This window comes from Dipteris shenzhenensis, chromosome 11 (genome assembly GCF_047967505.1).
Source record: "Dipteris shenzhenensis isolate YYH24624 ecotype China chromosome 11, Dip_SZ_1.0, whole genome shotgun sequence".
Lineage (NCBI taxonomy): Eukaryota > Viridiplantae > Streptophyta > Polypodiopsida > Gleicheniales > Dipteridaceae > Dipteris > Dipteris shenzhenensis.
The window spans coordinates 1,229,096-1,373,274 of record NC_141606.1 but is presented as its reverse complement, the minus strand read 5'-3'; the positions used below and the strand labels follow the sequence as shown (position 1 = coordinate 1,373,274).

The 144,179-nt window shown below is 44.2% G+C and overlaps 3 protein-coding genes across 6 annotated transcripts in view; 2 read left to right on the top strand and 1 right to left on the bottom strand.

The window, feature by feature from the left end:
* The window catches only part of LOC147896462 (long chain acyl-CoA synthetase 4-like), a 130,151-nt gene extending 97,070 nt beyond the window's left edge, over positions 1 to 33,081 (top strand). The window contains exons 13-19 of the mRNA XM_087382022.1: positions 15,977 to 16,052; positions 30,748 to 30,865; positions 30,975 to 31,220; positions 31,336 to 31,475; positions 31,556 to 31,738; positions 31,822 to 31,941; positions 32,679 to 33,081. Coding sequence (XP_087238148.1) covers positions 15,977 to 16,052; positions 30,748 to 30,865; positions 30,975 to 31,220; positions 31,336 to 31,475; positions 31,556 to 31,738; positions 31,822 to 31,941; positions 32,679 to 32,726 — 931 coding nt within the window. The 3' untranslated portion in view covers positions 32,727 to 33,081. The remainder of the gene's footprint in view (positions 1 to 15,976; positions 16,053 to 30,747; positions 30,866 to 30,974; positions 31,221 to 31,335; positions 31,476 to 31,555; positions 31,739 to 31,821; positions 31,942 to 32,678) is intronic.
* Positions 33,082 to 45,844: 12,763 nt separating this feature from the next.
* Positions 45,845 to 114,586, top strand: EMB2777 (Sas10/U3 ribonucleoprotein (Utp) family protein). 4 transcript variants are annotated; one of them, XM_087382025.1, is made up of 16 exons: positions 45,845 to 45,960; positions 46,040 to 46,256; positions 46,351 to 46,398; positions 62,094 to 62,137; positions 62,306 to 62,335; positions 62,428 to 62,482; positions 62,690 to 62,838; positions 85,145 to 85,300; positions 85,453 to 85,619; positions 85,807 to 85,894; positions 86,002 to 86,181; positions 86,274 to 86,441; positions 112,016 to 112,224; positions 112,734 to 112,794; positions 113,689 to 113,757; positions 113,961 to 114,586. In XM_087382025.1, the coding sequence occupies exons 2-16, from the start codon at positions 46,133 to 46,135 to the stop codon at positions 114,090 to 114,092; spliced, it is 1,680 nt and encodes a 559-aa protein (XP_087238151.1). In that variant the 5' UTR covers positions 45,845 to 45,960; positions 46,040 to 46,132; the 3' UTR covers positions 114,093 to 114,586. The 4 variants fall into 4 exon arrangements, with proteins under 4 accessions (XP_087238151.1, XP_087238152.1, XP_087238154.1 ...); XM_087382026.1 differs by having other exon boundaries at positions 45,846 to 45,960; positions 46,074 to 46,256; XM_087382028.1 differs by having other exon boundaries at positions 45,853 to 45,960; positions 46,119 to 46,256.
* A 23,621-nt stretch (positions 114,587 to 138,207) lies between these two features.
* The window catches only part of LOC147896460 (dicarboxylate transporter 1, chloroplastic-like), a 16,409-nt gene continuing 10,437 nt past the window's right edge, over positions 138,208 to 144,179 (bottom strand). Inside the window, exon 3 of the mRNA XM_087381946.1 lies at positions 138,208 to 138,775. Coding sequence (XP_087238072.1) covers positions 138,413 to 138,775 — 363 coding nt within the window. The 3' untranslated portion in view covers positions 138,208 to 138,412. The remainder of the gene's footprint in view (positions 138,776 to 144,179) is intronic.

Sequence of the window (144,179 nt, the reverse complement as noted above, 5' to 3'; positions counted from 1 at the left end):
TTACAAAGTTACTACCAAAATGATTGTCGATCGGCTAAAGGGGTTTTTACATGATGGGTTGCATCCTGCGCAATATGGTTTTGTTCCGCGTAGGCATATCACAGATAACATTGCTAATGCCTATGTTGGAATTGAATATGCCAAATACACGTAGCAGGATGTTTTGCTATTGTAAGTTGATATTGCCAAAGCCTTTGATACTGTTAAGTGGGATTTTATTTCATCGACTATGCAGGCATTGGGATTTGGCACAAAAATGCAGCAAGTTATCACTTGGCTATATCAAGATAGTAAAGCTTCCTGCATACTTTCAGGGGATATTTCTACAACCTGGACTCTTGGTTGTTCTGTTAGGCAAGGATGTCCCCTAAGTGCTTTGCTTTTTGCCATAGCCACTCATCCAATGCTTCAATATCTGGACCACCTTTTGGACACTGACCAGTTGCACAGTTTGGAGATTCCTGGCAGTCATAGCATGATCGCTCAAGCATATGCTGATGATTCTTTCTTAACCCAAAAAATACTCGGAGTGATCTGTCCATGATTATGCAGGCTCTTTCTACATATGGATTGGCTGCTGGTCTTAAGGTCAGTTTTTAGAAATCAAAATTGTTGCCGTTGCATGCTCATGAATGGCACAGTCTTTTGTGGCCTGGGGAAATTGTTCCCGCTTCTCAATTGATTCGACATCTTGGCTATCCTCTAGGTTGGGGACTCACCCATTCTCAACAAACTGATTGGGTGCTCACAAAGTTGAGGGCAAAACTTGAATATTGGAAGCTTGCAACTTGGATGTTCGTTTGCGAATAACACAATCCATTTTGATAGCATACATACAATTTTATCTGCCTCTCATTATGTTCACTAAGGCAGATCTGATTTCCTTTATGTCAGCTATCATGGAAATTTTCTGGTGTTCATAAAATGGCAAGAAAAGTCTCAGATTATTCTCTATGCATCGTCTCTGTTCTCCAAAGATGCACGGGGTTCTGAACATTCTCAATATTCAAATGCATTTACTTGCTCACATAGGGAAAATGATGTTGCAGTTTATGCAAGGAGATCAGCCTTGGGCTTTCATGATCCGCTCTCTTTTATTACATATTCATACTTCTACCTTTGGGCATTGGTAGCCTACTCAGTGGGATTTCCGATTTGGCTCTATCCAAGGCAAGATCAGAGGCTGCCCTTTTGTCTCTTGCCTGCTTCTTGATTGGAAACATATTTTATCTTACTTGGAATGGAATTGCCGGGATTCTTTGTCGGGAAATTCTTTGAGGGTTTAGAATATTTATTGGTCTAAAGTATTCCACCCTTCTTTGGCCATACAAGAACCCAGACGTTCTTATTTTCTCTCTTTCAAAGGCATTTCTTCTGTGGCGGATGTACTTCAGGATGATGGCACTCTTTTATCCTTTTCTATGGCTGCTAGCAAATACGGTTTGGGAGCTCATTATCGTCCTTTATGGCATAGGATTTCAGCAATGCTTCAACCGTTCTTGCCGGTACCTCATTTGGAACTTCAGAATAGGCTTGAGGATTGGATTTTACATTCTTCTTCCTCTTCATCCCGTCCTTTGAAGCTCTCACATATCACAGTGTCATCTCTGTATAAAGTGTTATTATTTCCGCCTTGGATTTCTGATAGAGCAAATACTGTTTGGCATATGGATTGCCCACTAAAGTGTGGAGAAAACGACTGCGTCTCCTTTGGCATTATAAAGTCCCTCTTCGGCAACAGCTTTTCCTTTGGCGAGTCCTGCTTGGCATTTTTCCATCTGGCCAGTTACTCGCACATAGACGTATTGCTCCGGCGGTTTGCCACAAATGCCTACACTCTACTGAATCTGTGCTTCGCATCTTTTGGCTCTGTCCACACACTAGTGACTTCATCGCTCTCATCCGACAGAGGCTTCGAGCGAGATTTCCCACTGTTACTTTTGGCAGGTTTTTCTGGTTGTTTGGTTTTCATCAAGCTAGACAGGGTTTTGACTTATTTTTTGTATGGGTACGTTACTGGGCACTGTGGACTTTATGGATGGACAGAAATCATAGAGTCTTTGGTGATCCCCTATTTTTCATCTTTTGTTTTTTTCAAACGATCTCTGCAGCAATCATTCTATGATTGCGTTTAGACTCGTTTGATTGATCAGGATGTATATACAGCTTATACTGAGATCTTCAGTTGAGTAGTAGTTACTCCACTTTCGAAGTAACTATGAATGTAATTATTTTACAGCAATAAAAGATTTCTTCCCATGAAAAAAAGTGTGTGTGAGGTGTGTGTGTGGAGGAGTATGCGTGAGAGAGAGCTGCGCATAGGAGTGTGCGTGAGCGAGACGACATGCTCCACTTTTGCTTTGAACTGTCTGAAGCCTATTCAGAGCCCTTACCTCTGCTCGCGGGAGATTTCAGCCATCTTGTGTGCTCTCAAAGCCACCCTCAGCGCCTCGTCTTTAGTTTCCTCTCTAAAGCCCGCTCTGTAAGTGCATAGGATACGTGTAAGTTGTGTGTGAGACAGTCTTCCTGCAAGGAATTTAGTCGCAACAGGTTCCCGTGCCCTCTTGTCCAGGTTTCGTGCCTTTCTGTCCAGGTCCCATGCCCAACTGCTACAGCGTCGCTGTCCTTATTTTGGTTTCAACACACCTTCGGCTAATGATGTGGGCCAATGGGTGAATTCCCTCTTAGGTGGATGCTATGTGGAAGGAGTTTATTTTGCCTCCCGAGGATTTTATGAAGTTTATCTCTTGGATGCCTTGACAAAACAAAAGATGCTGGAAATGTCCCCTTTATTTTTTGGCCGTCAGATGGTGCATATCATGCCTTGGTCTCCTAATAAGGACTATCAGAATCTCATCAAGCACCATTTCCCTGTATGGGTTGAAGTGGTTGATTTCCTAGATTACATGAGAACGGAGCTCCTAGCTTAGCAATGACATTGGGACAAGTGATATGTCCCCCTCGTCCCACAGGTAATAAAAATCGCTTTTGCATATTATGGGATACTGATAGACCAACCCCTCCATCTATTGCTGTTGAGATTGAGGGTGTTAATTTGGGAAATAAATATTTCACTTTGAAATGGCCAAATTTTTGCGCTTCTGAGTGTCCCTCTATACTTCATCCTCCTCCTCTAGCTGCCATTCCCCCGCCTTCTAATAAAGGAGGTCAGAAGACTTATGTGGAAAAGACAAAAGGCAAAGGAGCAAAGCCTTCAGTTCATATAGGGAGTCAAGTCATTTCAGCTCAAAACAAGGATAAAGGAAAGAGCAAGCAAGTGGAAAATAATCCATCTTCTCATGAGGGTTGGCAGACTGCAAAGAAGACAGTGCCTCTCAAACAAAGACCTCTCCAATCTCGTAATTGGGATGCTTCTGCTCCTTCTCCAGGTCAACCATCTACCTCTTCTGACAGCCCCATCTCAAAGGCATGGGTTAATGCAATCAAGAAGGGTATTCCGCTTTGTGAAGAAGATGATCTGGTCAAGGAATTGGATTTTGAGGGTCAGCAAGACCCTGAGGCAATTACAGAGGCCTGATGCCTCCTTTTCTTTCTGAAGACTACTCATTTCTTGTACATATTTTAATGCGTGCTTCTCTTACATGTGTTTCTTACAATATACAGGGCCTCTGCAACCAGAATAAATGGAGGCTTCTTTGGCACTATATAAATAAAACTTATCCAGATGTAGTGTGTCTGCAAGAGCATAATCAGCATTCTTTTGGTGGCCAGCATGGGTTCTTTTCAGGATATGATATATTTTATGCAGGCTCTGATAAATTCTCTGGGGTGTGCATTCTAGCCAGACATGATATGCAGCCCTGTGTAGCATATAATGATCTTTGTGGCCGATGGATGATTATCCAATGCATGATCAATGGAGAGATTTTTGAAATTGGTTCCTCGTATGCCTCTCAAAGTTCAGCTTGTAGAGCTCGAATGTGGGATTCCATAAAGCAATATCCTTGGTCCACAAATGCTATACTTTGTGGTGATTTCAATAATTCTCCTCGCTGGAAGGACAATACCACACATAAATCCCATATGCTGCCCTTTGAAATTCAGCAATGGGAACATATGATTTCATCACTTTGTATTGCAGATTTATGGACAGCAACCCACCCTTCAGTTTTGGGATTTACATATCATCATAATGCCTTTACAGAATATTGGGCTAGGCTTGATAGATTGTATCTTATTCCTGCTCAGCAATATGATGATTATACATGTCAAATGTGGACTGACTATTCTCAACAACTATCTGATCACACTCCACTTTGGCTGAACTTTTCATTTGGCATGCCTCTGGATGATATGCAGCTCTCTTCAGTCATACACTTACAAGTCAATCAATTATATCTTTCTCATGAAAAATTCCAGCAAATGATTCGATTGGCTTGCAGGCCATTGTTATCTCACGCTCAGGAGGATATTGACTTTGCTTGGAACTCTTTTGTACATCGCATTCAAAATGTCATCAAGGAGTATGGAAGATGGTACATGGCAGAAACCAGGCATCATATCCAGTGGGCAAAATCACACAAGCAGTCCTTGGTACAGATTAGCCATCAAAGGTCCCTTTCGGCTTCTGAATAGAGTTCATTGTCTTGTGCTTCTTCCATAATTGATGCTAATGATAAACGTAAGCTTTCCAAATGGCAGACAAGGGCTAGAGTTAAGTCTATGCTAGATAAGGGCTGCTCCTCAAAATCTTTTTTTCAGAATTTACATGCATATCGACAAAGTCAATCTATCATGAGAGTCAAAAAATCAGATGGTATTTGGACCTAGACTTTATCTTAGCTAGAAAAACAATGTTTGAATCATTTTCAATTGCTTTTTTCTCAGCCATCTTCTCCTACTCCTCAGATTGAATTGGCGCGGAGAAAATTTATTGATCTTGTTTCTCCTATAGTTTCTTTGCCAAAAGCTCTTTTTCAGATATTGAGTTGGATGATGCTCTCAAACATTTGGGTAAACATAAATCCCCTGGCTGGGATGGTTTGACGGGGGGATGAGCATTTTCCGAGCAAAATCTTGCGAGCGTCCGAGCGAAGGAAAAAAAAAGCTTCCAACTATGCAAAAATATGACAAAAATGGATCATAAGAAAACATAGTTTCACTTAGAAATATGAAAAGTATTATAGAAATGCCTATTTTATACACGAATATTTATGTGAATCTTTTGGAATGGTGAGAACATAATGGGATGGCTTTTGAAGAAACCCACATGTAGAGTAGACTTCTCTATGAAAATTCCCTTATGATCCTTCTTACAACTTTTTACTTAATAGGGGGTGACATTGAAAAACCTCTCTCAACCTATCTTCATGAAAGGGTTTCTCCAAAGAAAACTCATTGAAGCAAGCCAGCAAAGTAGTTTCGCCAGCGAAACCCCTTTGAACAAGGTCTTTCAAGGTAGTTTCGCTGGCGAAACTACCTTGGACAGCACTTTTAAAAGTGACATAACTTTCACATCCAATGTCCAAATATAGTCATTCAGCCACTCAAATTGATCGGAAAACCCCATTTGAGCACATCTATGGGGTTATATTTTGGAAAACCTTGCATATATAGTATTAAATATTACATGTATTTTATGAGAGTGATATATAAGCCCAAGTTAATACTTATTTATAGTAATTTAAACTTCGGTAGAAACATGTCCATAAATATCTTGTTATTAATACTATCAAAACACTTGAAAGATATTGACATATGATATAAATGTGTTTAATAAGTAATTATTTATGTATAATATTATTATATTGAGAGTGATTATGAGGGACGTTTCTTAAATGAATTATTTTTCAATACTTTTTTAAGGTAATAACAAGGGTACAAAGGGATGTCTATGAATAAGAAGATTTATGTTATGTAGAAATGAATGAGTGACTAGTCTATATAATTTTATGATAAAGGGATCTAGTTCTAATAAAGATAAAAGTGTAAAAACCATGTTTCCTAAAGAAATACTATTTTTAAAATCTCTTGAAAAACACGCTCGTATAAACCTGCTCATAGGTATTTGCTCGTAAAATTGACGCATCCGTTTGACGGTTGAATTTTTTGTAGCCTTCTGGGCTGAATTGAAGGGTCCAATCTTGAAGATCATTAATGTAGCCTGGCAACATCAACATCTTCTTTTAGTTTGGAAGCATGGTCTGGTCAAGCTTGTGCCCAAAAAACTCCTATGTGAGACTATGGCTAACTAGCGGCCCATCACTTTGATGCTTGTTATATATAAACTTATTGCTAAAATGTTGGTTCTTTGGATAAAGGATATTCTTCATGACAGTCTACATCCCAGGCAATATGGTTTTGTTCCAAGAAGGAATATACATGATAATATCTCCAATACTCTCATCGCAATGGAATATGCTAAATATTCAGCTCAAGATGTATTGGTCATGCAGGTGGATGTGGCAAAGGCATTTGATACCGTACAGTGGGATTATGTCTCTCAAATCATGTCTCGACTTGGTTTTGGGCCAAAGCTAGTTAATATCATTTATTGGCTTTACTCAGATTCCACTGCACAATGTTTTATAGGGAATCATTTGTCTGAGTCATGGACTTTGGCACGGTCAGTTCGATAGAGATGCTCTCTTAGTGCTTTGCTCTATGCTATTGCTTCACATCCTTTGCTTCTTTATATGGATCATCTAGTTGATACTGGACAGCTAGTGGGGCTTCAGATTCTTGGCTCGCGGCCTTTCATTGCACAGGCCTATGCAGATGATTCTTTCTTCATGCCAAAGAATTGTCCTCTGGAGCTTCGTTTATTGATGGATTCCCTTTTTAATTTTGGGTTGGCAGCTGGTCTAAATATTAATTTTCGGAAATCAAAACTCTTGCCTCTCAAGCATTGTGACTGGCATGCTCTCCTTTGGCCAGGTCAGATAATTCCTCCAAAGAACATAGTAAGACATTTGGGTTATCCAATTGGCTGGAAAATCAGAAATAAGTAACAAATGTCTTGGGTATTCAACAAAATTCACGACAAATTAGAATATTGGAAGATCTCCACTTGGCCTTTGCATGTTCGGCTTCGAATTGTCTGGTCCATTGTTTTAGCTTATATCGAGTTTTACCTGCCTTTATTACATTGGTCATCTCGAGATCTCTCTTCTTTTATGTCTCAAGCCATGGAGATTTTTTGGAAAACTAAGCTTCATAAAAAGCTTTGAGGTTGCTCAAAATGGACCTGCTTTGCTCTCCAAGAATGCATGGAGGTTTGAATATTCTCAACATCAAATTTCATGTGTTAGCAAGAAAGATCACTATGCTAAGGGTATTTTCTCAGCAAGAGCAGCCATGGTCTATTATGTTGGTGTTTTTGTGTGGCCAGATGCGCGCAAATCTTATGGGCGTTGGCTAGTTGATCCATGGGAAGTAGTACTTGGCAAGTTTCAAGGTAGAATACCTGGTTGTCCATTTTCTACTGCGTTGATTCAGGATTGGAAGCAGGTGCTTTCTCGCATTAAATGGTCTCCCCAACGTGCTTCTATAGCTTCATCTCCTCGACTGGAAAGCCTTCACTGGAGTGCTGTTTTTTACTCTCCTCTTGCTGTACAACAACCACAATCAAAGCTTACAATCTCATGAAGTTTGGCATCCGGTTCATTGATGATGTGGTAGATACTTAGGGGAATATTCTCTCTTTTCCGGCAGCATGTCAACAATACAATCTTGGGATGCATCATAGACCCATATGGAAAGTTATTGCAGATCTCTTACTCCCTTTTGTTCCGATTCCATCTTTGGAAGTAAGAGACAGGCTTCACGATTGGCAACTTCAGTCTCTAAGTCCAGGATTATCCTCTCAGCCTTTGCATCTATTGACTTCCATACAGGCTTATCGATCGATTTTACCTCCTCCATGGATTGCTCATCATGCAAATGCTTTTTGGCATCTGAATAAGTCTTTAACTTGGTGGAAAGGAAATTAAAATTGATATGAAAGTTGAAAATGCCATTAAAACAGAGACTCTTTTTCTGGAGATGTATTGCTGGTATTTTTCCAATGGGAGTGAAATTGGCTCAAAGACGGATTGCCTCTCCTCTTTGTCCAAAATGTCATCATACTCCTGAGAGTATTCAGCACTTACTGTGGTTTTGTTCAAATTCCAGAGAACTTCTGGACAAGATCTCCTATTTTTTATCTCTCAGATTTCCAGCACACAGGTTCTTGAAGTTTTTCTGGATGTTTGGCAGATTATCAGCTTCTTTGTCACAGTATTCTCTTTTCTTTCATTGGATCAAATACTGGGCTTTATGGACCCTCTGGCTTCAGCGAAATCATGCATTTCTGAATTCATCTCTTCAGCACCCTTATGAGTTCTTCCGGGCCTCATTGCGGCAGTCCTTATTCGATGCCTTGCATGAGGAAGATTTGGATGTTTCTTGCATTCAGCTTTTCTTTTACTGTTTCTGATAGATAGGGCATTGGCTCTTTTCTCGAGCACTGTCCTGTTGTGAAATGGATGTTTCATAATATAATGTTTTTAGTTTCACCAAAAAAAAAAAAAGGTGTGTGTGTGTGTGTGTGTGTGTTTGGGAAGTTCTTCTGGCTATTTGGGTTTCATCCATCCAGACCGGAGTTTCATGTTTTCTTCGTTTGGGTTCGCTACTGGGCACTATGGACTTTATGGACATATAGGAATCGTAAAGTCTTTGGTGATCCTACTTTCTCTTTGTTTGGCTTTTTTAGGCGTTCTTTGCAGCAATATTTCTTTGATTGCTTGCAGACCCGCTGCATAGATCATGAGGTCTTTTTGGCATATACTGAAATTTTCAGTTGATGTAATTGTAGCACCTTATTTTGAGGTTGCTACTCGTATAATATAATCAATCAAAGATTTCACCAAAAAAGTGTGTCTTTGCTGATCCTATATTTTCCTTGTTCGGCTTTTTTAAGCGTTCTCTGCAGCAATCCTTCTTTGATTGCTTGCAGACGCGCTGCATAGATCATGATGTATATCTAGCATACACTGAGATTTTCAACTGATGTAATTTTGGTTGCCTCGTTTTGAGGTCGCTACTCTTGTAATATAATCAATCAAAAGTTTTCACTATTTAAAAAAAAGTGTGTGTGTGTGCAGCCATTCTAAATATAGTGCAGAGCTTGACATGCACCACTCCACACCTTTACTAGGTAGCAATATAGGAATACATGCCTTTACTGGACAACAATACAGTATACAACACGTGGTGGTTTTTGTGTGTGTGTGTGTGAGTTCATTGATCTTCTTCGGCAACGCCTACGAGCGAGATTCCTGACTGTTCCTTTTGGAAAGTCTTTCTAGCTATTTGGTTTTCATCCACCCAGACCGAAGTTTCATCTTTTCTTTGTTTGGGTTCGCTATTGGGCTCTCTGGACTGTAGGCTCACGGAAGCAAAAGAATGCACAAGAGTGGAGCAAGAAGTGAAAGCCGTCACATCAACTAGTGAAAAGTACTATAAAAGAGAACCCTAGGACCTAGTGTCCTAGTGGTACCACTAGTACTAGATGTCATAAGACACTAAAAGTACTAGGTGACCTAAGTGCCAATAACTAAAGCTACATGGCACATATCAGGGCCCAGAGGGCATCAATACGACCAGGAGAAGATGGCCTACAAACCCCCCTCCATGTTATGGGCTGAAGTATTTTGGAAATGTCTCAGAATACCTGGTACTTTTTTGTCATGGTGGCACATGTTCATCCAAAAGGATATAGCCACCTAGGAATGTATAAGGTATGCCAGATCATGTAACAAAGGGAACCAAGTGTAAAGCCTGTCGAAAGACTTCAAACTTGGAACGAGAAAGTGCCTTTGTAAACATATCTGCTATGTTGTTCTCTGTGGGAAGGTAGGACAACTCTATGTCTCCTGCTGACAACCGCTCTCGAACATAATGATAGTGAACTTCAATGTGCTTGGTACGCGCATGAAGCACTGGATTACGTGCAATGGACAAAGCACTCTGGTTGTCAGTGTAGACCATAGTGGAGGATGTCTGGCAAATACCAAGATTTGTAACTATCGAAACCAGACACACTCTACTGTAGCCCTGTACTCAGCCTCACAGTTGGATGTGGCAACTGTTGGTTGCTTCTTGCTGAGCCAAGAGATACATGAATTGCCAAGCAAAAAACAGTTGCCGGTATGTGACACTTTGGTGTCAGAACAACGTGCCCAGTCACTATCCGTGTAAGCATGCATGGTAAGTGAACCCTGATTACCATAGAAGAGAGCTAAATCCTGAGTGCCTTTGAGATATCTGAAGACTCTCTTCACTGCCTGCCAATGCTGTGAACTGGGCATGTGCATGAACCTGTTGAGTTGGGAATCGGGATACTGCATACTGTAAGTTAGGTATAAGTAAATGAGACATCGAACAGCCTGTTGGTAAAGAATGGTGGGCTCCCATCATGAGCTGAAAATTTGAAGCCAAGGTCCACTGGAGTAGAGATTGGCTTGCAATCCTCAAACTGAAAACGATCAAGGAGCTGTCCAATATACTTGGACTGTGACATCATGATAGCCCCCTCAACATGAGCAAACTGAATGCCCAAATAATAGTGCAGCTGTCCCATGTCTGACATTTCAAAAGCTTGCTGCAAATCAGCCTTGAAAGCTGCAATATGCTGAGTATCAGGACCCGGGATCAGCATGTCATCCACTAAACAATTCAGATCCACTCCCACGGACATAAAGAGTGGGCTCTGTGGGGCTATTCTAAAAACCAAGGGACAGTAAGTGTGCATGAATTTTGGCATACCATGCCCTGGGTGCCTGCTTCAAACCATAGAGGGCTTTTCTCAGCCAACATACCTTGTTTTCAGAGCCAACAGCCTCAAAGCGAGGAGGTTGTGTCACATGAACTCCTTCGTGCAGATCCCCATGAAGAAAGGCAGTCTTGATGTCAAGCTGGTGCACTTGCCAATGGTGATGGGCTGCAATGGCAATGACACATCTAATAGTAGTAATCCTGGAAGTGGGAGCAAAGGTCTCCTTAAATTCAATGCCTTGTTGTTGGGCATACCCTTTCGCAACAAGACGGGCTTTGTGTCGATCTATGCTGCCATCATATTTCCTTTTTAATTTGTAGACCCACCGGGTACCACTGGCATGCTTGCCGGGAGGGAGATCTACTAATTCCCATGTGTCATTTTTCAAAATAGATTGTAGCTCAGCTCTCATTGCATCCATCCACTCTTTGCTGTCAAAAGCATCTTTATGGCACAAAGGCTCTTCATTGCAAGCTGTATAGCAAGGAGTGCAAACTCAAGAAAATGACCATGCATCTGTCTATTCCCTGATCTTGTCCGGGCAGCAAGAGGTTGATCTTGTTTGCTGTCCCTCAATGTGTCAAGAAGCCATCTGGGATTGCCTTTGCTATCTATTGACAGCTCTTTCTTCAATCAATGCATCATGAATAGTGGGATCATTTTGTGCTGGAAGAGGAACTCGCAAATCAGCATGGGGTGTTGGCTGATTATTGCTTGTTGGAGGGCCTGCAGGACTGGCTTAGCTTTGGAGTTTACAAGACGAGAAGCTGAATGTTCAGCAAAGATTACATTTCTACTGACAATAATGTTCCCAGTATTTGGTTGGTATAACCGATACCCTCTGCTCTCCTGGCTCTAACCAATAAATATGCATTTGATTGCCTTATCATCAAGCTTATGTCTCAGCTGCTGAGATGGTACATGAACATATGCAAGAGACCCAAAAAACTCTCATGTGGTGAAGGCTTCCTTCCTTTCCATGCTTCATAAAGTGTGACAGTCCTCAATGCCCTTGTAGGTGATCTATTCAGCACATAGTTGGCACACATCACTGCATCAAGCCAAAATTTATTGGGCAAGGACTTGGCCTTAAGCATGCATTTGGTCATCTCCATAGTGGACATGTTCTTCCTTTCGGGAACAAGATTATGCTGAGGAGTGTAAGGAGTAGTGCATGAGTGAACAATGCCCCGTGATACTTGACAAAGGTCAAGGACCTCATGGAACAACTTGCCAATATTGATGAGGTGGTCCAAATTCTCAGCTTGTCAGTACCACATTGAATGGGCTGCCAGATACATATCAAGGGTTTGCTACAACCCTTCTACTAGTAGCCATGGGTAATCCAGACCACTATTCCTTTGATCAGTTAGTTACTTTGCTTTTGCAGGAAGAGCAAAGTCGTGCTAATAGGAAAGCTACCATTCCTGATCATGCATTTGCTTCACAGCAGACAGGAAAAGGCAAGGCTTCCAAGCCTATGGGCAAGCCTAAATATGCGCCTAACGGTGGCAATTCCTCCAATGCATCTCAAAATACAGCAAATAAGTCAAAGAAGAAAAGATGCAACTATTGTCGCAAGCCAGCGCATGAAATTCAGAATGTAGGAAGCACATTGCTTCAGAGAAAAAGAAAGCAGGATTGACAGTCAATGCCTCACATGCAATTGAATCCCAAAAGCGAGCAGATGCCTCACATGCACATGCTCTCCAGGATGATTGGGCATGGGCTGTCCATTGCTCCTTTGATCCCTCCAAAGTTGATGCATTCTTTACTGCTAATGATGCTCAGTCTTGGTATTTTGATAATGGTGCTTCCAAGCACGTCACATCTTGCAGACAGTTGTTTCATTCCTTAGCTAATGCACCTCGAGGGGGGGCTGTCACATGTGCTAATAATGCTTCCTATGCTGTAAAAGGAATTGGAGATGTGCAGATCACGTCCATTTTAAGCCATCCTGTCACTTTGACAAGATATGCCACTTCAGGTTTCAAAGTGATTTTTGATGGCTACAGATGCCTAGTATATGATCTTCGTGATGACAATGCCATAGTTCTCACTGGCACTTTGCAAAAGGGGCTTTATCACCTTGATCACCACTCAGCTGCACTTTCTTTTGAAGCATTTGCAATTTCAGATTCACAGCTTGCTGAAACTCATCTTTGGCATGAGAGAATGGGTCATCTCAATTATAGAGCTCTTGCAAAGCTACATTCACAGCAGATGGCAAATGATGTACCTCAAACTCACACAGTTTCCAAACATGTGTGTGAGGGTTGTCTTTTGGGTAAGATGCATCGGTTTCCTTTTCAAAAGAATTGTCCAAAATTCTCACAAAGGAAATTGCAGCTAGTGCACAGTGATGTTTGTGGTCCAATGAGGACAAATGCCATTGGAGGGCACAAATATTTAATGACTCTAATTGATGGCTTCACAAGATATTGCTGGGTATATGCTTTAAAAGCGAAATCTGAAGTGTTCTCATGCTTTCAAAGGTGGCTGAATATGGTTGAGAAGGAATCAGGATGCAAGCTTGTCACCCTCAACACAGATAGGGGGGGAGTGTATATGTCAAAGGAGTTTGATGCATTTTTGTCTTGCATCCATAGAGTCACCTTCATTCATGCTAACTTCTTGCAATTGCCTTTTTAAATATGCAACATGTGCCTCATTGTGAATCTGATAAAGAGAAGCCAATTTGTCCCAAGCATCCTTTGGTGTCCTGCATGACCGGATGTGGGGAATAATTATTTTCTTGCATGATAAAGCAATACAGGTATGTGCATTTGCATCTCTTGCATCCCATCTTGTTTGTTCCTAAGTTGGAGGAGCAGCAATAGGGGTGCTAGAGGATAAAGCATCAAGAGGAGTACCCTCTACAGAAGGACCAGCAGTAGGGGCAGCCACTGTAGCATTGGCTGGCCTCAGATCAACCCGAGAAACAATGTTCCAAAAATGCCTTGCAACAAGAATATGTTTCATGAGATAAGACCGCATCGGGTAGTTGGTGCCATCCAACTTATCATCTTCACGAAGAATGCCAAATAAATCATGATTGTTGCCAGCCATTGCAAATGGGATACCTTGAAAAGAAAAGACCTGAAAACACAAAAGCCTCAAGGCTATCACTGCAAAGAGCTGGCTGTCCAAAAGTGACAGCAAATGTTTTAAGTGAATGTCCTGCAAATTTCCAGCCCAAATCAAAGGGCAAATCTAAATTTGACCCAAATGTGATTGTGTCAGGCAATGACCACTGCAAAAATCAGCAAATTTGGCAAAAGCCCCAAATGTAATGAGGGCAAAAAAGCCAAAAAGAGGGAAAATACAGAAAAGCCCCAAATTTTGCTGAGATTTTGCAAATGTGACCCAATGTCTTGCAATCTGACCCAATGTCCTGTAAATGTGACCCAATGTCCTACACCAATCTGAAGAAGATATTGCAATCCAAATCCGAAAGCTCCAATGTCTTGCAAGAAATTGCAACCAAAAGAAGGAAATGAACTGAAAAACTCCAAATTTGCCAATGTCCTGCAAAAGCCTCAAAAATTGCAAAATCGAAGCCCGAATGCATAAGCCCCAAATGTCAGCAAAAAATTGCAGATCTGCTACAATGTCTACTCTGGACAGTATGAAATAGTATGGAGCTGTACGGACGCTGAAGTACGAAAATGTGCGGGAATCGAAAACTGTACGAAAATCCATACAACTGTACGGACAGTACATCTATACGGGACAGGTTCTGACGCGTTGTATGGACGACCGTACAGAATCGTATGGACAGAGAAAAATTTTCCTCCCTCGACAATTGACGCGCCATACACAAATCCGTACAATTGTATGAAATTGTACGGACAGCAGGTTGTGTCGGAGCTGTGCGGGACGTCCAGTGGCTGAGCTTGACGATGGAGCTAAAGTGCGGGACCTGGAGCTGGAAGCAAAAAGCTAGGAGTAGGGAGCAGGTCCAGGAAGGAAGTGCTCTAATACCACTATAGGCTCACGGAAGCAAAAGAATGCACAAGAGTGGAGCAAGAAGTGAAAGCCGTCACATCAACTAGTGAAATGAAAATGAAAGTACAAAGTTACTATAAAGAGAACCCTAGGACCTAGTGTCCTAGTGGTACCACTTGTACTAGGTGTCATAAGACACTAAAAGTACTAGGTAACCTAAGTGCCAATAACTAAAGCTACATGGCACATACCAGGCCCAGAGGACATCAATACGACTGGGAGAAGATGGCCTACATGGACTTTATGGACACACAGGAACTGTAAAGTCTTTGGTGATCCTATATTTTCCTTGTTTGGTTTTTTTAAGCGTTCTTTGCAGCAATCCTTCTTTGATTGCTTGCAGATGCGCTGCATAGATCATGATGTATATCTAGCATACACTGAGATTTTCAGTTGATGTAATTTCGGCTGCCTCATTTTGAGGTCGCTACTCTTGTAATATAATCAATCCAAAGTTTTCACTAAAAAAAAAGAGTGTGTGAGATTTTTTTCACAAAAAAAAGTGTGATTTTCCTTTTTTAAAGTGTGTGCGAACGCTGTAAAAATAGACATCAAGAACCTATGGACCTTCTGTAAGGACCTCAACCATCAAGTGTTTGGTCATCCAACTCTTGCTTTAAATATCAGTTCTTCCGGGCATTGCTACTGCAATCATTCTATGATTGTCTACATGCGCAGGATGTAGACTATCTTGCTTTCTTGTCATATAATATATCTTCTATGATTGTCTACATGCGCGGGATGTATACTATCTTGCTTTCTTGTCATATAATGATATCTTTTGATGCTTGTAACTAGAGGTCCCTGCTTTTGGGACTTTTTATTGTAATATAATCGTCAATGGATTTCACCCAAATAAAGTGTGTGTGTGTGTGTGTGTGTGTATTTGTCCTATATGGACATTTTCGCTTGATGTAATATTTCAGCTTGCCAGTTTTTTTTTCCTGGTTAGCTATCTTGTAATATAAAGCATTGAGAGTTTTCACCAAAAAAAAGTGTGTGTGTGTGTGTGTATGGGTGGGTGGGCATGCCCAAATATATAGATGAAATGCAAATTTTAATATAGATATGTATATTGAAAGATGCCAATCTTGTTCCAGATCAATATTTCAAATGTTGTTTTCATGTAAAACATTACAACCTCTGTAATACAACTAACTTAATTGTTGCTGTACTGTGTATTAACACCAGCAAACTTTTCTGGATGAGAATGGGTTACAACCAAGACAAAGCCTCACCTCTGGCAGATTATCTGATTTTTCAAAAGGTGAGATATTGTTTTCGTTTTTTGTAATTTTGAGAGGAAAGGCTTGCTATTGTCACATTTCCATCAACAAGATTTCTGTCTTTGCGTTCTAAAGCAAGCATGAATAGAGGGGATAGTACTGTTTTAAACTCAATTGCAGAACATGTCTTCAATAGGTTACCAATAATGCACCCAGCAAAGGTGCTTCAGTTTTGTAGAATATAAAAATTCCACAAAAAATATAGAGCATTTGACACTTTTTTGCTACTTTTTTATAGTCACTGTTCTCTCATCCCCTCCCTTCTCTCCTAAGCTCTCTCTCTTGTTTTGGTTGACGTTTGCTAACATTCGTTTGGATTTCCTTATAGGTAGCAATGAGGTTTACTACTTTTTTATAGTCAGTGTTCTCCTCTCATCCCCTCCCTTCTCTCCTAAGCTCTCTCTCTTGTTTTGGTTGACGTTTGCTAACATGCGTTTGGGTTTCCTTATAGGTAGCAATGAGGTTTGCATTCTTCCCCTTATCTTGCTGGAATAGGGTTTCCATGTATCACACTATCTCTCAGATCTCACTTCTCTCAACATGTGCAAACAAGTAGATTAAGAGACAGTGAGACGCTTATATAGGAAACGAATCGTACATTACCATGCTCACGGCTTGTGGGCTGTTCTAGTACAATAGTGACTTGCAAAACGATCCATGTGTAGGCAGCGTGCTTGGCATACCTACAGCTGAATGGCTTCAACTACCTAGCAAAACTAAGCAGCTGTTTCCCCCCTCCCCCCGAGAAAGGAACCTTCTATTAGATACTTTGAGAACACAAATTCAGCAATCCAAAAAGGTGTTGAAATGAAGGTGCTGGCCATCCCAGCCTGCCTCGCAGGTCTCAGTTCAACGGCTCAGCTATTCTTGAAGCGGGGGCCAACAGCCAGGGGGAGGAGTGTACAACCAATGGATACCTTGATCCATGAAAGTGTAGAAGGTGCTTGCAGGGCAAGCCTTGCAGAACCGCTCATGCCTCTTGGCTTTCTTCATGGAATTCTCGGCCAAATGGTTCACAAGGTATAGATGATTTCATGCCAAATACGGACAAGGGTGGCCATTGGTCGAGTCTCCTACCTGCCCATGACAAGATTTCAACGACCCACCTAGATGTGCTAGGCCAGGCAACAATGCGGGCAATCGTCTCCCAGGTGTTGTCCTCCAGCAAGGCCTTTGGTCGTCATTTTGTTGGGGGAGAGGCATCACGGATGTCCAAGCTACCATCAATGAGGTAGGCCGGTGATGTCACCTCTATGAAGAAGGCATACCTCCCCTTTGTCAGCCACACCACCATCCCCTGAGTGAAAACTCAACGACTACTCCATACCACCTCCCAAGTGAAAACTCGATGGATCGTCCATACCATGGCTAGGATCCTAAGGAGCCCAACCAAATCCTTTGAGCCACATTGAAGACGTTGTCCAATGCTCCTCTCCTAGACAAAACGTGTAAGCGTGTCATGAATCATCAGGGAGGTTTGGTGCAACCACAAGCTCAAGTCCTTGGCTAGGATCTTGTATATGGCGTCAAGGAGAACGATTAAATGATATTGTTGCATATCCGTCTGATCGCGTTCCTTGGGATCAAAGAAGTCCACCCTAGACGACAAGAGACTAAGGCACTTGCTTCGGAACATAAATCTCTTGAAATACTAGCTGTAGTGTTGGGGTGGCCACATGCCCCAAAAGGTGCAAAGAAGCATTGGGGGAGACCATCTCCTCCTTGGCACTTCTATATTGGGTTGGCCTTGAGGGCCTCCAAAAGCTCCTCATTCATGAAGGGAGTCTACCTCATCATAATCGAAGAGACTAATAAAGGGATGTGGCCCACATCTCCTCCCTTGCACCTGCATTTGCAAGATCTCTCCCTTTGCTTGGAAAAGATGGCTTAGAAAGTGGTGGACAACTCTAGAATCTTCTAGCTATATGAGTCAAGCTTGCCCCTACTCATCATGTTGCCTTTGAAGCTATGCCCTGGTTGAAGCGGATCCATTGTGTAGAAAACCCAGCCCAATTCATCCTATCCAACCTCACCATACCCATCAAGCCCGCAAGAATGGTATGAATACTCCGACCGTCTTACCTAAATCTCTTCGAGGGACAACTAAGCACTCTCTCATATATCGGCTAGCCAAGGGAGTATGCCTCTTGCTATCTCAACCTCACTATGGATGCCAGGTCACTCCTAAGAGCCTTCTCACATGCTTGTAGAGCTTATATGTGCCTCAAAGCCTGGGTCTGCATCCCTAAGCTACTCCTCTATATAGCCTTAGTTGTCTAAAGGGCCTAGCCATGCTGTGGACCGGCTTCATCTAGGATCCAATTCTAAGCTATGGTGTGTTGAACCTCTTTCTGAAACAACAAGTTTGGAATCCAATCCTCATTCCGAAAACTTGATCGAGGCTTCTCCAAATGCATGAAAATTGGAGAATGGTTGGACATGGTTGTACGTCCCAAGATGCCTATGCATCCCCACTACGCAAAGCCCAATCTCCAGTGTAGAATCTATCCAAATGTTCTAGTAGACCATGTTGACATCTTTGATTGAAGGATAAGAGATGTTGCCAAGGAGTTGAATAAACTCAAGCTTGTGCCAACCATTTCGACCATGGATGAAAGAAATATTAGACCCCTTTGTAAAAATATTAGGTGCGTTCAACGGGTATTAGAAAAACCTTGATCTGTAAATTTTGTATGGATGCCCACCTCTATCCAGAGCCCAATCATCCACATAAAACTGTCAATCCGTGCATGGATAGGCATCTACACCCTCCTATTGACCAAGAAAACAGAAGTGACTGTGGCTAAGTTTGAAAAGCATCATCATACCAAGCATCTCTGCCACTGAACTGAAATAGGAAGGCCTTCCACGCTGCTCTCTCCAAAGAGTGAACCCCACCTTCTCTGCCCCCTTTTTTATCTGAAGGCATCTTAACCATGTTGAAATCACCTCCAATAATCCAAGAATGTGCAATAGAGGACCAAGAGAGCAGTTCCTTCCATAGAAGGACACGGTCCCCTCTAATGTTTGGGGCGTACAGGTTTAACAAGCCAACCATGCATCCCCCTATCAATAAAATAATCCACTGAGCTCTAGGGGAAACAATAACCCTGTGTGTCCAACCACTAAGGGGAGTATAGCGGAAGAAATAGAAAATGCAAGTACCTCCCCTAGTACCAAGAGCAGGCGACCAAAAAGTGTCTCGTGAAAGTAACTTGCCTGACTTAACACAATCTCTGGCATCCAGTTTGTGTTCCTGAAGAAAGAGTATGTCTATAAGACCACCGGCTACACCTGCATGAAGGTGGTTACGAATTAGTTGCCTATGGTGGCAATGTGGCACACCACCTAGGCCCTGAATGTTCCAGCTGACAATCCTCATCTACGAGAGGAGGTTGGGTGAAAGACCTTTTACCCGACCTGGTGGCAGAGACAATCCTCTCCTGCGGAAAACCCCTCCTGTCAAGTGGAGGAAAATCAATAGTGGAAAGAATCCCCACACATATAGGAATCCCGATAACAGCCTCCCCTAAAGTGGAGGGAACAAACTCCTCCATATCAACTTTGCTATCTCTGCCAAAGCTGCAAAAGAGTTCTTGTGAGCCAAGTCCGGAGCCAGACTGCGAAGAATCCCTCCACTCGGTGGTGTGGAAGAGATAACCCCCTTACCTCTATCAAGAGAAGTAACATGACGATGCAAAGAAGAAGGGGGCTGCTGAGGTGGAAGATCAGGGGACTGACTATCAGTGTGACTGTCAGCTCTAACTCTCTCCATGGGTGAACCATGAGCATGTAACCCCTCCTGCTCTGCAACTAGGGGAACAGGGGCCAAAACATCAGCACCAGAAACTATGAATGGGACGTCACTTGCATATAAAGATGAAAGGTCTGTGGCACCAGTGGCATCCTCCTGTGCAGAAGTAGGCGTGGCAACCCTCACTGGTACCCAATGGGGGACAATAGGAGTAGGGTGTGCTGAAGGTCCTGGGCGTGCTGAAGGTGAAGGTCGTGGTCGAGTGGTTGGTGCTGAAGGTCTAGGACAATCTGTTGGAGGTCTGGTAGCACGTGTGGAAGGTGCAGGACGTGCATTCTGTGCCGAAGTGGTGGTACGAGAACAAGCTGCACCAGGAGACCTTTTAGGTCTTTTCTTTGTCGTTGGGCAATCTCTGGTGAAATACCCAAGAATCTTGCATATCTTGCACTGGTCCTGTCTCCCTGCTACCTCTATCCTCTATTTGAGAATGAGCCACGAGGGCGCTAGAGCATGATATGGTCATTCGTCCTGTTACGGTCAAAAACAATGACCCTAACTCGTGGCACTCCATCCAGATCTGACTGGCTCTGTTGCTGAAGAGGGCATGCTAGGAAGGGGGGATCTTTGTGACCAAACCGAACACGGCTCCAATAGAGGCAAGGAGTCAGTGGTAAACCTATGGTAGGCCAGGGAATTTGATGAAAAGAGAAGTGACCCGACTATTCTCCTCCACAAGATCAAAACCCAAAGAAAAGGGCGTCAAGAATGTCCTCCGAGAGCTAAGTGCCAAGGGATTGGCCTTGACCACTGTAGCAACAGAATCTGGAGAGTCAAGAACCACTTGGAAGAAACCTCGTCCTAGCAAGCGAACATCTGTCAAGTGACTTGCAAGATCTCCAAGTAACACTGACAGCATCCAATCCCTTGCTTGTAATCTGGAAGGATGGGACCCATGGATGCATGCGAAAAGAGAAGTGGAACACTCAACCTCAGTGTCTTTCTTGAGTTGCTGCAACTCGTCTTTTGAGAGAATAACAGTTTTGCGGCCGGTGTGCAAGCGGACGTTGATTGACTAAATGGGGATCCATTCGTCGATCAGGGCGGTGAGGCCCACTCAAACACAACGAGCTCCGTCTGACCCTTTTTGTGAGCTGGCGAAAGATCGAGAAGGGGCTAAGGGAGCTGAAGGAAGAGAAGAGGAGGGGAGAGGAGAGAGGAGAAGAGGGCCTAGGGGAGGAAGGCTAGGAAGGAAAAAGGGTGGGGCAGGGTAGGAGAGGAGAGCGGAGAGGAGGGCCTAGGGGAGGAAGGCTAGGGAGGAAAAGGGGGGCAAGGTAGGAGAGGAGAGCGGAGAGGAGGGCTGGGAAGGAGAGGGGGACGAGGTAGGAGAGGAGAGCGGGGAAGGAAAGGGAGGGCAAAGTAGGGTAGAGTAGAGGAGAGAAGGGGTAGGGTAGGTGGAGAGTGGAGAGTGGAGGAGAGGCTAGGCAGGGTAGGCGGAGAGGGGAAGAGGGCTAGGAGGGGAGAAAAACCAAAGCGGTCCCATGTATAGAAGAAGATGGCCACCCAAAAGAACCCCTTTGAAGAAGAAATGCATGGGATGTCTGTGGTGAGGATAACTGTATTAAGAAAACTCCATGTCCATAGATGGTCGGGTGTGATCCTATTGCAGAGCAAGGATCATATGTATCCAATCTTGGACTTGCTGACTAATGGGAGTAAGAGCACCAGTCACCCAATAATTGCTCTTTCACTGAGTTCTTGTACTGCATCCTCAACCTGCTGCTTGTCCTCTGATGTATTGTGATATGATAGGAAGTGGGATTCGAGGATGCTGCCATGGGAGCTTCTTTGGGTAGGCCTGGAAGGATCCCGTTACCTATTCCGCTAGCACTAAAGCCTGTGGCAACACTAACAAGATCTGAGGCTCAAATTTCCTCTGTTTGCCAATGCGGATGCCGACATACGTGGATTTCTAGGCAACAAGGTCAACTATCGAATCAAATTCATGTTGGGTTTCATGTTACCCAGGTCAGCTGGTAAGTCATAGGCCTCTATAATTTTTTAATGCCTTGTATGTGGAATAATGCTAGTGCTAGGGGATGTATTGGTAGTTTATGAGATTAGTTGAAAACCTTTTGTGGGAAGCATTGGACAAGACAAGGAACCTATGGGCTAGGGTGTCATTGTAGGCAATGATTCTAGAATGCTTAGGCTGAGGGGAGATTGGGAAGAAGTGCAGAGGGGAACCTTATCATGCAAGGCGACTGTTTGGAGTTGAGTTTAGGCATGGAGCCCTTGAAGAAGTTTCTGTACAATGGCCTCCTGCAAAATGCCCCAGGATACCGGGGGGCCTGACAATCCTCGTTAAGATGATTCTTTCTAGATGCTCCCCTTGTCAGACAAGGGTCATCCCTGATGTGAAGCTTGATGAGGATTCTCCATGAGTTCAGATAGGAGTTTGAGAGATTGCCTCTTGTTTGGCATCCAGAGGTCCATAATCTAGACTAGGTGATGATTGGCACCCACCAGTATGTCACTTGAGCCCAATGGGATGCAAGGCAAGTATGCACTTTCAGTACATCGCATTGGAGTACATTATTGGTCCCAAACACTGTCCTCCTTAGGAGGAGGAGGAGGAGGAGCTAGGCTGTCAGGGGGGACTGCCTCGTGGAGTGCAATCCTCTGGATGCTTTGACCCTGTATCCGGTAGGCTTGGGAGATTCACAAATCTAAAACGCGTGTCCTCCCTCTGTCAACTAAGCCACCATCCCCCAGGTGTAGTCTCTATGAAGACTCCACATACGTGTCATGATCTTGAGGGCTCCCATTCAGATCCTCGCTGCGCTACGACAACTCCACAGGCAATGCGGGATAGTCTCCCTAACACCATCGGAGCAACAATGGCACTGCCCCTCCACTTGCATTTTCTCCAACCACGGCCGATGGGCAAGCCTCCGTGGGCGGCCAGCCAGAAGAAGTATGAGATCTTCCTCGGCCGCAAGTTAGACCAAAACCGTGTCCAAAACCTGGAGTGCACATCCCGGGTCACCTAATCTCTCTCCCTCGAGGGGGTCCACCTCAACGAGTCCATCTGAAGCCTCCTACCAATCCGTGTGGTGCAGGAAAAGAAGGGAACCTCATGCACCGGCTCAGCTAGCCCTCTCCTGGAGGGCCAGAACCACTCTCTCGGATCCCACTGGACCTCCCTCAGGGGTCTACCCTCCCACAGCCAAAGGCGCCATCTAGAGACGTCCTACTCTGAGATACTGGGAGGGTCAATGTGCCACTCCTTCCCCAAACGTCCTACCACTCTGATCATCTGCCAGTGTATCCCATCAAGACTCCCATCCATCTCGTGGTCACTCTCAGTGAGTGGCTGAAGTAGGCCTCCAGGTCCTACACGGAAGAAGCTGGGGTGCGTGGTGCCGCGCTACATCAACATCCTCAAGGGAATACCAGTATGGGAAAACTACCCCAACCATCTGTTGTCTCTCCAAACGTGAAGTCCTTCCCACCAGGACTCAGGAATGGCTGAGTCAATCTCGCCCATTCGCTGCCCTATCCCTCGCAGATGCGCTAGTCAAGCCTCGCCGCTGTCTCCGTAGGTAGTCTGCTCCAATGGCCAAAGGATCCTGCTGGACCACTGTCCCACTGTGCCCAACCAATGTGAGTGCGCTGTCCGAGCATATGTCACTCTTGATCTCTGATCTTTGGGTACCACATAAGGGGCTGGCGCTCAAACTCCTCTCTACATCTGGGTGGAGCACAGATGAGACCCCCTACTAGTCTCTGCCATACCCTATGGAGACTCCTCATCAGGGGGGAGCCCTTCCCCGTAAGGGGGGCCTCTGAGAAGATCCATCTATGTGAAGGCTGCCACTGTCCCCCAATGCATGGGGTGTTCCTCAGAAGTCCTCAGAAGCCCTCGTTGTAAGAGGAGCTTTCAAGGCTCTGCACTTGGGCTGAGGCCATGAACCACCGATTACCCAGAAGGGCCCTGCTTTGCATCTCCGGATCATTGACACCCAAGCCTCCCAGTGCCTGTGGCATGATCACTGTCTGCCAAGCTACTCGGTCTTTAGTGTTCTTCGTGCCTTTTGAACCTGCCCAGAGGAAGTTCCGTACCAACTGTTGGAGCTGCCCAATGCATCCTTTGTGAAAGCACCATCGGGAGGCGATATACCAGGCCATGGCAAGAAGGAACTGGTTTGCCACTAAGGCGCGACCTGCTAGGGAGAGTTTCGCCGAGCTCCAATAGAGGAGCTTGCGCCGAACACTCTCAAGGACCAGGGCAATCTGCTGCTCCTGTGACGTCAATACCCACCTGGCATCCAAGGTATCTTGCCGTCTGGCCCCGCGGTATCCATCTGAAGCCAAAGTCATTCCCCCACTCACGGATCTTCTGTGTCTCCTCAAAGCCCGTGAAGAAGCCTATGGATTTCGTCCAATTGATCCGTGCCCTCGAGGCCTCACAGTAAATAGATAGGGCGTCTCTGACTCTCTCTAGACACGCTGTGGTGCCCTCGACATACAAGGCCGTGTCATTTGCAAACTCCGAGTCAAGTAGCTCCTCCTCCTGTATAATTGGGAGCCTCAACCCTGTGAGATCCGCCACTTGTGATCTCAAATAGTAGCTCAAAGCCTCCACCACAAACAAGAAGAGGAAGGGAGCGAGTGGGCAGGCCTGGCGGACCGAGCAAGAGAGAGGAAAGGCCTCGCCTGTGTTTCCTCCGATAACCATCTGACTAGAGCTCCTTGCATATAATGCTGGAATTCCTCTAACCCATCTGTCTGAGAAACCCAATCTCCTCATAGTACCCTCCAGGATAGACCACTCCACCCTGTCGTAGACCTTCTCAAAGTCCAAGTGAACGACGGCCAGCGGCTGTGACTCCTCCCTTGACCAATCCACTGCCTCCCAGAACGTGAAGATGTTGTCCAAGATGTTGCGCTCCTGGAAAAACCCAGTCTATGTCATGGATGATGTCGTTAAGATGGGGCCGTAACCGCAAACTTGTAGGCTATCTCATGGGCTATCCATAGATGCCACTTATACCTTGGTATGAGCCTTGTAGGCCTAGTTATAGTCAATTAGGACTATTGGTACAGTTAGTTTATGTACCATCTAGGTCAGTTAGGACACTTAGTCCAGTTAGGGCAGTTAGCCCTAGGGTTTTGTTATGTTGGCTCTCCCTTGAGCTTCCACACTTCAATTTTGCAGCAATCTATTACAGCATCTGTTTTTCTGCATTGTGCTTTCATTTTTGAGCTTCCATTGCTTCCAACACCCTAGTAGTATCAGAGCAGGTCGGGAATCCATTCCCTCATCCATTGACAGCTTTCCCAAGCTGTTTGGCAACCTTTGGAGCTCTCTTTCCTACTGGTCTTGCTGGTTTTCACACCCTCACGAGTGTTTGAGCCTTTCCAAGCACTTCTGTCGCGAAAAACCTCATTCTGACGCGAGAAGATCGCAATTGGGAGCAACTCTCGCGAAGGGAACTGGTTTTCAGTGCATTTTTCAGCCTGCTGCAGCAAAATGACCACACGCAAGCATTTACAGCATCTATATGGAATTCCATACCTATTAGAAAAAATTTGTACGGAAATCCGTACACCTGTCAAAATTCGTATGGAAATCCGTACACATGTCAGAATCCATACGAAAATCCGTACATCTGTCAAAATCCGTACACTGTACAAACTGCCAGAAAGTTCGCACGTGTGGAATCCGTATGAGTATCAAAATTCCATATGGGGAGCTGCCTCCGGGTATGTGCCAGTCATTTCAGGTTTTTCAGCATTTCGGAGTTGTCTCGAGCTGCGTGTCAGCATTTTGGAGCTGCCTCGAGCTATGTGCCAGCTCTTGGAGCCATTCGGAGCTGCTGAATTGATCCGGAGACTTCTCTTTAAGCCCTTCCCTCCTCATTTGGCATCCCTTTCCCTCGGGCTGCGAGCTTCTCTCCATTGGATCTCTGTCACTCCATTTTACGTGCTCTCCTCCTCGTGGGAGCACTTCTTTTGCTGTAATTCTCATTTCCAACCCTCATTTGCTCGCTTTCAAAGCCTGTCACTACTGTCCATCATTGGGTAAGCCGTTGTTGCATTGGCTTTTTTCAATTTCTGCTTCATTTGCATTTTGGGAAGGCCTCGTGTTGCCTTTGGGGAAAGAGGTACACCTTGGGACAGGAGAGTCTTTTGCGGACATAAGCTTTGAAGCTTAGGCTGATTTTTGGCACTTGATTCTGAGAGGTTGCCTTTCTCCCATTTGCTTTGCCAGTTGATGCATTTGCCTTGTGTTTCAGCACCATGTCTGGTGGCAAAGATGATTTGTTTGGGCTGATTGGGGCCAATGACAAGCTTGATGGCACCAATTATCCCACGTGGTCATACATGATGGGACATGTTTTGGTTGCCAAGAATCTATGGCATATTGTTTTAGGTTTTGAGGCGAGGCCTACACGCACTCTTACTGGTGCTACACCTGCAGCCTCTGCTTCTTCAGGTGATGGGTCTACTGCTATAGCTAGGACTCGTGCACCTCCTGCTCCAAGTGCTTTGCCTTCTTCACAGGAGCAAATTTAGTGGGATGGTCGTGATGCCAAAGCACATGCCTTGATTGCTCTTTCAGTGAAACGGGTTATTATCTCTCATATTCGGTCTTGCAAGACAAATAAGCAAGCATGGGATCAGCTTGCATCTTTGTATCAGGTACAGAATGAGATGAGGGTTGCTTATCTCTGTAGGCAGTTGAAAGATTTAAAGCTTGATGAGGTTGGTAACATGGATGCCTATCTCACTAATGTGAAGGATTTGAAAGAGCAGTTGGCCAACATTGATGAGATTATGCCTGATTCTCAGCTGGTTTCTAATACCCTTGATGGGTTGATTCATATCAAGGCTTTGCTACTACATTGAGGTTGGTTGCAGGGGGTGATGCCAATCATTTCTCATTTGACCAGCTTGTTGCTCTTCTTCTTTAGGAGGAGCAAAGTCGTGTGAATCGCAATGCTACTATGGCTAGTGATCAAGCATTTGCTGCCCATCATAAACACAAAGGTAAAGGTAAGGTTTCAGCTGGAAAGCCCTCTAATTCCCATGCTGATCATTCACATGGTGTCTCTTCTTTAGGGGATAACAAAAAGAAGAAGAGATGTAACTATTGCAGGAAACTGGGCATGATATTTTTGAATGCACAAAGCGCATAGCATGTGAAAAGAAAAAGAGAGAGTATGGTCTTGCAGTATCTGGTTCTTCTAGTGCAGAAGATCGACATGAGTCCGCTAATTTCGCACAAGACCACCGTTGGGCTTTCTTGGTTACATGTCAGTATAATCGTGATGTTCATGATGCTTGTATGGCAATTTCAGATGTTCGTGATGCCTGGTTCTTTGATAGTGGTGCTAGCAAGCACATCACTTCGTGCAGGAAGTTATTCAGCTCATTAGAGCTTACATCTAAGGGGGGAAGTGTCACATGTGCCAATAATGCATCATATACCGTGAAAGATATTGGGCAAGTTGCTCTTACTTCTGTCTCTGGTGGTATTGTCACTCTAGAGCATGTGCTTTATGTTCCAGGCATTCGTAAGAACCTCATTTCTATTTCAGCCATTGCTACATGTGGCTTTCAAGTTATTTTTGATGGGGTGAGGTGTGCAGTGTATGATGTTACACATGCCTCTACCCTGGTTTTGGCTGGCACATTGTCTAGCGGTCTTTATAGACTTAATGCTTATGACAGATGTTCAGATGATGATGCTGCACTTGCCGATGCACATGCCTTTGCTATTGATTCTACCATGGCAGATACTCATTTGTGGCATGAGAGGTTTGGACACCTCAATTTTGGAGCCCTGGTGAAGTTATATAAGGAAGATATGGTTATGGATCTTCCCAAAATGCATATGCCTACCTGAACCATGCTTGCTTGGTAAGATGCACCGTGCTGTGTTTCCCAAGAATGGGAGAGTTGGTGCTTCGCGTAAGCTTTATTTGATTCATAGTGATGTTTGTGGACCCATGAGGGTTGCAGCTCTTGGGGGGTTCTACTATTTTGTTACTTTTATTGATGATTTCACCAGGTACACTTGGATTTTCGCATTGAAATCCAAGTCTGATGTTTCTTCATGCTTCAAGCACTTTATTACCTTGGCTGAGAATGAGAGTGGGCTGCACATTGCTCATATTAATACAGACAGGGGGGGTGAATACATGTCGAAGGAGTTTGCTGTTTTTTTGGCTTCCCGTGGCATTAATTATCGATGCACGGTGCCTTATACTCCTCAACAAAATCCTATGGCTGAGTGGAAGAATAGATCAACAATGGAAATGGCCAGATGCATGTTGAAAGGCAAACATTTGCCTAATAAGTTGTGGTTGGATGCGGTCATGCGTGCAAATTACATCTTGAATAGATGTCCTACAAAGGCACTGTAGACTATCACACCGTATGAGGCTTGGACGGGTCGTAAGCCTTGCATTTCCCACATGAGGACTTTTAGATGCTTAGCTTATGCTCATGTGCGTTCACAGAGACACACTAAGTTGGATGATAAAGTTGTTAAATGCATTTTTCTTGGATATAGTTCAAAGAGCAGGGGCTATAAGCTATATCAGCCCCGCATGGGCAAGTGTTTTGTCAGTTTGGATGTTGTGTTTGATGAATCTTTCACTATGCCTTTGCTGGACTGTCAAAAACAGCCCGTTGTTGATGCCCCAGACATATTTGACAGCTTGATGGCTTTGTTTCCATCTGATGCTCGGGATGATGTTCCATCTGAGGTTGTCCCTCCTCCATCTGTTGGTCATTTACAGCCACATGTGCATGCAGAAATTCAGCCTGATGTGCCTATCATTGATCAGGATCATTTGCACAGGGCTCTTGACCAGGAAAGAGCAGAAATTCAGGAGCCTAAAAAGGTACCCTGTTGGCTCCTTGACACATTAAAAGACAGCAAACAAGACACTCCTCTGCCAGCCCGTATGAGAGCAGCTGTTCGGAAAGAGCATGCTAGTTTTGTTGCTTATGCTTCGGTTGCTACAGCATGCAATAAAGAGCCATTATGTCATCAAGATGCCTTTCAGAGTGATTGTTGGATGAAGGCCATGCAAGCTGAATTGGATTCTATCCATCAGAATGACACTTGGGAGTTGTGTGATTTGCCTTATGGCAAGAATATCATTGGAACTAAGTGGGTTTACAAGATCAAATGGAAAGCTGATGGTTTCCAACACTCAACAAAACTCAAGACCTTGGCGAGGATCTTGTATGCAGTATCAAGCAAAATGATCGGTCTCCACTATTGGATATCTGACCTATCTCCCCCTTTCGGGATCAAACAAATCCACCCCCTACTTAGGGACTGAGGGAGAAGGCTTGTGTCAAAAATCTCCTGGCAAGCTGAACGGAAAGGGGTGGAGATAATCTCCCAGAAGTTCCGAAAGAAGGCCGGAGTCAAGCCATCCTCACCCGGGCACTTCTGGAGAGCCTTGAGGGCTTCCGAGAGCTCCTCATCTATGAAAGGCTCCTCAAGTCTGCTACATAAGTCTTGCGAGACTACTGTCGGAACGTGATCCCAAACTAGCTCTCGGGCCACAAGACCAGCTGGGGTCATCCTCTCCGTCTGAAAGAGCTGGCTGTAACAATCGGTGGTCATGTTTAGAATCTCCTGCGGGTTAGTGTGCATGATACCTTGCGAGTCCCGGAGACATTGTAGCTGTGTGCCTGCCGATTGGGACCCAGTGGTCTGAAAGAATCGCTTCGTCATCCTGTCCCCCTACTGCACCCATCGAGCCCGGGAGGAGTCATAGGAGAACTTAGCCCGCTGCAGCGTCCTGAAGCTCGAGACGAGCTCTCGAATCTGTCACTAAGCCACTGAGAAACTAGGTCCTATTCCCTGAGCCTCTTGATGGAGGCGAGGTCTCTCCTCAAAGCCTGCTCACGCTCTTGAAGGGTCCTCCTCCGCCTAAGGGCATGAGCCTGCAGCTGCTTACTGCTCCTCTGAATCGCATCGGCCACCCACACAGCCCAGCCCTCACACGGTGCCATCTCTGACTACTCCCAAATCCCTACCATGACTAAGTGAAGTACCATTGGAGAGTGGTCTGACATCGTGGTACATGCCAGAATCCTGGTAGATCCGCCTCTGTGTAGTGCCCAGTCCCCAACATAGAAACGGTCTAATCTCTCTAGAAATCCATCATGTCTCCTCTGTCCAAAGGAGAAGATAAGGCTGCCAGGAGTCCTGCTGAAATCTGGCTCTCTCCACAGGTCTCTGCCACCACTGATCATTAAAAAAAACTGCTCCCAGGTGCTATGCTTTGCTGTTGGCATCTCAGAGAACGAGGCGCCGCACTGCTTGCCTTCCCCAAACTCCAGGTTGTTGAAGTCACCTCCAACAATCCAAGAGTCAACATCCGGAAGACACTCTAACAGCCTCCTCCAAAAGGCCGAGCAGTGTTGTCTACACGCTGGGGCATACACGTTCAGGATCCCAATCTTGGACTCTCCCATCCGAACTCCCATCCAAGCAAGGCATCTGAGTGTCGTGAACGTTCTCATAAGACCTGGCCTCTGGCTCTTATAGGCATTGCACAGGGAACCTAGGAAGCAGTCTGCAAGGAGCTGGTCCTCCCTATGCTGTAGTGGACACCTGAGTTTGCCACCGTAATCATAATCCTATTTTTGAATTTGCCAATGAAAAGAAGAGGCAGAAAAAGGAAGCTCCTGGTTTGAAACTGAAAAGATGTGTATATTCAAACTGTAAGGCTCTCAGTTTGTCTTTAAAGAATTTATGGTGGTCAAGCAAATTTTTGTAAAAGACCATGCACATGCATCAGCTAACTACAATAATTTCTTTAGCCTGCGGTATGCATATGATTCTAATTCTATTTTGAAAAGAGGGAACAAATTTGGATTGGAGTCAGGTACACAAAGTACTTGGAGGGCGTGTTAGGCTTATCATGTCAGGAGCAGCTCCCCTCGCATCTCACGTGGAAGAGTTCCTAAGAGTTGCCACCTGTGCAATGGTGGTGCAGGGCTATGGTAACTTCTGTGAAAAGATGGCTACTAAGGTTTAAAAAGAAGATATGTTGGTATGTTGTGATCCTGTTACTCAGGCTTATTGGACTTACTCTTGATCTTCCTTTTAAAGGCTTAACGGAGACCTGTGCTGGAAGCTTCTGTTGTGTCCCAAATGAATTGTCCATGATTGGTACGGTTGGACCTCCTTCTCCTAGTATTGAAGTGAGGCTGGAATCTGTACCAGACATGGGCTATGATGCTTTAGGTAGAGTGCCCAGAGGAGAGGTCTGCATTCGAAGCAAGATTATGTTCTCTGGTTATTACAAGCGGGAAGATCTGACGCGAGAAGTATTAGTAGATGGCTGGTTCCATACAGGTAGTAACCTTCAAAATATCAGTGTGATCATGACCTTTAAAAAGTTGAGACTTGTTGTGTGCACGCATATTAAGTTGAAATTTGAGGGAGTCTGTGTGTGCTTATATGTGTGCAGGGGATATTGGTGAGTGGCAGCCCAATGGTGCATTGAAAATAATCGACAGGAAAAAGAACATCTTCAAGCTGGCCCAGGGGGAGTATGTTGCAGTAGAACACCTTGAGTTGGTATATGGAATGAGTCTATATGTTGATTCGGTAAGTGTGGACCTGAATTAATTTTTAAAAAATGGATACTTTTTATTTAGTTCCATGACTAAGTTTTGTGCAAACAACAGATTTGGGTATATGGCAACAGTTTCGAAGCATCACTGGTTGCTGTGGTAGTACCCAATGAGCAATCACTTCAGAATTGGGCAGAAGCCAATGGATTGAAAGGTGACTTGCCAGAGCTGTGCAAAGAGAGAAGAGTTCAGGAGTTTTATCGTAGTGAGCTGGCAGCATTGGGCAGGAAGCAGAAGGTAAAGTGATCTCAGAAGGTTGTCTCCATTTTACCAACAATTAGAGCCTGTTGGACGTTCTTAACTCGGGAGCTCTTCTGCAGTTGAAGGGGTTCGAGATTCTGAAAGCCATTCATCTAGAATCCATTCCTTTCGATATGGAACGTGATTTGCTTACGCCCACTTTCAAGAAGAAACGACCTCAATTATTGAAGTATTATCAGGTGTGCTTTCTTGCTCAACTGTGGTTGGTCTATATGTATGTATTTATATATACACTCAATATGAAATATGCCACCCCCCGCCCCCCCCCCCCGCGTCAAACAAAAAATAAAAAAATTACAGTAGTACTTGTGGATGTGAATGGGGAGGGTTGCTCATAAAGGGTGAAATATTAAAGGGTTAATTGGGGGGAGGGAGTGAAAACCCTACGCTTCCCTTCCTGCTCAGTCTCCCATTGGCACCCCTCCCTCAATCTCGCGCCGCCCTTCTTCTGCCCCCCTTCTTGCCCTTCACTGCCTCGCCCTCTCCCACCCTCCTCAGCCTCGCCTTGCACTAACACCCTCCTCAACCTCTCCTCTCCCGCTTGGCCCCCGGACTCTTTTGAGCGCTCTTGCTCAGTCCGCTCAGCTCCCCCCCTCCTCCGCTCGGCTCCCCCTCCCTTCTTCCTCTTCCTCTCTCTGCCGCACTCTGAAAAGTTTTTTTATGAATTAGGAGTGCAACATATTTGCTTGCACTCCATTTGGACATTAGGAGCCATTATATTTTGTGAAAATTAGAGCCGTTATGAAGAAAGTTAAGCTGCATGAAATTTTGTATATGTATGTATGTAGATACTCACTGAATATGACATGAGACTTATTCTTTATGAATATGACTCACTGAATATGACATGAATATGTATGTATGTAGATACTCACTGAATATGACATGAGACTTTTATTCTTTATGGTTTTCGTAGGGTACCATCGATGAAATGTACGGAAAATTAAGGCAACAAAGTAGCTAAAGCAGTTTGCGCCAGCCCTTTCAAGGAGTCACTCTGTTGGGTTTGGTTTGATCTCTATTATACGACTTTGTATAGCACAGTATAATTGTAATAAAAGGGATTTTACACTACGTCCAAACACACATTATTTTGCTATGTAACTCTCCCACATGGCTTGCTCGTATCCTACACACACCTTAGCCCTTAGGTATAGGGCCCCCAAGACAAGGCAAGCATATCTTTGTGCTAGTGCTGGTGAGTTTTGTCCCCCTTGCCTTATACGGGACCCTTAAGGGAAACCATAGTAGTTCTACCTTGACAAGAGCAGATTTTTGGGACACCAACTTGCGTAGGTTACTTAATGCATATTTGCAAGCATTCGTGCAATCTTCTGAGTTACGGGCTGTGAAATTTTGTATATGTATGTATGTACATGTACTCATTGAATATGACATGAGACTTATATTCTTTATGGTTTTTGTCGGGTACCATTGACAAATGTACAAAAAATTAAGGCAACAAAGTAACTAAAGCGGTTTGCACTAGCCCTCTCAGGTAGTCATGTTGTTGGGTTTGTTTTATCTCTATTATATGACTTTGTATAGCACAATAGAATTGCAATAAAAGGGATTTTAAGTACTCAATTATTTTGCCATGTAACTCATTGAGATGGCTTGCTCTTTGAATCATCGACATACTCAATATGACTAGTCTTGTCACTTGCCTAAGCTAAATACAATAGAAACCATAGTAGCTATAGTTCACATATCAACCAACACATACAATTGTGGCTATACATATATGAAGAGATTAGCCAAGGAAATGCAAAATGAACCAATAGTAGTAAGGCTTTTGTTAATCCTACTTGAGTTGTTTCAAGGACAATTTAGGCTTTCAGAATTCATGATAGAGTGCAGATCATTGTAATGTATGGTTGGTATAATAGGAATTCCAATCAACAAGTAGAGCTCCCGTAGTCTTGGCAAAGATTGAATGGGGATTTGTAAAGTTTCCTTAGGACCTTAGTTCACTAATAGCATCGGTTTGGGGTCGACCAGTCCCAATAATCCAACTTTCAAAACCTAATTAAGGATGCAAATTAAATCTTACATTAAAAAACACACCCTTCTCTTCATTAAGTGCTATGAATCTTACACAGTAGCATCCATTTAAGAGTTTCATTCCATTTTGGCTCATGTGTCCGAACTGACAATGCTATAAAGAAGTACTTGCCTGCTCAGTTAATTGCAACAACATGATCAGACACCCTTGATACATGTAAGAGATACAATGTCCCATAATAGGCACCCCTTGCTAAAACCATAGAGCCCTTTTGAATTATACAACTCTGAAAGCCAAAGGTGGCCAGCATCATCTAGTTGACCCGCTGAAATGAGACTCTTGGTCAACTTAGGCACATGTCTCATATTTTTCAAAACAAATGCAGACCAATTTGTAAAAGAAAACTTTGTCACCTGCTCTCACTATGTCACATACATAGTTATTTTCAAGATGCACACAACCTGTCTTTTCACCGTCATAAGTGGAGAACCATTCCCTATGGTGAGTAACATGGAATGAAGCACTAGAATTCAAATTTCAATTTTGGGAATATGCATCATCTGAAGTGGTAAGCAACTCTGCAGGTAGACCAGACATAAAGAGAATGTCATTGTCACTATCATCAGTGAGACTGCATTGATCTCCTCGATCTTCACTTTTTCTTTGTCCTCCCTTGGACTCTCTTCCTTCTTATTTGCACCCCAATTTGCATTATTTTTCTTATCCTTTTGCTCCCTTTTCAGACACAGAGGAATATTGCCTTAGTCTCCGCATCAAAATTCAGCTTCCAAGCTTAAAGCTGGTTGAAAATAATATTGAATTCATTCAAGTGAGAAGCAAGGAAGATCCCTTCCTTCATCTGCAAATCAAAAAACCTCTTTATCAGGTAAACTTTATTAGAGGCACTTTCCTTCTCATAAGTGACACATAATTTCTTCCACAAATCTTCTGTAGTTTGCTTATTTAGTACTAAGAAATAAACTGACTCTACAAGATGAAGTCTAACAGTAGACTTTACCAATCCATCCAACTTATTCCAATCATCCTCAAACATAGCTGCAGACTTAGTTGTAATCTCTTCCAAGGGTTTATTCTGCTTCTTTTGAACAAGCATCCCTTATCTTTTCTTTCCACAGAGAAAAGCTTGTCCCATCAAACTTTTTAATGCTATAAAACTCATTTTTAGACGTGGAAGAGGATACCATGACGTGCACCCAAATATGTCTACCACAATGGAGGGTAATATCATCAAAAACTCAAAGCTTAAAGCATCAAAATGCATTTGACTCATGTGTATATACTATGCATCCATATGAGCAAATGTGGCCCAAAAGAAAATGCCAACCTGCAATAACAAAACAATGGCAAACTCAATGCCAATAAGAGTCAAATGTCTCAAGCATAAACATCGTCCATGGGCATAAGCATCAATAATGTCTCATCCAAGAGAGCATAGCACTATCAGTGCATCAACTGCAATGTGTTAAGCTGTCCCTCATCATAAAATAGCATCTATGTGCTAAATGTTTCTCAATAAAGCATCCCACAAGGCAATCTGGGCCTATCAACGCATCCAACAAGGATTGCAATACATCTAAATAGCCTATAAAGCATCCACTGCAACCCAATGCAAACCATGGATGAGCGCACACGACTCAAATTGCAACTAGAGTGATCTGCATAAGGTATTTCCTAAAAATCATGGCCCCACGAAAATGATCGCTATCGAAAATAGGAACTGAGATGCCTCAAAACATTGGCATCACTGCATAATCAGACTCACAAGGCAATCTGTAAATACCTCTCTTTTGCTGGAACTCCAAAATTTCAACTGATGGATGCAAAAGGGGGAGTCAACCCTTGCAGTTTACTAGCAATTAGAAAACCTTAGGTAACTTAGACTTTAATGCTGCCAACAACTTATCATTCATAGAGGATTTTCTATTTATTTTAAAGTTTGTCATTTAACATTTTTCATTCCTACTTTAAATTTGTCTTATCTTCACTATGGAAAGGGGTGTTGTAATGTCTTCTACACACACACAAGAAACATTCTTGGGATGTCTCGCTCCAATCAAAGACCCTCAACAACTCCGACTCTTGCTCCGAATCAAGAACCCACTCCGACTCTCGCTCCCGCCTCCTAAAGAATACATTTAAGGCATCATGGCCCTCGACCTTTTGCATTGCTCTTATGAGCAAACTCTATTTTACTCCACTTAACTTTTCTTAACCCTTCCTAACCTCTTATTTCTATCATGTCACTAGTCTTCTACCCTCCCTTTTCTAAGGTTTTATGTTAATTTCCACCTTTAATCACTCGTAATTTTTCTATCCTTTCTAACTTTTTAAATGTTTTAAAGTAACCTTCTACCATATCCACCTTCTATATCTTAATGTTTTGTACATTAGTTTTTCTCAATTAGCAACTTAAGTTGCCTGCTTTGTTATAGTGAGTAAATTTATAATTCTCCTCTACCCCATCTCTTCTTATAGTTAATCCCTATCCCAATCTGCATGACTAGCTCAAGGCCAATCCACTACTCTTCAAATGCATAGAAGTACATGTTGTCATCTTCCTTTACTCGGTGCCATGCCGGGTCTTCCTCGAACATCTTGTTCCTTAGTAGTAGTGACCCTCAGGTTGAAGAGTGACCCTCTGGCTGAAGAGCTTTATGCACCCTCCTCTTCTAATCTTTCAAGTGCACTAAAGGCTTTAGAGGCCCTATTGGATGCTTGGTGACTAGGGTGAATGGTGTCCACCCATCTATTTGCCTTAAGCTGTTATTCAACATTGTCTTCCCACTCCTACACCAATTGTTGGGCTTGAGCCAAGGGCTTCAGCCAAGCGTGGTTTCTTCATGATGGAAGTGGGTTATTCAGCATGCCCTTTAGGGGTTGTAGGTTTTCTATGGATCAGGATTCCCCGAGTCTCCTCCTTGCCTTGGGATGATTGATTGAATACGCTACTATTGGAGCTAGTACCACTAGATGAAGATGGTGTGGATAGGATCATGTGACCCATTTTGTATTATCACTTTATCGAAACCTACATGTTTAGGGTTCCAAAAGTTAGCAGGTTGGACAAAAGTAGGATTTGTAGAACCCGACACACTAGGAAATGGAATTGGGCCACAAGGCTGACTAGGAATCACGGGTTGCATTGGTGGCACCCTAAGAATGGGCATATTTACATCAGGTATAGGTCCATAAGGAGCCGATGATGGATGTGGGGTACCTTCTGGGCCTCCTTCCCAAGTTGGTACAACTATAGGAGTGATCTCCCTCAAAGAAGTGAACACGCAATAGTAGATTGCTCAGCGGTGTGGTAGGAATTGGTGCACTCCACATGTCCTCTGACATAGGTGGTTGTGTTGGGGCCTACTACTCCTCTAGCACTCTATTCTACCTCTAGCAAATGGGTTTACCATATCATTCAGTCAACCCAAACCTTCCCATCATATTGGGGGGGGGAAATCATATTCGAGATGTTGTGGTGGAAGGGGTAGGGGACTGGGGTCAAACTAAGCTAGAGTTAGGGGCCATGGAGGCTTTGACATTCGCATTCTCACCCATATCTCCATCAAAACTCATAAGTTTTTTGGAGGTGGATATATTAGCTTGGGATGGTTTGTGTATTGAGTGTGAGCTTAGAATTGAGTTCCCAGATTTGTTTAATGCAAAGCTGCGCAACACCATACTAGATCTCAAGTGCATGTAGGTGGCATAATGCATGTGAATATCTTAGACAGGAACTGCCAATTAAAATGTGACCAATTGTAATTAACTAGCTAGTTTTGCATGGCATTGAATTAGCATCTAGCTCTATGCACTGAAATACATGACTTGGACTTTTTCAAGTTTTTGGTGATGAGCTTGGAGATCGTGACTAATTTAGTCCTAGCAGGATTAGTCTCCCTTCTTGTAAAGGTTGGTGGCATGGCCCCCCTTTCTAGTGCTGGCACTAGGATCCTCATAGCCTCATCAGAGAGTATGATCTAGGTAGTAAGAGAATTCGGAGGTTGGGATGTGAACCTGGCCCATACATGGGTTGTCCATGTTTAAAGTTAGCAAGTTTAAAAAAAAAAAGGATTTGTAGAACCTAACACACTAGGCAATGGAATTGGGCCACAAGGCTGATTAGGTATCACCGATTTTGCATCAGCGGTACCCCAGGAATGGGCATATTTACATCAGGTATACAAGTCCATAAGGAGCCGATGATGGATATGGGGTACCTTCCAGGCCTCCTTCCTAAGTTGGTACAACTATAGGAGGGTCTCCCTCAAAGAAGTGAACACACAATAGTAGATTGCTTAGCGGTGTGATAGGAATTGGTGCACTCCACGTGTCCTCTAACGTAGGTGCTTGAGTTGGGGCCTACCACTCCTTTGGCACTCTATTCTACCTAGCAAATGGGTTTACCATATCGTTCAATCATCCCAAACCTTCCCAACATATTGGAGAAAGTTTCTCATATTCGAGATGATGTAGGTAACTGGTGTCAAACCAAGCTAGAGTTGGGGGCCATGGAGGCTTGGACATTCGGGTTCTCACCCATCTCTCCATCAAAACTCATAAGGTCTTTGGATCTGGATATATTAGCTTGGGATGGTGTGTGTGTTGAGTGTGATCTTAGGATTGAGTTCCCAAATTGGTTTGATGTAAAGCTACACAACACCATACTAGATCTCAAGTGCATATACGTGGAAGAATGCATGTGAACACCTTAGACATGCATTAGCAATTAAAACGTGACCAATTGTAGTTAACTGGCTAACTTTGCATGGCATTGAATTAGCAGAGCTAACTTTGTGCATTGAAATAGGGATTAAGCATGTTGAATTGGGTCTTCATTGAGCGTGGCACTAGTTAGAGCTTAATTCAGCGTAGTGTCCACTTATCATATTTTGAAGTCACAAATGGATTTTTATAGGTTTTATGCTTGATCTTTGAGGTTACACTGATCCTGGTAATTCTTAAAAGCCCTTAAGTGTAAGATTTCTTCGAGTTCTACCAACAATGATCCGATTTATTGGAAGCTAACCTTGTGGGCGTGGGGTTAGGTTCTATGCGTGCATGTTGAATTAGCATGTAATTTAGCATTGACTTTTGGAGGTATTTAGTTGTCACATTAAGTGCTCCAGCTAGTTGTTAGGTCAACCTGTATGTGAAAAGTTAATTCACCCTTCTAAATTAGCTAATTTAGCATGGCGCTAAATTAGAGGCTAACCCTATAGAGTCCTATCTACACAATTCTTCAACTAGTTTTTGATTATTTTTTCAACTTTTATGATTTTTTTGTAGGGTTTTGTGGACTTGGGGAATGCTAGACTACCTATTCTAGCTAGGGAAGCACAGAAACAACAAAAAGCAACACATTTACAAGCACGTTGGTGGGTACTTTCAAAATGTGACTATGTTGTCACTTCAAACCACTTTAAAATTCACAAATAACATTGTTTTTTAGTGTTCTTGATTGTAGTTGAGAGCAACAATGCCTTAGCAATCACCTCAACTACCTTTATTAAAGTTTTAAAAGCTAAAAACACATCAAAATTCTTTCAAGTCAATCAAAAACCCTTAAAAACTCTTATTTTCACTCACACACTACCAATACTCCAAAAGCAATTGTTATTTTACCAAGCGTTGGGCAATGGGAAGATAACAAGAGCGACTATGCAATCAAAAGTGTATGTGGCGCCCTTCCCGATAGTGGCACCCAAAATGTGAAGTCTCCAGTGGTGACTCATATGCATAGGGATCTAGTCAATATGCAAACACGGTATTCCCTCCAAGCAAATTTTGGTGAAGAGCAATGCATGCAAATGATGTCCGCTAGTATCACTCTAGCAATTCTTGACTTGTTGCCATCATGGATCCATAAGATAAGAGGGGGGGGGGGGGAGAGGGGAGGGGAAACTTGAGAGGGAGTGTGCAAGGTGAAGGAGAAGGGGGAAGAGAACATGGCACTCATGAAAGGCATGAAGAGGAAACATTGAGCAAACTTCAAGAGAAGAAAGAGAGCTTGTATTCCAATGTGAGCATACAACAATGAAGACCAAAGTCAACTATTTGGCCTTTTATACATGCCAACTTTTGAAGGAAGTGAGGGCGAACCCTATTCTCTCCACCACTCTCTTTCTTCACCTTTTACAATCATCTTGGGCCTTTGGCTCCAAGGCAAAATCCAAGCAAAATCCTAATGCTCAGAATACATCAGAGGTATCAAAATGTGGTGGTGCCAACCAATGTGGCAAACCACATTGATTGTCACATTAACATAAGTTATAAGAATGCAAATCATTAACATTCAATAAATGTAAGTTCACTCCTAGAAATTAATCCGCCTGCCCATAAAAACTTAGCTACAATAGCTTTTCTTCTGGCTCCTTCTCCCTCCATTTCTTGCTTATGCTCGCTCCTACCTCCTCCTTACATTTCTTCCCTACACTCTATCCTCATTTCATTCTTCATCTTCTCTTGAATACCCTTTGCCGGATAGACTCACTTTTGAAGCGCAATGCATAAGAAGATCCAAATGGGAACCCCTCGTGTTGTTCATCCTCAATCCCCATTGTTTTCTCACCAGTCTAATCTTGCATTCAGGCATTGTCCTCACGTGCAGTCCTTTATGTTGCATGTGTTTCTTTGTTCATACTTTCACCCTTATGTAGGTTTTGCCAATATTGATAGTAGTGTCAAAAATAAAGGTGTTACTAGAAACAAAATACAAAAGAAGAATGTGAATTCTGAGGGCAAACGGGGCCACTAGAGCCATACTACTGAGAAAATGAAAGGAAGATGGCTTTTTGAGGCGGTTTCCCATTTTCTTTTAAGGCCTAATCAAACATAAGGAGCTATCATAACGGGTGACCTGGTTGGAAAGACAAGTTGAAACAACGTGGGTCTGGAAAGAGGATGTTCTCATGTATGAGAATGGTGACTATGATCTCACTGAGTCCAGGTAGAAGGCAAAATTGCCTTACAACTGATGCACAATTGCACATGACAATGGCTTGAAAGTTTGCACTCTAGGGTAATCAGTTATTGGTGCAATTATTTTGCAATTGAAAAGGCAAGATCTATATCAACATTGCTGGAGTTTTTTCAAGAATGTGGCATTCTATGCCTATTGTTGTATTTCAATTATGCACTCACACGGTTCTCTGCCTTGGCTTGTGCCCAAAAGGATTGTTCTCCTTTGCACTCTTTCTTTGGCATCTGACTTCCACTCAGGGGATATTTATGCATGTGTGGTTCGCACAGTCCACCGTGAGTGCCATGTGTTAGGGCCTGCACATAGGGATACCAAGAGGCACATGTGTGGGCAATGAAGGGGCATAGACCTCTCTATATATGCATGCAATGAAAGAGCAATGTATGAGTTAGTTACCATTCTTCTTCATTCTTATTTTGTGTCTTCTGGTTCTTGCTATTTTGAGAGTCTCTTGTGAATTGAGAACCCCATTGGGGCCTTTGGCCCCAACATCAGGACTTGAAGGGAATTGTGATGCAAAGGAGATGCTTGGAGCTTGTGATGCTACTAATGTAAGTCTTGAAGCTCAAAAGTTGATTGAAGAAGAAGAATTCACATGATGCATTACATCTCTTTAAATTTAAATTTCTAAAATGATGTTTCTTCATGTGTGCAGTAGCAAGCAGGAATGGAGAATCCATCCATTTGGAACAAGAAGGCATGGAGAATTCATAGTATTGACCCAAGGCAACCTATGTAATCCATTCCAATGTGTTGTACATGAGATTATAAGAACTTACGAGTTGAATGCGAGATTCCAAATAGCATAGCGGTCTTTCTAAGGACTTAGTTAAGAATTCAAAGACCCTATTATTGGTGTATTAGAGTTGAAGAAGAAGAGAAACAATCTATGAATCCTCTTTGTAATACAATTTGAAATACAAACATCTATTTCTAATAATATTCTTCTATATAAAGCAAAAACATTTCATGTATCTATTTTACCAAAAAGGTATAAAAGAATACCCAACTTACTTGTAGCGAGTTCGAGTAATGGACATTTCTACATTCCCAATATTTGCTAAGTTTGATATCTTAACTAGTAATAGGAGGTATAGGGAGGGAGGGAGAGATGGAAGAGAGAGAGGAGAGAGACGCAAGGGATAGCGAGTGAAGCGAAAGAGGGAGGCAATGATCGAGGAGTAGGAAGGAGGTGAAGTAGATTTATAGATTTATTTTAATCACTTTGTTCACTTTTAACCTAGGTTTCATGATGAGAGAGGAGATTGGTTCATAGAGTTTTTCCAAAATGCTATTTGTTACAAAAAATTTGGCATGGCATTTTTGCACCTAAAAATTAAAAAACGTTGGTCTTGGTTTGGTGTTCTTCATGGCTACAGACAGAAAGTTATGGATTTTACAATAAAGTAGACCCATTTATGTGGGGGCAATCAAGGTCTATTGTTCCTATAATAAACTAGCAAGCTCAAGTTCATACAAATTTACAAGGTTGGGGTTGCAATTTAACGTGAACATAGCATGGAAGTTATTGTCAAAGAAGCAATTAAGGTTCATAACTCTAATGTGATTGGGTTTTTTGGTAATCAAGGTCCATTGTTCCTAGAGTAAAATAGCAAGCTTACATCCAAACACATTCAGAAGGTTGGCATTGCAATCAAGGGAGATAACCATGAAAGTCGCATGGAGGTTATTGCCATCACCGTAATGCAAATGCCTTATAATATTCAAGCTACTTGCAATCACAATACATAAAGGTTTATGGAGAGAATGGGATGTACATTGCAACAAGGAGATTAAAAAAACAAGAATGGAGAAGAATTGGAATAGAAAGTTAGAGAAACATGAAAATAGCATTGAAAGTTATTATTAAAAAAGCAATGGAGGAGGTTCATCACCCTACTACAAATTCCTAAGCATTAAGCTAGTTGCATTGGAAGCAATCATTAGAAAAGAAATGGATGTTCATCACTCTACTCATTAAAAAATAAATGGAGGTTCATCACCCTACTACAAATACATAAGCATCAAGCTAGTTGCAATACACAAGGGTTTATGGGGAGAAAGGGAAGTACATTGGACTGAGGAGATTTTAAAAAAAGAAGAAGGGAGAAGATTGCACCATGATGGCAATGGTAGTATCTAAATGATCCTTATGGTATACCATTTTGTATTGCTAAGGCCATGGATCTTAAAATGAGACCAAAGGTATTGAGGTATACATAGTCTTCATATGTTTCATCAATTACTACATTGCAAATATGATTGTAATGAATAAACAAGGTGGAAATAAAGAAGAAGGACTAACTTTAGTCAACCCATTTGGGACTTTTGGCCTTGGGTCGTGTTCTTATATGATTTAGGAGAGAGCACATTTTTTATGTCTTTTGCGAAAAACTCATCAAGTGCTAAAGTTGGTGTAGGCCTTAAAGCCTCTCTTAGAAGGTATTCATATCCTAAATTTGTGGCACATTTCATTTCCATGCCCTTTTGACTTTGGTGAAGCAACTAATGTGTAGGGCCGATTTCCTTTCATTGGGAGTTTTAGAGCCTTTCAAAGTCTACTTTGAGCTTTATAGCATACAAAAAATGTTGTTTACAACCGTATTTGGCAAAAATAAATGTATTGGATTACCTTAAAATGTTTACATTCCATTTTTGAAAAAGCAGAAGTGAATGTGTGCCCCTAGCACTAGTGTTTACTTCAAGTCGATTGTTTGACTAAGGTAAGTTTTTTTTGGGGGGGGGAAAATGTGAAAGTGAATGTGTGCCCTTGCTAGTGTTTCCGGCTTCAAGTCAGCTACTTGATTAACTTAAGCTATAAGAATGTAAATCATTAACATTCAATTGCCGTAAGTTTAATGCTAGAAATTAATATGCATGTCCAAATAATCTTGGCTACTGTAGCTTTTCTTCTAGCTCCTTCTAGCTCTATCGCCTCCTCCTCACACTTCTTCCCTACATTCTCTCCCCCTTGTCGTCTTCTATGCGGTTACTAGTTACATTTCTTGCCTACGTTCTCCTACCTCGTCCTTACATTTCTTCCCTATGCTCTCTCCTTATTTCATTTTTCATCTTTTCTTGAATTCTCTTTGCAGACAAACTCACTTTTGAAGCAAAATGCAGAGGAGGATCCAAATGGGAACCCCTTTTTTTGGTATGCAATAAATTCATCCTCACTCACCATTATCTTCTTACCAGTCTAATCTCTCGTTCAGAGATGGTTTTCACATGCTAGTCCTTTATGCTATACATGTTTATTAAGACTTTCACTCTTACATAGGTTTATCAATATTAAGATTGGTGTGAGAGTTCAAGGTGGTACTAGGAATGAAATAAAATAGAAGAAGGTGATGTCCAAGTCACAGTTTCCCATTTTTGTTTAAGATTTAATCAAATATAAGAGCCCGCCATAAAGGTTATCATAGCTAGAAAGATAGTTCAAGCAACATGGGTTTGAAAGAAGGATGCTCTCATGTAGGAGAATGGCGACTACGACCTCATCGATGCACAATGTCACATGACAATGGCTTGAAAGTTCACTCTCTAGGTTGATCGGTTCATCAGAACATAAGAGATGTTTAATTTTGCTAAGAAGGTACAAAAGAATACTCTACCTACTCGCAACCAGTTTAGGGAATGGACATTTTTGCATTCCCAATATTTGTTAAGCTAATATCTTAACTAGCGATGGGAGGCAGAGGGAGGGAAGGAAGGTAGAGAGGAGAGGCATGCAAGGGGCAGTGCGGGAGGTGGAATAGGGAGGCAACGAGTAAGGAGCAAGGAGGAGGCGAGGATGAGCATGTAAATTTTGGGTTATAGCTTAATTTATAAAACTTAGATTAATCGCTTAATTAGTTTCATTTTAAGGTAGGCTAGTTTTTCATGATGGGAGAGGAGACTAATTAATAGAATTTTCCAAAATGATATTTAATAGAGGAGACTAGTTAATATATTTTTTCAATTAATTAGTTCCATTTTAAGGTAGGTTAGTTTTTATTGATGGGAGAGGAGACTAATTAATAGAGTTTTTCAAAATCCTATTTGTTACACAAATTTTGGCACGGCATTTTTGTACTTGAAAATAAAAAAATGTTGATCTTTGTTTGGTTTGTCAGGGCTACTGATAGAAAGTTATGGATTTCACATCAAAGTAGAGAGATGAAAGGTAGAGGAGCAGGGAGGAGCCAAAGATGAGCAAGTTCATTTTGGGTTATAGTTTAATTTTTAAAACTTAGGTAAATCACTTAATTAATTCGTTCCATTTTAAGGCAGGTTAATTTTTCATGATTGGAGAGGAGACTAATTAATAGAGTTTTCCAAAATGCTATTCGTTATGGAACTTTTGGCATGGCATTTTTGTATCTGAAAATTAAAAAATGTTGGTCTTGGTTTGGTGTTCATTAGCGCTACTCACAGAAAGTTATATTTTTTAAATTAAAGTGGAACCATTTTAAGGAAGGTTAAATTTTTTTAGTGGAAGAGGAGACTAATAGTTCCATTTTAAGGTAGGTTAAATTTTATACTCGGAGAGGAGACTAATTAATACACTTTTTTAAAATTTTGTTCGCTATGGAATTTTTGGCATGGCACTTTTGTACCCAGGAAAACAAAATATTGGTCTTGGTTTGGTGTTCATTAGGCTACTCACAAAAAGTTGGTTTTTAACATTAAAGTAGACCCATATATGTACCTAATACATTAAAGTTGAAGTACTAGATTCCCGAAACAAATATGTATCTAAAAGCCTGGAAAGCTTGAAGTGACTTGAAGACTTGTAGCTGGAGGAAGCCAAGGCAATCGTTCTAAGCAAAGCTCAAGCATGGAGGTCCCAAATTGATTTATAGCCATGTTGGAGGGGAGTAAAAAGCGCGCACAAGCTAAAAGCTGAGAAGCCAATAAGTAGAGGTTAAGAATTTTAGAAATTCATAATAAAAATTCCTAAAAACTGAGAATAATCACAAAACTCCCACTAACTCAATCCTAAAGCACTAGCCAATAAGTAGAGGTTAAGAATTTTAAAAATTCATAATAAAAATTCCTAAAAAACTAAGAATAATCACAAAACTCCAGGAGAGCATTGATAATGAGATCAACAATGCAGGACACACTAAAAGTGTGTTACATGTATAGTTTTTCAGCAACACAAGCAAGTAGTGACCTCGGATTCTGAAGGTTTCGGTCACAAACGCAAGGGTACGCTGTGCGACTTGTATTCAGAGACTTGTGTGCAGCATCGGCATTTTTTTGGTAGCTAAGGCAAGATCTTTTGCAGACCGAGGTGACTTGTATTCAGAAACTTTGTGCAGCGACGTATCAGTATTGTTTGGCAGCTAATGCAATATCTTTTGCAGAGAGCAATATAAAGATGGGTCAACGTGGGCGAGGGAAAACAAGGCGTGAGCAGAGCGGGCAGACTACTCATAAGCGAAAGGGAAAACTGATTGATGTCGATGCCCCTTTAGATGAGCTGGATGATGATATCGATAAGTGTGAGGATCCCTAAATGTGGCGTTGTCTTCCTTTGAATCCTCTTGTGCCAGACTAGAGACATAAATTAACGATTTGCTTTGTGTCTGGACACAGTTTATAAAGGATCCGACAAGATACCATTGGATGTAAACGAAGACTCGGGTACTTTTTCCTTCGCTCCAAGATGCTCCTTCTTAAGGCTATGATACCTTCCTCGTGAATTGTTTTGGTCTGTACAAGCTCAAGCTTATTTTTTCTTTTTTGCAAATTTTCGTACCAACATTGCTACAAAAAATTAGCTGACTAAAAAAGGAAGAACGTTAAAGAAAATTAAAGCTTGCTGATTACCTGCTTTCTTGCTTGGGATGACAACTGTTATTGCGCACTTCAGGTTTAACGAGCATATGTGACATGGAAACAAGATTCATCCAATGGAGATATGTTAACGTGTGCGGCCTCGAAAGCTTACTGAATTGATAAGAGAAAGAAAGAAAGATATATTAACGTCTTCGGGAGGCCTCATGGGCCTATGAGAGAAGAAAGATATGTTAACGTGTGGGGCCTCGAAAGCTTACTGAATTGATAAGAGAAAGAAAGAAAGATATATTAACGTCTTCGGGAGGCCTCATGGGCCTATGAGAGAAGAAAGATATGTTAACAAGCATGTAGACTATTACTACTTTCAATACAATACAACATGAAAAGCTGATCCATGCAATGGAACCTTATTGGATTTGATAAGAGAACGGAAGAAAGAAAGAAAGAAATGTTAACGCTAATAAGCTTATGAGACAAGGTAGAATAAGAAAAGTAACTCATACAAGCCACTAAAGGCTGAGGCAAGGGCTTGCTATCCCCTTCGAGTATGGCCAAGATAGGCTGCTTGGTCATAACGTCCAAACAAAACACATATTGGTAACATATTGCCATTGAGTCAGCGGGAACAACTCCTCATTGCTCGATGTCTTGCTTGAAAGCTTACCTTGAGTAGAGATTCCATCACCATTGCACTTGTTTGGCAAGTACCGCTGCCACAAACAAGCAAGCAATCCTCCGTCGGGATCCAAAAAGCCTCTTGGTAGCTCATCTTGCCGCGTGCTACTAGAAGGTTGGAGTAAACATAGTAGCGGCGGTAACACCATCCTGCTAGTTATTGGTCCCCTCATTGTTTCTTTGAGGACATTGCTGTCAATAATGATTTTTTTGGCCACATTGGTTATATGTATGTGATGCCTTGAGTGCTTCCCGCTCCTCAGTTGTCAACTGCTTTTGACCTTTTTGCTCAGCTACCAAAGCCTCAGACTGATTCTCATAGGTATGATCTACAAATCTCTCCTCCTGGTCAAGCACTATCGGGACCAGGTCCTCCCAGGTCAACGCATCCATCCTTCCATTGGTTATTAAGGATGAATAGAAGGCACCATACTGAGACAATAGTTGGGACAGTAGAGTTATCGCCATGTCCTCGGAAGATATCTGCTTTCCCGCTTGGAGAATCTCCTGCTAAAGTTATTGTAAGTTCTTGACGTGCTCCCGCATCAATGAAGACTTCTTGGGATCCAAGAATCTCATCTGAACTTCAGGGAAACCCTCTTCATGGGAGAGGTTTTATTATACAGGGACGCCAAATGCTCCTAGATCCTGTTGGCCACCGTCATGTGCTTCATGTGATTAATCACTTGAGGAGTACAGTTTAGAAAGATAAATGACCTTACCCTTGCATTGACACGGTCCCACGGCTCATACAAGGTCTCAGACTCCTACTGTAGGATCCCTTGATTGACCGCAAGGGGATCAGGCGTGTCAACTCCCACCAATGTGAAATCTGCTAGATCATACGACTATAACACAGACTCCATCATGACCCGCCAAACTCCGTAATTGAGTCCATCCAATTGACGGTCGATGAAGAGGGAATGAAACGGAGGAGGGAGGGTGGATGGGATAGAAGGACTGAAGGGGATGGATGGAAAGAAGGGGAGAAGAGGGCTGGATATGGTGATGAAGAGGCTAGGAGCCTGCAAGACCTTCACACCTCGTTGTCCTGCCCAAGAAAACCTCCCTTCGAACCTGAAAACACCCTTCAAAGTCTGCGTACCTTCCTTGACTCCCAAACTGTCTACGCCTCACACAATCCTCCTCATGAACACCTCCGAAAAACAGCCCTAAACGTCCTCTTTGTGTGTTGGCTCAAGACTTCCTCCAAACCTCGGGTCTCTAGCCAACCTTGGCTCTGATACCATGTGAGAAGTGCAACGGAAGTGAACAGAAGTGGAGAGAGAGAGAGAGAGAGCCAACCTCACACACACCAAACAAGAAAGAAGAGAGAAGGAAAAACCCCCAAAACGGTGAGGAAAACCTCTGCTATAGATGGCTGAACTGCTCCACAGAGATGCACAACCCGAGATGAAATGAGATGCAAGGAGGGGAGCCTATATATGGCCCCATCCCCTCCCCAAGTCAGCTGCAGCAGACTGACCGACCCCCTGCTCTAGGGGCCGACTCCTCCCCTTAGGTGGGTTGACCTGGTCTGCCGATAAGGGGCTGCTCAAGGGCCATACAAAGATGGCTATACCCCGTGCCCTCCAGGCCGACTAGCAGGCCTCTATGGCTGCCTGCCCCAGGCCCTCCATAAGGGCTGCACCCAGCCCTACATAAGGGGAGTGCTCCCCCTCCCTATGCCCCGACCAGCAGGCCTAGGTGGCCGACCAGCAGGTTGGTCCACCTCAGCCTATATAGGGCTGGGGCCGCAGCAAACACATGGCCACGCAGGTCCTCCCAGGCTGACTAGCAAGATGCGCCTCCACGAAGGTTGCCACGCCATAGCAACTGGGCTTCTAGGCTCCTCGTTGTATGAAGAATCCAGGTTGTATCAGCTTCATGCTCTCCTCAATGAACCAGTTGTGCAAAGATTTCTATTGCAATAAAGATCTTTGGGGGAGGGGGAGGGGGGCAGCCCTTATTTCTGGCCGGCAGTGTGTGTGTTCTCTGTTCTTTCTCTCCCTCTCTCAAGTCGTTTTGATTCCCAAAGGAAATTTGCTGCTGCTTCCCATTAGATGAAGCTATTAGATGCTGTTATCCTCAGTAATCCTGAAATTCGAATTCTTTCCTGGGGATTATCTTCAGTGAATCTGTTCCAAATTGCTGCCATTGATTCAGAGTGCTACGATTTGACTTGGAGTGCTGTGAATTCAGATTCTTTGCTGCAAATTGTGTCTTGTTGCTACGTTTGGCATCCAATGGTTGCAAATTTTTAAAGGAAATGTAGAAAGCTGCAGCAAATTGGAGAAGACAGCTTCAACGAGCTACAAAAAGAGAAGTTTCAGTGCAAATAATCCAAATAAGGAGTCCTTAATTTGATCGCAATTTTTAGGCACAGCTTGTTCAGTCCAATCAGCTTGTCTCAGTTCGTGATTTCAGCTGTGAAAGCAAGCGAATTTTAAACTGCAAGCAATCCCAGAAAAATTGGCGAAACTTGGCATGGAGAATTCTGCGTCCCAAAACAGCAAGCTATTCGATGCATTCTAGTAAGCAAGTATTGGTTTCAGGTTTGAATTTTTGACCCAATAGCAGCTTGCAAATCGACTTTGAATAGGGAATTGATCTCCTGATTTAGGCTCTTTTTCCTAACTAATAGCAAGGATTTGATGACACTACTTGGGCTGCTTCAGATCAAATGCAAACAGCTCAAAATTTCCAGATTGTGAGTATGCAGCTCAAATCACAATCTTAGCAGGATTGTTCTGAAACTTAAATTGATCTAAAAAGCACTGAATCGTTGAGAAAAAGCGCCCAATTCTGAATTGCAACCTGGGGTGAACAACTCATATTTGGGATTGTTTGTGTTGAGGGTTATTCCAGCACTTCAAGATTTGACACCGGACAGCATTATCAACCTTGATTTTAAGGAACCGGAAACCCAAGGATCACAAGGATCTACAAAATGATCAAAGGATCAGATACATGTGGAATTCCTTATTGAAAAGGCAATTCCCCAATAAAGGCTAAGTAGATCTGATTTAATAGTTATTTTTATTGTGATAATTCTTTCTATCTTAAATGGTGCATTGCCCTATCAGCTAGATTTAGATTTAGATGCTCGTTGAGGAGAGACCTGCTACAAACAAGCAAGCAATCCTCCCTCTGGATCCAGAAAGCCTGCTGGCAGCGCCTGCCATGAGCTACTAAAAGGGTGGAGTAAAAGTGGTCGCAGCAGTCACACTATTGGCTACCTGGTTATTGGACCCCTCTACGTTCTATTGGGGACATTGACGCCAATAATGACCTTTTTGGCCACATTGGTTACACGTACAAGATGCCTTGAGAGCTTTTCGTTCCTTAGTTGCCAACTGCTTTCTGCCTTTTTGATCAGATGTCAAAGCCACAGGTTGACTGTCATAGGTACAATCAACGAAGCGCTCCTCCTGGTCAAGCACCATGGGGACCAATTCCTCCCAGGTCAACTCATTCACCCTACCATTGGTTATCAAGGATGAATAGAAGGCTCCGTACTGAGAGGATAACTGGGACATGAGAGTTATGGTCATGTCCTGATGAAATCTGCCTCCCCACCTGGAGGATCTCCTGATGAAGCTCCCGATGTGGTCCCGCATCGAAGAAGACTTCTTGGGATCTAACAATCTCATTTGGACCTTCTGTGAGACCCTCTTCATGGGAGAGGTTTGGTTATACATGGATGCCAGTATACTTTTGGCCACTGCCATCTGCTTCATGTGATTAATCACCTAAGGAGTACAGTTAAGAAATATAAATGATCTTACCCTGGCATTAACACAGTCTCAGAGTTGAGACAGGGTCTTGGCCTCCTTCTGCTCTAGGATGCCAAGGTCCTTCGCGAGGGGATCTGGTCGGACAACACCTATCAAGATGAAATCTGCCAGGTTGTATGATTGTAACACAGACTCCATCATCACCCGCCAGACGCCGTAATTGAGGCCATCCAATTGCCGGTCAACCGGGAACGTCGGCAACACTGGAATTCTAGTCTTGTTGTCTGCCATCTCGGACAAAGTTGCCATGTTGGAGTGAAGAGGATGATGAATTGAAAGAGAAGATGGATGGGATAGAAGGGAATTGAGGGTTGAAGAAAGGAGAAGGTGGAAGAAGAGGATGAAGGGGCTGACAGCCCAATGTACCTTCACACCTCGCTTTCCGTCCCTTGGAAACACCTCCTCGCTGGTCTGAAAACACCCTTCAAAGTCACACCTTTGCTGGTCACCCGAACAGTCCACTCCTCGCACTCGCTCCTCCTCAAAGACACCTCCAAACAGCACCCTAATCCTCCTCTCTGTGTGTTGGCTCAACACTCCCTCCGCTCCTCGGGTCTCAAGCCAACCGTGGCTCTGATACCATATGAGAAGTGCAGCAGAAATGAACGGGAGAGAGAGAAAGAGAACGCCTCACACACACACCACAATGAGAAGGAAAGAAAGGAGAGAGAGGCATAGGAGAACTGCAAGTGATCTCTGGAGAAAAGCCCGCTACAACTGGGGAAAAACCTTGGAACCAATGGGCTGCTCGAGAGCTCAGAATAAACAGCTCAACAACCAATTGGAAGGGAGCACAAGGGAGTGGAAGAACTGCTCCACTACCCTGCTCCTCAAGTGCACAACTGGGCTGGCTCTACTCCTCTGCCAGGCCCTGCAAGAGATGATGAAATGAGGGCTGAGGGGGGGCCTATAAATAGCCCCCAGCCCCTCCCTAGTCGGCTGCTAGACTAGGGCCGACCCCTGCTGGTAGGTGGGCCAACTGCAGCACCTAGGGCTGGGCACACAGCCCTATAAAAGGGCGCGCCCCTCTATGCCTAGGGGGGGCCGACTCAGCCCAACTGTAGGGCCGACCAGCAACTGTGGGCCGACCCACTGCTAGGGCTGCATATGGCCCTATAAAGATGGCACACCCCCCCATAATAGGGGCTATCTCTAGGCAAGGTGGCCGACCTGCAAGTCGGCCAACCCTCTGCTCTCCAGCCCTCACATGGGGCGCCTATAAGGGTACATCCATGCAGCCCCTCAAGCATAGTTGCTAGAAACGTCTGTTTTTGGCCAAGAAACAGGTACTATCTGGTTTAATTGAGTATTAAGAGAGAGTGTTAGAATTAATGCTTAGTTTTAATGTACTATCTAGTGTCATATTGGACCGAGGAGTGGTTGTTCTTAAAATTTGACATTAGTTAAGCTTAGCTAGGTCAACTTATGGACATAGTGGATTAGTCAAAATTTTTGACATGGCAGTGCCATAGACATAATGGGTCTTTTTTTTTGTTTAGTGGAGACAAGGCACTACCACATCATCAATCAACCCCAATGTTGTACTATGTAGGTGTAGTTGTGTCTAGTCTTGTGTGTTCCATATGTACCCCTTGTACATGCTGTTCTTGTCTTAGTTGTAAGTGAAAGTGAATGAAAGCCGGGTGATTTCTCCCTTATTTTGCCTCCTTTTACTCCCAACAAATTTGATGGGATGCCTGACGAGAAGGAAGATCCACACATACACGCACGCACGCATGCATGCGCACGTGCGCGCACACATTTTTTGGTCTCTCTCTTGATATGGAGACAGTTGAGACTGAGGAGCACTTTCTGTGCATCTGTCCGGCCTACTATGAGATACGAGGACGCTACCAATGCCTATATCAGGAGGGGATTGGATTTGGCCCACTCTCGCGACTGATACATTTCCAGGACCAGGTGTGCATAGGGCTCTACTTGATGGAGATGCGCCGACACAGGGAGACCTTACTGAGGCAGCTTCGAGCACGGCAGACACCAGATGGGTCACAGGTTGTAGGGGAAGACCCTACCCAGAGGCAGGTCACGGATTTTTATACATTTGAGTCAGCCCCAGAACATAGTGGGATCGAGGAGGAGTAGATAGCTAATACGGGGACAGCATGGATCAGCCACCGACGACCACACACGATGCGCATAGCTGCTAGACTGCGCACCATTGAGATACGACCCATTGTTGCCCTCGTCAGAGCGGACCACCAGAGGCGTGGAATCACAGTAGATATAGCCCGTCGGGTTCTCAGATCGAGACGATCGCGTCCACCGCTGCCACGTGAGACTACTAGACAGATACAGATCCACGACATCTTCACGGCCCATAGGAGGGACGCTCTGATACCAGGCGCCGGATCTTGATACCGAGCCCCAGCTTGAGCTTCAGCTCAGTTGGAGAATTTGAGCTTGAGTTATGAGTCTGAGCTAGGAGTTCTGTTTAGCTTAGTTTTCAGCAAAGGGCCCTAGCGCACCCTTTTGCATCAGTCCTTGGTGGCATGTATGAGTTTCTTTTTTATGATGTTGTATCACTCTGTTTCATAGGCCCGCAAAGTTTTCCGTGGATGTTAATATATCTTTCTTTCTTTCTCTCTCTCTCTCTCTCTCACACACACACACACACACACACACACACACATACACTTTTTTTTGGGTGAAATCTTTGATTGATTATATTATATGAGTAGCAACCTCAAAATAAGGTGCCACAATTACATCAACTGAAAATTTCAGTATATGCCAAAAAGACCTCATGATCTGTGCAGCGGGTTTGCAAGCAATCAAAGAAAGATTGCTGTAGAGAACGCCTAAAAAGGCCAAACAAAGAGAAAGTAGGATCACCAAAGACTTTACAATTCCTATATGTCCATAAAGTCCATAGTGCCCAGTGGCAAACCCAAACGAAGAAAAGATGAAACTCTGGTCTGGGTGGATGAAACCGAAATAGCCAGAAGAACTTCCCAAACGGAACATATGGGAATCTCGCTCGCAGGCGCTGTTGAAGCAAATAAAAAAACTCACGAGAGCATGGACAATGCCAAAACAAGTGAGGCACAGTCTCTGAAGAAGCAGAACATTTGTGGCAAAGTGCAAGAGCAATGTGGAGATGAGCTAATAGCTGTCCAGATGGAAACACTCCCAAAAGAACTCGCCAAAAGAAAACATGTTGCCGAAGCGGTACTTTATAGGCCCAAAGTTGCTGTAATCTTTTTCTCCACCACTTGGCTGGGCGATGCATTCGCCAAAGAGAATCACCTCTCTCTGAAACCCAAGGTTGAGGCAAAAGGATTTTATACAATGCAGGTACAGTAATTTGAGATAGCCTCAAAGGACAAGAAGAGGACCCTGGAGAAGTCAAAGTCCAATCTTCTAGCCGAGCCTGGAGTTCCAAAGGAGGAATCGGAACAAAAGGCGAAAGCATAGAAGTAATTTGTCGCCACAAAGGACGATAATGAGAGCCCAATCCATATGTAGTGGCTGCTAGAGAAAAGGGGAGCACATTTCATTCCAGATGAGAAAGAACATGCTTCCAGTCAAGAAGCAAGCGGGAGACAAAATGGCAGCCAGGCAAAGTGCCATTTGTGTAGCCAAAAAAGAAATCCTAGTGATCGAGTTGCCAATGACCAAATGCAGAAATACTGATATGAGTGACCAGAGTCCTAATCATAAGAGCCCAAGGCTGATCACCTTGCAGAAATTGCAGCAACATTTTCCCCCTGTGGTCAAGAATATGCACATGAATATCCGTGATGTTCAATCCACCATGCATCTTGAGAGAACAAATGTGATGCATCGAAAGCAGCCTGAGATTTTTTCTGCCATGTTTGGATCGCCAGAAGATTTCCATAAAGACAGACATGAAAGATGTAAGATCTACCTTAGTGAACGTGATCAATGGCAAGTAAAATTGAATATATGCCACAAGGATGGACTACACTATTCAAAGACAAACGTGCAAAGGCCAGGTTACGAGTTTCCAATACTCAAGCTTTTTCTGAAGCTTAGCCAAAACCCAATCAGCTTGTTGTCGGCGAGTGAGTTTCCACCCCAAAGGGTAACCAAGATGACGAACTAACTGAGTGGGTGGAATGATATCCCCGGGCCATAATAGACTATGCCAGTCTTTGGAATGCAAAGGGAGCAGCTTAGACTTTTGAAAATTAACATGAAGACCAGCTGCCAAACCATAAACAGAGAGGGCCTACATCAAGGCACCAAGATCATGGGGCGTATTCTTCGGGGTAAAGAAAGAAAGAAAGAAAGAAAGTTTATTAAAGTCTTCGGAAGACCGATGGGTCTATGAGACTGTGAAAATCCTGATACAACGAGCTGTGGTAGTGGAGCTACTAAACGAGCGTCCATACCAATGCAAAATGCAAAAAATGCAAAAAATGCAGAATGGTAGTACTAAGTCCTAAGTACAACATAGTCATGTCGATGGTCGACTATATATCAATCTCAGCATCATCATCAATATCATCATCATCTCCAGCAACAGCAAGATATCAGGATGGATGAGGCAATGGAGGCATGAAGTCGGCAATAGAGTGCTGTCGGCCACTCAGAGGTGCGGTGGCACGTCTCCTGGTGGTAGCTCTGCGTCTAACTAGGGCTACTGTGACCCCTGTCGGTCGGGCTTCGACTCTAAACAAGGAGGGGATGTCTCCAAGTGTGATCTGTGTGTCGACCCTCTGTCTGAGCTGTCGAGTCACGGGCTCTGGATCACGGTCATGTCGAGGCCTCGTCTCGTTGGGGTCCATGTGATCTAGTTGAAAGAACTCCGTGATAGAGCTCTGAGAGGGATCAACCGAGGAAGAAGTCTGCTCCTGTCTCCGTGCGCGGAGTATCCTCTCGCGGTGTCTAAGTGCCTCATGAATGACATCTGCCAAACACCGCTGGTCTGGGTAGGAGAGGAAATGGGCTAAAATTCCATAACTATCTCTGAAGAGGCAGTGGAAACGCGTCCTCGGATGTCATAGTACACAGGACACCTGAAGATGAAATGCTCCTCTGTCTCAACCTCCTGTATGTCACATAGTGTGCATATGCGCCGCTCCCTGGGTAGTCGCTCTGCTCTGCCGCTCTCGATGCAAAGTCTGTGTGAAGAGACCCGGAACTGCCCAAGAGAGATCCTCATCGAGTGGGGTAGGTGAATCTGTGTGTATCCTGGTGGGTCAATGAAACCCTCCGGTGTGATATGTAAGAAGTGATCTCTGTAGAAGCTAAGCTTCACTGGGAGCTCACTCGGTTCCAACCAGGTCCGAAAAGTGTGTAGCTGTAGTAGATCCTCACGGATAACCTAGTTGACCTCGTGTGATAAGAGGGGAGAGAACGAAGCATCCATGCTATACTGGAAGGAAGGTAGTCTATCCATGTGGAGCCCCAGTCGCTCAAACCATCTCTCTGTACGTGCATACCAACACCTCTGATCTCCTCCTGCTGCAAGTGCCATAGAAGAGGATAGAGCTATCGCTACGCCCCGAGGTATAATCCCCATATTCCCTAACTCGGTACAGATATGTGATGACCTGAAATGCAGCATCTAGCTGTAAAGGGGGTGACCCAAACTCAGCCTGAATGATCTGGTGAGGAACGGATGACTTACCACGAATCATCCGTGATAGCATGAGAACCTGTAGCCGCTCCACACGGGCCCACTCTGTATCCGACAAGTCTGGCCCCCAACAAGGACTGCCGTACATCCCCGCTGGGCGAGCCAAGGAGTCAAAAAGCAACCCCTTGGTGTGTGGATCCTGAAAGTGTAAGCGGAAGCACTGCCTCTCTAGCCTGGCCAATGAGGCATACCCTCTACTCAAGCGTGCCTGCATCGCGGGTCTCATAGTGAAGAAAGAATCATCAGCATAAGCTTGAGCAACCATGCTGCGATTAGCATCCAATTCCAAACCATGAAGTGATCCTATAGCCACAAGATGATCAATATATTGCAGCATAGGATGAGTAGCAATGGCATACAATAAAGCACTGAGAGGGCATCCTCGGTGGACCGAACAACGAGGAGTCCACTCATCAGAGATATCCCCAGAAAGAATGCAAGCCGCATTGCTATCTCTGTAAAGCCAGTGAATAATCTGCTGCATTTTTGGTCCAAACCCCAAAGCTCGCATAGTTTGCGAGATCAAATCCCATTGAACTGTGTCAAAGGCTTTTGCATTATCTCCCGGCAAGAGTAGAACATCTTGCTGCTTGTATTTGGCATATTCAATCCCAATATAAGCATTGGCAATGTTATCTGTGATATGGCGACGTGGAACAAAGCCATATTGGGAGGGATGCAACCCATCATGCAAATAACCTTTAATCCGATCAACCACCATTTTGGCAATGATCTTGTAAATGACTGGCATGAGCGTGATTGGCCTCCAGTCACCAAGTGAATCACATAGGTGCTTTTCTGGAATCAGCTTGAGAAGACCCTTTTTCCACGACATAGGCATCGGCTGATTTTGCCATGCTGTATTTACCATTTGTAGCAAGGTGAATTTAAGAAGATCCTAGAATGCAAGAAAAAATTCAACAGTGAGAACATCCCATCCTGGAGATTTCCATCTGCCACAGGATCTCAGTGCATCAGACAATTCCCTTTTAGTGAAGGGATGTTCAAGTTCCAAAGCCTGAGCATTAGACAGAATTGGATGAATATGCTGCAAAAGAAGCTAAATGCAGACATGAACCGAGGAGAAAGAGTATCCACATGCCCAAAATGAGTGGGGAAGTGCTGCGCACATAAATCAGCAAGCTCTGAACCCAAGAGCCATCAGGCATTCGGATCCGACAGATATTGGTACCCTGTCTTTTGTAGTGTAAACTCTTAAAAAATTGCTTGGAAGAGCAGCCTTTATCCAAAAATGCCCGTTGTCTGGATCGAGTTTCCCATTTAGCAAGCTTTCTGTGATCATTGGATTGAAGAGAGAATTGAGCCTGACATAAGAGCATGCTTTCCTCTGAAGACAAAGGGCGAAGATGAGCAAGCTCAGTCAAACTCTGACAAGTAAATTTGGCATGTGCTACAGTCTCCCTCGTGGCTTTTATTATAGTGAAATCTTATATTTCTGTGTGGGAAACCTCAAAAAGAGGTAAAAACCCATCAATAAGTACAAGAAATGTTTTTTACAAGTAAAGCCTTAGAGCAAACGTCATGAGGCAGCCAAGTAAAAAGTTACATATTAAGCTGGAGGAGGATCAAACGCAGCATCCTCCAGCTTCAAATTATTGCTTTGTAAAAACTGATGCAGTGATGAAACCACACCATCAATAAAAACCAGCTGTTTTTTGCCCTTGTGATTCTTCTTGATATAGGCTGGTACTCCAAATTTCTGAATCACAGGATCAAAAACCTGTTGTAACATGGGATGAAAAGATTCCAGTAAAAAAGGCACTTTTGCATCCCGAACAAAAGAAGACTCTGGCACAGGAATCAGAGGCAAAGAAGCTAGATCAACATCTGTATCCTCCGACGAAAGAGCTGCATCTGTCGGCATTTCAGCTTCACTTCGAGGATTAACCTGAGAAAGAGCATGTGCAGCATCCTGTATGATCCCCTGTGCAAGGGGCACATCCATATTAAGAGGAGGAGGAGGCTGATGATGCTCAACGGGAGTCGGATTCTGAACTTCTTCAGCAAGAGAAAGATTAACTTGTGATTTTTCTACCTTCCTCCAGTAATGCTTTGGAGCAGTAAAAGAAGGCTTATCCAGTAAAGCCTTAGCAGAAACCGGAGGAGAAGAAAGAGTAAACTTTATTGTTGAAGAAGGAGCAGGAGGAGTGGTCATGGAAGCCGAAGGGCAAGCACGTGCAAAATGACCAACCTGCCGGCACCGATAACATGCTGTAGGAAAAGAGGCAAAATGCAACCTGATGCGCATCGGATGAGCAAATCCCAAATCAAGATCCAGAGTAGAGGGCACGGGCTGCATCATATCCCATAAAAATACAAAGGCAAACATCACGAGTAGCCTGCAAAAAATCCTGTCTCGAAACATGTAGAGGCCGCCCCAAAAAAGCTGCAAGAGTAGGAAGATGCTGAAGAAGAGGCAGAGGCAACGCTTTGAGGGTAATCCAGACCGGATAGTGAGTCGGAAGAGAGGCAGATGGATCAAAAAGTGGATCCCAGGGCATCACATAAGCAAAGAAACCAGCCCCATGAATACCAGCACGACTGACAAGTCGCTCCACCACATTAGTCGAAGAGCAGTGGGCATAATAAAAACCTTTGCCCAGAAAGACAAAGGAGGAAAGGCAATCCTGACCCACTGCAACTTCAGCGCAACAACGAAGTTGAGCTGTAGATAAAACCCTGTCCATAAAGTAGAGATAGACCCAAAACTGCTGAGCCTTTCGAAGACCGGAAACCAGAAGGGCAGAGTCCAAAGAACAAACAAGCTGTGAACCCGATGAAGGAACATTTGTGACAGAAGCAAAACACATCTAGCGAAGAAGGTCTAGTTGAAGGGAAGACGAAGGACCATCCGCGATTTCCAACTTTGCCGATTTAACCAAGGTGGAAGGAGGCAAACCACCACACTTCCACCGAAAGAAGACACGTGCAGGAGGAGCAGAGGCAGAAGGGGGGGCTGAAGCAGAGAAAACAAAGGAGCCATCTGTCAGAGCAGCAGGAAGAGGGGAGGAAGAGACATCAGGAAAAGACTGTACAAGACCCGGCGTGAGAATACCATGTGTAAGTCCATGTAGAAACAATGAGACACAAAATGTAGTTGTTTATTCATAGAGTGGTTACATATATAGGCAACTGCCTCCATGTAAGTAGATCCCAGATTCACAATCATCTCCCTGATTATCTCAATCAATCACCTCCTGTGATCACTAACTCATCACACCAACCTGACACACCTAACTAGAACCTTCTAGCACACCTACACTCACACACTTCGTGCATAGGACTCCAATCCCATAGGCGCACACACACATACATCAATTTGCCCCTTCAGACTTCTTGTGTACTGGAAGAAGAAATAGGAACCGCAGGAACTGGTATAGGAGGAGCAGAAGTCTTCAGAGCAAGAGTTAGCGAAGAAGAAGAAGGGCATGCTCTGGCAAAATGACCAAGTTGGCGACATTTATAGCAAGCATTGGGAAAGGAGGCAAAACGAAGAGGGATCTGGAGAGGATGAGAAAATCCAAAATCCAGTTCCAGACATGAAGGTATGAGCTGCTCCATATCCCAAAGAACACATATCCGAATATCTCTATTTGTGACCAGAAAGTCCTGTTTAGGAATGAAAAGGACACGGCCCAGCAGAGCTGCAAGAGAAGGAACATGCTGAAGAAGCGGAATTGGCAAATCCTTGAGAATAATCCAAACAGGACAGAAGTGGAGGAGGGAGCGGGCTGGATCAAAAAGAGGATCCCAGGGCATAACAACTGTAAAGTGACCTGCCCCATGAACTCCACCCAAGGTAAGCAAATGGAAAACGGTATCCACAAAAGCACAATGAGCAAAGTAAAACCCCTTTTCCATGAAAATGAAAGAGGTAATCTTCCCAACACCCACGGCGGCTGAATCCGCCCAAGCTTGCAACTAGCAACTGACATAACTCTTCCCATAAAGTATAAGCAAACACCAAGTTGCTGTTCCTGGCGAATACTCTGAAGCAAAGGTTGAGGGGAAAGAGTTCATCTCAGGGGAATTCCAGTAGCTGAAGTCGAAATCACCGAATCAGCACAGAGTTGTTGGAGCAAATCTTGTTGAAGCGAGGAAGAGGGAACAAATCTTGTTGAAGCGAGGAAGAGGGAAAGGCAGAAGAGTCAACTTTGGCAGTCTTCACCCCTTCTGAGATGAACGGGGAGACAGAATCTCTTTTCTTCTTCCGGGCATAATGGAGCATAGGAGAAAGGGGGCTAGAAAGGGTAGGGGAAGAAAAGAGAAGAGGCAAAGAGGATGAAATAGCAGTGGAGGGCGGCTGAAGAGCACCAGTTGAAAGCGGAATAGGTACGGACTGCAGGAAAACAGGTAGAGAAGACGATTGACAGGGTACAGATTAGAGGACTGAAGCTGTACGAAAGGCGGCACATGTACGGACAGCAAGGACGGCATTGAAAGTACGGATGGCTGCAGGCAGGGCACGGGCTCCTGCAAGCAGGGTACGGACAGTAGGCAAGGGGGAGAAATAGACGACGGAATCTGCACGGGGGCCTGCAAGGACGAGATAGGCTGGTACGAGATATGTACGGGCGAAAAGGACAGAGGTACGAAATTGTACGGGAGCTGTACGGATGAAGCGGGGAAGATGCAGGGCTGTACAGACAGGGTACGCAGGATGGCAGTGGCACGGGCAGGGAGGGACGAGTAGACGAGCTCTCCATAGCTTCCACACACACTTTTTTTTTAATTAGTGAAATCTTAGCTTCCACACACACACACACACACACACACACACACACACACACACACACACACACGCAGGCACAGCCTCTATGAGAACGCTCACACACACACACACACATCCCCCCCCACACACACACTTTCACACACACACACACACACACACACACACACACACACACACACACGTGCGTGCGCGTACACAGAGGTAATATGGGTTTTGTTTGATGCTGCCAAGTGAAGTTGTACTTTGAAAGTAGGTCACAAGCGAAGACGTAAGAAATAAATTGCAAGGTTGACAAGGGAATTTAAAGTGAGGTCACAAGAGAATATTGCAAGCAAAAGAAAGGTGATAATGTTGTAACATTGGGTTGAGCTCTTATGGACGTTGCAATTGACAATGTCTTGACGTGCTGCAATTGATTATGTGCTGACATTGGCCATACCATTCTTTTCTTTAAGTCTCAATCTTCATTTATTTATTAGTTATTTGTTTTGTGGCCGGGAGCGATGGTATTGTGGTGTTTTGTTTTTTCAACCCGAACGAGCCTTTTGGAAAGTGAGCTGAAAAGACATTCTAAAAGCAAGACTATTGATTTGCGATGATGTCAATAGTATTGAGTAATGCTCTGATGCATGTTTTATATTCTAAATTATGTAAGAGTCATTGGTGGGTTGGTTGAACTTTCCAACAGAGCTATCGGAAGATCAGATGGAAGAACCTGTCTTCAACTTGAAGGTAATGACACCTTTCTTGTAAACACATTCATGCAAGTTGAGAAGTATTGAGAGGTTGCAATGTCTGATAATTTTTGAGCAATTGTTTTGGAATGTGATTTTGCTGCATGGATGGTAAAATTTCGAGATTGAATGATGACCCAAAGTTTTCACTTGAATTCATCTACAGGGAGGAGAAAGTAGTGACGATGCTGATATGGTAAGTTTCAATGGTATGGGTTCTTTGATATTTTTTGAGAGTCATATCTGGACGTTTTCTTTTTCATTATCTCACTACTGATGGTAATGCAGGAGAGCGAAGACGAGGACCTAGATGAAGAGCAGTTTTCTGGCCTTGCAGCAAAAAGTAACGCCTTTCTTTTCAAATGTCCTTGGAGAGGAGTTGAATCCATGTTTCTGCATGAACGATTTTTGCTCAGCCAAGTCACTAGCTCTCCCACAACCTTGTAGCTCCTGATTTGTGTATAGCTTGCTAATTTTTTAGAGCTTGGAGTATCTTGTTTGATTACATTTATAAAGCTCGATTTTTACATTGGCATTCGGATCTTTCCAGTGGCCAAGCAAGCAAAGATCTTAAGACAAAAAACAAGCTTGATGGAGGATGAAGAAGAAGAAGAAGAAGAAGAAGCTGAGAGGCAAAAAAAGGCAGCTTGGGGCAAGCGGAAAAAGATGTATTACAGTGCAGATAATGTTGATTATGAGGTGACTTGATCTCGGAAGCAGGCTTGCAGATTAATTTGGCAACTATTTTTTGTGGTCTGGTCTTTGGCAGAAGGAAGTTTCAAACGATCGATTTATTTGCCTTAGATGAGTCACCGTGCGTTTAATCTTTTGTTGGGTATATTTTGTTATATAGGTTGAAACCTTGGAGTATTTTTAACTACAGGCTGTTCTTTCAATGAGGATTTTAACAGTGTAAGAAAAGTTACATGTTCTAGACATTTTAACACTGATTTGGAGCCTTGTCTGGGCAAGGAACAGGGTTACCTCACTAAAGTGGTGGTAGATGATGGATAGACTCCTAACCATTCTTAAACCTCCTGTTTGGAGCTTATTAGACCTAGCTAGTCCCTCAAGGATAGTAAAGGGGTCTGTATAATGTCCACGGGCGACCGTGTGTCTATCCAAAACATCAGTTAAGGACTGAAAGTGCATATCTGATGAGAAGCAAAATACCCAATAAGGGTGTTTTGGCATCAACACCCGTGATGATACAAGAAGAAAAATCCATAATCATGATCATAACGGCACCAATACATAGGAAAAAGCTCTCTGAGGGCGTGGCATCAACCTTGAGAAGGAGGTGTTGCTGTGCGAGGCTGCTATGGTGGCATAAAACCTGTGATGGGGCGCTGGTGCATGGCCCACTGTGGTCTACTGTCACCCCTGTGGGTCATGTCTCTGGTCGAGTAAGCGTGGAGGGAAGGTCCCTCAATATGATCTGTGCCTTAGTCCGTTGGCGAATATGTCGTATCTCTGGCTCGAGTCCTCGCATCCCCTCCCGGTCGGTGCTATTTGGCTGGAAAAACTTGTGATCATGCTTTGAGAGGAGTCTAGCTGTGTGCTCTGATCTCATCTATGTAGTAGCGACCTCCTGTGTCAGATGGCCTTGCGAATGAAGGCTGCCAAGCATCTTTGGTCTGCCAACTGAGTGTCTATCGAAAACATTAGTTAAGGACTGAAGTGCATATCTGATGAGAAACAATATACCCCACAAGGGTGTGCGCTGAGAAAGAAAAAGAAAGTCTATTAACGTCCACGGAAGACCAAGAGGTCTATGGGACAGCATAGAACCAACTAATACATGAGTTTAGGGAGGGCACATGGCAGCTCCCATAGAGTGCAAAAGCATCTCTATTATTCAGAATAGCTACATCTAATAAAGCATAAAAACATATAATCGGCCATACATCGGTTTAAGTCTGAGAGTCTTTTGGTTTGGATTGCCTTCACGGTATACTGCCCATTTTCCATCCTTCCTTGCAGCTCTAACCTTGGCTAATTCAGTCGCTTTGTTCTTCAGTTGAGCTCGTGTGAGCTCCTCAGCTATCCATACCTTCGTCCCTTTCAGCTTATGTGATTGGCGAAGAATCTTGGTTTGTAGTTCACGTGACTTGAAAGTGATGATAGCATGTCCTTTGGAGTGTTTGATATTAGTTGCTACCTCATCATCATCATCTTCATCATCATCCTTCCATTCAATGTTGGACATGGCTGCTTTGACCTATGCTAAAGTTTCACTAAAAGAGTCCTCATCCTTGTACCAGTTTTCTGAAAGTCCCCCTATCCATAAGTTTTCACATTTGGCTTCATGCTCCTTAATCTCTTCTTAAATGTCAGTTTTACTTTTTGTCTCGACTTACACACATAACCCCCTTTTTGATTGTTTGTACTTCAGAGTGAATGAAGTCTTTAACTGTGGAGACTAGTTGAGGAGTGGGTAGGGAAGCCTTACATGCCTTCATAACTTCGTCTATGATTGCCTACTTGCGAGGCCCTTCGAAAAACTGACGTTTAGCTATCATAGTCTTCGGAAGACCGATGGGTCTATGAGACTGTGAAAATTCTGGTACAAATGAACTGTGAGGGTGGAGCTATAAAATGAGCATCCACACCAATGTAGAATGCAAAATGCAAAAAATGCAAAATGGTAGTACTAAGTACTAAGTACAACATAGTCATGTCAATGGTCAACTACATATCAATCTCATCGTCCAGTGCATCAGGATGGACGAGGCAATGGAGGCATGAACGCGGTGCTGTCGGCCACTCACGGGTGTGACCGTGTGATGTCTCCTGGTCATAACTTTGCGCCTAACAAGGGCTACAGTAACCCTTGTCGGCGGGGCTCCGACTCTGAACAAGGAGGGGATATCCCCGAGTGTAATCTGCGCGTTAACCTTTTGTGTGAGTGGCTGGCTCTGGGTCACGATCATGTCGAGGTCTCGTCCCGTGGGGGTCCATGTGATCTGGCAGGAAGAACTCCATGATGGAGCTCTGAGAGGTATCTGCCAGGGAAGAAGTCTGATCCTGTCTCCGTGATCGAAGTAGCCTCTCGCGGTGCCCGACTGCCTCATGAATGAAAGCCGCGAAGCATCTCTGGTTTGGATAGGAGAGGAACGAGGACAACCCCTCAAAGCTTTCTCTAAAGAGGCAGTAGAAACGCTCTCGGATCTCCTAGTAAATAGGACACCTGAAGATGAAATGCTCCTCTGTCTCAACCTCTTGTACGTCACTCAATATGCATATACGCCTCTCCCTGGGTATGCCCTCTACTCTGTCGCTCTCGATACAAAGTCTATGTGAAGAGACCCGCAACTGCCCAATAGAGATCCTTAGTGAGTGGGGTAATTGGATCTGCGTGTATCCTGGTGGGTCAATGAACCCCTCCTTTGTGATTTGCAAGCAGTGATCCTTATAAAAGTTGAGCTTCATTGGAAGCTCTCTCGGTCTCAACTAGGTCCGGAATGTGTGTAGCTGTAAGAGATCCTCGCGGATGACTTGGTTGACCTCATGTGACATGAGGGGAGAGAACGGAGCATCCATACTGTATTGGAAGGGAGGGAGTCTATCCGTGTGGAGCCCTAGTCGCTCAAACCATCTCTCTGTGTGTGCATACTAGCATCTGTGACCAAGAGGTCTATGGGACAACATGGAAACCATCTAGCACATTAGCTTAGGGAGGGCACAAGGCAGCTCCATTTTATATAAGTACCTACGCGATAACCTAGATAAAGCATACACATATATAGCTGGCCATACATTGGTTTAAGATTGAGAGTCTATTAATGTCGACGAGAGACCAACAGGTCAATAGGACAACAAAAAATCCAGCTAGTACATCAGCTTAGGGAGGGCACATGGCTGCTCCCAAGGAGTGCAAAAGAAGCAACTACAAGGTATGTAGAGTACCTACATTATAGTCTAAAGTTTGAAATTATAATCAGCCATGCATTTGTTAAAGACCAAGAGTCTTTTGATTTGGATTAAACGTCCTTGATGAGAGCTACATCCTCATGGTATACCGCCCAATTTCCATCTTTCCTAGCAGCCTTGACCTTGGCTAATTCTATTGTCTTATTTTTTAATTGAGCTCATGTGAGTCCCTCAGCTATCCATATCTTGGTCCCTTTCAACTTGCCTTGATCCTTAACTGATGGGGTGATACTTGCATCTATAAGATGGCAATCCTCAATGCATGAGAAACTCGTATTTCCTCCAGATACTGGGGTTGGATAGTCACTCCATCCTCTGATACCCTCAAGAAGTGATGGCAGTTGAACTGGATCTTTAGTGGGGAACTCCTAGCTCCCCCCCAAGTTCGTGATGTATAGAGACGGAGAAGATCCAACCATATGATACGGTTGATCTCATCTCACAATGTGAGGGGGGACAGGGCATCCAGTGCGCTCAAGTATCGGCACAAAGGTCATTGGCCAAGTGTTTCTTTCTCTTATTTGGAAAATTAAAGGTGGAGTTACAGCCAAAGAAGCCGAGGGGAATACAGAGCCCTTGGAAGAAGCAGCCCATATGGAACTGTTGAGGTTATTTGCAAGGAAGATGATAAACAGAGTATGGAAATTATATTAGTCTTAAGACTGTTTTAGAACACTTTCCTTGCACCACCAGCATAAATGGCAAGAGTCCGGGCCTGTGAAATGCAAAGCCGTCAACTCCATAGGAAACAAGGGCATGGATTTGCCTAGAAAAACAAAAGGGCCTCAACTTGCCAAGAAAAGAAGGGCGCATGGCTGCCCAATGCTCTTAAAGAGCAGGAAACACCAAGAAAAAGAAGTGCGTATGGCTGCCTAGTGCTCCTAAAGAGTAGGAAATGCCAAGAAAAAGAAGGGCCTATGGCTGCCAGTGCTCTCAAAGAGCAAGAGATGCCAAAGAAAAACAACAATCTCTGTACGGAAGCAAGTGCTTGATATACAGAAAGAGGGGCGTGTGGCCGCCTATTGCCCTGGAAGGTCAGTGGGCCCAAAGGAGTAGATAATGCCAAAAGACCGATCTAAGTCAACGATCAGAATTTACCAAATTCCAAGATCCACTTTAGATGGAAGAGATGGAGGAGGTCCTCTAGCAAACAGACTGTGTACTACATCGGTGTTTATCCGCATGTATCTTGCCAAGTGCCATAACTATTAGGCAATTGATGCCAAGTTAGGAGGTATCCTCAAGTTTTACAGCTGTATCAAGAATCTTTTCAGTTGAGGAGAACTGGTTAGAAGCCGAGGGGATGTCACCAAATTGGTACAAGAGGAATCTTTATTACATTGACGATGGTCAAGAAAGTTGACTTTGGTTGACTAAATAAGCTTTGTTTTACGTTTACTTTGCATTGGTAAAAGAGAACTGTGGGAATGCCCACAAGGGACTAGGATTAGTCCAAGATTAGAATGCATGCATTTGGCTAACCTCTAATGGGTTAAAGTGTTGGTATTTGTTTATTTTGGTGTGTAGGACCTTGAAGGGTGCAAAAAGGCCCTAAATTCAAGGGGGCAAGTGCCAAAAAGCAGGTCCCACAAGGAAAAATTTAAAAAGTGGCGCCCCTACTTGCGTGGAGGGCCCAATAGTGCTAGAAACTCCATTAAGGCACCCCACATGGGGGAAAAGCGCTTTAATGATGGAGAAAAGCAGTTAAAGCTAGCTTTATGTAAAAAGTAGCCTAAAAAGCAAGTTTAGCTTTAATAAGAGCACAAGCTAGGCCAAGTCTATAAAAGAAGGGCCTCAAGGCTCCTAAGGGAGGGAAGAGTTGTACTCAGCTTCATGCTCTTCTCAAAGCCAGTTGTACAAAGTATTTTCTACTGCAATAAAGACCTTCGGGGGGTCGAACCCTTATTTCTGGGTCCTAGTGTTGCGCGTGCTGCGTCTCCTTCTTCTCTCCCTCTATTCTACATCAAATAATTGTTGAGGTAAGTGCTGCAATTCTGACTTTCAGATTTCAGTTTGTGTTCTCCAGGTTCTATCGCAAAGTTATTGTGAAATATTGCAAAAATATTGCATGGAAGTGTTTGCTAGTTGTGACACCAATCCCTTCCTTGAATCCCCCTCCCTCTTATTCAGTAGATCTACAATAGAACATCATTGGTTTATTCCCTATCTCCAAAGTCTGACAAGGCATTGCTCATTGTTTGTCAATTCTATTAGCCATGAATACCAATCCCTTCAAGGTATGGAAGCATCATGATTTTGAAGAGATCTTTTTCGTGATTTTGAGAAGGCATATGACAAAGTTGAATGGTCCTCCATGGAAGGAACTATGCTGGTTTTTGTCAATAGTTGTTTCAATGAACTGTAGGTTTTTGTCAGCAGTTTTCTGGCTATTCTTGTGGTATAATCTTCTATAAGAATGAGCCTTCCCTATCCGAACTAGCATGATCAAACAAGGGCTTCCTTGGCTCCTTCATTTTTCCTCTCTGTAGGTAAGACATCGTGCTGTCTACTGGATGTAAGGAGCCAAGGTCATTAGGCAATCAAAACCTATCAAGAGAGATGAGGCGCATCTACACTCAGGTTCGATGATGAATCACGATAATGTGGTTTACTCAAAAGGTGATAGGCCTGATTTGGATCATGCAAAGGACATAATAAACATTTCCTTCCCTAGAGAGAGCAGCCTGGGATGCCTTCCTTTTTCAATACAATGGTAGAGATGCTTGGCATGATGATTGATAGATTTTATGTGGATGATTGGGCTCTGGGCAGAGGTGGGACAGTATGCATTACACATGGGGTGTCCACTTCAGATCACTTTCCAATTGTTTTGTATGTTTCAGATCCTCATGTGAGGAGTCACTCTGCCAGTATCAGGATTCTAGATGCATTCTAGGCAGAGGAGGGCCTCACAGAGGCAGTGTTGCAGACTTGGGTATCTCACATGCACGATGGGCTTCTTTTCCCATCAGATGTAGTAGCAACCCTCTCAGATATTAGTGACTTTTATCACTCAATTGCTCGGTTAAGGAGAGATGAGGTTCTCAGGCGAGAGATATGTATCCGCCAGCAGTTGGCTGCTCTTCATAAGGAAGAGCAGAAGAGGCCTACAGATGCTTGGGTTTAGGAGTGTCTTGCTGCAGCAAGGGCTCAGTAGCAGTCATTGTTGGATTAGAGAGCAGAGTATGCCTTTCATGCCAAGGAGTCATTTTGGACTTAGACGGGAAGTAGGGTCAACAAGCAATTCTTCTCTATTCTTAGGCCCCAGACATAGTAGGGAGAGCGTTTCACAGCTTGTTGACTCAGACGGAGTTCTACAGACACATCCAGGTACCGTCTTGCAGGTAGCTACATATTTCTAGTCCTCCCTTCTTACAACACATCCTGACACTCAAGCCAGAGATGATGCTCGAGTTGTTATTTGGCAGCAATTACCTATGTTGGTGACTAGAGATATGATAGTCTCACTTGATGCACCATTCACCAACATAGAGTTCAAGATTGCTCTCTCTGCCCTTCACAAGGGCAAGTGCCTTGGGTCAGATGGGCTTACACCCTCTTTCTTTATTTCATTTTGGGATCAGATTGGGGATCACATTATCTCAGCCCTGCAGGGCCTTTGGGACTCGGGTGAGATGCCAGACTCACTTACTGATGGCCTCATTCATCTTATCCCTAAAAGGGGTTGTAGGCATTTAGTGTCGCAGTGGAGAGTAATCACTTTGTTGGGCACTTTGTACAATATCCTAGCAAAAGCAACCAGCCTACGTCTGCAGCCCTTTCTTCCTGATCTTATACATGATACGCAGATGGGTTTTGTGCATGGTAGGAGCATCTTCGATAATATTTTCTCATTTTGTAAGGCTTCTGAATGGGCCATACATAATGGCCATAGGCTTGCCATTCTACTCCTGGACTTTGAGAAAGCTTATGATAGAGTAGACTGGGGTTTTCTAGAGGGTACCCTCTCTCGCTTTGGATTCACAGATGCATGGATTAGAGGGGTGTCAGCTCTCTACGGATCAGTCCATAGCCAGTTTCTCATTGGAGGAGTCCGGGGAGACTGATTTCAGATTACCAGATCGGTCCGTCAGGGATGCCCTTTAGCCCCCTTTCTCTTTTTATTTGTGGCTGAAGCTATGAGCTACTACCTTAGAGCTGAAGCTGATATTATAGGGCTGAGTCTTTCGTTAATGCAGGAGGATGAGCTTTTGGATAGTGAGTTGGCAGATGATAAGGCTGTTTTTTTGGATGCCACACCGCATACACTCACCGCTTTCAGAATAGCCTTGGATTTGTTTTGCATTGCAGCAGGGGCCCATATTAATTGGAACAAATCCAATGGCTTTTGGATTAGTGATAAGGACACTCCACATTGGGAGATTGACATAGGATTCACTTGGATTTAGAGGGGTGTTTCCATCAGGTACTTAGGATGCCAGGTTGGGGTGGGCATCTCTCCAGCACAGCAGTTTGCTCTTGTGTTGGAGAGCATGGGGAGGAAACTCATTTTTTGGAGTTCTGCCAGACTTGACCTTGCATCTAGAGTAGTTGTTGTGAACCAGGTATTATTGGCTACTGCCTGGTTCGTTTGCTCTTGCTGGTGCAGATCTAGAGGTTGTATATCTCAGCTCATGAGACTTGTCAGGAACTTTCTTTGGAGTGGGTAAGATGGCACCTTGGATGTTGTAGCCAGGGTGGCTTGGGAGACCCTCATTCTCCCCATTGGGGAAGGAGGTCACAATATTATTGATCCGAATTTGCAGTGTATGGCCTTGCTCTGCAAATTTGTAGTGAGAAAGAAAGAAAGAAAGAAATTTTATTAGTCTTCGGAAAACCGATGGGTCTATGAGACTGAAAGAAAACCTGATACAAATCCTAGTAAGGGTGGAGCTACTAAAACGAGCATCATCACCCGTGCTGAATCCTAAGTCTGATCATACATAATCAAATACATCTGGGTATGACAGTGAAAAGAAAAAAGACTCGAGCGGAACGTAATCCTCCGTATGTCATGTTGCCCTGGCTGGTGCATAGCCGGTGATGGGGCGCTGGAGTCCGTCAAGAGGTCCCGTGCGTCTTGGTCTCCTAGAGGAGGCTCGATGCAAGACCAGAGCCACCGTGACTCCCGTGGTACGTATCCCGGGTCTAAACAATGACGGGAGGTCTCCCAGAGTGATCTGTGTCGCCTCTCGATGTCTCGTGTGTCGTGCTACGGTCGTCGGGTCGGGTCTCTGTCACGTCTGCGGCTAGAGACTGGACGATCAATGTCACTCAATGGGAATAACTTTGTGATCCTACTCTGAGAGGTGTCTGATGGTGTGGCCAAGGCCCATCGCCTGAGTAAGTACTCTCTTTGTCGGACTCCCTCGTGAATGAAGGCCGCGAGGCATCTCTGATCTGGGTAGGCGAGGAATCTGGATAGGAGCTGGAGCCGTCTATGAAGAGACAATGGTATCGGCCTCGGATCTCGTAGTACGCTGGGCACCTGAAAATAAAATGCTCCTCCAACTCAATATACTGTGGAGATCAATTAAAAAGTTTTGAAGTAGAACTGCTGGCAAAGAATGTGGAGTTTTGGGAATGTTTCATAGACGTCTATTAACTGATTCATACTATTTTCGGAAATTAGTATTTTCATAGCCTGCAATATGGGAGATGGTTTTCTTGGCGAAGCCTTGTATGTGCTAGGTATGTATGCAATCCATGTAGGGGACGAAAATTCAGTTTTCTTCGTCAAATTCTAATAGGAATTTCATTGAATGACACAAGTGAAATAACACATTTGAAGCATCAGAAAATAAATGCTACACAAAATTGATATGTTGTTCTGTTAGGAAAGCTCTCCGCCTAGGGATACTCTGTAACAGGGGCTAACAACTAGGGTGGCAGACTATACAGCCATGTGATCCCTCTTGGGGTGATGTTGTAGAAAACACCTACAGCCCAAGCCTTGCAGAAACGTTCCCGTCGTGCGACAGTAGCTCGAGAATCTGGAGAGCCTCGCCCCCAAATGGCACGAAGCGTGAAGATGTCCTGCCAGATGGCTACCAAGGCGGCTGACAGTGGAACATGTTGCTGGCCCATAACCCAGCTGCAGTGAGCAACCCAGATGTTCCATGCAGTGATGCTGGCTACTGTCTCCCACACGCCGTCCTCCGCGAAAGGAAGAAGTCGATGACTAGTGGGAGGGGTCGCCTCATGAAACTCAATGATGTGAATGCACAGGCCTTGAATCCTGGATGCTGGAGAGACCACGTCAATGGGAAAGGCATGACCACCCTTTGCAACAAAGCAGCCATGCCCCACGTGAAGTCCCTCTGAGTGCCCCGAAGCCTCGCCACGATCCAAAGTGCTTCTCGCCATATCCTCTGTGCTACTGAGCAGCTCCAAAGGTAGTGGGGGATTGTCTCCAAAGCCCCAATCGTGCATCTATGGCAGCTACCATCCACCCGCATGTGCTCCAACCAAGGGCCAACAGGAAGACCTCCATGCGCTATCATCTAGAAAAAGTACGAGATCTTCCACGGTCGGAGATTGGACCAGAGGCGTGTCTAGAACCTGGATTTCAACTCTTGAGCTACTTGCTGCGCTGCCCAATGCCTCTCTCTCGACGGAGTCCAAGCTACCGCCTCCAACTGCAAGCGGTGTCCTATGCATGTGGTATAAGAGAAGAGGGGCACCTCCTCCACTCTCTGAGTGGCCTATTGTGGACGGCTAGAACCACTCCCTTGGGTCCCACTGTATCTCGTTGAGGGAACAAGCCTCCCATAACCATAAGTGCCAGCGAGTTGCATCCAGATCTGAGATGCGAGAGGGGTCGATCAACCACTCCTTGCCCAATCTGCCCACTACTCTAACCCTCTGCCACCCTAACTGATCCAAGGCTCCATCCATCTCCAGATCTCCATTTGTCAGAGACTGCAAGAGTCCACTTGGACCCACAGTGTAGAACCGGGTTCGGTTGAGGGGGAGGGGGCATAGCTGAATCCGAAGAGGCACCCTTTTCCCTGAGAACTGGCCCAACCACTGTGCTGGTGTGAAACTCTGAAGGCCCGCCTACCAAGACTTTGGGATAGCTTCCTCAATCTTTGCCATCCTCGGGCCCGCGCCTCAAAGATGTGAGAGGGTCTCTAATCATACATGTGCATCAGCTGTTGCTGGGAGTCTCGCCCACGTCCTAAAAGATCGAGCTGGGCCGCTGTCCCATTGTGCCCAACCAATGTGTAACCTCTGTCCTAGCATGTGACCATCTTGATCCCGGACTTCCGGGTGCTAGATCAGAGGCTGTCGTGCAAACTCCTCCGAAAACTGACTAGCCCGGATAAGACCCTCTGCTAAGCGCTGCCAGACTCTGAAGAGACTCCACATCAAGGGAGAGCCCTTCCCTGCAAGGGGGGCCTCCGAGAAGAGCCATCTGTGTGACTGCTGCCACTGACCACCTGTGCGGGGGGTATTCCAAAGGAGACCGCGCTGCAGAAGAAGCTTCCAGGGCTCTATACGTGGAGTGAGGCCCCTCACTACCAACTTGCCCAACAGGGCTCTGCTCTGCATCTCCGGATCAATGATGCCCAATCCTCCCTGGGCCTGGGGCAAGGTCACTGTCTGCCATGCTACCCTGGCTCGGGTGTTACGTGTGCCCACTGCCATCCGATCTTGCCCACAAGAAATTGTGCACCAAGCGCCTTAGCTGTCCCATGCATCCCCTCTGAAAACACCAGCACGAGGCTATGTACCAGGCGGTAGCAAGGACTTGGTTAGGCACCAAGGCCCTTCCTGCAAGAGAGTTTGGTTGAGCTTTAATAAAAAAGCTTGCGCCGAACACTCTCTAGGACTGTTGAGATCTGTTGAGCCTGAGGCTAGACAATACAGTACCAAGGCCTCCCTTACTGCATCCAAGCTCCAAACTGAGCCCTCCACAAAAAGGGCTATGTCATCTGCAAACTCTGAGTCCAAAAGCTCCTCCTCGTGCCGAATCGGGAACCTCATCCCCGTGAGTCTTGCTGGCTGAGACCTCAGAAAATACCCTAGGGCCTCGGCCACAAACAGGAATAAGAAAGGGGCAAGGGGGCATCCCTGCCAAACCAAGCGAAAAGGCCTCCCGTGTGTAACCACCAATAAGTATCTGGCTGCATAGACAGCTAAGACACCCCTGATCCAACGATCCGAAAAGCCAACCCTCTGCATGGTGCCCTCCAAGAAAGACCACTCCACTCTGTCATAGGCCTTCTCAAAATCCAAAAGCAAAATTACGAGAGGTTGAGACTCCTCTCTGGCCCAATCTAGTGCCTCCTAGAAAGTAAAGATGTTGTCCAGGATGCTATGCGCTCGGACAAAACCTATTTGCGTGTCATGGATGATGTCCACTAGGTGAGGGCGAAGCTGCAAGCTCAAGACCTTGGCCAAGTTGTTGTACGTAGTGTCAAGGAGAGTGATCGGTCTCCATTGTCTCAGGTCTGAGTGATCCCCCCCCTTCGGAATCAAACATATGCAGCCACGACTCAGGGTCGAAGGGAGAGAGCCCGAGTCGAAGATCTCCTCGAAAGCCAAGCAAAGGGGGGTATGAATGCACTCCTAGAAGCACCTAAAGAAAGCCGGGGACAACCCGTCCTCCCCAGGGCACTTGTGGGATGGAAGAGTTTGAAGGGCCTCCCAAAGCTCTGCGTTCGAAAACGGCGCATCTAACTGACTGCTCACACTCCGGGAGACCACCTCCGGAACATGCGCCCAAACTGAATCTCGAGCTGCCAAAACCTGCAGAGACTCTTTCTCAGCTTGGAACAATCGCCTATAGAAATATGAGGTTAACTCCAAGATCTCCTACAGATCTAAGTGCATCTGCCCACTAGTGGCCTGAAAGAATTGCCTGGTCATCTTGTCACCCTGTTGTACCCACCAAGATCTAGAGGAGTGGTAGGAGTACTCAGCCCGTCTCACCTCAGTATCTTGAAGCTCCAAGCGAGTGCACTCATACCAGTCTGCTAACCACTATGACACTGAATCGTGCTCCCGAAGATGTTCAATGGAGGCCATGTCCCGCTGCAAAGCCCTCTCGATTCTTTCAAAGAGTATGACGGCGGTGCATAGCATGGGTGCGAAGCTCCTCACTGCTCTGCTGAATCACCTTAGCTGCCCACATGGCCCAACCTCCCTGCGGGGGGAACTCAGGTTGCTGCCAAATAGCTATAATACTCTGTTGTACCTCCTCCTCCAGGAGCAAGGCATCTAGAATGCGAATCCCTCTCTGTGGTAGCCCTCGACGCGGCTGCTCTAGGTGAAGAACGATAGGAGAGTGATCCTGCTCTAGGCGAATTTGTATAGTCTCTTAAGTAGACCATCTTGCGGCCGTTGCCCAAAGGAGAAATTGAGACTGCTAGGAGACCTAGAGAACTTAGGTACCCTCTAGGGGCCTCGATCGCAAATCGAGAAAATGAATTTCTCCCATGTGCTGCTTTTCGAAGTCGGCATCTCGGAATAAGAAGCACCCCGTGCTTGTCCTCCTCAAACTCAAGATGGTTGAAGTCACCTCCAACAATCCACGAGCCCAATTCCGGGAGGGACTCCGTCAATCGCCTCTCGAAGCAGGTCGCTGCTGTCTACAAGCTGGGGCATACACATTGAGAACCCCAATCTTGGAGTCGCCAACCCTCAATCCCATCCAAACTGCTCTGCGTGGGATGAGCTCGCCCTGATCGTACACATCTGCTCCAATGGACTGGGACACTGAAATGCAAACCCCCCCACTCTTGCCAACCATGGGGGATCACACCTCAGGGCCTCTCCCTGGAAGGAGATGCTGTCTACGTCGAACATTTGCGGCTGAAAACATATGCTCCTGGATCAAGAGGAAGTCCACTGTCTACCCAACCACTGCCCTCTGCAACTCTCGTCGAAGTAACAGATGCTGCGGCTGCTGACGTGCGCGGTTGTGGAGCCCGTGCACGTTCCAACTCACCATGGTCCAACTCTTGGGGAGGTGGGCGGAGTGGAGAATAGAGCTCGCCTATGAGTGGGAGCCCATATCGAAACCTGAGACCTCTTGGACTTTGCTGCGGGTTTCGAGGGGGAGTAATCTGTGTCAGTATGGCGTCGCAGCAAGGGCATAACTGGCTCAATGCCTACCTTGGTGGCCCATTGCCTCAGAAATGAGGACTTAATCCCTAATCTGTCTGCACAAAACTTTAGAGTCCAATATGTGGCTTGCTTCAGCTGAACCTCGGGTCCCTGGCGAAGCACACAGACGGCAACACCCAGCTCCCGACAGTCAGCTGAGAAGCCAAGCTGAAAAGTGGCGGTGTGACCATGGGTGACCCACATCTACCTCCCTTGGGGGCCAAGCCACTCCTCCATCATGTCAAACATCTGTTGCTGCATCATAAGGTCGAATAGTGTGGGAGTCCACAGCTCCTCCCCGGACGCTGCAAAGAGAAACCCCAGAAAGGGCACGACTGTGAGCCAAACACTCCTATAGAGCGGCCTTGGGGCTGCAAAATCAAGACAAACACCTCTAGAGCCATAGGGTATGTGTCAGGGATCTCAAGATAGTTCCATGGTCCTAGCCGCCATAACTCTCTAGGCAGAGGCTGTCCTGGACGAGGCTTGGGACCTGGAGGCTGTGAAAACGGACTGCCTTAGCTCTGCTGCCCCTGCCTGGGCTGAGGGGGAGCCCCCTGCTCTTGCCTAGGCTAAGGAGGATCCCTACCCTGGCCTCTCAGGCACAGCCCCGAGCTAAGTGTCCCATCTGCTTGCATTGGTGGCACTGGCTTGGAAGCCCAGAGACCTCAACTCTTTGACGTAGTTTGTCTCCATCCAAGGTCTCCAGAAGGATCTCCTCAGGAAGCGTCTCGGGGGTGTCCACAATCACTCTGAGCCTGGGGAACCCATCATCTGTGACCATTGTGGTTGCCGAGGGAGGAGGAGACTCCAGCACCGTACCAAAACATCCTTCCATAGATTGGAGAATGGATCGATACTCTTTCGGGAGCCCCGGGAAGCGGAGCGTCAGCGGAAAGTGAGGTACGTGGTGAGTCGTGTCCATGTCCTCCACTGTGAAGCCATTGTACCAAGGGAAGAGGAAGACCAGATGAGGACCAAGAAAGATAGGGCTGTCCTCCACAAGTGAAAAGGTGCTCTCCGGAGAGCTCAGCTGGAGAAGGAAGACCCCTCTCCCATAGATGGTGACCTCCTGGATCTAGTCATCCCCTAGGGCTAAACTTTTTTTTTTCAAAGAACCCCGAGGGCTGAACTTGCCTGAAGCCAATCCCGAATCTGTCGTCTCGAGGGGGTAAGCCCAACAATCCGGCCTATGAGGGCCCTATCCTGAAGAGCCTCCACTGCACTCTGAACCTGTTGCTTATCCTTTGGAGAGAGCAAAACCTTAACAGTATTGGGAGTCGAAGGTGCTGCCATTTGAGCCCCTCTTGCCAGACCAAGGGTCACTGTCAAGGTTGATTGGTATTCAAAGTGCAAGTCGTCTCTTTGTCTCAAGCAACTCACTCTAAGGCCACTGTGACACTCATGTTACTCACAAGGAATTAGGTGCCGCGATGGAAAGAACGGACAACTGCGGTTACAATGCGTGGCCTGATCAGAGACAAATTGGTAGCGTTGGCAGTGGGAAACCAGAGGTTTAATAACGATTCTTGAGGCAGATTTGCTTATAATCGTCAAATCTTGAACGACGATTAGTTTGTATATTTGCTTCTAACCTTCTGATCCGTTGGCTGCTTAGATGCAGCAGATAAATCCTTGGATGTGTGATCAGCTTATCCGAATTGGCGCTTACAACATGAATCTTGCAATGTTGGCCCTCGGGCCGCTTGATCAAGAAGAATTTGGTAGCTAGAGAAGAAGAATTCTTCTGCAAACGATTCCTTACACACTATGCAAAAAACCAAAAACTCTGAGCAGTATGCTAGGGGCGGTTGAGACAGAGGAGCATTTTCTTTGTGTTTGCCCAGCCTACTACGAGATTTGGGGTCGCTACCACTGTCTCTACCTAGAGGGGAGTGGTTTTGGTCCTTTGTCACGATTGATCCATTTCCATGACCAGGTCTGTATCGGGCTTTATCTGATGGAGATGCGGCGACACAGGGAGACGCTTCTACGAGAGATCAGAGAGCACCAGGGGATGGTCAGACCACTACAGGACATAGAGGGTGATTGGGCACAGCGGCACATCACAGACTTCCACACATTTGAGTCAGCCCCCGGACATAGTGGACTGGAGGAAGATGAGCTAGCCAATATTAGAGCAGTCTGGATGAGCAGCCGGCACAGTACCACCGGGAGAGGGGTGCAGAGGCCACATGTGCGACAGAGAGCCCCTAGAGTACACTCTATTGAGGTCCGACCTATCATGGCTTTCCTTAGGGGAGACCGATAGAGACGAGGGGTCACTCTAGACATAGCCCAGATAGCCCAGAGAGTCTAGAGAGCGAGGAGACCGCGTTCCCCACCGCAGCGCGAGACAGCTCGACAGACACAAATACAAGACTTCTTCATAGCCCACCATAGAGCCATCACTATACCAAGCTTTGGTTTCGTCCCCAGCGCCTGGATAGATTGATTGATATGGCCCACTCTACAGCCGTAGTTGACTTTGTCTTTGTCTATGATTATGATGATGATTATGATTTTGTTAGCATAGACTAGTACTCAGCAAGGGTCCTAGCATACCCTTTGCTTCAGCCCACTGAGGCTTGTATAAGTTCGCTTTTCTGTGCACTTTGTCCCATAGGCCCGTGAGGTCTCCCGTGGACGTTAATATATCTTTCTTTCTTTCTTTTCTTTCTCTTCCTTCGACTCTGAGTTGTGGTTGGATATGCTTGATCTCGAAAGAAGGGGATCGCTCGGACGTGAGACAGTGGAGACCGATCACTCTCCTTGACACTGCGTACAAGATCTTGGCCAAGGCCTTGAGCTTGCGGCTTTGCCCTCACCTAGTGGACATCATCCATGACACGGAGATAGATTTTGTCCAGGAGCGTAGCATCCTAGACAACATCTTTACTTTCTGGGAGGCACTGGATTGGGCCAAAGAGGAGTCTCAGCCTCTTGCGATTTTGCTTTTGGATTTCAAGAAGGCCTGTGATAGAGTGGAGTGGTCTTTCTTGGAGGGCACCATGCAGAGGCTTGGCTTTTCGGATCGTTGGATCAGGGGTGCCTCAGCCCTTTATGCAGGTAATTCGAGCCAGATACTTATTGGTGGCTACACGGGGGAGGCCTTTTCGCTTTCCCACTTGGGTCGGCAGGGATGCCCCCTTGCCCCTTTCTTATTCCTCTTTGTGGCCGGGCCCCTAGGGTATTTTTTGAGGTCTTAGTCGGCGGTACTCATGGGGATCAGGCTCCCGATTCGGCAGGAGGTGGAGCTTTTGGACTCAGAGTTTGTAGATGATAGAGCCCTTTTTGTAGAGGGCTCAGCTCGGAGCTTGGATGTGTTAGGGAGGCCTTGGCAGTGTATTGTCTAGCCTCAGGCTCCAGGATTAAGTGGACCAAATAAGTCAGCTTTCTCGCAGCGACAGAGGTGGTACAGGAGATCCAGGATTGGGGCTCAACACTAGGCCTTTGGTGGATTCCAAGGGGGCAGACAAAGAGACACCTTGGTTGCCAGGTTCGGATTGATATTTCAATAGAGCAGCAAATCTCCGCGTCCTAGAGAGTGTTCGGCGCAAGCTTTTGTATTGGAGCTTGGCCAAACTCTCTCTTGCAAGAAGGGCCTTGGTGCCTAACCAGGTCCTCCTTGCTACTGCCTGGTACATAGCCTCGTGCTGGTGTTTTCACAAGGGATGCATGGGACAGCTGAGGCGCTTGGTGCGCAATTTCCTCTGGGCAAGATCAGGTGGCACATGTAACACCCGAGCTAGGGTAGCCTGGCGGATAGTGATTTTACCCCAAGTTCAGGGAGGATTGGGCATCATTGTTCCGGAGATGCAGAGCAGAGCTTTGTTGGGCAAGTTGGTAGTGAGGGGCGTCACTCTAGGTACACAGCCCTGGAAGCTTCATCTACAGCGCAGTCTCCTTCAGAATACCTCCCGCACGGGTGGTGAGGGGGGGCAGCAGTCACACAGATGGCTCATCTCGGAGGCCACCATTACAGGGAAGGGCTCTCCCTTGATGCGGAGTCTCTTCAGAGTTTAGCAGCGCTTGGTAGGGGGTCTTATTCGGGCTAGTAGTCCTCATTTTTTAGAGGAGATGACAGCTTTTGATATGGCACCTGGAATTCAGGGATCAGGATGGGTTGCATGCTGGGACAGAGGTTACATATTGGTTGGGCACAGTGGGACAATGGCCCAGCTCAATCTTTCAGGACATGGGCGAGACTCTCGGCTGACGCAGAGGTATGATTAGAGACCCTCTCACATCTCCGGGGCGCGGACCGAGAGATTGAGACAACTATCCCAGAGTCTTGGTGGGCGGGCCTTTAGAGTTTCACACTAGCAGAGTGGTTGGGCTAGTTCTCCGGGACAGGGGTACCTCTTTGGATTCAACTATGCCCCCTCCCTCCCATTCTCAGCCGAGCCTGGTTCTACAGTGTGGGTCGAGGTGGACTCTTGCAGTCTCTGACAGATGGAGATCTGGAGATGGATGGAGCCTTGGATCAGTTAGGGTGGCAGAGGGTCAGAGTAGTAGGCCGTCTGGGCAAGGAGTGGTTGATTGACCCCTCTCGCATCTTAGATCTGTCGTTGGCACTTATGGTTATGGGAGGGTCGTCCCCTCAGTGAGGTATAGTGGGACCCAAGCGAGCGGTTCTGGTCGTCTAGAGTAGGCCACTCAAGGGGAGTGGAGGAGGTGCCCTTCTTCTCTTATACTACACGCATAGGACGCCACTTGCAGTTGGAGGCGGTAGCCTGGACTCCATCGAGAGAGAGGCATGGGCTGTGGAGCAGGTACCTCGAGAGGTGAGGTCTTGGTTCTGGACACGCCTCTGGTCCCAATCTCCGACCGCAGAAGATCTCCTACTTTTTCTGGATGATAGCGCATGGAGGTCTTCCTGTTGGCCCTTGGTTGGAGCAGATGCGGGTGGATGGCAGCTGCCATAGATGCATGATTGGGACTTTGGAGACGATCCCCCACTGCCTTTGGAGCTGCCCAGCAGCACAGAGGATATGGCGAGGAGCGCTTCGGATCGTGGTGAGGCTTCAAGGCATGCATAGGGACTTCACGTGGGGCATGGTTGCTTGGTTGTCAGAGGGTGGCCATGCCTTTCCCATTGACGTGGTCTCTCCAGCATATAGGATACAGGGCCTGTGCATTCACAGCATTGAGTTTCATGAGGCGACCCCTCCCACTAGTCATCGACCTCTACATTCGGCGGAGGAAAGTAGCCAGCATTACGGCATGGAACATCTAGGTTGCTCGCTGCAGCTGGGTTATGGGCCAGCACCATGTTCCACCGTCGGCCACCTTGGTAGCCATCTAGTAGGACATCATCTTCACGCTTCGCGCCAGTTGGGAGCGAGGCTCTCCAGGTTTTGGAGCTACCGTCGCACGATGGGAATGTTTCTGCAAGGCTTGGCCTGCAGGTGTTTTCTACAACATCATCCCGAGAGGGATCATATGGTTGTATAGTCCACCACCCTGGTTAGCCCCTGTTACAGAGAATCCCTAGGCAGTGAGCTGGGATCTCTGGCAGGAGTGTCTTTCTGATAGCCAACTTTTAATTTTTCGTTGATTTTCATGGTTGGCACCTTTATGGTATTTGCCAACTTGTATGATCGTTTTTTTACAAGCATCAATAGAAGTTCTTTACTGTGGAAAAAAAGAAGAAGAACTATTTTGAATTAGATTCCATCCACTGCACAAGTGCTCCAATTCTCAAGGTCTCCTACCAAGTACTTCCCGTGCTGGGCAGATATAAACTTGGAGGGTTCTCAAACTTTTCCAAAAGGACATATATCTGACAGGTAAACTGTAAAACTGTGTCATTTTGGCCATAATAATCCATGAGAAACCATAAGAGTTCTTGCATAAATGGAAACTATTAAATAATAGAATCTTGAAGAAAAGACTGGGTCAAGAATGACCATAAAATGCTGCCATATTGAGGGCTGGTACTTGAGCATGTCATGCTCCACAAGAAAACCAACAAAACTGAATTTTATAACTGAAACTCCCCTGGAACTGAGATAATATAACTTGAAACTGAAATACTTGGTCAAAAATGACCACATGGAATTCTGCCATAAAGGATCTGGTACTTGATCATCTCATCCTCCATAAGAACATAACTGGTAATCATGACTAGTTATCATAACTCAATTCCCTAATTGAAGATTAGGCACAGGACTATCAACTTGCCACTTTGAACTCAAATAGGGTCTGATCTTGAATCTGTCATGGATCCAACTAAGATATACACGTAGTCTCTGACACTTCTCCTCTTTGGCACAAGCTTCTCAAACCCATAAACTGGATATAATAACTTTGTCTTAGTACTATGTATACAAAAGTTTGATGAGACCAAACAAATAGTCCATAGCCTTGACCACATAGGTCACAGAAAACTCGTTCCATAATAGAGACTATATCTCTCGTGTACAATAACTTGGAATCCTCCAAATCTGAAATATAACTTGGAATAGCTAGCTTGTCCCATCGAGGAATACTTTAGCACCACATATGTATGTATAAGCAATCTTGTGTGCTTGGCTTTTGATTCCTCAAACAATCAAGGAGACAACACACTTCTTTCCTTGTAATAAGATACAAGGGTTAGATCTTTAAATAAAGGTAAATCAAACTTTTTTACGCCACTTTGGAGAAAAGAAGGCCGTGCGTGCACAAAAAGTGGTTGCTTTTTTGAAAAGCAGGTGTTTTTTGGGAGAAGCAGATGCTTTTCGTGAAAAGCAAGTACTTTTCGCTGTGAGAATTCTGAGCAAGAGATTGGAAGCACGTCACCAAGGATGATGACATATGTCTTTTCCACTTGATAGATCACAGAGAAGAGAAGAAAACAGCTTAAGAGATAGGGCGATAGAGAAAGAAGATACGCCTGGCCAAGACGAATTTGTGCCTCTTGAAAGATGCCCTTTAGCTCCTAGTGCCCCACCTTCTCGAGCAAGAATAAGGTCACAATTGGTGTGCCTCACCCTCCAGCACCCAAATTGATACAAAAACAGGTGCGCCTAGCCTTGGACCATTTCCGCCAAGGAAAGTGGAAATCCTATGCTCTGATACCACTTTCACAACTAGCAAACACTTCCACACAATATTTTTTCAATATCTCACAAGAACTTCGCGATAGAAACTGTAGGACACAAACTGAAATATGAAAATCAAAATTACAGCCCTTATCTCAAAGATTCTTCGCGATAGAATAGAGGGAGAGAAGAAGGAGACGCAGCCTGTGCAACACTAGGGCCGAGAAATAAGGGCTCGATCCGCGAAGGTCTTTATTGCAATAGAAAATACTTTGTACGATTGGCTCTAAGAAGAGCATGAAGCTGAGTACAACTCGTCCCTCCCTCTAGGAGCCTTGAGGCCCTTCTTCTATAGACTTGGCCTAACTTGTGCTTTTACAAAAGCTAAACATGCTTTTTAGGCTACTTTTTACATAAAGCTAGCTTTAACTTCTTTTCTCCATCATTAAAGCACTTTCCCCCATGTGGGGTGCCTTTAATGGACTTTCTAGCACTAGAGGGCCCTCCATGCAAGTACGGGCGCCACTTTTTAATTTTTGCCTTGTGGGACCTGCTTTTTGGCACTTGCCTCTTGAGGCCGTTTTGTACCCTTCGAGGTCTACACACCAAAATAAACAAACCAACACTTTAACCCATTAGAGGCTAGCCAAATGCATGCATTCTAATCTTGGACTAATCCTAGTCCCTTGTGTGCATTTCCTATAGTTCTCTTTTATCAATGCAAAGCAAAAGTAAAACAAAGCTTATTCTAGTTAACCAAAGTCAACGTTCGTGACCATCGTCAATGCAATAAAGATTCCTCTTTATGTCTTGGGAGAAGTACCAATTTGGTGACAATTGGCATGATGGGCCTTTTGGAAGCTTAACTCATGAATTGGCATGCTAGAGGCGCTCTACTACTCGGAATGATGGCCGAATTTTAGCGGCATCATTCAGAGTTACTACAACTCTATCTGAACTACTAAACTGATAGGATTTGTTGGGAAGGGGATTCAAGGAATGGATTGGCAAGACAGGCCTTTTGGAAGCTTAACTCTTGAAATTGGTACAATCACCTAGTATAACTCAACCGAAGAGAGCTAGGGGCGCTCTACTACTTGGAATGAAGGCTGAAGTTGTACCAGCAACATTCAAATTTGCTCCAACTCAATCTGGAATATTGAAGTCGTCGGATATGCTGGTACCATTCAACTGCTGTGCTGATCCAGGTATGGCAGTTTAGTCTTCTAGCTGCAGCCAATTAGGCTTCCAGATACACTAAATTTCAAATAAATGCCAAGGCAAATGCTTGACTCTTAATCTTCTGGACATACTTTTTTTTCATTTTGAAAAGTGGTCCAAGTTTTGACTTAGTTGAAGGGTGTCAACCGACCTTCCTTGCTCTCTGAAATTTTGAAACATTCATTATTACAAAGGAACAAGGTAATGCCACCAGGTAACCCATCGAGCAGTGCATATTTACCGAAAGGAAGGTGGAGCTGAATGAATAAAAAGTGTGGTTGACTACTGAGAAGTTGAATTTGACAGCTGAAATAGATTGTGAATCACTTTTGTAATGTGTAGACACTACCTGCTCATCCTCACATCATCTGATTAGTCCTGCTGTAAGGAGGCCAAACTGCGACAAGTTGCCAGATAATTTAAGCTTATAGGAAAGTAGAAATTTCACCCTACCATATTGGTGAAAGTGATGCCATGGTATAAAATAGAGGATTTTCATGAAGGAATGCTACCTATTTGTACCTAGCTTTTGTTTTCATCCGGCTTACTGGAAGGAAATCCTTCGCTACCATATTGGTGAAAGTGATGCCATGATATTTTTTCTTCAATGTAAAAGACTCAGGTTTGCTGATGGTATAAAATCGAGGATTTTTGTGAAGAAATACTATCGATTTGTGGCTAACTTCCTTTTTCATCTGGCTGACTGGCAGCTGCAATCCACTGATGAAGAGGCGCCTGCAGAGGAGGAAGCAGAGGCGCTTCGATTGCAGCGTCTGAAGGCAGAATCTCTTCGACCTGAGGATTTTGAATTAAATGAAGATGATGGTGTAGAAGCTCCCCTGGAAGTACACGAACAAATGCTTCAGGTTTGAATCCTATTAATCAGTGGAACTTTAAAATGGTTTCCTTATTTCCTTATCTTACTCCTTTACATAAGATTGGACAGGATTTCTTGAGTTGTCTGTGATATTTTATTCTGCACCCATTGCATGGCTTATTATGTTTCCACCATTCACAGGAGGTTGTTGAGCGTCAGGAAGCAAAAGGTTCTCAGGACAGGAGACACATTTCTTCAAAGAGATGCCGACTTGGTGATTTAGTGGAAGAGTCAAATATTTTTGTGGAGGAAGTACAAAAGGATCTTAATGCATTGTCGAAAGAGGAGCAAATGGAAGTTGTGATCAGGTATACTTCGCCATACCAGTGCACTTGTGTGTGAAAGTCTGAGGATCGAAGTTTTGACTTGTTGGCAATTTTAGATTCTCTACCTGCAAGAAAGAATTCAAGAAGAAGCTGGGATTTTTATCAAGTCTATATGTCTGGACTACATTTATAGTAAATGTCTTAAAATGTTAAACCCTTGGCTTGACAGTGATGCACCTGAGTTGGTTGGGCTACTTGCAGAGTTAAGAGAAGGAGTAGATGAACTTCAAAATAAAATAGAACCATTGTTAAACAAGGTAAGTTTTAGTATGACATATGCACGTTTTTTACTCAAGATCTGTTTCTAAGTGTGCACTATCTCTAAAATATTTTTGAAATACTGTGCCGGAGGATTGAAAAACAGATAAAAGGAGCACATATTGCAACCAAGGAAGGAATTCGTTTTTTCGAGACAAAGCATATGCTTCTTCTATGCTATTGCCAGGCCATAGTGTTTTATCTTCTATTGAAAGCTGAAGGACAATCTGTCCGCAACCATCCAGTAATTGCACGCCTTGTTGAGATCCGTATGCTCTTAGAGAAGGTAAGACCTTTTTGTTATATTGTAGTTCCACTCTGCATTTTGAAGCGTTGTTATATTGTAAGAGCTGCATGTAATTCCACCTTTCTTTGCAGCTTGGACCAATAGAACAGCAGTTACATGAACAGATTGATATACTTATGAGTCTGATGAAGGAACGTCCCCCTGCACATGGAATCAAAGAAAGCCTCGATAAAAATGATGAGTTGAATCATAAATCAGCTCCACATCTATGTGCTTTGAATACGGGGCAAGTAGCTGCGGTAATATTTATGATTACACATTCACATAGAGGTCTTGTACATTGTTTCACAGTGCATATGAGGGCATGTAGTTACGTGAGCACAATCTGTAGAAATTGTCTTTCTCACGTAAATCTTTCTTATGATGTCAAACTAAAAATACAAGAGAATGAAAGCTGATTGCTGTAGCAATGGTAGATTTATTTCTTTGTTGATTGGGTCTGGTGGTTCAGTGACCAAGTTGGCCAGTCTAGGGGGCTTCCAGTCTTCTATTTAAAACCCGTAGCCTTGGGGTCAATCTATCCATTCATTCCAGGACTTGGGCCTCACAACAGGCTGTCCAGAAGTTGAGCAAGGAGGTCAACATCCACAGGAGGTTGTCGAGAGACTGCACAGCAGTCTGCAGCAGCAAGAAGGGACACCGGAGGATCACGAGTTTAGACTAGAAGCAGCCCTTACCTTTGGGAGCAGTTCATGGTGCACACTGCATACCTACAGCTAGTAGGATAGCACAAGTCTGCGGGAGGGCGCTGTCCAAGGAACCAGGGCTACATGAGGTCACTGAAGCTCACTAAGGAGCACACAACCGTAATAGTGCAAGGATAGAAGTAGGAACAAAGTTTGTGCTCAATGGGCACATAGTTGAAAGTTTTGAATTACAACATTCCCTTCTCCTCTCAAGACTCTTCTGTTGCATACACATTAACCACCTACTCTATATTGCTGCGTGGAGAACTAGCCTCAACGACTAGGTTTTTCTAACATGGTATCAAAGCCACAGCTGCCTATGTGGAGAGCTGTGTGACGGTGGTGTGCTTGGAAGTGAGATTTGTGAGCGTTTGAGGTGGACATCTAAAGCTAGGAGGCGTATGCCTTGGTGATCAAGCCATCCAACTAAGAGATCGACTTTGACAACTGAAAGAGCAAGGCGACTTCTTATCAATAAGGTGTGACTAGAAGGTTATGTTTGTGCAAGAATTAAAAAAGTGAAAAAGTGATATATTCCATTCAAAACGAATCATACAACAGGTTGGAGAGAAAGTTATCCCTGGCCTCAACAATGTGGCAAAAAAGCCATGGTGGTGGTCTAAAATGCCACAACATCCCAAAAGGGGTCAAATGAAAAAATAATGAGCAGTCCCATGTCCTCATGAAGGATAAAAGTCTCCCACGAGCTGCCAAAGAGGTGCCTGTACACCGCTCCCACTGACTCCTGAGAGTGAAGATAATCTCTGCCCAAATGGAAGCAAGAGTGTCAGCCTCCGTGCATAAATGGCCCCCAAGGACAAAAGAACATCGCGAACACCATATCCGCCATAGGGTAATACTAGAAATCACCTCCCAGGCTGACCCTGCAGGTGAAGTAGGCCTGGAATCCTGAGCTGGTACTGGTACCAAAAGTAAGTCATGCGGCTCCATGATGCTAACATCTGTGGGACCCCGTCTCTGGCGACACTGCATGGAGAAACCGTGGTCTCCTGGCTCTGACTCATAGAGGGCAAAGGCTCCAAATCCTCTCCCCCAAAGGGCAGCGCCCCATGTCATCAGAAAGGACTCGGATGTAACATATGAGAACATCCTGAAGATGCCTGTCCAAACCACTCTAGAGCTGGGGCAGCTCCATAAACAATGCTTACTAGATTCCTATGCAAGCTGACAACGCATACACAAGGAGGGTCTACCCATCTGCTGAAGCCAAGTACCCACAGGTATACCCCTATGAATAGTGAGCCAAAGAAAGTAGGAGACTTTCCTGGCTCTACTGATGCCCCAAAAGTGAGTCCAGTAGCTCAGCAAGTGCTCTGCAGTGAGTCCCTGTGCGTGCCAATGCTGTGAGGCAAATGGTAGGTGATGAGATTCTCTCTGCTGAACCCTGTAACCTGCCCTCGTCGAGTACTGGAAAAAGGAAAGAGGACGAGCGCCTGCCACCGGAGCAGGCCACGCCCACTCACCTGGGTTCCAGTCGAGCTCCGCAAGAGGTCGACCCTGAAAGATCCAAAGTCTCCATCTAGGACCCTCTGCAATGGTCATCCTTACCAAGGCAACCAGTGACCCTGACTCTCTGCCAAAAGAGCTCCTGTCGATCCAGGGGCTGAGTGGGATACAATCTGTGAGAGGAGTCCGTCTCAAAATAAGTAAACGGTGCCGGTCCTAAACGAACTCCAATGCATAGCCCAGCCTCACTAAAACAACCTGACCAAGTAGAGATGGGATGAACATAGGCTGGATCTGTAAGCATATCCCTCCACCCCTAAGGAATAGCTCTCATGATAAGTAATCTGGTGGCAGTAATCTGTCCAAGTGGCCCGTGTCTATCTCTGATCTCCTCCTCTGACATCTCCACACCTCCCTTGAACCAATCTCCGACTGTCACAACCCCCTGAACATGCCATCTGGCCAAGGGAGTCCTAAGTTCTGTACCAGGGGGTTATGATATAGTGGCTGTCGGGCAATTTTCTCTTTGGAGGAGGGAGCTGCTCTGATGAGCTGTTGTCGGAAAAGATTCCATATCTGAATAAGCCTTTTCACAAGTGGTGAGGAAGGCTGAGAATGCTGGTCCATCAGGAAGATCCAACTGACTCTACCTGCCCACTGGCCTGCTGCTCTGGGTGTGCACTAGTGAATCCCATGCAGTAGGAACTGCTTCCACGGCTGATCTCCAGGAGTCAAACCTCCAACAAGAAGTTTGACTAAAAGGGCTCTGCTCTGCATCTCAGGATCAAGAACTCCAAGTCCTCCCTGCGAGGCGGGTAAAGTGATAGTATCCCATGAAACCTTGGCCCTAGTGTCCTCAGAACCATCACCACCACTCCACAGGAAGTTCCGGAGCAATCTCCTCACCTGACGGATCGAGTCGGCATGAAAGCACCAACATGACGCAACGTACCACATAGTCGCTAGTAGAACCTGGTTGAGTACCAACGCTCTTCCGGCCAAAGAAAGTCTAGCCGTGCTCTAGTAGGCTAGCTTTCTCCAGATGCTCTCAAGAACTGGGGCAAACTGTTGCGTCGGGGACACCTCAATACCAACCTGAAAGCCTAGATATCTCGTGGATGTGCCTTTGGGAATCCATACAAAGCCTCTGTCTCCTCCCCATGCTGGGGTATCCTACTGAGCTCCTGTCCAGATGCCTTTTGATTTATTCCAATTGACAAGTCCTCCTGAGGCTAGGCAGAACTTGTCAATTGAATCCGCAGCAGTAGCAAGACTATATGCATCTCCTCTGACTGTCAGTGCCGTGTCGTCAGCAAACTCAGTGTCCAGAAGCTCCTGCTCCTGCCGGATAGGCAGATGGAGGCCCAAAGTGCCATGACTGGTAGCCTGCATAAAGTATCCCATAGCCTCCGCTAGCAAAAGGAAAAGCTAAGGTGCAAGCGGGCATCCCTGTCGTACCGATCTGGATAACTAAAAAGCCGGTCCTCTGCCTCCACAGACCACCATCGTGCTAGAAGAGTGGGAGTAAAGTGAGGAGACCCAAGAAATCCATCTATCACTGAAGCCTAGCCTCCTCATAGTGCCCTCCAAGAAACCCCAGTCCACCCTATCATAAGCCTTCTCAAAATCGAGGAGAAGAACTGCAATCTCTTGCTGACTCTCCTTCGCCGAGTGAGTGGCCTCCCAAAAAGTGAAGATGTTATCCAAGATACTCCAATCTTGGACAAATCCTGTTTGAGTAGCTCTGATGATATCTGGCAGCATAGGCTTTAGGCGAAGAGCCAAGGTCTTTGCTAGGATCTTGTAGGCTGTCCCTAGAAGTGTAATGGGTCTCCAATTACGAAGGACTGTCTTGTCTCCCCCTTTCGGGATGAGACAAATCAAACCTATGCATAATGTCTCCCCCAAAGATCTTGTATCAAGAGCCTTTGAAAAGGCAGAGAGTAGATGAGGCCCAATGGTATCCCAAAGAGCTCTAAAAAGAAGTGGCGACAAACCGTCCTCCCCCGGGCATTTGTCTCTGGGCAGCTCATGTAACGCATCCGTGATCTCCAGGAGTGATATTGGGCTATCCAAAACATGACTCATCCTGTCTGAGACCATCAGGGGGACATGGCTCCAAATCTCCTCTCTGGCTCTGATCATTTCCTCGGTGACTGGATCAGCGGTTTAAAGAGTGGAGTAAAAATCAGAAGTGATCTCAACAAGACGGTGAGGGTCCGTCTGAAGAGACCCGGCCTCATCCACAAGTCTACGAAGACTGTCCGAAGAGTATCTCTGACCCACTGCCTTGAAGAATTCTCTAGAGCATCTATCCCCCCTTCTGAATCCAGAAAGTCTGCTGAGAGTAAAACCTGAACTGGGCCCTCCTGCCCTGAATCTCCTCTAGTCTCTCCTGAGCCTCCGAAAGCTGCCCTCTGATGAAAAGAGAATGAGGAAAACTCTGAATCAATCTCTGAAGTTTGGATACCTCCGCTCTTGCATTCCGATCTCTGATTCTGAGCTTTTCCTTCTCCTCTTTTGCCCTCAACTGGCAGGCCATGCTGACTCTAGCCAAAGCCCCCTCTACCTACAACAACCAGCCCTGATCCACAGGAGTGTCCACTGACAACCAAGTCTCTCTCAACCGTTCCACGAACTCTGTATCCTGAAAAACAAAGTCCGGAACTCTAACAGAGCCTGTGCTCTCCAATCGAGAGGTAGGAAGAATCTATAATAGGACTTGAGCATGGTCAGATAAAACATAACCCGGGCGGATCCCAATCTGTCCTCCTCTGGCCTGACCCCAATGGCCAATATAAAACCTATCGAGTCTAACCAAAGAAAGAGAGCCATGGAAAACCCCAGACCAAGAGAATTGAAGACTGTCTGCCAATTGACGAAAGTCGTCCAATCGAGCAGCATCATGAAGTCCAGCATGCGAAACAAAACTATCCCACTCCACTCTCTCCCTATCGGAAAGGCCTCCCTCTGTCTGACCTGACTTGTCTTCAGCGAATTCAACCATGTTGAAATCACCTCCAACAATCCAGGTGTCTGCCTGAGGAAGGGACTCTCTAAGCTGTCTCCAAAAAGCACGTCTGTGAGCTGGATCCGTGGGAGCATACACATTGAGAACACCAACTGCTGTGTTCTCAATATGAAGAATAACATAGCATGCTCTGCTCTCCACTAGTGTACCCTCTTGGGTGACCTGTGAGGTCCACCTAGCTGAAACTGAAATGCAAACTCCTCCCCTCGTGCCATCCGCTGGGCTCCAATAAGTCCGGCTCTGTCCTGTCTGCATCTGTCAATCCTGTCCTGGGAGAGCTTATGCTCCTGGATAAGCACAATGTTTGGAGGGGACCCTGAGGAAATAAACCGAAGGAAGTCCCTAAGCAGCTGCAATCTAGGAACTCCCAATCTACGACCATCTGCATCTGGGGTAAATCTGCGGCTGTTCAGTCCTCTCACATTCCAAGAAATGATGGACAACCTAGACATCGGATGGAAGTGAGGGTGTGCTAGTGGCAACGGCACAAAATTCTCTCTCTGATGGCACAATCCAAAGTCGGTCTCTGATGAAACTCCAAATCTGTCCCAACTCATGTAAAATGGCTCCATCCAAGGGAATAGTACTCTGGCGCGAACCAAGGAGCTGAAAGTCAAACCAACCAGCACTCCTGGGCAAATCAAAGTCTCCCTGAATCTCAAAGAACAGAAACAGAAAGGCCCTGCCACCGAAGCCAGGTCGAAGAGTCCTAGGGCAAGAATTAATCTGCGAGCCGACAAAACGGTGAACCGATCAAAACTGAGTCATGCTCATAAGCTGTCTAGCTATCTCACTGTCAAGTAACTTAGCTGACCAGCTTTCGCTCCCCCGAGATCGAAAGCTACCAGCGGAGAAACGAAGAACATGCCCCTCTCTGGAGAGAGTAGCTGATCCCAAGTACTCCTCTACCTCCTCTGACCGTCGGCAAAACACCGGTAGAAGTTCCAATCGAGTGAGGGAGTCTGTGATAACCCCTCGAGCCAAAAAGGGCCAAAACTCAACGGGCAGATCTCTGTCAACCATCCTGGGGTCAGGTCTAGGAGTCAGAAGAGCTGAAAAGGGCTGAGCCATCCTGACTCTGCTCCTGGAATAGGTGAGAGGGGAAGGAAGAATCTACGACGAGGTGCCTGTCCGCATGGGTGATTGAAACTCTCGCTCGATCTCATCTGCTAGGATCTCCCAATTCTCACGCCTGTCTGGGTACTGAGCAAAATGTGTGACCGCACTCGCAAAAGATCTGGATACACCAGGAGTGAAAAGCTGCGAGGACGAGGCTATGCTGGGAGGGGTGTCCAAAAGGACGCTCCGCATAGCAACAAAGGAAGGTACTGTGCGACGGGGCTGTGAAAGGGGTCTCGAGGGAACCTCGTACAGGCGCATGAGATCCTGGGACGGGCTCTGACTCTGACTTGTGTCGTAAAATACCACTCTCTCAATGGGCTGCTGGGGAGAGGCATCCATCACCGTAATTGCTGAATAACTCTCTCCGTAACCAATATCTGAACCTCCGGGGTAGTGGTGTCTAGAGTCATCAAATCCTGAACTACTGTCTCCTGCTGAGTGAGAAGACCTGCCTATGGATGGTCCTCCGCATCTCCCCTTTCCGGGGTCTCCTGCACATGTATCTCGACTCCTTGATCTACCGTCTCCTGCACAGTGTCAAGACCTGCCTGCGGATGGTCCTCTACAACTCCCCTTTCCGGGGTCTCCTGCACAAGTGACTCGACTCCCTGAGCGATCGTCTCCTGCACCGTGTCAAGACCTGCCTGCGGATGGTCCTCTGCATCTCCCCTTTCCGGGGTCTCCTACACATAAGTCTCAACTCTCTGCCATCTGTGAGCTCGTACCTGGGGCTGCTCATACTGCTGGCTCTCCCTCTGTCTCCGTCTCCTCCGAGCTCTCCGTGAAAGCTGTTCCACTGGAGGCACCTCCAGGTCCTCTGATTCCACTGGAGGCTCCCCCAGAGGAGTCTCCTCTCGTTCTACTGAATGAGTCGAAACAGGTTCAGAGACGCCTGGAGGCTGAACTGATGGCTCTGGGTCTCTCGTAGGATGAGAAGGATCCGGAGTCTCTGATCGAGGCCTGCGACTGGGGCAATCCCTAATAAAGTGACCTCTCTTCCGACAGAAAAGACACTGATCAGGAAGCCCCTCGTACAAAACCCTCTGCTGCATCTGGACCCCATCTCCCATGGAGTACGAAATCAAAGTAGGCAAAGGTCGAGGAGGGGGGAACTCTGAAGTGAGTCTGACCCTCGTAACACCTGTACCAGCAAGTGACTGAGCATAGGAAAGTCTAGCGCCTGATGGGATGACTGTACCTGCCACGCTAGCCATATGCTCCACAGCTCTGCGACAAGAGCTAACCTCATTAGGAAGTCCAGGGAAAAGCATCCAAAAAGAGACCTGACACGGTCCCGGGTACGTAGTATTGAAGTGCTTCCGCCAAGGCCACAAATGGATGACTCTGCTCTGAAACTGAATCGGAGAGCTCATAAGTACTCTTTGACCCCGCTCTGCGGACTGAAGACCAAAAGAAAAGTACCCTCTGCCAAGCAATCGAAAAACTGTAATTGAGACACCCAATGAGGCCATGCTGGTGTACACCCAATCACGTAACTGTTGGCCTCTACCGGGGAGAAAGCCAATGATGTGCGTCAAACGAAAACCCTCCTCCGCTACCTCAATCATCTGCACAATGTCAGGAGGAAAAGAAACCGTGACTTCGATCTCCTCAGGTTCGGTGACGGGAGTGGCATTAGTGTCCTCCATTGTCTCAGCTTGCGCTATCCTGAGGGGAGGAGCTATCTCTGCTGAAAATACCCACCAAGAACTCGCAACCGACCACTAGAATCCCAAAAACCCCCTGGTTAAAGAAAGCTCCCAATTCAGCCTGCGTGGAAACAATAGACCGCTCAATGCAGAAGCAAAAACCTCCGCCAATGCCTGGAAGCAGCCCAGGAACAAAGCTCCCCGGAACTCACGGAGAACAGTCCCGGAAGAGGGCCCTGAAGCCCAACTTGAGGTGCAAGGGAGGGGGCAGACGGCAGCTACTGGCGACCTTGTGCAAGAATTTTCCACATTGTAATGCTCAAAGTCAGCTATTCATACTGAATATGGAAGGTGTCCTGGTGAGTGATCATCTAGTCAAAGTAAAAGTCTCGAAAAGATAAAATGGATGTTGGAGCTCATAAGGTGGACATCAATTAGTTGGCCACGCTCATGCTGAGTAAACTGCTAAGGAGCTTCAACGGGTTAGTGACAACTTTGACAGCTGGAGAGTGATCATATCGGTTGACCTTCGAGGAGCCTGGTCCCTTGTTGCTATAGGAGGAGGAAGGCAAAAGCTGCGTGCCATCTAGAGGAGGGCAAGCCTAATAAGAAAAAGGACACTTTTTGTTGGAGATAAGTGCACACTAAGTGTACTATTTCCCTAGTCTACATTTGTCTAAGTCTAGTCTAGTCTTTGTGTCTTGAGTGTGTGCCATGTGGCACCTCTACAATTATCCCATAAGCACTCTTGCTTTATGTCTTGTACTTTGGCCCATATATTCATGGGTCACATCATTGCAATCTATCTATCTAGCTTGTGTCTTGTCTACACTCTTCTCAAGGTACTTTTTGTCTTTCAATCTTGTTATTATTTCACTTCTAGTTTTCTAGTTTCTAGTTCTTGCTTCCATATTCCAACATGGTATCAGAGCCAGGTTGATCCCTCTTCTCTCCCCTCAGTCTGCTGTAGCCATAGCTGCCTCTTCTCAGATTTCTCCCTCGCTCAGCTGGTCGCCATCTTCATCTTCTGCCCGTCTTCTCCATGCTGCTGCCGTTCCTGCTGCCGCTGCAGATCTGCCCGCCAGCTCTCTGCCAGATCTGCACGCCAGATCTGCACGCCATTGCGCTGCCAGATCTGCTGCGCAGTTCCGCTCTCTGCCAGATCTGCGCGTCAGATCTGCACAGATCTGGCGCTGCTGTAGCTCCTGCTCTTGCTGTCCCTGCTGTAGCTCCCGCTCCTGCTGTCGCTCTTGCACCTGCATCAACGAACGAACATTTCGAAGTACAGTCAAGACTGTCCGTACGACTGTATGGAATCCGTACCTGCACAGGCCACACCTCTCCAGCTGCTGTTCGCGATCTGCGCCATCTTCACGGAGATCTGCGCCATCTGTTCGTGACTGCACGGAGATCGCCTGAGAGCTGCCCACGTCTTCCCTACGGCATTGCCTTGGAGCTCGCGCTGCCTGCACCTCCTGAACCGGCTTCTTGGATCTCTCCTTTCATTTATTTTTGCAATATTGTAAGGGAATAGACACTGCCCTTGCATCTTAGCAAGAGGTAAGACCTTCCCACATGGCATCTTCCTCTCATTCTCTCATGTCTATCGACAAATTCAATGGGTCCAACTTTCATACTTGGCAAATCAAAATTAAGTGCCATCTTATGAAAGAAGGTCTTTGGGACATTGTTCACCGTGCTGCTCCCGAAGATCCCGACATTGAGCAAGCAGTCACTGCCAAGAACGACAAAGCCTATGCTATCATCTTGCTCGGTCTTGGAGATGATTACATTCATCACATCTCCGACATACAGTCTGCTCCTCAAGCATGGATCACTTTGGATACCCTTTTTGGACCCCGATCTAAAAACTCTAAGATTGCACTTATGATCTCATTCTTTGATCTACATATGCAGGAAGGAGCTACTATCGCCTCTCATGTCAATTATCTTCGCAGTCTTATGGTTCAGCTTGCATCAGTAAAGTCTCCCATCTCCGAAGATATTGCTATTGCTGTGCTTCTCAAAAGCTTACCTAACACTTATGCTACTCTTGTCACTACCTTCAAGTATCACAATAATCCTTCTCTTGAAGGTATCATCAATGCTCTCCAAGAGGAAGAAAGAACTCAACAACGAAAGGTAACTGACACTGCATTTTTAGCAAAGAAAGGAAGTTCTAAGGTAAGAAAGCCTTGCACCCATTGTGGCAAAACTAATCATATCGAGAAGGACTGTTTCAAGGCTCATCCATGCACCATTTGTGGCCGTGATAATCACCGGGAGAGGGACTGCTACTCCAAACCCTCTACATCAGCCCCTGCATCTACCTCAGCCCATGTTGCTGCAACATCTCCATCAGCTGATCCTGCTGTTCCTTCCTCATATGATGAGAAGTGGGCTTTCTGATTACTTCTATTTCTTGTCTACCACTTTGACCACCGATGATGTAGGTCAAAGGGTTCTAGTGTCTTGATCTTTCTGTTTGACTACAGTCAGTCTTTTGTCTATCTAGTCTTGTCTGTCTGTCTATTTGTCTATCAATCTGACTGTGTTTTGTTTTAGATCCATCTTGTCCCTACCCTTGTGGACCCATATGAGGATATCACTTGAGGAGGGGTGTCTCAGGATCTTTGTCTGTCATGTCTTCTATCTTGTCTCTCAGTCTATCAGTCTTTATGTCTGTCTTCTAGTCTTGTCTTTCTGTCTTACTCCTAGTGTCCACTTAAGGAGGGTGTTGGAGATAAGTGCACACTAAGTGTACTATTTCCCTAGTCTACATTTGTCTAAGTCTAGTCTAGTCTTTGTGTCTTGAGTGTGTGCCATGTGGCACCTCTACAATTATCCCATAAGCACTCTTGCTTTATGTCTTGTACTTTGGCCCATATATTCATGGGTCACATCATTGCAATCTATCTATCTAGCTTGTGTCTTGTCTACACTCTTCTCAAGGTACTTCTTGTCTTTCAATATTGTTATTATTTCACTTCTAGTTTTCTAGTTTCTAGTTCTTGCTTCCATATTCCAACACTTTTGAGGGTGGAAACTTTGTTGACGGAGACAATAAGAAGAGAAAGATGAAGAAAAAGTACTACTATTGTGATATGCCAGGACATATAGCAAAAGATTGCCGGAAGATAAGGCTGATCAAAGGAAGGAGCAAGAAGAAAAATCCAAGGTAGATGACTGGAAAGAGATTCACCTCATGTTGTTCAAGGTGAATTGTTTGTGTTGGCTACACCATACAGCATCTTGACATGATGCATAGATCTAGGTGTGACAATGCTCATGTCCAGTATGTAGCGATGGTGAAAAAACCCAAGTTGCCCAAAAGAAGATGAGGATAGTGTATGTTGCTCAAGAAGAAAGTCAGTCTACTAATGTCCACGGGAGATCAACAGGTCTACGGGACAGTAAAAGACCAGTAGGTGTGATTGCTCATGTCTAGTATGTAGCAATGGTCAAAAAACCCAAGCTGCCCAAAAGAAGACGAGGATAGTGTATATTGCTCAGGAAGAAGAAAGTCTAGTAATGTTCATGGGAGACCAGCAGGCCTACGGGATAGTAAAAGACCAGTAGTACATAGCCTTTTAGTGAGGGCACATGGTAGCTCCCAAGGAGTGCAAAAAAAAGCAACCCCATTATCTATAGTACCTAGATATAGTATGAAAGACATAATCGGCCATACATCATTTTAAGATTGAGAGTCTTTTGTTTTGGATTTAAACTCCTTGATGACTGCTACACCTTCTTAGTATACTACCCATTTCCCATCCTTTCTAGCAGCCTTAAGCTTAGCTAATTCTGTCACCTTATGCTTCAATTGATCTCGTGTGACTTCCTCGGCTATCCATACTTTGGTTCCCTTCAGCTTGTAAGATCGTCGGAGAAGCTTGATCCATAGGTCTCGTGAACTGATGTAATGATAGCATGTCCACTAGCATGTCGGATATTAGTTGCTCCATCATCATCCTCATCATCAACATTCCATTCAATGTTAGGTATGGCTGCTTTGACATGTGCTAATGTCTCATTGAGAGAGTCACCAGCCTTCAAGGAGCCCCCCTACTCTAATCTTCAATGCATTCTCACATCTGGCTTCATGTTCTTTGATCTCTCCTTGGATATCTGCTTTACTTGCCTTTGTATCGACCTCCACAGTCACTTTTTTCTTAATTGTTTGCACTTCAGTATGAACCAAGTCTTCGACTGTAGAGACTAGCAAGGGAGTAGGGGGAGAAGCCTTACAGGGCCTCACCACTTCATCAATTACTGCCTGCTTGCCAGGCCCCTCAAGAACCTGAAGTCTAGCGGTTACTTCTACTGAATTGCAATGTTAACTCTCTCACCTATTGCTGTAAATAAAAAATCTATTCATGGTACCCAATGATGGGCCGATTCAGACCTGTTGAGGGAGATTTTGAAGAAAGGGTTGACCAATCCATGCTGGCCATATCTATCGGTACCCCATTGAACCTAACCCTCTGGGCTGGGCTGGGGTTTCAGCCCAGTTTGGGTTTAAAAGAACGAAGGAAAGTTGCTCCTGACAATGCGCTAGCTGAAAGATGAACTGACGCTACGAACCGAAGGCTGAGCTTCTGGACAAATTGCCCTCCTGCTACGAACTGGAACTCCGAGTTATGAAATTAGGCTGGATCTGTCATAGAGGATAATGGAGATGAAGGCCACTCTAAGATGAATTTTGGGTTATTTACTTGCATTGTCTGGATTATTGGCTCTGGAGTTCACAGGTGTGCTACAAGGAGTACTTCATTGAGGTACTTGGCTTGTTTTGATAGCAAGCGACGTATGTATCTCTTTGTATGTATGTAATGATTATAGTAATATGCTTGGCACTCAGTGCTTGTTAGGTTGGATGGTGAAAACCTTTTAGAGAGGTACAAGAGGAGCTTTTGTAATAGGAGCACTTGGAGCTTTCTGTTGGTTGGTGGTAGCTCCATGGAGCTGGTACTTACAAGTGACCTGGATGATGAAGACTTCTCAAGGAGGGCCAAAGACATCTACGGACAGGAATACTGCAGTACCTTGGTGGTCTTAGGGCTTGAACCTAAGAGGAGCTCACTCAGAGCTTGTGTCTGGAGATGTCTTGGAGTGATTTCAGGGTTTCTGGATGTATGTTATGGTTCATACAGGTGCATAATGCGTTGAAACAAACACATGGGACTTGGTGCTTTTCAGCGTTTGGTTGGTTGCCGAGTTCAGAGGGGACAACTGGGTGTACACAAAGATTGTACCTGAGTTGGATGGTGTGCCAAGCATGTTGGTTACGACATATGATTGTGCCGTTGGAGGATGGTGTTATGGTTGTACCTATGTACCGGCTTGGTTTGTGAGTTGCAAGGAGCTGGACATCAAGGTATATAGTATATTGGTATCGAGGCTTGATTTCAACACATTTCTCAGGGAGTATGTATGTCTTTGGGACATTGAGGGCTCACATTGTGACAATGAGAGGGGGTTGTTAATAATTAGGGTTCACTGTCCTACCTGTAAACCCCCACATGAGGAGAGCATGGGGACATGGTACCAAGAAAATATTGGGGGGTTTGAGAAACTGCTGCTGCGAGTGCATCAAGTATGGAATGCCACATGGGCAGATCAAGGTGGAAGGAGACATCCTCATGGCTGCCATGAGATCCACTGTCAGAGGTGGGTGGCAACGACAGCAGAGAGAGCTCTCATACAACTGTGATGAGGTCAGCACCACCTGGAGCAGAGGAAACCATGCTTATAGGTAGGTGGGAGTACCAGGGTTAGGTTAGCAGGCTGAGGACAGGGCTACAGACCTGTGCAGCAAGCAGGGGCAACTTAGAGGTGTTCTGCTGGTCAAAACAGACTGTAACTACTCAGCGGACAGGCAGAGACATCAGGGCTGCCAAGGCGGCGATTTTGGAGCAGGAAAAGGCTGCAGAAAATTGCCTTTTATATGCGTGGACAGGCCAGCAGATTCACAGACTGGGTCGGCCCAGTCTGTGGCTGTTGGGTTGGCTGACTGGGTTAATGTAACCGGCCTTCAGTTTCCTAAAGGGCAGTAGACCATAACTTGCATTGCATATTCATTATTCACAGCCACATTGCATCATTTCTAACCACTTGACTTTAAACAATACCACTTAGAAACAATTGGAGAAATAACTGGATGGAGGCTAGAGTGCCCCTGCTCAATGAAACCAAGTACAAGACACCACACTGGCCCCAAACACTTGGCGCCCCTTCCGGTATTTATTTATTCTTTAGGAATGAAATTGGTACATACAACAAGGGCTCACCCTTGTCGTTCGCCCCACGGGCTATTCCACTGTCCAAGCCAAACCTTGGCTATAACCTGCATTCCATCCTAGTGCAAACACTAGTACCCAAGTGCCAAGGCAAAGCTAAAGCATTCACCATTTGTCCATGACCAACTGTAAAGATATCCAAGCATTCCACAAAGACTGTAACCTGCCGTTAATGACCAAGCATCCATACACTTCCCAAAATGCTCAAGCAGCCTCAAGGCTACCAAAATGCAATACACTGCCCCTCTGGCACTCTTCCAGGCACACCCTTTGTAGCTGAGTGTATGCTTAAGCCTGCAAGGTCCAGAGGAAGCTCCAAACAACAAATGGAGCAACAAGCAGCTTCCAAAAATCACCAAATGCAATCACATGAAAGAAATAGCGACAAGAGAACTCAAACCAACTTCCACAGACTTCAATCCAGCTCCGAAACACCAACAGATCCAGTGTGGAGGCTAGCAGGAGGAATTGGCAGCTAGGAGAGGGGAAGGAAAGCTTGAGAAGAGCAAGGCTCTCGGGTGCAGAGGCTTGGGCGAGCGAAGAAGGGCTAAACTTCCATGGCAGAATCCACCTGCAGATTGGAATTGGCGCGTGCAGCTTCAAATGACAGCCTTGCTTCGGAATGAGGTCTTCAGAAAGCATGCAGCAGCAAATCAGCAATCAAAAACACCTCTGGATGCGGGCAGCAGCCTAGACATCAAAAGTTCTAATTATTGTATTCCCTTCTCTCAAGATCCTCCATTGCACACACCTTAACCATCTACTATATTCCGCTGCATGGAGAAGCTAGCCTCAAAGACTAGGTTTTTCTAACACTTCTTTCCTTAATTTATACTAGTGAGATTGGCAGACAGTAAATGAACTGTGCTCATGAGAGAGAAAGAAAGAAAGAAAGAAAGTTTATTAAAGTCTTCGGAAGACCGATGGGTCTATGAGACTGTGAAAATCCTGATACAACGAGCTGTGGTAGTGGAGCTACTAAACGAGCGTCCATACCAATGCAAAATGCAAAATGCAAAAAATGAAAAAATGCAGAATGGCAGTACTAAGTCTTAAGTACAACATAGTCATGTCGATGGTTGACTATATATATCAATCTCAGCATCATCATCAATATCATCATCATCCCCAGCAACAGCAAGATATCAGGATGGATGAGGCAGTGGAGGCATGAAGTCGGCAATAGAGTGCTGTCGGCCACTGAGAGGTGCGGTCCTGGCGCGTCTCTCGATCGTAGCTCTGCGTCTAATCAGGGCTACTGTGACCCCCGTCGGTCGGGCTCCGACTCTAAACAAGGAGGGGATGTCTCCAAGTGTGAGAGTAGAAACAGTAATATATATTGTCCTAATGATGGACTAAAATTATATACAAAACATTTGCATAGTGTGCCACTATCTAGCAGCAGGATGCTGCTTGGATATGGACCCTTGTGACTCCGGAACTATTCTCCTATCTCCTTGTGGCACCTTCAAAACACTCTCAGTCTGTGTGCTCTCCTAGAGCTTCAGTGGCTGCGTAGTGGTGCTCCATGGTCAGTCCTTGCTGCTACTTCCTGATGAAGACTCCTGATGAAGACCTGTAGATGAGTGCTTCATGAACCTCAGATCTATTTGCTGCTTTGAAATTGCAGGCAACCCAAGAACTCTAAACTCTAAGCGCAGAGTACTTCTCTTTACCTTGCAGGTGATCTGCAGGCAGTACTACACAACTGCTGTAAGGTTCTTGGCCTCCCTTGTTGATAGTCTTTTTCTCCCACCCCTCAGTTGACCATTGTGCCCGGTGCTTATGTGTGCACGATGCTCGGTGAGCGTTAGAGTGCTTGGTGTGGAAGATGCTCGGTGATCGTTAGGGTGCTTGGTGTGGAAGATGCCTCTCTTGCACTTCGGGATATGCTTGCCATGCAACATTTTGTTCTACACTTTGGGTCTATGGTCTCAAGGCAAAATCAGAAGTGTTTATGCATTTCAAACACTTTGTGGCTATGGTTGAGAATGAGACAGGACTCAAGGTGCAGACACTTCGCACAAATCGAGGGGGGGAGGATATGTCTCATGAGTTTGAGGCATTCTTGAAGGAGAAAGGCATCACACATCAACTTACAGTGAGGCTTACACCTCAACAGAATGGCAAAGCTGAGCGGAGGAATCGCACTCTTATGGAGATGGATAGATGCATGCTTATAAGTAAGAAGTTGCCTCATAGGTTTTGTCTAAAAGGCCTCATGTATGCCAACTATATTTTGAATCGGGCTCCCACAAAGGCTTTGAAGACAATCACTTTGTATGAGGCATGGCATGGGAGAAAGCCTCAGTGGACCATTTCAAAGTTTTTGGTTGTGTTGCATATGCCCACGTGCCTTTGGAGTTTCGATACAAGTTGTTAGATAAGGCACTTAAATGCATTTTAGTGGAATATAGTTGACAAAGCAAAGGCTATCGTATCTACAATACGGCTTCACGCAAGATTTTTGTGAGTAGAGATGTTATATTCTCTGCAAATTCAGCACATACACATGCTGAATTTCAGATTCGAGCTTTTTCAAATGATGTTTTTGAGGGGATGCTTCCTATAGCATTTGGTTCCCCTACTGAGGTTCATGCTGAAAATCAGAATTTACAGCAACCTCCTCCTGATCCACATGCCCCGATTCAGCCACTCGCTGATTTTGTACCTCCACAGGGTATGGATGAAGTTGTCAGGCAAGAGATTCAAGAAATACATGCAGCCAAAACAGTTCCGAATTGGTTGCTACAGACTCTCAGGGAGAGCAGGCTTGAGGTCCCATTGCCTGGCAGGACTCGTAGTGCAGTAAGGCACGCAGGGGGGGCTCTTTCAGTTGAGACAGCTTATGCAGGGACTCTTCTTGATGAAGAGGAGCTTGACTCTTTTGAAGAAGCAAAGGATAATGTGCATTGGATGCATGCCATGCACAATGAGTTGCAGTCCATAGAGAAAAATCAGACTTGGGATGTTGTGGATTTGCCACCAGGTAAGCATGCCATTGGTACCAAGTGGGTTTTCAAGGTGAAAAGGAAGCCAGATGGATCTATTGACAGGTACAAGGCAAGGCTGGTTGCCAAAGGCTATGCACAGAAGAAGGGCATAGATTATGAGGAGACTTTTGCTCCTACATCCCGGATGACCACCATATGGTCAGTTATTGCAATGGCTGCAAATTTTGTTTGGAATGTCCATCAATTGGACATAAAAACAGCTTTCCTTAATGGGGACTTGCAAGAAGAGGTTTATGTCAAACAACCTCCTGGATTTGAACTTTCTGGCAATGCACTTCAGGTTTGCAAGCTTAACAAAGCTTTATATGGGCTGAAACAAGCCCCATGTGCATGGTATGCCAAGATAGATGCATTCCTAGCAAGTAAGGGATTACATAATAGTCCCACGGAAAGCACCCTCTACATCAAGAAGGATGGAAAGGATATTTTGGTCATCATTCTTTATGTAGATGACATAGGAAAGGAAAGGAAAGATTGCAAGCATAATGGAAATATACTCAAATGGAAGTAGGCAATAGCAATGAACCAAAATACTTACATGTAGATAGCTTGATGTTGACTGATATGAAAAGACTCAAGACTAGTACAAGGCTATATAGTGTGAGCCTCTAGACTCTAGAAAGTCACAATGCATATGGGATAATCTCCCATATGACACATGGCATTGTCTAGGACTCGCTAGACTATAAAATAAGTCCTAGGGACCTAGGACACACAAATACACTCACTTTGACTTCATATTCCAACAGAAGCTATCTCTGCGTGCAGGTGATTGAGCTCTGTAGTGGTAGCGGCTATTGGTGCAGAGCCAGTGGACTCGGGCTGGGTCTAAATTCTGAATTGTTTGCTGCTGCGCCTTGACCCTTTTCCGTGCCTTGGCGAGCTCAGCTTCCAAGGTGTTCAGGGTGTCCTAGGTCTCTTGGATCAAGGCCTGAACCTTCAGGCCTGCAGAGAAAACCTCTCCACATGGTACGACTGACTGCCCTCGCGGAACCCTGCAATAGGCGCCTGTCTGCTGCACCTCGCTGCCTTGCCCCGACCTGTAGATCAGCTCCAGATTGCTCCTGTTTGCTGTGTGGGTCTGCAGACTATTTGCAGCCCTTTGTCTTAGACCTTATAGCCCCACCTTGCTTTCCATGCAGTGTTTCCTCTGCTCTAGACTGGTACTAACTCAGTCGCATCTTTTGGCAGCTTTGTATACTGTCTATGCAGCCCACATGCTGCCCATGTGGCAGTCCTGCATGTACCTTGAGGCTTGCTGCCTTGGCAGGCCAACTCTCTGTCGGTGTGGCATCTCCTATTTGCTGTTGGTACACCTCCCCCATGCTCTGTCATTTGGGCGCTCACAGGTGGGGAGGTGACCTAGATAAACCCGATTCCGCCTCTCATCGACCTACCGTGGTGCAATATCCACACGTAGATGTAGATGCTCCATTAGCTGCCATAGAGAAGCTCTCTAGAACAAGTTGGAGATGCCCTCGCATTCATAGTTCTTTCAACCCGCATCTCCTGCTCCTCCAGCTCCTGTGCCGTGCAAGCAAAACCGGCCAGTGTTCTTGAGAAATCTTTGTACAAACATCATCCAAATACCCCTTGCAAAATGTAAGGACAGCCTGGATCGTGCCAAGCACTGCGCTTCCAAGGTCTGTTAGAATCCATCTTCACTTTGGAAATATCCATCGCCAAGTAACCCACTTGAACAATGAGATCCCAATGGCTGATCCACACAGATCTCCAAAGCCAAGTGTATCTCCAGAAATCCTAGACCATGAGCTCCGAATGAGCTCTCAACTGAGTAATCCTCCAGTGACGGTTACTACTCTCTTGATCTATACAAACGCCTCTATAGGTTCATCAAGTCCTTTCCACAACCTGCAACCGAGCTTTGAAGAAGTACCAAGACTTCCCCCCCTGCCTTTTAGGAAGGCTTTCACCCTATAGTCTCTCAATACCTGAGAAACATAAAGCAAAGGCTCTGCCCATAGCATGCTACTAAATTGTGAATGTATGCACAAAGATTATACATACTAATGAATCCAACAAGTTGTGCTTTGAAAACAAGCCATGTGCCTCATGGAGGCATCCACGGCATCCTTGTGTGAAAATTTAGTGCTATCCGGTATCCTTGCATCCATTAGACTTGGATCTTTGAGATCCTCTCAAAGACACCTCCCTCATGCAATTGATATCAGCTTTGTACCCAAAGAACTTTGAGCAAGCATTGTTATCCTTTACCTCCATATAAAATTTGCTGGTTTACTTTTTAGCCCATCTCGCAATGTGAGACAACCTCAATAACACTCAGAGTGGTCATCAAGAAAAGCTCCTTAGATATTAGCACATTGCTGTTGGTCTTGACTCATTTGATTCTTGATTGGACTCCTTCCTTCTCTTTTGGTCAGCCTTCTTCCTTCTGCAACCCTTCGCAAAATGTCCTGGCTGGTCAGAGGGGAAGTATTTCTTTTTCTTCTTGCCTCCACTGGATTAAGAGTCCTCATCATCATCAATCTTATCCTTCCTTTTGTGCCTTGCTCTTGTATTGTGCAAGAAAATCCTTCTCGTCGTTGGATCCATTGTATTACATCAAAACTGCTAACTTCTAGCTTTTTATCAAATCACGGGCACAGGCACAAGGATTTTCCTCCTAGCCAACCTCGGTGGTAGTAAGCTCTCTCTCTCAAATTCGTTACTTACAAAATTCCACCAAGCCCCAAATCTCTCTAGATGGATCTAGTATGCCACATGTCTTCATACTAGGGTCCCTCCTTAATGCATCATTTACCCCTCTCTTGGGATATCATTAAAACCATTTTGCCTCTTGGCACATTTCATGCATTTAAGTCCCTTAGCCTTAGATCCACCTAGTCTAGTGCCATGTCACCCTCACCAAGGACCTTGACCTTGATTCCTTTTTATCATTTACGTGAAGCCCAAACAAATATAATACAAACATTGATCCTTTAAAGAAAAATGCCGACTGACCCTTCCGAGGTCATGTTACCTCGACTTGAGCGTAACATTCCTTTCCTCTTCAGGCATCAGCGTCCTCGATGATAACACACTCTGTAGCTGGTATACGGATTCCCAGGTAGCTTCTGATAGAGGTAAACTATGCCATGCAACCAACACCGTGGGTATCTTCCGATTGCATACTTGCATTGTTCCTCGGTCTAGGATTCATGTTGGTTTGCGTCTTGCATTATCCTTTATCTCCTGAAACAAAACAACACTCTCGATTAGTGAGTCACCTGTATGCAAAAATTTCTTTAAACGAAAAACATGAAACACTGGGTGCACCTTACAACCCTGTGGCAATTCTAATTTATAGGCTACCTTGCCTATTCTTAATGGCCCACAATATCGAGGTGATAACTTAGCACACTCTCCTGCAGTCAAAGACTTAGAGTGCGAAGGAACTCTGAGAAAAACTTTTTCTCCTTCCTTAAATTATCTAGCGGATCGGTTTTCATCCACATACGCCTTAGCTCTATCCATAGCTTGGCGGATGTTAGCTCTCGCAAGTGCTAGCATCTCCCGCATCTGAGCCACAACGTTCGCGGCACTAGGCACTTTCTGAGGTATTCCAACTATAGTTGGATTTGTTGGTCTATAACCATAGTTCAGCTCAAAAGGACTAAACCCTGTAGAGGAATGTTTTCTATCATTATAGGCAAATTCTAACAATGGCAACCACTTGTCCCATGTATGTTGCCTCAATGACACATACGCTCTAAGCATATGCTCTAAAATTTGGTTGATTCTTTCCGTCTGACCATCCGTTTCTGGATGATCCCCACTACTCATTCCCAACTCAGTCCTTAGTGTCTCAAACACCGCAGTCCAAAAATGACCGGTAAATTTGACATCTCTGTCTGACACTATGGATTTGGGTAATCCATGCAAACGAAATATATGTCTTATAAACAAATCAGCCACTTGCGGGACACTAATAGACTCTCTACTTGGAATGAAGTGAGCCCATCTTGGTAAGACGATCAACCACCACAAGGATAGAATCATCCTTGTGTCGTAGGCAGACCTACAATAAAGTCCATGGAAATGCTCTCCCATCTACCCAGTGGTATTTCCAAGGGTTGTAAAAGTCCGGGTGGCTTCACCTGCTCTGCCTTCCTTACCTGACACGAAAAACAACGTGTCACATATTCATGAATATGCTTTTTCATCTTTGGCCAAAAGAAATCTCGCTTCACGAGATCCCAATGGACAGTATCAAATGCTTTCGCAATGTCCACTTGCAGAATGAGAACATCTTGTTTGGAATATTTGGCATACTCAATTGCAAGCAAAGCATTGGAGATATTGTCAGTATACTGCCTTCTGGGAACAAACCCATACTGCTTGGGATGAAGTCCTGCTTGCAAAATGAATCGAACCCTGAGGACAATCATTTTGGCAATGAGTTTGTAAATGACTGGCATAAGAGATATGGGCCGCCAATCAGCCATTGTCTCACACAACCTTTTTTTGGGGATCAATTTGACAAGGCCATGTTTCCAAGAAGGAGGAAGAGATTGTTCTGCCCAAGCATGATTGATCATAAGAAGAAGAGTGTTCTTGAGATCACCCTAGAATGCACGGAAAAATTCAACAGTCAATCCATCCCAACCAGGAGAGCTGCCTTTACGTAAATGACTCAAAGCATCATCCAATTCATTAAGCATAAAGGGCTGCTCCAATGCATGAGCTTGTTCCCGAGACAATATAGGCTGAACATGCATAAGAAATTGAGACCTAGCTGCATTCACTTGCATCGAATGATCAGGCTGAGGAGAAAAGAGATGCTGGAAATGACTAGAGCATTGCAATTCCAATTCTGATTTGGAGGTGGTCCAGGTGCCATCATCTTTCCTGATCCTGCAAATACCCTCCTTTCGCCTATCCGCATGTAGGCTTTTAAAGAAGGCTTTGGAGGAGCAGCCCTTATCCAAAAGGGGTTTCATGCGAGCTCGGATTTGCCACTTCTTTAATTTGCGAAGATCATTTTGATGGATGATATGAACCGCATAAGCACAAGAATCATGTTCAAAGGAGGTGAGCTGCCTATAAGAGCTTATTACATCCATTTGTTGCTTGTGAGATTGAGCCCATTTCAGCTTAAGCCTGAGGTTTCCCATGTAACTCTGTCCATAATCTTGAATAACAGCCTGCAAGCGATGAGCAAGACTGATCCAAGCGAAATCCATGTCCTCCTGAGCATGTAAGAGGAGGGGGCGGACAGCCACCTTCACCATGTTCTGAAATTGTCGATGAAGCAAATAAGCACTATTAACATGGAGTAGGCGACGACCCAAAAAAGGCATATCATCTGTCAAACGTGCTATAGATAATGTCAAGCATACTGGAAAGTGATCAGATAGCAAGAGGGAATGATCAACCCATAGTGCACATGTAAAACTAGCATACTGCTGAGCATGCAACAAATACCATCTGTCAAGTCGAGCGTAGTAATGAGTAAAGGCATTGTGACGGTATGTATAACCCATATCTCTATCCCTTGTTGAGAGCCATAAATCTTATGCATGCAAGAAAGAAAGCATATCCTCCCAATGTCGAAGCTCAGTGGGGATCATGTGAGAACGATGAGTGGTGTTGTCTTGGATGGCAGGCGAGTTATTAAAGTCTCCACACAAAAAGGCATTGGACAGCCATGGATATTGTTTGAGGGAGGCCCACATTCGAGCTCGTCGCAGAAGTTTGAGAGGCATAAACAGATGCTATTTCATAAAGATCAGCATGACAGATGCATCTGATCACCATCCATCGACCCTAGGGGTCATTGTAAGCAACCGTGGGCTGCATATCATGTTTCACCAGCATGCAGACCCCCGAAAAGTGCATTGTACCAGCATAAAAGATATCATAACCAGCAAAGTGGGCTTGCTGGCCAGCCAAGAAGTGTTGGTTGTGTTCCTGTAAGGAAATTACATCGGGGTGCATTCTATGTACATAGTTGCCAAAAAAGTCTCCACTTATTGACATTGCAAAGACCTTGAACATTGTATGTAATGCAAGTAATTGAAGTAGACATGGAAGATATGTACAGCCGAACCAAAAAGCATAGTAAAGGTATAAGCTGTCAGGCCTCAGCCATGACATCAACGTCCACCTGGCCTCCTGGATCATTAGCTCTATAATCCTCATCATTGTCACATACAGGGATGCCCCTCTTTAGCACATCAACCCACAGTTGAGAAGTGAGGCTATCAGCAGGGGTAGAGGCCTGACCAGGGGTGGAAGTAGAGGCATCCGAATGGCGAGATTGTAACGGTCGTGGCTTGAGCGCAAATACCTTTTTGGATCGCTGCCAGGCACCCTGGGGAGAGGCATGAGATTCTGAAATTTCGCCCTTTCCCTTATCCTTTTGCTTGGCTGAAACCTGAACCACATTTTCTTTGGGAGGGACAGATTTAGATGCCACATCACCCAACTTGCTAGGCATAGCCTTAGGCCCCGGACCATAAGTTTGAGGGGAAGTATTTTCTAGAGCAATAGCTGTAGGTGGGAGCTAATGCAGGACTGCAGGACACTGTGAGGCTAGGTGGCCAAACTTATGACATGTGAAACAAGCACCTGCAAATACTCCCCATTTCAAGTCAAAATATTTTTCGCCCAAGGGAACATCCTCCACCTCTACCGCAATGGAAGGAGGGGTTGGGTGATCTGTATCCCAAAGAACACAAAACCGATTTCGATTACCCGAAGGACGGGGTGGGCATACAACTTGCCCCAAAGTAGCTGCCAGACTTGGTAACTCAGCCCTCATATAATCTGGAAAATCCACTACCTCAACCCATACAGGGCAGCGATGTCGAATGAGACCATGATAATCCTTATTTGGCGACCATGGCATGACATGTACCATTTGTCTGCCATAGAATAGAGGTGACATCTCCAATATCTGCTGACGATATGAGGCATCCAAAAAGTGCACTTCATAAAAACCTCGAAAAGCAAAGTATACTCCTTCAACAAAGCAACCTCCCAACAAAGCCTGAACCCACTGAGCCACATCATTTGTTGAAGGTAACTTCCCTGGGAAGAAAATGATAACCGCTTGCTGAGAGAACTTTCGGAGAGGAGCGACCAATGAGGGCAGATTCAGCTTATACTTAAGGGCCGGGGGAGGTTTGGCCCACTCCTTCCGGCTGTGGTGAAATTTATCTTTGAGCATGTCGAAAACATAGTGAGTATCTACAGAGGCTGCGGTAGAGAAATCGATTTGCTGTCTTTTGGAGTCTCGGGTCAAGTCCTTCCGGGAATAACTTTTAAGCTGGTCCTCCATGGAGGTAAGCAGGGCAGGATTGATGAAATTGCAGAAAAAACCAGAACTGTACGGCAGGATTTGTACAGGCAAAGAGTACGGAAAAAGTACAGGGCAAACAGTACGGACTGTACGGGACTGTACGGGTATACGAAGGAGGCTGTACGGAAGAAGCTGAACCGTACAGGGATGCTGATAGGGCACGCAGAAACTGTACGGAAGAGGAAAAACTGGACGGAGATGCTGACGGGGCACGGGGAGACTAGGCTGTACGGAAAAGGACAGGGGTGTACGGACGTACGGAAGGGGCTTCAGAATAGATACGGCGATGGCGATGAAAACAGGAACGGAATTGCTCGGGGCTGCACAGGGAAGAGGCGGGCCTATTCGTACGGCGGTACGGTGAACGTACGGCGACTGTACAGGTGTACGGACAGGAGGGGAGCCTGTACGGGATCCTGGCACACACACACACACAGAGTTATGCGCAAAACATTTTTATAATAAGGAATTTGCACATTGGTGCTTGCTTGAGCTTAGCATTACATCATCGCTACTTTAGAGGTGCACCGCCAACCTGTCAATGTCACCTGTGAAGCTCTGATGTGGGAGCTGGTTTTGAAGGGACCTGATTGAGGCAAAGGCACTTTTGATTCCCACCCAGGATAGAGCCCGTCCTCAATTAAAAGCGGTATCCAGACAACTAAGCTCGAGGCACTTTTGATTCCCACCGAGGATAGAGCCATTTCTCAATTAAAAGTGGTATCCAGACAACTGTTGAAGGGGGTTGGCTGCATTGCAGAGAGACCGTGTCGTAGAATTGGTTGTGAACTTACATACCCTTTGTGACCAGAGGCTCTAGTGTATGTGCTGTTGTACCCTTAGCTGCTTGGGCCTCCTGTTTCCTTAGTCTTTTGGACCCTAGCAGTTTTTCTTCTTGGCCAGATGTTTTTGTTTCTTCCGCTTACACAATTTGCATTTTCTTCCTGTCACGTCAGGTATTTAAGCGCACTGGATGCTTTTGTATATGGATTTTATCTGTAAAGAATGTCGCCCCCAATGTGTGCATTCCCAAATAACAACCACACCCCTCTCCTAAACTGGAACCATTTGTATTAGGGGGGCATGGATAATTTTTTGCATATTAGCTCAAAACTTGTCGGACTTGGCACTTTTCACGATCATTGAAATGTTCTTTTTGCAGGATGTGTAATCTGAATGTTGACATTTAAAGCTCTCTGTTTTGCATTGTTTGTGCTAAAGATTGTCCCAAGAGACACCACTATATCTGTGAAAGAAAGTCTAAGGAATAGGAAGGCGAAGCTTGAGATGCTGAAGGTTTCCAAGGTGAATGATGAAACAGATGACAAAAAAGAGCACGTGGATGCCCAGTTGGAGGAAGATGAATTTTATCAGGAAGCAAGACAGCTTCAAGCTGAAAAGCAGGCTGCGAAAGAATTGAAGTATACAAGGTTGGTACTGTTGAATGTTAAAATGGTAATCCTTCTGAAGATATGTTCAGGTAGGGTCCACCATGCACTATGCCCAATAATCCATGGACCATGTCAGGATGGTGTCCACCATGCACTATGTCCAATAATCCATGGACCTTGTAACAATGGTGTTAAGATGTATACATTAGATATACTCAATACATGTACAGCACATTTTGGTTTCAGCTGCAATGAAATTTGCATTAAAAGCATATGCTGAACATTGCATAACACTTTTTGTTGATTAAAGGTTTCTTTGCACCTCAAATCTGTAAATGGGAATGTTTTTTATGCATAGCCACTGTTACTTATTGGGATGCTATTAGGAGACTTGTCATAGCATGTATTGCTTATTGTTTTTGGCCTGAGTTTTCTGAGTGGGATTCTTAATGAGGAGAATGCAACATGCATTTTGATAAAGCAATGGGATCTTATGAATTTTAATTTGTTTATTGTCACATATTCCTTCTTGCTCATAAATTTGGCAGGAATCTGTTCCCTGCACCCATAGCCGAAGAAGAAATTGGTAAACGGCACATTTCGTATCAGGTTAGTTTTTTCAAATTTTCTTGTGAAGAATAACAGAATATAAAAGCTAGCTAGTTTATTTCTTTTCAGCAGATAAAAGTTGGCTAGTTTAGATCTCATTGTGAACCTTGATTCACCGTGACTGCTGTAATGTATATTAGCTACTTTAGATCGCATGTCAATCTTTTGACAGGAGAGCCTGAGGATTTGAGGCAGTAATGTCTTTAAGACTTCCCGTGAAGGATATTCTGATATCAATGGCCTTGTGATTATAAAAATTCTTGGTGATTGCCGTGATGAGGAAAAGATCAAGGGCCACTGTGTGCTTGCTATTTGCTCATCGAATGAATTCCATAACTAGCAATGTAATGTCATGATACAAAGAGATACCTGTGCAATGAAATGTGCACCCTTATTCGGATTGGCTTGTAGTTTAAATTGAGACAAACGCATTAGTTTGAACATCTGTTCTTATAGCTGGTCATGCTTTTAAATATAAGCAACTGCTCTGTTGGAAGGTAGGCCCAATATCGGTAAAGAATCAAATGATTCTACTGTGCAGTATTTTTTTAATACAAACCTCTGCTTTTTGGAAAATCCCAGCAAAGAATATGTTTATGTCTCTCCCTTGATTATGGCTACATTGCATCTGATTTGCAAGTGCACAATGTGAGGGTTCTGTGTCTTGTTGAATGTTGTACACAAATACATTCATACCAGTATCAGGGGTAGGTTTGGAACCTATAAAGTGGTTTATTTGCTCGAAATAAGCAAGGCAGGATGATTTTCCTGTTAAGTAGAAGAATGTTACGATTTTTAAATTATATTCTATTGTTGGTCAGCTACGCTTTTGTAAGATTATTTTTTCACGACCTCATCTATATCATGGATTTTGCATGATTTGAAATTTTACAGATGGAAAAGAATAAGGGTCTTACACCTCATCGGAAAAAGCTGACAAAAAACCCTCGCAAAAAATACAAGGTAAGAACTTGGCAAGTCTCTTGAAAGGTGGCATCATGGTTCACCAGTGATTTGTAATTCGAAGTATTCTACAGTGCCCTTTTTGGGGTTTTTGAGCTGTGCATTTCCTGTACTGGCAGCTCTTTTAGGAGTAATTCTGGTATTGCATTCATTCTCCTCCCTTTAGTCGTGAAACATTTTTCTGCTTTTTGGACTTTTATCAGTTGAAACATCAAAAAGCTCTTATCCAGCGCAAAGGGCAAGTGCGAGACGTTAAGGTTCCAAGGGGATCGTATGGAGGAGAAGCTACTGGAATACGCACGAACATCAGTCGAAGTGTTCGATTTGCTGGCTGAATTCATGATGCCATATTGTTGCACATACATGGATACAGCTGAGATGCTAAACGATGGCACAGATGAACCAAGTCATTTTTGAGCAGAGATGTCTTCTCTAGCATTTGCAGCCCTGAAATTCTGTGTCCTTGAACATCTTGGCAATGGCATCACATCCTTTGTATACTAATTTAGTTGTGTGACAGCGGCAATCTGTAATGTTGTGTCCGTTGGAATCCTATGGGCTAGACTAAAGGGATCAGCAATGTCAACAAAAAGAATCGCTGGATGGATCATTCGTTTATCAACAGACATGGTAATTTGGTGACTATAATCAACTATGCATGGTGGGCTTTGAGAGAAAGAGTGCATGTATGCATATTGATCTCATCCAAATTTTGAGGATAAGCTGAGGAAAGGTTGAGGTTGTGATGTTTTTAGAAATAGGCCACTTGCACAGGAAATTTGGGAGCATAAAATGGTTCGAATGCAATTGAAGTAATGAAATAAAGATGAATTCTGGTTTGAAGTTTGGACGTCTTGCAAGAGTTAATTTAAAATAGCACAGGGTGCATAAGGATGCTGAAATCTAGACAATTATTGGAATTTATAGGAAATGTGGAAAGGGTTTACAATGATTTTACATATGCATGGTACTCAATCCTTCAAAGTAATCAAAAGAGCCTGTAAATTTATGTAAAGGGACTTCTTTGTTCATTCTACTTTGTGCTTTAGTAATCTCTCTGTGCTGTTTGCTAACTGTGTGTAGCTTTAGCTGCTTGACATAGAGCTGTTTGTTGCGGCTGGCTCCATTTGTTTAAGAGCTCTCTTAGATTGGCAAGAAGCTCCAGACGGGACCCGTGGTCCCTCAGTTGATCAAAGGCATTTGAGTGTCAATTGTGAAGGCTCTCTTTGAACTTTTTTTCACTCAACATCGCTTCAAGGTGATGCTAGTCATTGTGTTGGCAATCAAGGCTATGACATCTTGATATTTTTGTGGGCGCCTCAAACGGAGCCTAAAATATCTTAAGGTTCTAAATCTTTAAAACAAAACTATTTTGACTTGGTAGCTCTAAGACAGGACAGCGGCTACAATTGCATTGACTAGAGGATTTCAAGTGAGACTGTCATAGAGGAAGGTGGAAAAGGAGACTGTCATAGAGGAAGGTGGACTTGTCTCAGGATTGATACGCTAGAGGATTTCAAGTGCACATTTACTTGCTCTTGACATTATGGGGTCTCTTGATGATGTGCACCCTTAAGATAAGTACACTTTGAACATCGGGCTATCCTTAGGTGGCTTGGGGTAGGTCTTACTAATTAGGGTGCTTCTTTTTTCTATTAGTGGTTTGGCTTCTACGATCTTCGGTGTTCTCTTTTAATAGAGTGTAAGAGGTCCCTTGGACATTTAGGACCTTTATTTACGTCAATGGTCCTTCATCGTCAATATGATTAGAAATTTGTCTCTAGCCTTGTGCTAAAAGTAGCTTCTTGGACACCCACATTTTTTGTTGTGTTTGGCATTTCTCAAATTTGACTAGTGAAATTATTAAGTGATTTACTCTTAGTTGTCACACCTTGGGTCATTGCTTCTCTTCAGGATTGAGTGCTACATTCTTTTTTTGTATAAACTTGAGTCATTTTTATGGTTGTTGTGCTCCAAATCTTCTTGATCAATTTCCTATAGTCCCACACTTTATTCAACATAATCACTTGGCTCATGCTCACAGAGTGCTTGTCTATGTGGGTCAATGCAGGTATGGGTGTAGCCATTTTTTGTGAGCTTTAGGGATTTTATTGTATATAGGTAACTTGTGTGACTCATAACTTATGCATTGACCAATAGAATTTGAGTAGTGGTACACATTTCAAACTTAAATATGAGACCAAAAAAAAAATGAAATTAACATTTTGAATGAAATCATGGAATCATTGCAAGTGCTATGTTGCAGGTAAAGCATACATGCAACCATGTAATCATTCAAAAGTGCACTATAACTTTTCCTAAGCTAAAAGACACATCTAGTTGAGAACATTTGGTATGGTCTAAGGAGTCTCTAAGGTCGTGTTGAAATAACGTGTACTTATTTGAGGACATGCTTCATAACTTTTTCTTGATTAATTAAAAACTTAAAAGTAATGAAGAAATGGAATCCACACTTTAGGTACTACAATATGGTGGTCTTCCAACATTTAGCTTTAACCATCTTGGCGACTTTATACATTTTAGAATGGATGAATTAGAAAATATTCAATTCATGCACGTGCTAGATCTTTAAATAAATTCAACACTGTTTATTATTTTGCATTACTTCTTTTTCTATGTCCTTTCTTGCTACATGGTTCATAAGCATATCAAAGATCATTGCATTTTATGTTCCATAGAATCAAACACACTTGGTCTATTTATTTTTTTTAACATTTTAGGTACACTTGCTTTGGGAAAAATCGTTATATTTAATTTGTTGACATGTATCGCTAGAGAGGTGGGTCAGGTGGCGGTTGATATGTCACGATGTAAGGAGTTTGTGGACATCAATAGAATGCAAGGAAAGATAACCATTGCTAAGTGATATTGTATTGGCACAACAACAATAGAGTTTCTCTATATAAGGACATTTGCAAAAAAAGAGACCAGACGAAAGTAATTTGGTGAGCATATCATACACATACTTGATAGAAGGCAGATCAACAAATGTCATTACATTAAGCTAGATTGTCTTGGAGGTCATGAGATTATCCTAAACAAGTCTGGTGGATGAAATTGTTGTTTTGTTGAATTTTTACTATTTATTTATTAGTAAAAGAAATTCATACTAAAAAAAGAGAATACATTTGTGTCAGATTCAAATATCAAACTAGTTAGAGTCCTAAACTTACTCGATGGTTGGAATATAAATACATCACTGAGTTGGTTCATGTTAATAATGTGATTGTTGTAAGCCAGTCCTATGATTGGAGCAAAAACGAGCAACAGACACAACCAATATAGTGGCGGTAATCAAAAGGCCGGAGTTGGATGTATCAAAGTCTTTTTTATGTCTAGGCATATATGTTATTTTCTTTCAAGCGTTGGATGTGTTTTAGAGTCCTTTTGATAAATTAAAAATATTTTAAAGTCTTTTTTATTAAAAGCCTTTTCGATTCGTAGAAAGACTTTTAAACACATCGAGCCCGTGATAGCATCATCGAAAATACTTTAAACAATTCCTAAAGGAGAAAGCTCTAGTTCAGTTTATGTTCATAGCATGTCACCAGAACTAGTGTGGTGGTTAAATCATGTTGTTATATGTTAATTTATGTTGTTTATGTTTAATTTTAATAGTTTAATTTATGGATGAAAACCCTAACCTTTCAATCGGGCAAAGGAGCTTCGAGCATTGGAAGCCCTGATATGTTAAGAAACTCAAAGACATAAATGTGTGTTGTTACAAAATACATATAGAATTTGATATGGTTCGGCAAGCTTTAAATGACTTGAGATGCGATCATGCTGGAGTGTTGTTTCATAGAGATAAATGCCCATGTCTCGCAAGTGAATGCTCAATTTGTAGACCACTTGGATCCTCATCATTTGTTGCAAGGGAGACCAAATTTGTTCGCCTAAGGTTTGCATGGGAGCCAATACTCTATCCAAAGGGAGACCCTGAGTGGCAATCCATTGAATGCATTTGTAGCAAATGCAAATATTATGGTGTGAAGGGAAAGCAATATGTCTATCCAAACGAATTGAGAAAATACAAGCTTGTTTTTGTAAAGTAGAGAAGATTCGAACATGGTGGTATAAAAGGATTAGACAAAAAAGAGACGGCTACTACAGTACAAGAGCACTCAGTCGAAGAAGCTTATAGATCACGTGGTTAAATCCATTCCAAAATACGTGCTTCACAATCTCACGACTAGTTGGCAAGACAACACGATGTACCTTCCTAATGTCTCCCATAACACAATTATCTTCGTCATAGATTTTGTTTAAATTTATTTATTTCAAGAAAAAAATGAGATACAAACTACTCGCTGACAGAATAAGTAGATAACAATTTTAGTACATATCACGTACAGACATTTGCATGATTCTTCTATGACTGATACCAGTTTGCTTGCTAACTCACAAGAGTTTAAGAAACGCACATGTAATGAACTACATTTTCGATGTCAAGGAATACAATACCTTTTTTGTTCAACATGCTTTTCTATTGCATTGGGAATGGCTAATCGTGAATCACTTAACAATTGTGCTGGTTGCAGTAAATTCTAAAACCATCGCACTGGTTGCAGTTTTGCTTATCTAGTCAAACTTAAACTTACCATGGTCAAGTAGTGCAAAAGTTAAAAGTGTGAGTATTTTGCTTCAGTTGTTGTATTGGTTCTCAGTAACAGTAACAACTCTGTCGATTCTTTTAGCAAAGGTCAAATCTCCTTAAATTTTTTAGCAACATTACCATAGGCCTCTTGCAAAGGCTACAAGAGTACTTTGGGTTTCAAAAAGGATCTTCAACTGCCTCATTAAATTCCAGGAGCCATGGAATGCAAATCGACAGTGGTGTTGTAATTTAACTATAGGGCATTGTGTTTATCTTCTTGATATTTTCCCTTCTCTTTTCAATATTGCACATTCTCATTCTCCCTATGTGCTCCATTCCATGGCTTCTCTTTGCTTGCTTTTCAACCTTCTTGCTTTCTTCTCGAGCTACGTTCTTCTTGTCTTTAAATTTCTCTTGCAACTCTTGCATCACTACCACAGTCCATAGTTTGTACATTGGCCCTTCTCAGCTGAGCTATAATATCGTCCCTCTCAATGTTCAATGCATTATTTCTCATTCATTATAGTATCTTCAAGCTTTTGATGCAAGGACTTGTCTTGCCTCTTCACTCCTCTTCGTTGCCTTTCCTTCTCAGCCATTTTTTCATCTTCTCTTGTTTGGATCTTTGTGGCCTCAGCTTGCTCTTGTGCTTGCGTGGCCTTTGCTTCTGCCTCCTCTACCATGGTTTGTACTAGCTCTACCTTGTTCTTTGCATCCTTCCTAAGGATCTCCTCTTGCACTGTTGATGTTGCATGGGTGACTTCCCTCTATAGCTTTCTCATCTCTTTTTCGTATTGGCAAAAGGCTAAAGCAAAAGCCCATCAGGTGCAATCCAACTCTGGTAGTCTCATGTGTCACTTTCAAGGTTTTTCCATCCTTTACATTCTTCAAATTCTTTAGAATGGTCTTGTAGATCACCCTTGAGTAAGAGAAAGAATGTCCATTTGATTACTCTACCTATCAGAACTTCACACTCACGTCAGAAAAAAATGTGTTTTTTCTTTCAAAATAGCTTAAACATTTGCTACTAGCAACCTCAAAGTCTTCACTCCATCATATCTATAGTGTGAGCTTTGGGAAATAAATCTAAAATATCCTTTTTCCTCCATGCCTTCTCCATGTAACAAGCTTGCAACTTGCCTCCAAGTATGTTTAGGGCCTTTCAACATGCTTCTATCCATAGAATTATTATTATTATGATAGACAATAGGTGAAATTGGAAAAAGAACACATATCGGACATTTGAAGCTAGATGGGACTATGTCTCATGATTTCAAGGTGGGAGGGGCTAGATGGTGAGCTAGAGGGTTCCATTGGGGAGGGGCTAGATGGCGAGCTAGAACGATCCATTGAGGAGGGGCTAGATGGCAAGTTAGAAGGATACATTGGGAGGGGATGGATGATGAGTATTGAAACTCTTTGTATCTAGAGGGATCCTTTATGGGAGGGGCTAGATGGTGAGGTAGAAAGATCCATTGAAAAGGAGCTAGATGGCAAGCTTGAGGGATACATTGGGAGGGGCCAGATGGCAAGTTTTGGAACTTGTTTTGTGAGAGGGGATAAAAGCTATAGGAGGGGATAAAAGTGGTAGGAAAGGATGATTGCAAGGGAGTGTGAGTTTTCAAAGGTGATGTTAATTAAATAAGAATGTAAGAATAATGAGAGCTTGGCTTGCATGCACCACCGAGCTTGCAATGCAGAATAAGTATTTGTTCATTGGATGCAAGTATATGGCTCAATTAAAGAATCTAATGGTGATTTAAACTACAACCATGATGACAACCATTGGGCTTGCGTGCAGAGTAATTAGAGCGAGTTGTTAATTACTCTTCATTGAGACTTGATGTGGTGGCTCAAGTGGCTGGCATGCATTGGACGCATGATCATTTTGTCATGGCCACTATGTTAGCATGCATGATTAATTCGGCTTGAGTTTAGATTGATTCAAAGAAACTCATGATTAATTCGTCTTGAGTTTAGATTGATTAAAAGAAACTCATGATTATTTGGACATGCCATCGGGTTGGCATGTGTTTAACTCATGATTGTTTGGACCTGCATAAAAGAACAATTGAAGACTATTCCACCCACCATGATGTTTTACATGGAATTACTTATTACCATGATGGTTTGGTAGGTGAATGATGCCACCAAGATCTATATATGTCCTTTCCCTTAAAGGGGACCACTCAAGAGCCATATTGGCTTTGATTGATTGAATGTCACTCATGATTATTTGGACATGCACATAAAAGAGCACCCATATTGGCTTTGGTTGTTTGACTAGCAATTATATGCTAGCTAATAATACTGAGATGCACATAAAAGAGCACCCTCATATGCATATGGATCATTGTTTCTCCATTGCTCAAGTCACTGATTATTTTCCACTTGTCATTAGCTCCCCTGAAGCCATATAGAAACTCTATTTCTGCATTGCTCCTTCCCCATTTCTTCACTGTTCTCTTGTTCATCATGCTTAGTGTTACCAACATGACTATTGCTACCACCATCATCCCTCTTTATCTCCTTGTTCCTTTAAGGTGGCCATGTTGCGTTGCACGCATATTATCATGCGATATATTGAGCCTAGGCTTCGTGTTTTGTAGTAGTTCTTGAGAGGCCTCAAGATCTATGAATTGTTCCCGATAAACAAAGCTAGCCTATATGTGGTTGTTTCTATGGATCCCATTTAGGCATTGATGTAGGAGTTAGCATTTTTATGGAAGAGCTTTCTCATTTGGTCCCTTTTTCTCATTACCGGCCTTGTTGCATTTATGTTTGACCTATATTAAAGGCTTGCATGGCAAACAAGTATTCTTTTCAAGGTAGAGCTCTACTGATGGCTCTATTTATGTTTGACCTCCTTCAAATGCTTGCATGGTGGGCCAATGCTCCTTTCAAAGCAGCGGAGTCTTCTTTATGTATGATCTCGTTCAGGATGCTGGAAGCCATAGTTGTGGTCGGGATGTTAAGGGATTCTAATATAACCCTTGAATGCATGTGATAGTCTAGTTTTTAATATAGTTGATAGATCTTTAAAAATCCCTTAAATCTATAGTCAAGGGATCTAAAAAATGTTCTCAACTATTAAAATATTAGTGTCTCTGTGATCATGAGCAAGGACTAGGAGAGTTCTAAAATTCTAAAAAATGTCTATTCTTACAAGTATAAGATAGTTCCTAGAAAATAGTGGTTGATTTACTTCTTTGTGCAATACAATAGCTTTGAGAAAAGCTAAAATAGCTCCCTAGATCTCCAAGAACTAGCATGATGGACAATCATGACCACCATGCTAGTTTTAATAGCCTTCAAGATGCTAAAATAGCTCTCTTCTTAAACAAGCATTGTGGTTTTAGAGTGGTGGTATTGTGAGGTAATGGTTGTCCACACTAGAGAGATGGTCGTGCATAAGAACCAATGCGGTGGTCCCACTATTATGCAGACTGCCACATGTCATGCATTGTATTCCTATTCAGTAAAGGCATGGACTATTGAGCTCTACAAAGGCATTCAAAATGACTGTATGTAAAGCTTGTGTGTCTGGCTCTACATTGTTGAAGGCCTAGAGTGCCGCATGTTGAGCTCTACAAAGTTCAAAATATTCTTTATACCTCAATGATTCATAACTTGATTTGCATGGAGATGTATAAGAGTTCACATGTGTGCATTAAATTAACATGGTCAATAATAGTACTTGTACTAATTTTTGAAAGCGACTATGGAATAATAAGCTTATTCTAGGAAAATAAGTCTTACACAATTAGACTCTAGAATTAGGAGGCTTCATGATATTTTGGATTTAAGGTATGCCCATGATGATGAGCTAAGACCTCTAGGACATTTCAAGGAGATACATTTCATTTAGGTATTTTTCTCTTGAAAGAGGAAATAGCATTGTCTACATTTTTTTCTCAATGAGGAATAAGATTAGGTTCATTTTGGCCAAAGTTAGACTTCCTCTCTATCATTCTCTCTCTAATGATTATGGAATCCTAAGCTAATTCTAGGAGAAAGTTTTATATGATTAGACACTAGAAGTAGGAGCCTTTATCATTTTTTAGCTTTGAGGTATGCCCATGGAGTCTTTATAATTTTTTAGCTTGAGGTATGCCCATGATGGTGAGCTAAGGCCTCTAGGACACTCACCAAGGCCTCTAGGACATTTTTATGAGTAATAATTGGTTTAGGTATTTTTTTCCTAAAAGGGAAAAACCATTTGTATGTAGTTTTTTCTCCATGGGTGATAAGACTAAGTTCATTATGGCCTAATCTACTCTCTCTCTCTCTCTCTCTCTCTCTCTCTCTCTCTCTCTCTCACACACACACACACACACACACACACACACACACACACACACACTTATCCCCGTGGGGATCATTGTGTACTATAGGTTTGCCAACATATTATTGGCCCATAAAAATGAGTGGTCACATTGAAGTTTTCGGGAAGTTTTCCTTATCACTTTGAGCTATAGAGAGACCTATTGAATGCAAAGCATATGGTATCTCTTGGCTCTAATGGGGAAATTTTATCAAGACACTAATCATCCCCCTAAGGAACTTTTAGCACTTTTATTGGTACTTTGGGGCATTTTACTCGTACTTTAGCACATTTGTGATGGTGAAACATTTAGTACATAATATCTATCCTAGATTGGGCAATTGAAATGTACTTAGAGGCATGAAATGCATGGGAGATAAGCAACCAAGTACTTGGAGGCATGAAATACATGGGAGATAAGCAACCAAGTAAGCTATGAGGACCACATATAAAGTTTTTTTATTATGATGGTTGATATATGGAATTATATATGTAAAAGGATTGAAGATATTTCATATGCTTACTCATGTTGGAGGGAATCTTATATGAATAGATCACGTGTTGATATATTTTGAATATTAGGAAAGGACCTTTCATACTTGGGACTTGTGACTAGTATAGGAGTTATGAAGGATGGCCCATTGATTCCTTGAGGAGTTATGTCAGGGCACTTTAACCTTGAGAAGGATGGCCCATTGATTCCTGGAGGAGTACATCTCCTTCCCCTCCACTTCATGCTTTGGCCAACCAATGCTCAATGGCCCAAGCTTGCGATAGAGAGACTCTTTGTATGGATGAGCAACCCCTTCCTCCTTCCTCTACTGCCAGTTGCATGGCGCGTTGAAGAGAAGCCTACTTCTCTCTCACTAGCAGTTGCATGGCGCTCCAAAAAAGAGAGCCCGCTTCCATTAAGGATCATCCATGTTCAATACATTCTAGGAGCACTCCTTATGGCCGAGGATCGCGACTCTATTTCTTCTACGATATATATTTGAAGACTATGAACTGGCCTACGATGATTCAGGTGCATATAATCCTAGTATTCCCTGGAGCATATATTCTGGGCAGGCTACGCACTGATCTTTCTTCATTCTGTCACGGCTTTTCTATGAAATAATTCATGCTCACGACTCCTATTTTGAATTAGTGGTGTACATGAAGCCATTTGAGCTTCCTTCTACAGAATCGGCTAGTCTCGACTGTCCCAGCTATATACTTTCATTGCTTTCATTACTGGGAAGCCTCATAAGGTGCCTCAAGACCTTATGAGAGCCTTATGTGCACGTTGCTCTCTAGAAAACCCAGCTTGTCTTCAGGGCGCTCATTACCTACGCTGCTCTGCATTGGAAGCTGCGATTAAACAATGGTTTAGCTTAACTGGCACCTCTGAGAGATAGGGGCAGACTCATTTGCTGGCATAGAGATTTTCCACCGGAGAACCATACTCGTTGCTGGTATTCGTAGTAGCATGCATTCATACTAGCCCGGAGAATCATATTCGTAGGAGATTTTCCCTTCCTGTGATGAATGATTTTGGCCCCTTGGTGAATAATAGGAACTTGAACAGACGTTCGAACCCTGCTTCTATTCTACACTGACTTTCCGCCTAGCAAAGCCGAGAGCCTGTGTTCTTTGGCCTGATGATAATTTGTCTACGGATCTACTTTGTAACACAATTAATGGTCCTCGATGACCAACAGGTTTCTCGCTGTGTGCACCTAATGTGCACAAGCTAGATGCCCACGCCTTTTGCAACCCCTTTTGAGCTAATGTTTGATGTGTGCGCCTTCTCTAACTATACTCAATTTCATGCTCTACTAATAGCTGCTGCTTCCTAGAGTTCTAGCCTGAGGAGAAGTCGACTACGTCAACGACAGATTGTCCATATACTTTGTTTTGCTGGAAGAATCCCTTTGTGGAGTATTTATCCTCTGTGGCGCAACTCGTAGTAATCGTGAAAATGAGGAGCCAATGGGCTGGACGGTGGACACTGCCTATATGATGGCAGAACGACTTGATATTCTTTTTGTAAGCTTCTAGGCCTTAGTCAAGTCTTCAGATTGACATTAAGGTCTGTATAAGGATTTGAAATGGAATCTTGAGAAATTAAAAAGGAGAAATATGGATATATGGCTTTGCTATACAAATGCCCTAGGTGTTGTCCGCTCAGATTTAGATTTATTTGGGATGTAGAAGGGCCTAGCTTGTTAGCCAGTACATTATTCATGTTCCCCTTTTGAATTAGCTTGTATGTACCATGTTACATCCTAGGGGTGTCTTTTAGAGGATATAAGATCTTTTTGGGCACAAACATGGTGCTATTAATAGATGGAAAAATTTTTCCACTTTGAAGTTGTTTCTTTGACAGATAAGCCGAGCTTGTTGGGGACTACTTGACAAAAGGGCCAAATGATTTAGTGCATTGGTGAAAAATTTTTTTTAGGAGAGATTAAAAGGGGTTACTTTATTAGTTTCATAGACATTTGGAAGAATCTTTTGGAAAAAAGTTAAGGACTGTCCTATGATGTCCTTTGACCATGGTCTTTGGTATATACCATTTAACACTTGCCTTATGATTATAGCCTATTTTACCATGGAATTTAGGGAGTTTTTTGCTATGTACTGTTTGAAATTTTATTACTGTATTCTATGATTATTGGATTGGATTAGTGCTTGGTCTATTTGAAGATCCCTAAGGCTTGGTTGATTGGTGACTTGAATTTCATTATAGTAGCAGGGTCTGGCACAACCATCTTTATGTACTTAGAGCACTTGGGTAATATTTTACCCTTAGGATGGTATTGGGTTACACTTTACACTTTATACTTTGATATTTTACACTTTACACTTTATACTTTGATAAATGGAAAAGGCCATCATTTGTCATGAGCCGATAACTTGCCAGCAGTGTTTTTTACATTGTGTTGCATTTCTTGAGAACTTCTCCTAATATGACTTGGGAGAGAATTACCATCAGAGTATTCTTTTATCTTATTAGTTATATTATGGAGAGATTTCCCATCTATTGAATTAAGAAACATTCATGGTGTAATTATTAATAGAAGTCAAGAATATAGCATGATTTAAGTGTGAAATGGTGAAAAGGCCATGTAGCATGGAGTCTGTCCTTCAATTTTGACATTCTCAAGGACCTTATCACACTTTGATTTGTGCATAAATTTAATTGTGATACTGATAATTGGAAAGTGCCAACAGGAGATCGAGGATAGGTATAAGTATATTGAGGTTATATTTGGATTTTTTGACCTTGGGAATTCCCTTGGACTTGGCTGGAATACCCAAATTTATGATTTACTTGAGATTCCCACTTATTACTTGGATTTCACTAACATTTTATTTTGCATTTCTTCATATCTTTAATTGCCCACGTCTGATTACTATTGAATAGTAAAATGCCAAGATTTGATTATGCTAATCTAGATCGAGTGACACGGATAACAATTGTGTGCTGGCATTGAAGCTTGACTTCCACAGCTTAAATGAATTGTTCTAACTTTCATTTGATTGTGATGGTGCCAGCCAGCTAGGTGAGTCCATCAGATTTGCATTGAAAAGTCTAAGGCATGAAGATACGGTGTTGGCTTCTTTGAGACATACTCTACAATAGATTATCTCCAAGTATTCATAGATAAGATTCGACATTCTATTGGACACTAGTCATCGATATTGTTATACTATTTGCAATGTACTGACATGAATGTGAGTTGGAAAACTGACCAGAGTGGAAGAGGTCATTATTGAGTTCATGCTTGGGGGGACCAGGGACTAGAAAATATCTTACAAAAACCCCAAAATCTTGTTGATTCAAACTAGCCCAACATCAAATACTCAAACATTTCATCCTTTACAAGAATGAAGGATTTCTCCCACCAAGATCTTGACCATAGAACAAAAAAATCCAGTTTTGAGTTTATGCATGGGGGGTCCTGTGGATTCGAGCAAATCCTATCTACGTGCTTAAGTTTGCAGAAAACCCAAGAACAACATCAAGACAACATCATCCTATGTATGCCATAGCATCATTCCTATGTATTCAATCATCTTGACATCCATGATTCAAAACCCTTATCACACATAGGTAAGCAGGGTTCTTCTCATAAGGTTTACACCATCAAAACATCCTTATTTTTCTAAATACATAGTGGGCTAAAACACTCGTAAGACCAAATTCGGATGTGAGTATAAGCACCTATGCTACATAGACAAAAACTCTATCCTTGAGCCTATCCAATGAGAGGACTAATATTTTCTAAGACATAGGACACTTTTTCATATGATATGTCATATACATCAAGAAATCATTCAGTCTATCAATATATTCTCCATTTGCATGCATGCATCCTCCTTATTGATAGAGAGCAACAAAACCCAACCATAGGGGCCACTAAAGAGTGATTCTAGCATTTTACTCATGGGATGGAGACCATATGTGGTCTCACATGAGGGGGAAGGCCAATGTTATCAACTGGACAAGAGGGGGTGGTCATTTTGGTTATAGAAGATTCTCCAACGAATTCCATCTAGGATGGGCAGCTAGCCCCGAGAGCAAATGAGGGCGAAAAAGAGTGGGGGGGGGAGGAAAGAGGAAGCAAGGAAGAGATCAAGGAGGGCAAGGAGGAGCCATGGAGGTACTTATAGAGCAAGGGGAATCCAAGGAGGAGGGAGAGAATTGGAGCTTGCATGAGAGATGTGACCAAGGAGAGTGAATGAGGGGGAGATAAATTTATGGGGAAATATCTCACACCTATGGACTCTAGGGAGCAAGAGAGGGAAAGATTAAGGAGCCCTTTAACATTAAAATTCTATGTTAGATATGAAGGGTAGGATCCAAGGCATAAAATAGGCTTACTATTTATACTAATAGAGAGGGTCATATTCCACCCCTGTGAGTCGGTTAATAAAGACTTTTGGAACCATGCTATCCTACCCAAGGGGAATTAAATTGTACTATGGAGGGATCTTCTCCCAAGGTAATGTAAATAAGAAATTAATTAAGTAATCTTATTGTGGGTTGCAAAAGTTATCCTAAGCCATTTCTTTCTTAGCTAAGATGGACCCACAATTATCCTAATCCATTGTTTTTAAAGCTAGATATATTACCATAGTCCTCTTTGTTGAATTAGTAATTAGTTATTGGTATCAAGGACAATAGTGGTGACTAAGAAGGCTCATTGATGTCAAACGTCAACTTGTAGGAGGTCATCCTAGCCACAAATATTGGATGCAACAACATTGGGTTAGGAATCCGAACACGGCTTAATTCTATCATTTAGACACCTATTCCCATAACTAATCATGTGTGCTAACCAGGCTAGGAAAATAAATGTGTGAGTGCATGTGTGCGTGCACGTGTGTGTGTATGTGCGTGCGTGCGTGCGCGCGCGCGCGTGTGTGTGTGTGTGTGTGTGTGTGTGTGTGTGTGTGTGTCCTATCAAACAATGTATCCTACTATACTACTGGACCAGTTCCCAATGTCGTAGTAGTAAACCAATTGCAAACATCCATCATTGCCCTTTTCAAACACCTAGTGAGAGTAGTCCATTAATAACCTTCTGAAAAGCGCATAAGTGAGTATATTTTGCCCTTATTGATAGATGTAGTCCAATAGAATGTTTTCCTTTTGCTTTATTTGATTGTGCTCATCCCCTTATGGAAACCCACATGCTCCACAACCCATATCCCTGACATATCTCTATAGTCTTATCCTTGCATTTTGAAAATTTTTAATAAATGTTCATCAATCCTCCTACATCTCATAATGTGAAATAGACAATTTAGGTAAGAAATTCCTGTATTGTAAGGTACAATAAGCTTGAGCTGTATAGGGCTAATAATCTATCAAATGTTCCTCTCTGATTCATGCAAAATGCCTCCCTTTTGTCAAAATTTTCAATAGTCTTTTAAAATAAAATAATTTTTAAATCCCCTTATGGAGGATCTTTTTTTTTCCTTTTCAAAGATATTTAAATTATACATTGCACTAATCATATGAGCAATAATATATTTCACATTTGCTATCTTTGAAACATCAAGAAAAGAAATTTGTCCTTACCATTTGGAATAGTAGCCTCACTCTAATGGTAAAATAAGAAACCACCCTCAAAAAATGATGTGACATAGTAAATATGCAAATCTAAACTATTGCATAACAACTATTTTCCTCTAACACTTGACCTTATATATGCACATAGTATATATGCACATCTAAACTGTTACATGGTAACTAGTTTCCTCTAACTCTTGATATTGTAGGAAATAATTTGATTTTTCTTGCAATTATAAAATCATTACTTCTACACTCCAATGATGTCCTTGCCAATATGGGGACCCTCATGTTAAAATGCTATTGCCCCTCTTTTCTCTTTGTAGAATGATTTCTAATCTCGCTAGTATCAAAGAGCTTCATTTCACATAAGAGATTAGGCTTACTATTATTTCCAAGCTTGTAGTGTAGCTAGATCTCTTGGTTGATTGTTTGTGCATATTACCTATAAAGGGGAGATTTTAGGGGGGGTACATAAAAGAATCATTCATAGTTGGGGAAGCATACATGTGTGTGTGTGTGTGTGTGTGTGTTTGTTTGTTTAAAAATTCCTTCAAGAATGAACCATACAATCACATTTAGACTAGAGATTGCTCAATCTAATAATAAATTGCCACTTGGAAAATATAATAGAATTGATTGCATCCATCCATTTCAAAGATTTATCAAATGGTATCAATAATAGTTTTGTTGGAGTAGCTAAGCCTTTTTGCCAATTAATCGAGGAGTGGGAAACTATACCTGCCAACCAACCAGACAAAAATCATAGTTAAAAAATTATGATATTTGTGTGGGTGCCAGGTATCCAAGCATCCCCCACACTCTTGTTATCGATGTCACAATTAATTTGCAAATAAAGCTTTAACTATCCAGGAAATAAATGAAAAGATTGAGAAACCACATCCATCTTCAGTATGTGCTCCCCATTGAGCATTGAAGTGGGGGAATCCAGATTCCTTGTCACACTAGAAAATTTCCAAGTGTACAAATAGGCAACAATAGATATAATCTATTATACATTATTTCAATGAAAATATTCTAAGTAAGATTGAAAGGTTAAAGAAGGAACAACCATAAAGAATAAATTACTAGGACTGAAGAAAGAATAATTCGAAATGAAAGAATTGATCCCTAGGAAGAGTATATCTAATTCTAGTCGAGTATATATCTAGTGTATACATACATATATATATATATATATATATAGAAACATTTTATATGGAATAAACAAATCTTTGACATCCAAACTTTTCTAATTATCATTAGAATAAACCCTGTCATCTAATCTAAATTAAGATTATGCATATATGTATATATAAACTATTTACACGTATACAAACATATCAAATTGTAAAAGTGTATATAAGTCTCTATTTATATGTATATATACAAGGTTCTATTGTATGTATATATAAGTCTCTATATATACTCATATATAAGTCTCTATATATATGTATATATATAAGTCTCTATTTATACGTAAAGAGACTAATGATTAGGCGAAGCTCCATGATATTGAATTATAAGGCAAGCATTAAGCAGATAGTGTTGATAAGGTCGAATCGGGAGTTGTGGGAACCAAACATAATAATATGCCAGGAAAGCACATGGGCTACCAGGAGTACTTGGGCTACCGTAATTGCAAGCAATGCCTCAAGTAGATCACATGTGTTACGTGTAAGCATCTCGCCTTCATGAAGCCAAGACCACACTGAGGCTCCACGATAAGGAGGTTGAGATGGCATAGTCTCTCATTTTCTATGAACCCTAGCGAACAAGCATAAGATCAAAGTTGTAAGCCTATAATCACGTGAACCAAGTAGAGCAGTAGGATAGGAAAAGAGCCGTGAAACACGAGAAGCAAAAAAAGTAGAAGTGTACAATAAGGGTGTACAAACCAAGACCAAAAGAGCCATGAAACACGAGAAGATTATGAGAAAGGTATCAAGGCTACCGAAAGGAGAAGTCTATAGCTACCATTGCAGGTTTCCTGATAGGCATCTCAAACACACAGAAGAGGTCACCACTAATGTTAATGAGGTCACCACTAATGCGAAGGCGCAGTCTGCCAAGAAGGTGTGCATTCGAAGCACAGTATTACAAAGAAGCAAGGAAAGATCAAGTAAGAAGGAAGACCACATGGGCTTGTACAACAACCTGATGGCGACGATGGAATCCAAGGAGACGAGCTGAGAGCAACACGTAATCTCGTGTTGTTAAATGACCCGAAAGAGTAGTGCATAATCTATAGAAATGGTGTAGTTGGTCACGAGAAAACAGTTAGAGACTCAATGCCAAAGATAGATTTGTAACTTGCACCATGTGAGAGAAGGAGATTTGTGGGAAGGCACTCACGGAAGACCACCATCCACAGTATAAGCATGATGAGGCCAGCCTGAGCACTAGAGGAGCTTGTGCGTCTACTCATGATAAGGGAGAATGTGGGGAAGAGGTGCACAAGATAAGATTGGCATTCAGTTGAGTCACCATAGTTAGATAGATAACTCTCTAAAATAGGTTAGCAAAACCACTTTAGCTACCTTAATTGCACCGCTTGCCAAGCTAAGCCATGTTGTACATATTTAATACATCATTTTGCCAAGGGGATAGATTCTAAGACACAATTCTAGAATTTTCAATAATCATGGAAAAAGACCAAGTTCAATCCAAGTACTCATACAAATGTTCTTGCTATGGGAAACCAAAGTGAGTAAAAATTTGATAACCATCTAGTGTTGGCCAAACACGTGTATGTGTGATCATATGTCGATATTGAATTTAAAATGTTATTAAATCACCATTAGAATTATCTAAGGTACCATCACCTGAGTCAACAGGTAGTGGTATGTGTAAATGTGTATGAGAGCAAAGAGAGAACAAGAGAAAGAGAGAGAGGAAACGCGCGAGAGAGAGAGAGAGAGAGAGAGAGAGAGAGAGAGAGAGCTAAGGCTTAACCTAATCTAACCATTTAAGGTAAATTAAGAAGACAAAGAGTTAAAAAATGAAAGGAGAGAGAGAGAGAGAGAGAGAGAGAGAGAGAGAGAGAGAGAGAGAGAGAGCTAAGGCTTAACCTAATCTAACCATTTAAGGTAAATTAAGAAGACAAAGAGTTAAAAAATGAAACGAGAGAGAGAGAGAGAGAGAGAGACAGAGAGAGACAGAGAATGTATATGTGTGTATGTGTGTGTGTGTGTGGCCCACCCCGAACCAAGAGGGTAAGACCACATGGTAGGGAGTAAGCCCACCATGTAGAACTTTCTCCCCACCTACTAATAATAAGTGAATAAAAGTGGATCTGTATGATAAGTGTCAAAATGAAAAAATAATGTTGTAGTACTATGCGTAAACCACTTCTACAAACTAGATATAAAAGTAGTAAAAAGTAAGGCAGATCATAAAAAGACTAGGGATTATCTATGCTAAAGAATTATCCAATGGATATGAATTAACAACCTGACCAAAGGCTAGTTGGGAAATCAAAGTGTGAATTTAGATTAAAAAGTCCCATCAATAATTGAGCCACACAAATAATTCCATCAACTACATAAAAAGTAAAAAACTGGAAACATATATAAAATTGCTTGAGACATCTAACTTGAAAACTGCAACTAGAGTTTGCAAAAATTTTCACCAAAATTAAGAATTTGTAATAATATTGAGCTTCACAAACACAATATTGAAAAAGGTGTTGAATCCTTAGGTAGTCCAGGTTTCGAGGTTAGGGTCCACTTACCTACCACAAGCCTACCACCATCCAAATAAACTAGGTGTAAGAACATCATAGTTACGTTTGGGTAGATAGATAATGCCTATTTTCCCGGCTTGTTATCACTTTACCTAGGAATATAGACAACCATATGGATTCTTAGATAATTTGAAAAAGTTTAAGTCACAAGTGGAGTAAGGAGCAAATGAGTGCATGGGTTGAGAAGGGATTAGAGGAGGTATGGGATGATTAGTGTGCTTGGTGTGTGGGGTGGTTGAAAAGAGAGGATAAAGGGGAGATTTCATAGGAGGCTACATAAAATTAAGATTTCTTAGATTTGGTGGAAAATTTGGCAAACTCTAGTTGTTGCATTTTTCAACTTAGATGTCTCAAACATTTTTTCCTTATATGTTTCCCTTTTTTTTACTCCAATTGATAGAATTAATTGAATGGCTCGATTATTGATGGGACTTTTTAAACTGCACACACACACACACAATAATTTTGATTGCTAAATGTATCTCAAACACACATACACTTATTTCTTCACACACACACACACACACATGTATACTTCCCCAAATATGAATTATTCAATATTGAGTTTGACAATCATAATATTGGAAAAAGACACAGTCATAATAAATCTTTTGAAACTATGTGGTATCCTCCGAAATACCATCAAGGCCAATTGGTTGGAGTCTACCTTCTTATCAACCGATGCTAGTTGATCTCTCACCACCTTGACCTTCATCAAGAGGTCATGTACCAAATCTCCCTTATCCATGTCCATATTGTAGAGCTAATGCTGAAGAGTCAAGATCCGGGATGTGTTATATGTCTTATACAGATTCTCCAGAAAGACCCACGCCTCTATTGACATGTCGATCATCTAGATGTGAGGAAGTACAGAGACCGCCATAGTCCCTATGATCAGTGCCAGGCCACCGTAGCCCCTATGCTCAGTGCCAAGGCCATGGAAATCTCTATCTTCCCATGCTTCAAGATCCTCTCCATCTACTAGTATAAGTATCCCCTTGTTGTCCACAACGTCCTCCGGCTTCTCCTCCGCTCCCATTGTCAGTTTCCCTAGTTTTCGAACCACTAAATGACTTTGAATTTTCACCTTCTAGATAAGATACTTATTCCCATCCAGTTTCCCGAAATCTCCAAAGTTAGGGATGATGAAAGAAAGAACTCGATTGGGGTAGGAGGAAGAGATTGAAGGGGCTAAAGAGGATTCTACTTTTGAAATTGACATCTCTACTACTAAATCACACAGCAAAATCGAAAAGCAACCTCAATCATTTGTAGACCAAAACTCTATACACACCTGACTGAACCTGAGTCACCCTTTGCGCAATGGCACAGTCATCTAGCCTCGTGGAAGTCAATTTCCTAGAGCCTCTAAATCAGGGTCGTCCTTCAACAAGGTCCCTGCCTTCAAACCCCCACACTTATGAGCCTCCTACTTGGGCTCTGATACCATATTAGAAATCGACCAACAAAGGGTATGCACAATGAAAGACTTATGAATAGCCCAGGACCTCACACAGTGTGTGTGGTGAGTGGAATCACAAACTTCTTATGTGCTTCAAATAGACACAAACTAGTAAATAGACAATGATCCAGCCAGATATAGAAAACACCAAAACAATAAATTTCCATCCAAAGCTATGGACACAATACAAAAGAGATAGATCCAAAGTCCCACCATAGCATGGTCCTTTGTTGATCTTACCAACAAGGTACTACTATGTATCACGGATATATGTAGAACATTGAGCTTGCGTGCTCCTCGTCAACGTATGTAGACTCTCCGTCCAGATCCCTTTCACCTTGCTATCCAAGCCAACCTAGGTGGGCAGCACCTTGAGCTCAATCTACAGCCCTATGGTAGCATCCTTCTCCTCCTGTGTGTAGGTCCAAGGGAGCGCTTTCTTGCTGCTCATGGCTGCTACTCCAAGTGATGAGATGAATGAGGGTGAATGCCTCCTTTTATAAGCCACAAGGACCCCCCCAACTGACCAACCAGCCTGCCCCTTATTGGCCGACTGGAATAGGCCCTAATCTCGCCCCCACAACTCTGATAAGTGGGAGCGTAGCTCCTCTAGTTATGTGTCTTGGGCCCCCCTTTATTCACAGGCTTGACTAACCCTAGCCAACCAACCTACTGATCAGCTTGGTTGGCTAGCTCTCTTGCACTATTCTAGGGCTCATTCCATGCCCTTTGTGGTGCTGTTGCGAGGCCCTCTTGCAGGTCGTTAACTTGCCCATAGATCGGCTCATTCTAGGTGCCTCTGGCTTGGGATATTCCTCTTTCCTGTTGCTCCAGATCTACCTCCTTCCAAGCAAGTTCCATGTCTTATTTCGGGTGCCATCTGTTGGACCCTTCTTCTCATGTAAGGTGTTGCCCATGCAACCCCCTCTCTCTCTCTCTTCTTTGGGCATATCTGTGAGGGAAAGAGAGGAGGTGGAACGTTAGGAGAGGGAGACACAAGAAGTGTGGGTGTGTAAAAGAAGTGTTGAGCCACACCACAAACTCTGAGGTTTTATTAGGATTAGGGATTCACCCTATGACTGTCTTAAGACAGTCATAGGGGTCATAACTTTTAAAGGGTGGCAATGTGCCTTTACCCCAACAATATCTTGCCCTAGGTCTCCCTCCCCCACGCTCTCTTGATTTGGGGCTTACAGATAGGGAGGTGACTTTCCAACACCTTAATCGCCCAAAACTCTACCATTTGCATAGATGTATACAAGTTTCTCTGATCTCTTTGATGTCAAGTGGTTTCTTCTGTGATGGAATGCACGAACTTGTAGTTACTCCAATTTCGTTCACTAGAGGAATTGTTACAAGGTTGTGATAATACTTTCATGGCTAGGGCTTGAGGATGAGGTGTTGACGCTCCACACTCTTCCCACCATCTCCATGTCGGCATCTCTTTCGCTAATTCCTTAATTCTAGGATGTGCAAAATGACCCTTTCCTATTTCAAAAAGTAGGTAATTCCTTAACAAAAGTCATATTAATTTTTGTCCTCAAAGAAACATTCGAGAAGATGATGCCAAGATTGCATAATTAGTGTATCCATCTCTTTGCAGTATTCCCACCATGCGAGATCTAATATATGACCAACATTGTGAAGATGAGAGTTGTGGACTTGGTTCGGACGTTTTCACACCATTTTTTGCAAAATGTGCGATTAGTCAAATTATAGCCACCTTCACTAGGCCTTGCATTATTCTTCAAAAATGAATGGTCTGAAATTTATCATGGTGAATTGTTGGTTGTTATAATTACTATCTACAAAAGTACGCAACATTCTCTAAGATTTAAAATCTTTGTATCTATTGTATCTTGGGCAGTGTAGCTACCTTAAAATCTTTTGGCCTGCTCAAAGGCACGCTGGTCCTGACTGTCCCTGAATGCACCTTGGCCCCTCTCTTGTAGGTGCTCCATTGATGTGTAGGCATTCAAAGTATTTGTTGGAGGACTTATTGATGACTTGGTCTTAGAAGGGTCCTCTCTGCCTCCTTTAGAGAGGAAGGTACAGAGGCAGAAGGGGAGATGTGGCATGGGAAACAAGCTTCAAAGGAGACACTGGCTGACGCAGAACTATTATCATAGGACAAGCAACTTGATCTAAGCATAACATGTACTTGTTGAGGCAAAGATGAGGTCCAAGGTTACAGTGTGCTTAGCTCAACCAACCTCCTGGAAGTGTGTTTTGAATTTATTTGTACACACCAGGCTAGTCTACTTCAAGCTAGCTCTCAAACCCAGTCAAATCCTTTGCCAAGTAGTACACCAACCCCAACATAAAACAAGCATTTGGCCAAAGTCAAGCTTGCCTGCACTTGGCAGACTTGTTTGAGGCAAGCAAGGTGATCGCAGGTTGACATGGATCTCCAAAAAGTTGATGGCGTGTTGTGTAGACCAAATGGCATGACTTTGCAAGCATATGCACCCCACTCGGTTGATGAACGCGGTCTTCTGCTAACCCTTTAGTGCCAATGTGATTTGATTATACCCAGTGTACCCACCCATTAACCTGTACATCTTGTGAACTACTACATGCTCTAGAATGCTATTGGCAAAGGGAGTCGGAAATACATCTGGGATCATTTGAGCACTGAGCTTCATATAGTTGACACACACTCGAAGCTTCCCGTTTTTGTTGCACACCAACACGATTAGGAATAATCAATCGCTTCAATTGATTGCATAGATAAACCCAGCATGGAAAAAACTTGCATTCTTCTAGTCTTGGAAAAAACCCAGCTTCAATCCTACTCCTTGACGTGTCTTGGTTGCACATCAAGGACTGGTTCGCGTCTAGACTCGACATGACAGTTGGATGATGTCTCACTCGAATCGAGGCTGAACTCCTCGTGCTCTTCACTACTGGGGACCATCGATCTTGTGTGCCTTGCTCTAAGTTCAATTCTCATCTCAAACTAGCCTAGTTTTGCCAACCCCTACCGCATCCTCTGCACAAGCTCTATCCTGAAAACATACCTCTACCCATATTTCAAGCATGTCTTAAACATTTGCTAAAGCTCCAAATGCTTTGCAAACTGCATGGGTGCAATCGTCCGTCCAAGTGCTTGTTGACGTGGTCTTGAGAAGCTCCAAGTCCTCTTCTGACACTCGTTATTGTTGCTTATAGTAATACATTATTCAAAGCAACCTCCGTAGTTCCTTGCTCATCAACATGGACAAAGGCTGTCGATGACTGTCATCGTGGCGAGCGACTACTAATGCTCATGCCATTCACTTCCTTCACTCGTTCTTGCAACACTCGCCAACAAGATTCACCAAATGTTGGAATTTTTTCCTCACCCCTTAGTTGACTGGTGACAACCTAGTGGGTGGTGAGTGCTAGGTACCTGGTGCTTGCTATAGTGCTCATATCTCGATATGCCCTCTCTTGCACTCCTTGAGTTGCCTCATGCTCAATTTTCTACCAAAGCTTGGTCGTGAAAAATCAAGCATTTACTAATTGAGTTGGCTGCAAGCATGTAGAGAACAGTATGGAGACGGGGGAACAGGCAATCAAATAGTGCAAGAGAAGAGTATATGCAAAGATAACTTGTATTACCCAATAAGAATGACTTGTAGCCCATTACATACAACCCCAGCTACAAAGGTGTGGTTGTGCAAGAATGGTGTTGCATCAACTATATTCACTGGCACTAGTGAGAAGGACCACAATTAGAACCACAGATGATACCTACACAAACATGTGAACTGCTATAATGAGAATTAATGCTCACAAAGTTAAATAGAATGAAACACATGTGAAAACATTCACCTGAACACTCTAGAGGCAAGCGATGATGGTGAAGGGCAAAATAAGGACGCCATTCACAGCACGAAAAAAAAATAGGACACCATATTTCACCCTAATATGCCAGCAGGAAATGCACGTTACAACAGAAAGACCTACCAAGAAAATGCAGCCTTATTCAGCCAACCAAGCTCGATTGTCCATACCACACTGGACAATAAATTATCAATTAACCATGTATGGTATGTAGCCATCTAAGATGAATGAGCAAAGCCACACAACACCAGACTGCCAGACCTCACAGAAATAGAAAAGTGTCGACTTCACATTCCCAACATACATCAAAGATTGCCCAAACATGAAGGAGACTCTCAAATACATGCTTGGCAAAACTGGACAGTAGGCAATTTGTCGAAAACTTTAGAGTTCTGGTGACACAAACATGAGACTTAAATATTTGCTGCCATTCACAAAAGCCAGCCTTCTCATTCTGCAGCCTTGAAAGAATAAAATGTCCCTTCACGTCGTCAGATGAGGTAAATTGAAAATGAGGCCTCACCTAATGCTTCATTTCTTGACTTGCAAGACTTGGACTCAGAATTCAAAATGGTGAATTGCCAAGGGCTCGACTCTGACTTGACCAACCCATTCTACCATAACCCTAAAACTTTCCACCAAAGGCCACCGAGCCCAAGCCAGATCACAATATTGACAACTGAGATCAGAAAACCATACCCCCACCATTTCGAAAGGGGTACATAGTTGGCTCCATAAAAGACAGGAGCTGAGCCGATCCCATAGTGAGTAAGCCCACCCATTATATTTGAAAGGAAAGATAGAACCAGAGCTCCAAACAAAGGAGGTGTACCAAGTGCCGTTGCAACAGACAGAAAGGCTGTAAACATGGCCCCAATGTGGGCTGCCCCACTGGCGAAGAAATAATGAGAGTAAAAGTACAACAATACTAAGATGCCAAATGAAAGCTGCCATGACAAGCCCAGTCCTCCTACTACCTGCAAAGGTATCGGCACTTAATAGTCTCTCTCTCTCTCTGTCTCTCTCTCTCTCTCTCACTCAGGTTTTGAGTAGCATCCTGGATCCAGAAGGAGCTGTAGAATTAATTGCCCACCTGCGTCAACTAATCTAATATTGATTGAATATCCGAAACACGAAAACTTCCCCTTGTTTTGGTAGGTGTCACATCAAAATGTAAAATGGGAATAGTGTAGTAGTCCTCTATCACATATTTATTCAGCTTTTTGATCCCTAGAACATTTTTCCCCCGAAGAAAAGAACCTTCTATTAATGCTTGAGAAAAAACCAACCACACAAATCAGCTATCCATGTGGCAGTGACCATGGAAGAGAGTAAAAAAGAAGTGCTGGCTCTTTTCTCGGACACAGATTGCTGGCTGTTGAAGGCAGAAGGGGAATTGTGGGTGCTTCTTGAAATCTCGGACACAGATTCCTGGAAGGTGATGGACAAGGTGTACTGAAGCCAGAAGAGTACTTGCTTGAGAGCTCACTGAGAGTTCATGGTCCAGGTTATCTGGAGATATTCATTTGTTCCAGCTGCAGACCTTGCCAAAGGAAGGATGGGTTGAAACAAACCCTCAGAGCATGGTGCCTGGAAGACTCCAGGTTGTTCACTCATTATGAGGGGGACAACTGGAACATCGTGACTGCTGGATTGCTCGAGTTCGAAGGCGGGAACATGACTGAAGGTGGTGGTGCCAAGAGGTGCTACCAGAGATGGACTTGTGTACCAGGATGGTGTGCAGAAGTGGAACCAGGCCTGGTGGAGCAGGAGCCACAGGATGAAAAGCCAGGAAAAGATTTCGACATCGAAATCTTCCAGAGGACTACGACCAGGGAGTTACTGGAGCATCGTCATCGACATGTTGGCATTGGGCCGAGTTGTGTCGGTGAGAGGGGTGTTGGAAAGGTCACCTCCCCATCTGTAAGCCCCCATATGAGGAGAGCGTGGGGGAGGGAGACCTAGGGCAGGACATGCCCAGAGGAAAGAACATGGAGAGGGGGCTGCCACATGGGCAGTACCTCACAGGAAAAGAGTGAAAGAGGCTGCCACATGGACAGCATCATGGCTGTCATGTGGGCAGCACATCTAGAGAAGTACCTCGAGCCATCTAGGAGTATGGATCAGCACCATGGATAAGGCAACTGGCAGAGCAGGTCCAGGAGCAGATCAGTGGCGATTTGGAGCTCCAGACAGAGTCAAGGAGTGGCTGTATGAAGGCGGCACATGGTGGCGTACTTCAGCATCAAAGGCGCACACGTGCGGGGCAGGTTCGGGGCCTGCACAAGGAACTGTTGATGGCAGGACAGCAGCAGCAAAGGGAAGCCTAGCAGCAGCCCAAAAGGGCCTGGCTAGGGCCCTTACATAGGGCTGGTTGAGCCAGCCAACCAGGCTGACCAGCAGGTCGACTGGTTAGGGTTGGGCCAGCCAACCAAGTCGGCCAGAGGGGGTCGGTTCATCCCCCTGCTGGGTCGGCCATTTCTCAGGGCCCTTTGGGCCTATAAAAGGGGGCACTTGGGCCTCCATTAATTATCTTCTGGAGCAGCAGAAAAGCCCCATCAGAAAGGAGCAGCAGGGAGCTTGTCTTGGGCCTCATCACTAGAGGAGAAAAGAGCAAGCAGTAGCTGCAGACTTAGCTGAAGGTGCTGCCCACCTAGGCTGGTGCAAAGACAGCAAGGTGGAAGGGATCTCGACGGAAAGTCTACTTACGCTCGAGGTGGAGCACGCAGGCTCGAGTCTAGAGATAGCCGGCAGGTAGGAGAAGTAGCTTGTGGTAAGATCAGAGGACCACACCATTTGTGGGACTTTGGATCTATCTCTTTTGTATTGTGTCCATAGCTTTGGACGGAAATATATTATTTTGGTGGTTTCTCTATCTGGGTAGTTCATTGTCTATTGATCAGTCTGCACATCTATGTTATGCACATTAAGCTAAGAAGTTTGTGATTCCACACCCCACACCACACTGTGTGAGCTCCTGGGCAATTCTTTCAATCTTCGACTGTGCGTACCCTTTGTGGGTCGATTTCTAACATAGCTGTGGATGCCGGCCAATGCGTGAAGAGTATGAGAAAAAGGGCACTTCTATAATCCCCTCCAAGTGCCTTGCTCTAGACAGCCAACACCACTCACACAGTCCCATTGTACCTCTCGTAGGGGACCTCCCTCCCACAATCAAAGACGCCGCTGAGACCGCTCTTGCCCCAAGGTGATTGGTATTGGGTCCATCCCTTGCCATGCGAGCAAATCCAAGACCCTGGGTCTCTCATCACTGACACTGGCCGGAGTAGACCCCCTAGGCCCCACTCTGTAGTGCATGGGACGGGAAGTGCCAAGGATTTGATACATGAAAAGGATCCTCAAAGGCACACCCTGTCCTAGAGAACTGCCCATACCAAATCAAGGACCTGAGGCTCTATGCAACCTATCCCTCCAGGACTGGAAGATGAGAGTGTCTATCTCCAAACATCCTCGTATTCAACCCTCTTAGTAGGTGTGAGAGGGCTCTTGCACATGCCTCAATCTCTAGAGGAAGCAAGCTCCATGCTCCAAAGGATCTAGCCACGTCATTGTCCCACTATGCCCACCTGATGTGTGTACAATGCCCCAGCATACATCCCTCCTGATCTTGGACCTCCGCATTGCCAAAGTAGGGACTCCTCTTGACACTAGAGGCTGGCTCAAATGAGTCCAACAAACCAAACGCTGCCACACCATATGTAAGTGTTGGAATATGGGCCGACCCCCTTGTGGTATGGAATTGGTGGAAATGAAGCAAAGGGGTTGGGAGGCCCTTGGCACTAGATAACACATGTAAAATCGGTGGTTTGAGTAGTCCCATATACAAATGGACACCTTGAGAGCCTTAAATAGATGCAAGGGTTGAACCTCTCTCCAATATCCCACCGACCTTTTTGGGAATTGGAGAGGGATCTGCATGGCTAGGGTGTGAGGGATTGGGAACTCTCATAACTGGTGCACCCTTGCTTGACACACGCCATTGTCACTGCTCTACAAAGGTATCTGAGCTTGGACTAGACTGTGGACTTTGGCGGATAACGCATGGCAGCCGGTGTCTCTTCTTAATTGCCTATCGCGGAGGCGTCATGATTCGTGGCAGTCTTTAGTGCAACTTGATTTCAGCGGTGGTTCCTTGCCCTTGTGGCTGTTTGTCAACTAATTTACTATGACATAGACTTTGATGTGCAGTTTGGGAGGGGGAGGGCTTCTTGTCGTACCCATGTGTGATTATCCCGCGTAACCCTTGTGTTTTGTTGACCTTTGGTTTGGTCAATACTTTCATGTTGCTTGGCCCATGGAGGGTCTCAGAATATGGGCCAACCCCCTTGTGGTGTGGAATTGGTGGAAATGAAGCAAAGGGGTTGAGAGGCCCTTGGTGTTGGATGACACTTGTAAAAGCAGTGGTTTGAGTAGTCTCATATACAAATGGGCACTCTTGTAAGCCTTGAACATCTATAAGGGTTGAACACCTCTCCAATATACCGTCCGTCTTTTTGGGAATTGGAGAGGGTTTTGCATGGCTAGGGTGCAAGGGATTGGGACCCTTCGTAACCAGTGCACCCTTGCTTGACATGTGTCCCTATCGTGGGACACTACAATAAGCTCCTCATCAACGGTGACCCCTTCCCTATGACGGAAGCCTCTGAGAAGATCCAACAATGAGACTGTTGCCAATATCCTCCTGTGTGGGAATGTTCCTAAGAAGCCCTCGCCAAAGCAAGAGCTTCCAAGGCTCCGAGCCTAGGGTGAGGCCACACACTATAAGCTTGCCCAGCAAGGCTCTACTCCACATCTTTGGGTCGGTAATGCCAAGCCCTCCATGTAAAATCATCATCTGCCAAGCAATTCTAGCTAGTGTTTTGAGTGCCATCTGGATCCCACCCACAAGAAGCTTGGGTGGAGCAATCCCACGCATCACCTATGAAAGCACCAACAAGAGGCTTGTACCCATAGTTACCAGGGAGCGGCATTCCGACATCAGGAACGTTAACACCGTTCCAAGAAGCAAGGCGGAACTGAAACCGCCTTGCAACATCATTTTTTTTCTCTCTTGGAAAGTTTCAAATGGGTATTTTAGAGCTTTTTCTTTTCCATCTTGGAAAGTTTTAAATGGGTATTTCAGAGCTTATATAGCAAGTTTGAAACTGCAAAATGTTAGTTTCTTTCATTTTCTAGCAAAGTTTTATGTCATATGATGATGCCTCGTGTATGACGAGGCGTTTCAGTTCTTGTTCCCCCTTCCCTAAACATTCCCGTTCTGACACCCGAATTTTCGGAACGTTCTCGTTCCCTGCTAACTATGCTTGTACCAAGACATGGCCTGGGCAAGGACCACCTAGTTGGCCACATAGTTGCACGAAACGGCCGTTTCGTGGCTGGAAACGGAAACGGCGTTTCTTGAAGAAACCCCGTTTCGTAAAACCTGTTTTTGCCCTAAATCCCAAAAGTCGTGATTTCGCCGCCTGGCTCCATTTTTCGCCGCCTCCCGCCGATCGCACTCCTCCTGTGCATCCTTGCTGCTCTCTCCACCTTCTCTAAGCTCTCTCCATCCCTCCATCCTTTGCTCTTGGACTCTCCATCCCGTTTTCCTCGGACCTCCATCCTTCTCTCTCCATCCTCTTCATCCTTTGCTCCATCTTCTCCATCCTGCAAAAGCTGCAGCTTGGCAGCCTGCTCTCCATCCCTCCATCCTTCTTCTCTCCATCCTCTCTTTAATCTTACCTGTAACCTCTCCATCCTCCTTCACTTCTACCTCTAGGCTCTGATCCTCCAGGCTCCTTCCACCTCTCCATCCTCTTTTACCTCTGAGCTCTCCATCCTCCTTCTACCTCTCCATCCTTTCTCACTTGTGACCTCTCCATCCTCCTTCTCACCTCTCCATCCTCCTCAATGCCGAGAGATGCTTATTGGGTCCATGTCTCCCTCCTAGATAGTTATAAAGGAGGCACTGGCTCCAAGAAGTATGAATGATGCATTGATGCTTGAAGGCTGAAGCTTTAAGTATAGATAATTGTATTATGTATGATTTGCAAATTGCACTCTATTGATAATTATATTACGTATAAAAAATAAAATTTTATACATAAATTGTATCATATTGCCGTTTCTTCCGTTTCTGTTTCGGCGGGGCCCGGAAACTCCGTTTCTTCCGTTTCCGTTTCGGCTGGTAACTATGGTTGGCCATGAGGGCCTGCCCTACTGACGAGTGTTTGGCTGAACACCATTAAAGAAGCTTCTGCTCTAATGAAGGGGAAAATGGGCTAATTTAGAGGCGCTTTTGAGGGATTTTAGGTGGGACATGTGGAGCGACTATATAAGTGTAACATGCAACGGTAATCTGATCGTGTAATTCACAGCAAG

What these genes read in the sequence shown, in the direction of transcription:
- EMB2777 (XM_087382025.1), top strand. Translation starts at nt 46,133, where the DNA reads ATGGGTCAACGTGGGCGAGGGAAAACAAGGCGTGAGCAGAGCGGGCAG. An exon ending in AACCTGTCTTCAACTTGAAG is followed by an intron (nt 62,138 to 62,305) that starts GTAATGACACCT and finishes ATTCATCTACAG; the next exon opens with GGAGGAGAAAGTAGTGACGA. An exon ending in CAAATGGAAGTTGTGATCAG is followed by an intron (nt 85,620 to 85,806) that starts GTATACTTCGCC and finishes TTGGCTTGACAG; the next exon opens with TGATGCACCTGAGTTGGTTG.